This window comes from Cuculus canorus, chromosome 7 (assembly GCF_017976375.1).
Source record: "Cuculus canorus isolate bCucCan1 chromosome 7, bCucCan1.pri, whole genome shotgun sequence".
Classification (NCBI taxonomy): domain Eukaryota; kingdom Metazoa; phylum Chordata; class Aves; order Cuculiformes; family Cuculidae; genus Cuculus; species Cuculus canorus.
Genome location: NC_071407.1, coordinates 20141484 through 20283189, shown reverse-complemented (window position 1 = coordinate 20283189; position 141706 = coordinate 20141484). Strand labels below are relative to the sequence as shown.

The following is a 141706-nucleotide window of genomic DNA, read 5'->3' as shown; positions in this document are numbered from 1 at the left end:
GGGAAGCTATTGATTCTCTTTTATAAGACACCGCTATAATATTTATTCTTTTGTAAACAGAATTAACCCAGCATCATGGGTCATTCCTATCGAACAACTTTCCTCACATGTGCATAGCAATGCTGATTGTATCAGATGAGGTAGAAACATCCAAACTGCAACACCCACCCTGGCCCACACCTCAGCATCTGCTCAGCTCATGCCTGCTGGATCTTGCTGCCATGGTGCAAACCCAGCTGGCATTGGGTAGGCTGCAGCAGGGCTGAGGCTGTGCAGGTATTAGCAGCCCAGTAAGCAGATGTGTTTTTCTGGCTGAGTGCTGCTGGCACCATCGTGGTCTTTGGCTGTCTTGTGCTGGGGTGGCGACTGTTGAGGAGGGTCCTGCAGCTGGAGCCACCAGGCCCAGTCCTCATGGTGGATGGCTGAGCTGTGACTCCTATCCACCAACAGCTGCTTATAGAGGAAAGGAGAGAGGGAATTATGACACAAAGAGGAACTTTTCTCCATCCCATAATCCTCTCCCACACTGGAGAGGTTTCTTCCCTGCAGATTCTCTACGGCTACTGAGAAACTCATCCAGCAGCAGGTAGGGCAACAGTTAGTGTGAGAACCCTACCACATTCAATCTCCCCTCTGCCCACTCATAGCAAGGATTGCAGACCAAAGGATCCATGCAGGACATCATGCCTCAGAGCCCTGGGGACCTCTCTGTTGCTGAGGTAGGAGCTATTGCTGTTTGGAGGACAACTGCATTTCACCCGAATGAAAGGTCATCTCAGGAGGAAATAAGCCTGGATATCAAAAATGCAAGCATCCCAAGGAAGAGCCAAAAACTTTGTGATCTAGTCAGGGAAGGATCTGTAAATCCTAGCTGGAGCTGCTTTCTTTGCTTGTGTTTAACTGCATAAACATAGAATCATACTTCTCCATAACAGACTAGTCATACACATTCAAGTCTCTTGCAGATGCATCTGTGTGGCACACCAAAATGTGCTTAGTGTAGAAAAAAATGAAAATCTTTGCCTTGGGTACAGACACACCAAGGTCTGCAAAAGTCTGGAGGATGTAACTGTGAAACTGCTGGCTGCCCATCAACTCCTGAATTGCCCATCAAGTAACACCAAGCAGTCCAAAGCAAAGACAGAAATTGCAAGAGAACACGGGCTTCCTTTCATTTGCCTCCCAAACGTGGAACCATGTTTTCTAGCAAGGTCTTCCCAAGAACTTCTGGCAAGAGCCACCAACGTGCCATAAGAGGTACAATTCAGATTTTTGGAAAAAAGAAAAATCACATCTTGGCCATGTTTAATGGGCTTTAGCCTGAATCTAACCAACCCAGAGCCCATGGGGTGGAGAGGTATCTTGGGAGTTTTAAGCTGCAAGCATCCTTCACAGATGAACCCTTACAAAGGTGGTCGAACCTTCCAGGCCCACACCCTGGGGGATGGGTTTGCTTTGTCCCAGGCTGGCAGTAGTTGGATGGCCCCATGCCTACCCCTCTGGCTGAGATCCGGATGTGTCAGGCTGCTGGCGCTCCGGCTGGCTTCTCTTTGCCTTCCTCCCATCCCGGCTGGCAGCCAAGGCAAGCGAGAGCAAGTACTAAATTGCGTCAAAGAATTTAAAAGCAGTGGAGGGAGAGACAGAGGGGGGCCGAGTGGCAACGGAGGGGCAGGCGCAGGCAGCGGAAGCCCTAATTAAAAGCGGGGCCGTGGGCAGGCAGGGCTCCCATTCAGAGGGCTGACAAAGGGAGGGTCTGTGGAGCAGAACCGTGAGGCAGTGAAAGGAGAGGGCCCCACAGAGCCCCTCGCCCTCCAGCACAGTGCAGTGCCCAGGACAGCAGTGCCTGGCTGACCTGGCCTCTCCGGCCACCATCCCCTGAAAATTAGCCCAGCCACCCCCTGCAAAGGGAGTCCACAGTGACCTTTCCTGTTCTCACACCTTTCCTCCCACCTTCCCCGGTAGCTGCTTCCCCTCGCCACAGCCAGGCGAGACCTGGGCGATGACACTGGAGGAAGAAGAGAACGCCAGCCTCCAGGTCACCTCCCAGCTCCCCGCTGCCAGACAAGTGCCTTTCCACTCCAGCAGTGCCCTTGAATGCACTAATTAGCCCCCCAAGCCCGGTGCTGGGAAAGGCCACACCAGTCATAAGACAGCCACGAGTTGCTGGTCCCTCAAGGGAGCGTCAAGGCACCCCAGTCTTCCCCAGTGTCGGGTGGGACATTGTGGAGGGAAGGCTGGGCTGGGTGGGAGTGCCAGCCCTGCAGGAGCTCTCTCTGCAAGGGCACCCCGTGCTGCGGGGTCTCAGGAAGGGAAGCAGGCACTGCTGGCCCCGGAGGTGCAGCAGGAGCAGGGTGGAGAGAGGGCTGCCTGGCATTGCTCCTTCTGGAGGTCAGTGCTATGAAAGACTGGGAGGGGAAACGAATGAGAGGCCCAGAGCATGTTGAAGGGCAGTCTGTACATCACAATTAATTTGGAGCTCTTCCCAAAACAAAGGCTCTCTATGGCTTTCAACATGTTTACATAATAGTGCACAGAAAGAGCAGTGAAGTGTCATCTCAAGCCCCCCCATCTTCCACCTCTTTGCTTTCCCTCCCCACACATTCAGCACATCTTCAGCACTGTCTCCTTCTCTTCAGATGTTTTCTTGCTCTAAACTCACATTTTTGACCCCTGCCACACATACTTTGCTTTCCATGGACTTCCCAAGGCATTGCTGCAAGGCATTTGACAGCTGTGATTCCCCACACACTCCCAGTCAGGGACATTCATCATGGGGAAGCTCATTGCTACAAGAGTCTGCCCTAGCTCTGGCCTTCTCCCTCTGCACTTGAATAACATCAGACTCAAGCCTTAGCAAAGGCCACCCTATTACATGTCCCAAAGTGGGTTCTGTAAAAAGAGGGGAGAAGATGACAGTGTGCTTCAAGTCAAATAGGAATTCCCAGGTTAAATCACCTACACCAGGGCCATGTGGTCTTCTCCCTCTAAAGAGCAAGACAGCTCAGATATTCACTAGGCTTCACTTGCCTAGCAAAGGCAGAAAGAGAAATACAGGGAACTATATGAGACCTCAAGGACAGTGGTGGGATCAGTGAAAGAGCAAGGGAGAGAGGAAGGTCATACATGAAGACCAGGACAAGAGGTTGGGTCATGAATTCCTCCCCAACCCTGTCCCACCTGGCTCCCCCTGTAAACACAGAGGTGCTGACCAATAGCTTTCTCTACCTCATGGTCTCCATCACAAATTATCCTGGGCAGAGGGTGTCTCAGTGCACACATGCACCTTCATATTGTACCTTCCCTTTCCCTTCTCCTTGGGGTCTACACCTTAGCGGACTCCAAGACCTCACATCCTTGCAGTGAGCATCTACCAGTCTCACTCAGCTAACATATACCAGCTAAACCAGGCAGACACACAGCCTTTTGGCCCTGTGCCAACACAGAACATACATCACATGATTTAGATGGTTGTATTATCAAGCTCAATGATTCATCAGCTCCCAGACCCTTCGTCATGGTGCTCACAGCCCTCACAGCAGCATGGTGCCCCTCACTGGCTCTCAGAGCACTCCAAAAACCTGGCAGGAGTCAAAGCCCCTCACAGGCTCTGACATGCTGGTGGGGAAAAAGCAGCATGGTATAGAGGAGTAAACAGCAGGTAGCAAACCAAGGGCATGGATTAACCAAATCATCTTTGGTTTTCCTTCCCCTGCCCCCATCTTCTGTATCCAGCTTCCAAGGGCTTCCAGCGGGGGCCTCTTTCTCACCTGTGCGCCCCCAAGCCCCAGAGGCCTCCATCACACTCCAGGACCCTGAGAACAACTGCAGACAGCCAGGTCTCATGCAGAAACCCAACAACCCTAGCAAGAATGTAATTGCCTTCAAAGCTAGCACTACAGGCATGAGAGATTGCCTTCAGGATGAACAGCCTTTCCACCGTCACATGCCTCACCCAGGTGCATAACGTCTTTTGCAAAAGCCCAAGGGACTGAAACAGCTCTGCAAGGCCTTAAGAGAAGGGAAATTGCTATCAGAGACTCCTGTTGACTTCACAGCCCACCAAGGAGGCTGCTGGCTTCTAAAGGCCATCCCACATCTGTTGGAATAGCAGGAAGTTTTAAGTTAGCAATAAAAAATAAAAAATGTTGGAGTCCAACTGGTGACTGAAGTCTGGTGCCAGGCTCTGCTGCAGAGACATTACAGCTGCTTACAGTGCCTGCTCTGAAAGAGGTGCTCATTAAGCATTTGCCTTGGGTTTATTTTCCCTGTTTGCTAAAACCAAATATTCACAACAAAAATCTGTAAGGGAGGACTGCAAATCAGAAGTTTGATTTCACAAAACCAAACACTAACAGCCATCTGACTCTGGGGTCTTCTTCCTTTGCCCTCTGTTTTTAGCCTCCAGGGGTTACTTTGAAAAGCTCATAGTCACATGGGCTAGAAGTGATTTTAATCTTCTAATTGATAAACCGGAGATTTTGGGGGTTTTGAGAAGATACCAAGTAGCCAATACTATCTTCAGGACTGGCAAAAGGAGTTTCATGTCACAGAATTACCTCTAGATGCACAAACAACTGTTTTCTAAGCTAATTTTTTTGGTGCCTTTCTGCCCAGACATTGAAATGCTTTCAAAGCTGCAGGTACCTTCCATGCGTGAACCATGAATACCAACAGATCAAGGCTGAGGAGCTGGTCAACAAACTGGTCTCCAAAACCACAGAATAGACATTGATGCCAGACTACTCAGAGGAAAGCTCTCATCAGCAGAACCAAGACAGCAGAGTTATGAACAGAATTCAGAAGCACTAACACCCAGATGATGACAACGCAGCAGGTCTTAAGCCTACGAAGCCCTGGCTCGTTGTAAGCCCATCTACTGCCATAGTAAGGGCTGAGCTTTCACATTTCCCACTGCCACTATCTCAGGAAGCCAGTGTTCCCGAGGCACCACTTTGATTATACCCCACACCAGAGCAGTGCCGTGTAGCACCCATGGGAGCACGGCATCACCTGCCTGCAGCTCTCCTGGCGGTGCCCCTGCACCCAGAGGTCTGGCTGTTCCCAGGAGACCACCCTTCTCAGCATGGCCAGCACCAAGCCCATCTCTTCCAGCATTACGGGCATCTGGGGGGAAGCGGGCATCTTTGCAGAGCCGCACTGTGAGGCACTGACATGAATTGATCCACAAGCTGCCCTGACGTTCTCCACTTGTGATTGCTACATTTTTTGTGACAAATTGATAAACTGCATCTCCACTCAGTTAAAGATTTGATCTCACTCTCTTAATCCGCTATCAATAAGATATTAATCGTGCACCTGACCCATTCTCTTCCTTGTCTGCTTGCAAATCCAATAATCATTTCAGAATTCACAGCCGAGTGGGGCACTCCCTTCAAACAATTAATTTCAGGGGAGTCTCATTTATTTTCCCTGTAACCTTCTCCCTCCACCCCTTCCCTGCTTGCCTGCCTGTCCCCTTCTCCTGCCGCTATCCACACAATTCCCAGCTGAAACTCCTGCTCAGCAGAGAGATGATGTGGGAGTGCAACATACAATGGGAGCTGGGAAGGTCCTGCTGAACTCCCTTCCATTTGCTGCTCCATGCAACTGATTAAACACCCTTTGCTCAGCCCCCAGACTTCTCTAAAGGCGGAGGCCAAATTCACCCTGAAGCTAACACCCTGTGCCTGCTGCTCTGCAAGGAAGGGGGCTCACCCTGGTCTGCATGGAAATGTTGTGAGACAGGACGTAACTGTCCGTCTGGGGGCTGAGGCTCCAGGTACAAACTCTGTGCTCACCAGCCAGAACCCTGCTGGCAGGACCAAGAGTTGAACCTCCAAGCCTGCCCCAGGTTGGCTCAGCCTCCAAGTGTTCCTGTAAAGAAATCACCCCCTCAGGTCACGCCAATGTATGCACCCCACAGGCAAGAGGGAGAGCACCCACACATTGCCGTTGTGCCACAAGTGTTGCTACTGATGCAAGGAATCCTTGGTGCTTACCCCAGTCCCACAGTGTTGGGAGAAAAGACAGTCCCTAAATTGTGATAATCCCCAGTACGGCATAGCCCCTTTACAATTCCTCTAGGCTTTGTTCTGTCAGTGGGTCCACTTTTCCACCCCTGGCCACCCATGGAAGGCTTTGTCCATGCCCAGAGCCATGTGCTTCAGGGCAACCTAGATAAAAGACAGTAGGGTGAGAAGTCCCTGTGTGGGCCATGGGGATGGATAAGCTGATAACAATAGAGTTTTATCCACATTTGCTCTTGACATCTTCTCCTAATATACCACACTCCAATCTGAGCACTTCTTGATTTGGACTTTATAACTTTTACCTTTTCCCCATGGTCCAGAAGAGAACTAGGCTTCTTGGCCAGCTGTGTTTTCAGGCAAGGTCTCATTGCACCATTTCTGCCCTGTCTGGCCTCTTCTGGCCTTGCATCTCGATAGCCAGCACATTCCAGGTGATACTGGTAGGCAAATTAGTCGATGCAATAATTTCTAGCCACAACATTCGTATGAAGGCCAAATACACAAAGTAGAATTGCTTGTGTACCAAACTTGCTACCACAAGTGCTGGAGACCAAGCACAGAGCCCATGTGGAGGTAAAGGATTGCAGAAACCACCACAGAACATGTGTGGTGTTTCATTGTCCATACATCAAATAATAGGGGAAAATCCCAGCTTAGGGTGCCCCTCACTGCCAAAGGACTCCCTGCTGATGCGTTTCTTTTCCTCATCCTCTTTATCATCCTCCTCCTTTACCTCAAAACCCACAGGAGACAGAAGCACTATGACCAAAGACAGGAAGAGCTGGGAAAGGAGCTGTGGCTAGCAATAGCTGCTATTGGCATCGGCAGGAAGACCAGACGAAAGAGCGTCTCTGCTCCTGTGCAGGGACAAGAGCAGGGCTCTGACAAGCTCTTTAAGCTCCCCAGGCTCCAGAAAATGCTGCGCAAAGTGTTTTAGCAACAAAAGTCTTGAGAAGAACAAACACTTTAATCCCTTAATGAGCCGGCTGATCCCCCATCTTGGCTCTGACTTCTCTAAAGAGCCACACGCTCCCCTTCTCCATGGCCCCCAGCCCCCTCCAGAGCAACCCACCGCGTCTGCCTCAGAACCGATTCAAGGTGCTCTTCGGGATCCAATCCAATTACGCTGCATCCTGCTGAGCGGCCTCACAGACCGACAGCTCTTTCAGGGCTGAGTCTTATGGCCTGTTAATCCTCCCCTCATTAAAAGACCTTGTTCCTCCCTCCTCAGAGATGGGAAAAAAAAAATAAAACAAAACCACAAAAAAAAACCAACCTCACACTGGGTAAAGTTTATGCAAGAGAGACCCAAAGTGGAGCATGAAAGCTGGCCTGCAAGCTGCAGGCTCTCCTCATTCTCAGGGGTCACCTCTGCATAACTCAGGGGTGTCCCTGCCTCCTCCTGCCCTCAGACCTGGCTCGCACATGAAGAAGACGGGCAGGTAGCTGGCCCTCGTGCTGTTCTTGCACTGTGGCTTTATTGGCTTCTCTTTAATGGGCCTGTCATTAATCCAGGAGGAAGCTGGGTGGGAGGGTCCCCATAAAACTAAAGCCTCACAGCTAATGAACGTAGCACCCAGGGGGAAAGGACACAGGAGCAGCAGTTGTAGTTGGTCACGCAGGGCTGAGCTGGCCTTCGACAGCCTTGCAAGGACAAGGTCCCTCCTCACTGGGAGAGGAAATGTCAGAACAGCCCCCTCTGCCATCCACCCCCCTGGTCCCACACACGCAGAAGGGATGGAGGTCTCCAGCCCAGAAGGTGGCCATTCCCACATCCTGGGAGCTCTCCTCAGCGCTTAGCTGGAGGGATGAGCCAGAGATCAGTCAGCTGCAGCCACCTTCCAACAAATATGCAATGCTACCTCCCTTGGGGTGATTTTGCTCCTCTCTCTTCTGCTTCCTTCTGTCCTGAAGATGCAGTCATAAAACACCCAGCATTCTCCATATAGTTGTACATGCTATCTAAAGTCCAACCAGCTCAGGTTCAAATCCACCAGTCTTATTGTAGCTACTGCTACTGGTGCTGGTACTCATTAACCTACAGAGTGTAACAAAAAGCAGAATTGCTTCTTTTTTGAGAAAAGATCCATGAATGCACAAGCCAGTCCCTCCCTGCAGTAGGTATCTTCAACTCACCCTGTTACACAGGGCAATAAGGAAATATGGTAATGCCAAGAAAGTAGTCAGCATTTTCCAAAATAAATCATAGTTCTGATGGTCACTGTCCAGTAAGCTGAATTTACATCCCGACCAGCACATTACATAGCAGAATTTCAGTCCCAGGAGTGTTAAAAACATTGCTAACGACTGAGATAAGTCTGGGAAGTTTAGGTGAAAGATAATAAAAAAAAAGAAAATAGGATTAGGTAGGATGTAAGGATAACAACAGAAACCTCTCTCTAAAGATAAGGAGATAAAAATAAAGCAGAATAAAATTAAGGGAGAAACTTCCTGGCAATGAAGCCCACTAGGAATCTTCACTATTTAAAGTATTTTAAGATTGCACTGAGGAATTTTGGTGCCAGAAGAGCCTGAGAAAATGTTGTGGTAAAATAGGTAGCACAGGGCTTGGGGAGTCACAGGTTTGTTCTTGACCGTGATACCAGCTCACAGCACAGCCTCACCACACACTCAGATGTTGCTCCCATCCCTCCTACTGTCCACATACAGAAGTTTCTTGACAAATTTAGCTCAGTCAGTCAGGCTCTCAGTTAGAGACAACTTAAGCATCATGACTTCTGGGCCCAGGAGAGAGATAATAATTCCCCAAAGTCTTCTCAGAATTGAGGAAGACTCACAATTCACTTAAAAGCAACTACAGAAGTGGTCAGCTCTGGAGCTGCAAGAGTTCCTGGCGGTTATAACAACATGTACAAAAAAGGAGCCACAAGAATGAAGCAACTATTTTTTTCTTTGGTGAATCACTCATCCCAGCATGAGCTAAATCTGGGCAGAGGTCAGTCAGGTTCTGCCATGCAGTATCAGAAACACCTCTAAGAACATACCTGTGATGCTCTGAAGCAACTGGGCTTGGGATTACACATGACTGAGAAGAATTTCAGCAAAAAGAGGCGCAATTAGGTCTTCCCAAAATTTTGTTGAGGCAGAAAATTGAAGCATTGACTTACTGAGTATTTTCACAGTTGGTATTTGAATATTTTTCTTGTAAGATAGTCAGCAGGGAGTGAACATATTAAGCTGCAAATAACATTTTTTCAGTGGGGTTTTGTTTTGTGTTAAGTTGTGGGGGAAGGAAAGAAAAAAAGTTTTTTCAAATTTCTGATAACTTTTTTTCCCTCACCAGCAGAAAAATTCCTTACCAGTCTGTCACAGGCCTCAGGGAGGTGAACTGCATGATCTAATTGGGCATTATCTCAGTCTTCTCCAATTTCTCTCTTGTCACACAGTCTGCTTTTTGACCTATGCCAAGAGAAACAACGTTGGCATGCATCCTTTTTGGCTTTGACAGAGCCTGTTTCTGCTCAGCTCTCTTCCACAAGTTTATGCCATCTCATCCGTTCACTTTGCAGTTGCACATTTAACACCGCAATTACGATGCAGAAGATTAGAAATCAGACTCACCTTTCCCCATCTAGGGCTGTTTGTTTCTTGTTCTTTGTACTCCCTTCAGTAGAACATGTGAAACTCAGCTACTCCAGTTCACTTTTTGTTAACGGTCAGGTTCATTTTTTATCCTTTCCCACTGAACCCAACCATCTGCAGAGAACTACTTTACTCAAGAACTTGGTCTCTTTCTCTGCTCACTGGTTGTCTGCCATCAACTGATAATTCCTCCCCATCTGTTGTTTGAAATTATTTTCTAAATAATTTCTATGAATAATTCAAACTATCTTGGTCGGCTTTGATTGGATGGAGTGGTCATGCACTCCATTTCTTTCTCTGTGGGTCTTCAGTCCCTTTTAAAGTCAGGTCTTGGGTGACAGTCATGGAATTTTTAGAACAAAATAATTTTCCATTAACCCCACTAAATTTTAAGTAAAAATGCCTTGTTTCACAAATACTCTGGCTAGTAAATCTGTCTGTTAGAACACCATCAGAAAACACACATCTGAAAGAGAAATCCCAAGGAAATTCGTTTAAGTTTTTTTGTTGGGTAGTACATTAACAGAAAATGCTTTCTTTGTGATGATTGAAATCGTTATAGGCTGAGTTCAGCAATGCCGATGCAAATGCAGACCTGGTTCTTCAACACCACACAGAATGCTGAGAGCTCTGTACTTGATCCAGCAAAATATTTAAGTGTATGAGCAGCTTAAGAAATGAAGTGCATCGTTAAATATCTAGCTAGATCAGGGCCCAAATATTTGGCATCTCACAGGATTGCTCCATAAAAATGCTTTTCATTTTTAAAAAAGTCAGTTTTTCATCAAAAAATACATTAGGAATTATCATCCTTTATAGACGCAATTTCATATGGTTATCTCACTTAATATCACAACTTTAACCCTTCTCTCTGCAGGCGGTTATGTAGAGGAGGGTTTCTTATACACTGTTACTCAGTTACTCCATAAAGCTCATTTCTTGCGGAGGTGTCAGCCTGGGAAGATGCCCCCGCCCCCCAATTGTGACCAGTTTCAGCAGGTCCCAGCAAAGAATGGAAGGTGGTCGGAAGGACACAAATACACAAAGACTCATAATTTACAAGGGGCACGTTACAAAACAGTGTTTGTAGCAGGACATTGAGGGGGTGGCCCAAGATGTGGAGGTCAGATACGTATGTATAAACCAGACTTGCGCTCTCTCTCTTTGTCAAGCAATTACTTGCACTGCGGTTAGCACAGGAGACTGTGAGATAGAGATCAGAGCCCTCTGTGCTAGCTACCAGCATGAATGCAGAGTTACTGTCCCACAGACCGTCTGCCAAAATAACCACAGCAAGGACTGGGAAGGGAAGCTGAGCCTTTCCAACAGGCAGAATGAACAACTTTCCCATCTTTCTGTCTAGAAACAGTTAGCAATGGAGAAGAATACAATACACTGGCAAGGTCTCTTCCTTCCTGCTTAAAGTACCACCTCACAGTTTTAACGGAGCTGGCACGTGGCCCACCACGCTCTCCTCTACCCACTGCTACCTTCACTAGTCTATCCTGTACCACTGCGGATCCTGGAGCCCATGGAGGCAGGGAGGTACACCAGTATCTCCCAGAAGGGATAGGTCAAGAGGAAGTCAAGCCAAGTTAGATGGCCTTTTAGCCAATCCTCCCTCTTGGGGCCATAAATAGCTCTTTCCTCTGTGACCCTCAGTCACAGCCCTTCTTCCCCTCCACCCCCACCTTAGCACAGTCTACTCCTTGCCCTCTGCAGATCATTGTCTCCCTGTTAATTGCCCTGTCTAGGAGGAACAGGTCAGCAGCTTCAGGTGAGAGCCAGAGAGAGCTGTTAATAAGTAAATGATAAAAAAAAAAAGTTACAGAATGAACTTGTTTCTTGCCAAGACTTGCCTTGCAATTTGGCAACCACAACTGTCCTGTTGCAAAAGACCTCGAGCTCTTTTTCTCCCCTTGACTAAAAATTCTGACAGTACCATCAGGTTTGAAGCTGGACCTGACTCCATAAAGCGTGCATGAGTGTGTATGCATGGGTCTTGCCAGCCCAGAGGCTGCCCTGATAGTCGCACTGCATGGCCATGTCTATGTTACTACACAAAACAAAGCCTGAAAACAATGTATTCCCAGATCATCCATATTGTTTTACTAACTACAGGTTCCCTGGATGGGAAGCGCCTGGGTCTCTCAGGCTTTGCCTGGCTGTAACATGTGCCACCAAGCAGCCACACTAGACAGTATGGACAAAACCTCAGTGCCGTGCCAGCTGGACGCTTCCACCCTTGGACACTGTTGCATGCCGCATCTCAGGGCCCTGTTATGCTCTGGAGAGGATGTTTCCTGAGATGTAGTGGGGACATGTGGCACTTCCTTGTGATGGTGTTTTTGAGCATAAGCCCAGTGCCACACAGGAGCTGTGGTGCTTTAGAACCAGCGGTCACAGCCATGTGCTGCTGCCTAGGAAAACTCGTCTCAAGACCAAGCACAACACGAAAGAGAGATAAAGCATTTGGAATGCTCCCTAGCCAGCAGACCCATCTCAGAGGAAACATTGCAGGAATAAACCTTTTAGGAACCTTGGACTAGACTCGCTCCCAGCACTAGAATTTGGGGGCTGAATTTTTGGCCCCAGAAGGCCCAAATTTCCCCTGAAAACACCACCCTGGGCTCTTTTGATAGGAGATGCAGTGGCTCCTGCCCCTCTCTGGGGCATAGTCATGTCACTCCCGTTGCTGCCCCTTCCCAGGAGGAGGTGCTGCAGGGTGGTGGCTGGACTCCTCTGCTCCCTGCCTTTGTGAGACTAACCTTGTGGGGTCTTGTATTCCTTTGAAACCTGAGTTGTGTTGATGGATATATTTGCTGGGTGCCTCCCGTCTCTCCTGGGCTCGAACTGCCCTGTCTGGAGGTTCTGTGAGGGAGAGGGGTCTGGAGTTTAAGAGCGTTATTGTTACCAGAGGAAGGAATTTTCAGTCCTATAAATCAGGCAGGCAGCAGTAGGGCCAGCATACTTGGGCTGTGTGAACAAACTTCATTTCCTGGGAGACTGGCCTTCAATCACCCTCTGTCATACTCCACTGATCAGAGGTGGACATGAGAGGAGTTCATTAAGGTGGAAGAAAAATAATATAATAGGTCCTCCCCATGCATGCACTATTCCCGACCCCTGGGGGTGGCAAGACACCCCTTCCTTGTGCTGAGATCCAAAACACACATGCACACATACAGAGTCACTCACCCTGAATATGCTGGTATTCCTCTGCCTAAGCAAATTTCCTTCTAAAAATGGACATCTCAAACATAGCCCAAGTTTTTTTCTGGCTACTTTTCAGATGAACTCAGTTCCACTGTCTGTTGACTCGCTTCGTAATTCTTGGCTGCACCCTGCCGGAGAAGAATCAGGCCCAGCACCTGATGCAGAAGGAATAGACAATTTTCCAAGCAAAACTGAAAGCTCAAAGCTCTCCTTGCTGATTTTGTTTCCTGGCTTTCTGAATTGATTTTTTTTTGTTTTTAAGAGGGATAATCATTACTATTTCTCTTTACTGTCCTTCAGCCCTACTGATTTTGAGAATTATTGGAATTAAGAAAAGGGACAAGAATGACAAGTAGGCAAAAATTAAACAAATAAATACAGTGAATGAAAAGAGAAAATATTTTGAGTAAAGGATATTAAAAAAAATTCCAAAGGGGACAATTGTTTACAAAAGGTTTTGTGTTTTCAAAAACAAATTGCGAGCCAAATTGTTACACAGAAACACAGAAAAGAGCTCTAATAATGCCCAAGAGACTGAGCTGGTGTCTGCCATAGATTACTGCAGTGGTAATATGAACTGGAATGAAAGCTCTTCAGATTTCTGAGGTCAGTTGGGCTGGTGGCATCCGTTTGTATGCTTTTCTCAGGAAGCATACATGAAAGAAAGACATAATTGATTGTTTCAACCACTCTGAAAATACCTTTCTTAGCAGTTCTTACATTTATATGATACAAATACAAACCAGAGAGTTTGGGCCCACATGACTCAGGCAACTAATACAAGAAAAATTATGATGTTTTTGAGGTGCTGACCGAGACCAGCTTAAGGCTGTTGGACAGCTGGTGCGCTCCTCATCCTGCATGGTCAATATAAGCACTCCTGGTTTAGCGAGCTCCTTGCAGGCAATTTAGTTTGATGCCTCGTTATGCTGCTGGACTCAGCTCCTACAGAAATTCATGGTTCTGTTGGCAGACAAGAGAACACAGACACTGTCACCCTTTGCACTATTTATTTATTTATTTTTACACCCTTTACAGACACTCTGTCTGTAACACCTAGAAGCACCGAATCCACCCAGGAGGAAAACAGGATTTTGCCTGAACTGATCCTTGAAAGAGATAACCCTGGAGCCTGAAGAGAGAACTGCGGGAGTCTCTGCTCACAACCCTGACTCCACATGGCAGTACCTCACCTTCCTCACCTTTGCACAGCTGTGGTTTTGACATTTGCGCACACTCCATCAGTGCTGGCTGTCTGCAGCAGAAACATTCATTAAGCCTCTGCTGGCAAGGGAAAGCTGAGAGACACACATCTGGGAAAAAAAAAAAAAAGCAGAAATTTGGTGAGCTTAGGGGCACTGATTCAGTGCATTCCCTGTGAGGATCTTACCAAAGAAATTCCTTTCCTTATGACCTCTTTTGACAGACATGGTCTCCAGGGAAGGCAGCAAAGAACATCTACAAGCAGGTGAGCTATCGTAAGGAGCAGCAGGCTGTTTGAGAAGCAGCTCTTGTATTGGTAGGCATAAAATGAGTCATTTCTGCTTAATATCAAGAGGCTGAAGCTGGATGGTGAGGCAAAACAGCGTAGTATTTAATCATCCCAGATAGTCTCAGAAGGTTTCTTGTAGGGACACTTGCTGCATAGAAAACATAGAATGATCTGGTACCAACCTCTTCTCTAGAGAGCTTGATCAGACATTTCCGTGGCACTTGATGAATAGTCAGTGAAGGATTTCACAGGCCTCCCAGATGAAACAGGTTGTTGGAAAACAGGACTATGGGGTGACTTTTCCACCCTGGCTGTTCATCACCAAACAGCTGTTTGCAAATCTGCCTTTTTACTTACTGTGTGAAATCCTTCTGAATGGACTTTCTACACTAATATCTAAAAGGATAGCTATGCTGTTGTTAGTGGATATACATCTCTGTGGGTTTTGATGCTGTTTAGCTTATCTGCATAAAATAAAAGTTCACTGGGTTTGTTGAGAAGGTAGGGGAATAAGAATAAATTTACTCCAAGCTCTGCTGGACTGAAAAGCAAAGGGGATGGAAAAAAAATAAACTAAAAATCTAGAGCCATTGCTGCAGCAGAGGGGAGAGAACAGCATGCAATATGGGTGATGCACTGGGGCACAGCGGCTGGGGTGAAGGGACTATAGCTGGAGACGCTGAAGGATGCTGTCAGAAGAAAGAAAGTATATGATTGAAGTGTACCCTATTCCCAAACACTGCTATATGCCCCAGCCCACTCCCACTACATCAGAACTCTGTTTGGGTCATTAGTGCTTGTTTTAATTTATTTAGCCAATTTTATCGCTGGAAACACATGGTGATTTACAACCTTTCCTGAGTGCACAGATTAATAAGCCTTCTCCTCACTTCCCCTAGAGACAATTAGCACGTAGCCATGATGGGAAATGACTACGAGGAACAAGCAGGCAATACGCTGAGAGAGCTCAACATCAGGCTGAAGTCTGCCTACAGACAAGATCACTTGAAAGCCACTACCCATGTTCAAATCCTCACCTGGAGAGAAAATCTGACCCCAGAATGCGCAAAAAACTATACTGAACAGCTCTAGGGACACATCTGCCTGAAGGGCAGGGAGTTTGAATGTGGGGTCCTCTGGAAAGCTGACATCTACTAGCCAGAAAAAGATAAGAGACCCCAGCCTCCTGCCTGTTATGCCATTGATTTGTGTGTGCTGCTGAAGTCCTTTCTGCCTACTTGGACTGCTCCTGCTCTTGGAGAGGAGTGGCTTCTTACTTTGTCTGATTTTGGGGTTCACCTGCTTTGGGCAGAGGCAAGTCTACACACCTCCCAAGGTGACTCCCAACTTGAGCAATTCTGTGACTCTGAGACACTCGGCTCTGAACACAACAGGACCCCAAGTTGTAACTCAGTCCAAGGAAGAGTTGTAGCAACTGTCCTTAAGGCTACAGACATGATTGCCACTTTCAGAAGGCTTTACCATTAGACCTGAAACATAACCAATGAGAAACTGGAAAAAAAAATCTGGCTATCTTTCTCAACAGATTTGCCTGTTGTTTTCTTTCCCTAGACTGTCACCGTTTTCCCCTTCCCTTCTTTTGTTTAGTAGCAGTGGTATCTGCAGTACCAGCAGCAGCAGCCAATGCCTAGTGTAAACTGGGCTTTGGGGTATGGTCAGGGAAGGACTACCTCTTTGTTGTGGGCTTGTCCAGTGACATAGGCAGCACCCAGTGACAGGGGATTGTAGGTCCTGTCAGCATACAAACACTGCGGATGGACAAACCAAGCACACAGTATGGGGGCTAAATCCCTGAACATGGTGTGTGCAGGGAAGAGGACGGATGAAGGAGTTTTCTGAAACCCACCAGATCAAAATCCTACTTTAGCACACTTCCCAGGAAAGGCAGAGGTTATTCTGTGTGCCTATGATACTTGGTCCACCATCTTTATTGCACTTCCAGGCAGCTTCCTACCTGCAAGTGCTCTTAAAGACCTGGATTTTACAACAAGCAACAACTATTCAAACTCAACTCTTTCAAAACCTAAGGGAAGAGACAAGGCAAAAGTGCACTTACAATTTTCTCACATTTCCACCCGGTATTTTTTAGCTTACTGAAACTTTTTTCCTCCAGTTCTGAGTAATCAAAAATACTTTTGTTCTTCAAAACAGAAAATTATTCAGATCCTGGAGAGAAAATATGAGAAAATTTTAGCAAACATGCAGTCCTTTTTATCTCCACTACTACTTTTAAAATTATCCTTGCCAGATATGTTTCGGTGAAGGTGAACATAGTAAACCTTGGATTCAGCTCCTGACACTCTGAGGCAACTTCTTTTTACTGCAGTCCCAGAATTAGCTACAGAGTGTGCTCTGATCGTGTAAAGCTGGGGCTGTAAAGGTACTGTTAATAATCTAATTCTACTTCCATTCCTCTGCTGACCCACGCTCATCACTTTGCTAAAGGAGGCCCACGGGAACCTGAAAGACCCTCCAGTTGCCCTGACATACCATGCAGGTGATGCAGAGCTGTGAACAAAGGAGTCAACAGAGACAACAGAGGAGCATGTCCATTACTGTCACTCAGCAAAGCCCTTGGCTGCATCTGTCTGCTGTCATGTTTTCCCCCTGAGCAGCTGAGTCTCGCTTGTCTTCTGAAACCCCATCTGTGAACATCTTGGACCGAACCGAAATCTCTAAGGAAAGTCTGGGTGTGACTCCTGTGGCAGCCCAGCAGCTCCTTGGAGTTTGCTGGTCTCCTTGTGTTTTCCTATATAGCATGGCAGCTGCAGCCCACAGCAGTGGGATAGCCTCTTGAATAACACTGCTGTGATTTTGCTCTCCCACTCAGGTTCCAGTGACTGCATTGTCCTGGCACATTGTCCACAGCTCTCCATGAAGTTCATTGCCATGGCAGGGCCCATATAGATGTGTCTGTAAGGACTGTTGTTTCTAGGGCTCACTTCAAGACATCATTGAGGTAAACAATGGCAGAGCCTATGCTGTCCTGGGAGCATCTCACCTCAGCTAGCAGCTCTTCCTCCTCATTGCTCAGGCCACCCAGGACTACTTCCAACCCTGGCCTCCACGGATTCCCCTCACCCTTCCCAGAGCAGCAGTGAGGTCTGAGGCGGCAGCAGGACTACAGCATGCTTCTCCAGCAGACAATGGGTCAGAGAGGCCAGGGGAGAGGTTTTTCGGGTGTAACTGTGCTGACTGTGTTGCCTTTCCCTCCTCTCTGAACCCAGCCCTGCTGATAGACATTAGCAGGTGGGAGGCTGGCTCACTCCAGAGAGCCTTTGACATAAAGGGAGTTTTCACCCCACCTCTCCATAAATCAAAACTTAAACTTATTTGTGCTTATAGGCTACTTCTTAAGTAGAGAAAATAAAAACTGGGTTTAGGAGAGTGCAAATATTTAACAATAAAAAAACCACATTAATTTACCCTTTTTCATTTCTACAGAAGGAACCTTAATGGAGTCACATGACTCTTATTCTAAGTGATAAACCACAGGTCATAAAGCACCACTTTATCACTCTGCACAAGCAGTATAAATAACAGCTATTACCCAACCTCACTCCATCTGATAAGCTCAGAGATTTTCTAATATACATTTCTGATTTTTTTAAATAATATTCATGATCATTTCCTCTTGAGCGTTATGAGTCTCTGGCTATGTGGCCCTTGAAACCAGGGCCTGCAAGCCCTTGTACCATCTCCCTGATTTATGGCCATGTTGGTTGGGACTGACGCCCTAATGAAATCTGTGACACTGCATTAATGGGGCTGTTTGTTACCACTGGAGTTGAGCGGCTGGCTGAAGTCTCAGAGCTGTGCTCAGGAAGGCACACGCAGAGTCTATAAAACCCACCCAGTGGGCAGCAAACCTACCTGCACACGCTGTAGCACCACCCCACACAGAAGCTCCTGGCGAGGTCTGTGAAAGCCATCGAGGGTGCAGATAGCAGGTCATGGCTCTACACCACATGCCGCAGCTGCACAAATGCAAGGAGTATACAACAAACTCAGGGTCTTCCCCAGGACCACAGCTACACATACAGACATGCATCTCTCAAGCGTGTAATTAATACCCAGCCCCCAGTGTGCAGTCATTCAGTTGCACAGGACACAGCGAATGTGCACCATCAGATTACCCACTAACAAGCACGTGCGTATGAAGTGTAACTGACACGCATCCCTTCTATCTGCAGGAGCTCTGAAGCCTCGACGGAACTTGTGGCCAAAGATCACCCCACACCTCTCCACCATCCTGTCAGGGCTGGTTTTCCTCTGGCTCTAGACCAAAGCCACAGGACAGCATGCAAAATCTGACTGTGGTGCACGTGCTCTTCTGCAGCATTTTCCAGTGTGATGTGCTCCTATCGACTGAGAGATCTACGCCAAAGAGCCACCCACCATAAGAGTTCTTATCAAACCTAATGGCAGTTTGGAGGACAATTCATGTGCTCAGCTTAGAAAAGCCAAGTCAGCATGTATGCAGCAAAGATCTCATGTATTCGCCACACAACAAAACATATCTGCAAGACAGTTATTTTAATACTAATACACCCTATATAGAGACACGTTATTGTGAACTTAATCTTGAAGCTACTGTGGTAAGAGAGAGAACTCCAGCTTTCTGTAAGCAGGATGGTTTGGTACCTCTCCTTGGGCTAAGTAATCACCAAGAATATTTTAACATATATACATGCTTGAGTACCTGGACCTGTTATAGGCTGGTTGAAGCTGTTAGTCTCTGTTTTTGCAATCAGCCACCATCAGCTTGCACTTTCCCTTGTTTTTTTGGGTTGGGTTTTTTTTTGTTGCTGTTGCTGTTTGTGTTTGTTTCATTTTTACTTTTTTAAAACAGTTTCAGAAACAAATGTGAAAATTCATGTTCATGCAATGCAGACTCCAATGCAACAGGAAATAAAAATGCCCAAGGTAAATGTTTAGCCTTAATTCTGCCCTAGTGTAAAACTCTGTGAGCTGCTATAACCATATATTACCTCTCAAATAATGCAATTCAATAGACACTTTCTTCCACCTTAGGTACACACAAGGAAGAGTCTTCTTTCCTTTGTACTCCATTTTATAACTTTTAATGCAGGCCTGTTCACTGAAGGCCTTCTTCAGAAACACTGTGGTGTGAAAACTGGCAATACTAAGGAATATTTCATTGTGCCTGCAAAGTTCAGTGTCTTTTTTCAGGATTGTTTTCATAGTATTTTCAATAGTCAAAATGGCTTACCAAGAAATCAGAGGCTTGACCAATTCACATCTGCTGGAATTATTAAATAATTACAAATAATAAAGCATTGAGCTTAAAAATGACAATTTTAAATCAGTAATATTGATATGGCTGAGCTTCATTTATCCTAGAAAGGAAACAGCTTTGACAAGACCATATTTTTTAGTAAAATGAGTGTAGTATTTTTCTATCAGGTCTCTCTAATTCCAGCATCATAAAAATGTGGTATATCTTTATTGATAGACTTTAGCTGGTGAATTCTCTGTTCTACAGCATATATTTGCTAATGATTTTCTCAGCACTGACATACAATATGTTTAACCAGACAATTTTTCCTTTCTCTCAGAGTTACTTCTCTGAGCAGTAATTTAGTGGGCAGTTCTCAAATGACAACTCTGAGAAATACACATACCACATCTTGTTAAGAGTGTATTTTAATGATGTCTTGCTTGACCATGTTTCTTTTTTGTAGAATTGTAAATTTTTCATATTCTTCTTGTGATCCATGGCTGGAAGGACACAAGACTGGAGGAGATCAACTATGTGACTGTCCAGTGCATTTGCAATTACAGGTCACTTCTCAGCAGGTGTTTAGCCCAAAAGAAACCACGATATCCTTCCCTATGCCACAAACCACAGATTTCCTAAAATTCTGAACTAAACCTACTTGTGCTCAAAAGATTAAAAATAAAAGAAAATGCTTTTAGAAAGTAATAGTGCATCACAGAAAAAGAGCAGAATGTACCTGGAGCCAGAGCATCACCCACTGCCGGGAGCTGCATGGGCAAGGAAGTGGGTAAGTGAATAGTCACAGCTGATCTCAGCGCATTGCAAATGTAACTCTAGTCAGGCAGTAGATGTGCTCTCTTTAATGATATTACTGAACAGATTACATAAACGAGTGACAATTTATGTATGGAATTTGCATGTGTTTGCAGCTGATCTGAAACTTATAAATACGTTTCTGTATTTACACGCACAAGTAAATTAATATTGATTTCCAACCTGAAGCACCACCAAAATGGCATTCAAGTGCATGTTTCCAGGTGCAAAGTATTTAGCTGGAGAGCAAAGCAAGTGAATTTGCAATGAGAACAGTGGAACTGTGGATGCAGCTCTGGGAAGACTGATTTTCGTTGTTTGTATTGCAGCAGTGCTGGGAGGCTGCAGACACTATGGGGCTCTCCTGTGGAAGTCACTCTACCATCCGATTGCAAAAGAGCTTCTCCACAGCACCAGCTATTGAGACAAGCACCTCAGCACAGCAACACAGGTCTCATTCCCAAGTGGGTGCTCATTCCCTGCCCAAAGAGCTTTATTATGTTGGGTGCACAGCTCAACTAAATGGGTAGGCTGTTAAGGATTTACAAGCCATTGACGGCAGCTCAGGGACATGGCTACTGCAAGTACCATGCCTGCTCCTGCATTGCTTCATTTTCAAAGCCTTGCACTTCATTACCTTCATGGATACTTGCTGTTTGCACACACTCAGCACCCCTGCTCAACCAGTGTCACACACCGCAAGCCCTAACATACCCATACATTCCCCAAAAACAACCCTCTCCCCACAGCCCACCTTCCTGAGCCTGCACCCACACTTCCACTCACCTTCCTCTAGTTCCCTCTTACCTTTGCCAGAGCCAGGCTGCTACCCTGGCCACAAATGCTGGGGTTCCCAAGGCACCGCTCCTCACTGTCCTCCTGCTGTGTCCCCAGTCTAGGAGTGAGTGTTTTGGGACAGGGACAGGGAGGGCAAAGGGAAGAGGAGCTTTTAGTTGTTGCAGCTGTGTGAGTCAAGTCTAAACCCCTTTCCTCTTCACCAGAGAAGACAATTACTTTACCAAGGCTTTGTTTTTTAACCAAGGTTTTACAAATACATCTCTCCGAGGTTGCTTTTTTTTCCCCCCTCTTCTCCCTGAAACTCCTGATGTTTGGTGCATTTTTTTTGCATATTCTTTGTTGGTTTTGGGTTGTTTTGTTGTTATTGTTGCTTGCAGCCACTGGAGAGTTCCCCTTCCTCTGTTTAATGGCCCATTAACTAGCTCTCTCCGTGCAGGGGTAGGGCCTGGGAATTGCTGAGTTCTGGAAAATCCTTGCCAGCAAGGAACCTTTCCCCAGCAACAAAATCCTTATTTCAGAGGGGGTTCTGTGAGACAAGGCAGCGAGGGTAGAGGGATGGGGACAGAGTCCTCAGGGGCTTGGGGCACAGGCAGGAGGGAGCTTGCCTCGTTGCTGTTTCTTGAAAAAAGGCGCTGGCTGTGGGGTAGAGAGGGGAGAGGAGCCAGATTGTTAAAGGATTCAATGAGCTGTGCCCAATGTATTCGAAAGGTGCTTAAGACAGCCAAAGCTCCTCACCAAACACAGACTGCTGTGAAACAGCACAGCGCGTGCCCACCGGCTGCAGAGCGGCAGCACATCGCTCCCCGACTCATGCACATCACACCCCTGAGAAATAAGCAGCATCCCCTTGGCCCATGTCCCACACCTGCATGGCATGGCTAAGGTGGCAAAGCTTCCATCCCAGCACACACACCCCTGGACCTCTGACCACCTCAAACCATTTCTGGCCCCTACACAAGCACCTCACAGCAGGGACAGAGATGCCCAGCTCAGACCCTTCCCCTCCCTTCCATCTCCTTCCTCCCAGCTGTATCTTTCCAAGTGGAAAAGTATTTGCAGATTTACGTTGTATCATTGAAGCCAACCCTATGGCTAGGCCAGAATGTGGATGCAGGATTTTCCATCGACCAAGTCTGGGGATCCGTGGGACTAATGAAACCTGGTTTCTGATGACAATGTGTCTAGATTCTTTTGCCCTGCATCCATCACCATTGCAATAACTGCAGTGGGCAACCCATCTTCCAATGCCTCCCCTTGCCTCAGAAGGACCCTCAGCTGTGCTGTCACTGTCTCCAAGCTATGTGCTGTATTGGCAAGCTATGTCCAAGCTATTGGCCACTGGGCATGGAGGTGTTGGCTGGCTAGCAGAGAAGATAAGCAGAGTAGTCCACCATTGGCACTAATGTGAACTTCTGTTCTTTACCCTATCATTGATTTTGACACATTTTGTAGGCACAGAATAGTTTGGTGGGCTCTGTCCTATGTTTGACACTGACAGGTATGTTAAACATTATTGTGGTGAGAAAGAGGACAAATGATAGTGTAATCGCTTAAGCTGGGTTATCTGAGCTTAAATTTATGAAAATGTGATAGTTTCAATTTCACCAGTATCAAAACGTACCCTCATCTGCAACTGTGGAATACAGCACAGCTCAGGCTCATGACTGTAAGCAATCAGCACACCATGGTTTAATCAGGTAGCTCCTATCAACTAAGCCGCAGAAATCACTTTTCTTGCGGATCTGGTAGCCCAGCTCCACTGCAAAGATCAGTTGTTTTTCCTCATGAGGGCTGAGCCCCTCTGGGCCTTCTGAAATACCACGGAGCAATCAAAACCAAACCCACACTCAGAGTCTCTCACAGAGGCTCAGCACAGAGTTTTACCAGGTGAGGCTGCTTAGGCTATGCAGAAAACAGCAGTTTTAGCATGCCTACTGCCAGTTTTCACTCTCTGCCATCCCATTCCAAACATATGAAACCACTGTCAGTGTTTCTGGTACCATATAGATGCCTGCCTGTAGCATCTCCCACTGTAGAAAACATCTACTCTCTCAACACTGTTGTGATGTCTTCTGGGCCAGAACTGGGAAGAGTAGAGGGGCCAGGGCTGCACTAGGTCCTTAAGACTGTGTAGGAAGTCTGCATCAGAAAAGAGGAGTAAAGCCTAAACCTGGGTCTCCTTATCTTCTGGAGTAACCCTAGGATTGCCTGCATGCACTAGAGTACACGTGTGCAACACACTACAGTGGTGCGAGCTCTTGTGCTGAGGGAACATGGCTGTGCTTGTCTGGAGCATAGGAAAGCGGAATGCCTGACGTTGCTTTTACAATGGGTGGTGATACCAAAACTGCAGCCCTTTTCCAGTTGAGAGTGGCTACCACCAGCCCATACATATACTCACAGACATACAGACCCAGCACCCACCCAAGGTAGTTCACATACAGCACGAGGGTTATGTGGTGCTACAGAGAGGACACCCTATGGCAGGACCTAGTGCTACCAGCACCTGCAAGTTAAACCCCCCCACGGGCCAGCACAGAGCATGCTGCAGCCATGCACAGCTGGTACAGCATGCCCTTGCCGAGTGAGGTCCACAGGCACAGCAGATATGTACAGAACTTGATCCACACATGCAGTGACCCTGTGGCAAGATTTACCACGACCTGCTGCTCCAGGGACACCTGACCTTGCAGCCTTGGTCCAAGCATGGCCAGCCACCTCACTAAGGGACACTTTTGGGCTGCATGGTATTAGCTCTCTTACAAATTACCACAACTGATAAAAGCAGCAGTTTCCTACCTTGCGTTTCTCATGCATCTCTAAGTTCATCACAAATGAAGTAACCATGATTGCCCCCATTTTAAAGTCAGGGAAACTGAGACACCATGTAATGGATGACACAGTGTCTTCCAACAGTCTAGTAGCAGGGATCACAGAGACACCCAAGTTCCATAAGTTTTAATCCAGTGCACAGGGACGGGATTATCATGTGGACAATATTCATGGTGTGATGGCCACACTGGTCCCAGTGGCAGCTTGTGTAAGACCAGTTTTAGACCCAGGGTGGTCTAGAACTTGAGGGTAGCAGGGCATGAAGGAGACATTCCCTAGCAAATTTTTGCCTCAGAGAAAGCCCTGAATAAAAGTTCTGCTCATGTCCTGGTGAAAAGGATGCCTATGGGCCACCCGCACTGCTCTCTAGTCATTCCCAAGCAGGGCATTCATCTGGCTGAAGTTCTTGGGAAAGTGAAAGAAATACATATGTGGAGACAGCAACTAGTCCCACCGACCACTCACAGTTTGACATTAAAAAGTGCTGACAGCGGAGAGGGAGGAAAGGAATGGACGAAGGGCCACTTTCATTTCATGGCAGTCTCCTGCCAGCCACAGCCACTGTGTCTCCTTCTCGCACCCCCTCCTCCTGGCCCCTTGCTTTCCTAGGCATTTATTAAATAGGGTCACAGCCTGCATTAGAGTCCCTCCCACAGCCCTGGCAAAATGAAAACACTCGCTCATCCCCATGACCCCCACCCTCCCAGATCTCCAGCTCTTTTGCCATTTCCCCCTGTTCCAGAACTGAGATCGGCAGCCGGCTGCAACCTTGAAGTTTCATAGCCAAACATCAAGGCAAAGGGCTCAAGGGAGAGGGAAGGTCTCACCCATTTTTTTTTCCTCTTACATTAATTATCTCATTTAGTTGAAAGAAAAGTCAAAAAATTGAGCTTTCCATTGGCAATTTATGGTGCTGGAGCAGTAATTTATGGCTCAGCACAACTTTATTTTGCTCCTTCTCTACACACACACAGATACACACACGCATACATACACTTAAGTAGACACTAGCCTGAATTTATCACACTAAGTACCTGTCTGCTAAAAATAAGGGACTGAACATAATTTACAAGGCAGGATGAGGAGAGGTTCACATGTGGGGGGAAACATTTAGAAGAGTTAATGTTTGAAAGTTGGTCTTTGAAGGCAGGAGACTCCTCTGGATAGAAAGAGAAAACCTAACTAATTAAAACTGATGTATCAGTTTCAGAAGAAGAATGTGCTGGTAATGAAAATGTTCATGGGCAAAAACAACAGGCAGCCATGTTAGCCATAACAGCTCAGACACCTTCTGGGGAGAAGGTCCCAGTTTCAGCATCAGACCAACAGAGTCTGAGATTTAATTCACTGCGGCAACAGGCAAAACCTCCCATCAAAGCGGTTGGTCTGATGCAGGACACACAACTTGGGTACAGAAGCAAATGTGGGTCATCAGAAGGGTTTGTCATGGCCATGGCATGCCAACAATGTGACCTGCTGCCACTTCAGTTGGAGGAGAAGGGAGGGGATCCTGTGCCGCAGATGTCTTTCTAGTTGTTTCATTAGCAGCCAGGCACTGTGGATGGCCAAAGGAGTGGACTCGCCTGCCCCAGAATGCTGACCAACAGTGCAGGCAACAACAAGGAAAGAAGAGAGGGCACAGATGGGTAAATAACTGGTCCAAGACCGCTCTGCAAGCCAGCTGCAGAGCCACAGTTGTGGCCAGCATTCACCTAGCCTAGCCAGTGCTGGGAGCCTCCTGGTGTCATCCTGGAGGAGAATCGTGAGAGAAAACCCAGATCCTGACTTGGCAGATAATCTCACATTTTGTTGCATTCCACTAGGAAAACCATCAGCAGAAATAGTTCATCCCAGGCTTGCCATGAGATGAACAGCTGCACAAGGCATGGACAAGCCAGTGGCTCTGCATGGCACGGCTGGGGCTCTGGCATGAAGGTTTTCACTGGGCATCACAAGCATGTGAAAAAGAGTTTTGGGCACACCCGTCTTGATGATGCCTGCAGCTGTGAGTCGATGGGTGTGCACCTATGAATGAAGGTTCACCTTTCCCAGGTCCTGCACTGGCTGAGACCTCCCATGTTGCCACACTTGCACCTTTTCAGTCTGTACCACCTCCAGGGAAAACGGAAAGAGGGGATCAAATGGGAACATCCCAGATTCACCGCTGTATTTTCCAGTGTACCTTCCTGAAATGTCCTTCTTCCACCTAGGGATACCCATGAAGGTTCCCCAGTACCTCTTCCAGTGAGCCCTCTTCTCCAGACTTCTGTGACTTTGATGCTCAGGGGAGAGGTCCTTCCATACACTGTATCCAAGAAGATGAAGGCAATGAAGTCTGCCAAGATGATAAACATGTGCAAAGTATCTTAACTTCCAGTTGCTTTTCTTCCGTGCACATGAACTTTCCTAATTTTTCAAAGCATCTCTATCTTCTAGACAGGAAACTGAGCCATAGCACCCATCCAGTGACTTGGACCTGGGTCATATAGCAAGCAAATGCCATTAAATCTAAGTCAGATGAGTGTCAGGTGAGCCCCCTGCAGCCAGACAATTCTTCTGCTCCAGGGGACCACACTTAGTTTGGTCAGGCACTGACTTTATCCTCTATTCCACTGCCTTTGTACAGGATCACTTACACAGTTTCCTCTGTACCACATAATTCTTTTGCCCTTACAACCCCCAAATCCTTAAAACCATTAGTATGGGTGGTAAGTATGCCTATGAAGGAAAGAGGCAAGAAATTACTTTTTGTTAAAAGAAGAAATAAAAGAGGAATTGTAAAAGCAATCTTAAGTAATGCTTATTACCCAAATGCAGATACTTTCCAAAAATGTGCCTTTCTGTGGTCAAGCTACAAATGCGTCTTTAAAGCAAAAGCTTCTGCATTGGGCAGTGGTACAACAGACAACAGCCCCTGCCTGTCAATCCAGCCAGAAAATTTCGAGAGCAAACCAACAAAACCCCCAGAAGGTGATTTGTATGTAAACATAGAACACCCGCTCCCTTTGGTAGGAAAGGCGTTATTTTTCTTACTGCTTTGTCTGTAGACATCAGCTTGTTCACAAGTCTTACAGCACCCGCAGCTGTGTTATTAAACAGGTGAGGAGAATAAGGTTTTTTTCTTATTGATTTAGGGATGGTTTCATTTGTAAGCAAAAGGGCAGCTGTCAATAGTCTGCGAGATCTAAGGCACCAATCCAGAGAAATCTTAAGCATGTTAGTGCTTGGGAGCAAGCATGGGATTCAGGGCTGTTGAATCGGGGCCAGCAGCCTAAACTAGGCTTTATTTCATGTTGCATTATAACTCTGTTGCACAAAATGGGTATATTATTAATTGGGAAGGTATAAAGCAAAGAAGAAAACATCTGTTTCTTGTCCAATAATGCTAGCAATATATTTATAAAAATGAAACAAGACTGATCTTCATTCCTTTGTGCTTCTCAGGGAGCCCTGCCTACATTAGCTGTTTTGTTTAGATTGTGCACTCTTCACGACACCGTTTATCTGTATTTTGTGTCTTGTAGAGCACTGAGCACTTTTATATAATAATGATTATCTATAAAATACACAAGCAAAAGGATCAGGGCAAGCAAGTGATGTTGCAGAACTGTTTCTTCCTGAAAAGAGCAGCAAAAATCCAGTTAAAAATATCTGTGTTTACTTTGATAATAACGAGTGTGTATCTGTGTGTGTGAGAGAGATTGTGCATATACATGCATCTATATTGTGCATACAGTAGAGAAAGAGAGACAAGGAGGGAATAAGTTCATCAAATCTACAAGTATGTTGCACATTGGCGTCATGCAAAGTGTCCTAGGTGCAATCAAAGCCTTCTGACGCTGTGAGGGACTCAGTGGAAGCATGCAGTACATTAAGAGTGACAAGCCATCAGGACATTAATATCAGACCATTAGGGAAAGAAAACTGAAGCAGAGTGTCAGCTCAAATTGTCGTTATCCTCTTTCAGGAAATGGTGTTGGGCAATGCAAAGTAGTGCCAGGAAGAAAAGAGGTCTGGACATCTGGGGACTAATCCCCCATCCCCTAGGGATGTTGCACCCATTCAGGACCCAGAACTGAGCAACACCTGCATCACTTACAGTCCTTCTTTTTTCATCTTGAACACACGGATGACCATTTGTCCCTGCTCCTGGAGTGCTCAAGGTGGGGTAGTAAGGGAGCACATGCAGCCCCACACTCAGGAAAAGGTGTCGGGGCAGCAAGAGACACTATGCAGTGTGATGGGAACATGCAGCAATGGGTAGTGCCCGGGCTGGAGGGTAGGAACAGGGAGTGGGGAGGGGAGGCCTATAATCCCCTTGGTAAATCCACGCCTGAACTATAAAAGGATAATCCATGTGCAACCCTGGCCCCACTTATAGGATTTAGCTCTTAGTGTGGAATACTAATATTTGGCTGTTTGTTTACCCCTGTGAACTAATTTGGCAGATTCTTATGATTCTCACAGGGAGAATTTATTTCGATTTTGATATTACTCAAAGCCTTGGGTCCAGGAGTCATAGGATTATATGCAAAGCTCTGAGCAGACTTTTTTAATCCTTTTTCTTAAGAAATAACTATTTGTTGTGGATGCAGCAAAAAGCTTGAAAGCTGGCCTGCTGTTCCACAACACAATGGCAACAGAAAAGAAGCCACTTGCTAATTCCCCCCCCCCTTTTTTTTTTTTAACATGGTGATTTTTAAGCCAGTTTTGCAACTGCAAAAGGTGAATGGGGATCAAGCCCATGAGTTTCGAAGAGTCAGCATGGTCAAGCCAGACTCACACTGGCTTGGTGAGCTTCAGTGCCTGTTTGCCTACTTGTAACTCAGTGGCACTGTGTTGGGAGAACAGCATCACAAGCAGAAATGAGATCCTTCCAGCTAAAATAATATGCAGACTTTGGAGAAGAACAGGGCACGGAAAGAAAAAGGACATGTGTTAGGATCAGGAATTCAGCCTTCAATTAAAAAGTAACTTTCAAACCCTGGACAAAGCAGAGAACGGCTTGAAAATGTGAAACACACCCCCCCTTAAAACAGAAAGCCAGTACAAGAATCCCAACTATGTTATTCTATAATCTTGCCATTTTGAGGGCTTGCTCTTTGATTATTTAACAGTTAAAGTTGTTAGTACTAGGGAAAAGGTGTCCTTTTTTAAAACGTGAAAAACATTTTGTTGCAAAGTATAAAGAAATGGAAAGAAAACAACAGTTCTCTCTAAATGTATTTGTGGTTGTTCCTCTCACAGTGTCCTGAAAAATATTAAAACCTGCAAATATCATCACAATTAGGAGGAGGGCAAGTCAGAATATTTGCTGAAGAGTTGACTCTCAATTCAGGAAAATATTTAATTCTAATTCTGTGCCCGAAAAAATTTCTTTCATGAAGCTTTAAGCACGTGCCTGAAGTTGAATAATTGCAGAAGGGCTTTAACGAATCAGAGCCTAAAGGGAAAAGCTAGTAGTAAAATAAAAAAATTCATCATGATAAAAATTTCTCTCCCTTAGTAAAAATGGAGACAATTCCTGAAAAAAAACCAAACCTTCACAAATCAGGCAAAAAAGATAGGCAGATGAGAATCATATCAGACAGTGAAAATGAAACAAAAAATAATATAAATTATTCACAGGTTTTGAAACTTTTCAGGACCGAGGAGAGAAGGTGAAGTCTTGGTGAATAAATTAGGGATACAAACAAAATTTGTACCTAGCAGTTGAAATGGGAAAAAGTAGGTACATTAGGTACTCCTATGAGTTCAACAGCAGAAAGTTTTTGGAGGACATGTGTGCATCATTGGTACCTGCTTTCTTTTTCTCCTCTTCAGATCCTGCTGTGACTGGCTCTCTCCTATGACTTCAGCTTCTCGGAGTGCTTCATTCCCAGAGTCAATGGGAGAACAAACTCCCGTCGGGGCAGATTTGCTCACTGTTTCAGACGGGCTCTGTGCTGGAGCAGCACAGCGGAGTGAGAGGAGATGCTCGGGCACTATGCAGCCGGTCCTGTAGTTCCCACCAACATCCTGAAAATCTACATTTGCTTAAATACACAGATATGTTGTCATTTTTACCCCTCACTCAAATGCTGACAGCTGGTTCCATCTCTCATAATAGCTGTTAATAATTAATCTGAAATCATACAGAGATTGGGAAAATATCTTTCAGGCAAATTACATTTTCCCAAATTTGTTCTGAAGACAATGAGGAGGGAAACAATGTATTCATACAGACAAAAGGGAGGGAGGGTTTCACCGTCTGATTTTTCTAGGGATTTGGACTTATTTCCTTTTCCTTCTCTTTTCTTATCAGCTTGTTTCTGGTAACAGGATTGAAGAGCCCTGAACATTACCCCAAAATGGGGAAAAAACATACTACACCGAGGACTTGAAGGGAGCCATTTATTTAGTTTATTAAAGAGATCAAGAGGTGACTTGCTTCCCGCATATAAATTTCTTCCTAGGGAAGAAATATCAGGTACTAAAAATCTCCTTAATCTGCCAGATAAAGCCATTACAAGAGCCAATGGAGAAATGCTGAAGCCAGACAAGAACAAATTCAAAGTAAAGTACTGAGCCTTTTTTATTTTGCTTTAATTTTGTCCTAGCAACTCAAGGTGATTAACCATTACAGCAGACTACTGCAGGAAGCACTGGAGTCTCCCTTTCTTTATGTCTTTGGCTCAAGAGTTGTATTCTTCCAGGAAAAAAGTTGTCATACTCAATAAAGGAATAACGGGGACAAACGCTGGCTTGTGTTATGCAGGCAATCCAATAAAATAATCTAAAAGTGCTTTGTGAAAATAAACAACTTCACATCCCTCAGCTTAAAAAAAGAAAAAAAAAAAACAAACAGGAAGATGAGAATAAAAATCCTCTAGAACTGAACAATCATTTTTATTATAGAAAGAAAAAAAAAAAGTGAAAAATTTGTAGCAGCAAGGAGGGATCTGAAGAAAAAACAATGCGAGGATCTGGGACAGAGTGAGGCAATGGGCTCACTGCTGGCTGGGGCCAGCAGAGTTCTCCCCCAGCACCGCAGACCTTTGGGGAAGGAGCTGCTCAGGCTCCATGGAGAATCCTGCCTTGCTGATTTCCAGCTGAGCAGCTTTCTGCACTCAATGGCCATCCCTGCTGCTTTCATGCAGGGATGTACTCTAGCTTGGAAGAGAGCGGTTCTGTTTAGATAGCCCCCAATCCTAGCTTTACCTCATCCCTTCCAGCAGAGTCACTGTAATTAAGATTTGTTAAGGTTTGGAAGAAATCTCATTAATCAGATAAGATCTGAACTTTATTTTCTTTTTAAAGACCCAATTTGATCTCTCTTGCTTGTGATAATTGCTCTCCTCTTCTGACATGGAAATTCATTTTCCAGGCACATAAAACACAATAGATTTCCATTGTCAACAGCAGCAACCCCAGGAGAGTTTAAAATATTCCTCCAAAGGCTAAAAAGAGTGTTGGTAACAAATCCAGATGCAGGCAGGGAGAAAGTACAAGACAGGGTGCTATCAGAGAGAGGTGGCGTGGAAGAAAGGGGTTTGTACTATCTCAGAAAGGAGTAGGAGTGCACCGGGGAAAGAAGGGCCACAGGACCCCCAGCATCACCCTTGGTACATGGGGCTGAGCTGGCACGTCCTATTGAAGGACCCTGTGCAGAAGGGAGAAAAGTTGTTGCCACTCCTGGTCCCTGACTTGGTGTGAAAAAGCATCCTTCTCCTGAGTTTATCAGAAACCAGTACTTCAAAGAGCGATCAGAAAAGCTCCTGGACAGCTGACATTTCACATGAGGCAGCACCAGGATAAATGACACAGTATGAAATATACTCCATCACATCAAATCCATCAGCAGGACTCCTGGTTTCTAAATGTCAGGTGTGGAACGGGAACTCCTCAGAAACATCTGAATCAGAGGGCAGCTCCCTTCCCCACCACCTGCTCCCCAGCTCTGCTCTGACCCCAGCACGGCATCTTGCCAAGCCCAGGCAGCCAAGCACAGGTGCCAGGCCAGGACATGTGCACAGGTAAGGCATACAGACCCGGGAGAGAGTTGGGTGTGGATGTAGCACCTCTCGCTCCAGGGACTGCAGTCCCCAGTCCCTGATTTCAGCCTGGACCAGGAGACCCTGAGCCCCACCTGCACCAAGAGGCCAGTGGCTACAAATGGCCTCCACTCTCTTGAACTGTCACAGAGAGAATAAAGCTGAGCTGCAGTTTTCCAGCACTTCCAGGGGGCCACACAAACCGGCAGTGGCAGCAGGCTCAGCCACAGCTCAGCCCAGCCACCTTCCGGAGATGCAGAAACCTAGGGGAGCAGAGAGAGACAGAAACCACTGCTGGGCGTTTTGTGGCCTCCTTGAAAGGGGCTCTTTGGGGTAGCTGGACAGCAAGGCTGGATGTGGGTCACCAGGGTGGCTAAAGCAGGGAGAGTCCCCCACACTGCCAGCCAAGGGGAGGCAGAAACCAGGCATGGCTGGTACATGTAGAGGTCCTAATAGAGACCTAGGGCGAATGTCCCAGCCGTGCCTGCCTCTCTCCCTCTCTTTGCTGAGAGAATCTGCAAACATATTAATCTCATCTCACACACAAACCCTCCGTCCTGATCCCAGAATCCATATATTAGGAGATTTACATAAATTACCAGCTATCAATAGGGCACATGAGGTGCTGGGGCTGAAAGCCAGCACCCTTGCCAAGAAAACAGTACAAGAGAATTGGAAAGGAGGGAAAGGGAGGGGGCTGCGGAAAGGGGCTGGGAGCACAGCCCTGGCAAGCAGAAGTCTGGGATAGCAGTAGCTGACCGTGGCATCTGGGTCTCCGAGTCACTTGCCGCAGCCACCATACCCTGCTTCGTGGCAGCCAAGACCTCCTCTGCACAATCTGTGGCAGCTTCCCTCCACATCTACCCTGTGGAGGTAGGACTGCTGGGAAGCACTCACTCAGCCCAGATCTATGGCCTGGATGCAGTAGTGGGTAGATAATTTGCAAGGAAAAGGAGACAGGAATGAGGTCTTCCCAATGTTGTATTTCGGGGTTTGCATTTGCAGTCTAGGTCAAGGTTTGCCTTAGCCTCTCTCATCCTCAAGCCTCAGGAGCCCTGGGGAACCAGAGCCGTGTGCCTGCACTGGGGAATTCAACAGATCCTTGACTCCCTCTTGTTTCTCCGTGAGGAGCTTTGCCTCTGCTGGGAGAGCAGGAAGGTGCCAGCTCAGCCACTGCCAGCACCACCCATCCAGGGGCAGCTTGGGTGCGCTGAAAAGCACGTTCAAGTCTCTCTGAGCCATGAGGACCTCAGGTGATGCTTAGTGAGGGTTGTGAACTACACACAGAGGCCTGGTATACAGATGCAGAGAAAATTGCCAAAACAGCCCCCCTTCCAGTGTGTTTTCCTGGGCACAGCCGTTCTGCAAGGGGGCTGTTGGCTGAGTATAAGGGAGATCCAGAAGGACTCCAACAGGTACCAGAGTGAGGCCACAGCAGCATGATGTTAGTTTGCCAGCTCCATTCCCCTTGCATCGGCATCTGGAGCACAGCCCTGCTCCTACCACCCTAAATCTCAGACATGCAAAGCAGACCCCCGGCAAGCCAAGAGTGTGCCCTGGGCCCAATAGGGGACAGACATAGGTCCTTCCCGGGGCAGGCAGTGTTCCTGACCTCTCCCGTAGTCTCTTCTGAGTCTCCCAGGCAGCAGCCCTGGAACCCCCATCCCAGCTTGTGCAGAGACCCGGCTCGGGGTCCCTTTTGTCACCAGTTCGCGGCCACCTCGGTGCAGAGCTCGCTTCTCCCGTGGTATTTTGCTGCCCTCTAGCGAGCACATTGCAGTTCCCGCCCCAGCAATCTCCTCGTCCGCCGCTTCCCTGCTGAGACTCGAGGCACAGGTGGTTCCTTCTCCTGCCGGCAGGAAGGGCAAGGGGGGAAAGACGGGCCGCTCTCTGGTTTGGGTCTGGACCAGGGGAAGAGGGTCAGGGAGCGCTCAGAGGGGCCCCGGGGAAGGCACAGGCAGGTTCCAGTCCCAACCCTGCTGGTGGTGGAAAACAGGGCAAAAAGAGAGAATCTCCTGCACCAGTGCTCACAGGAGCTGGAGCATCACCTCTGTTTTGGAAGGGGCTGTTCACAGCTCATCTGTCCTTCTTCCTTTCCTCTGGACATGCAGACAGCTGAGCCCAATGTGTCCGTGGGCTGCTGGGGCTGTTCAAAGGACAGCTGTGAGTACAGAGAGGTCCTGAAAGCTTCTTCCAAGCCTGAAGTACACCCCAGTGTTATTGCTAGTGCTGGGAAAGAGAAAAGCAGCCAGCAGTGCAAAGAAACAAAACAATGTGAGTCATGGAAAACAAGCCTGGACTTGATTTACCTGTTAGAGCAGCAGATTAAACAAGGAAGAACTCTTTTTTGTTTGTTTTATGCTAGTGGGGGAAAAACAGCCACCACCAAGAGAAATGTGAGTAGTCAATGTTAGCTCTCTTACATACATGCAGAAGATCTCCTTGCAGCAGCACAGCCAGAGTACACACAGACCTCATCAGGTTTGTGTTGTCATATGACAACGTATGTGGCACAATGAAAATATGATTTTGCATCCCATGCTTGTAACTGTACAGCAGCTAGCACAGCAGGCAGCATCCATCCAGCAGTGCCAATGTTCAGGTGTAGGTACCTGTTCTCAAGTACATCCCCAAGACCTGTTTGTATGGTCTAGAAGAGGCAAGCACAATCCAGCTCTGGGTTCCTAAGCTGGGGCTGAAATTGAGTTTGGGTTCACACCTGATGCCTCTGATACATCAGGACTCCGTGTCAGCCGAGGGAATCTCTTTCACAGGAAAGCTGCTGCTGCGAGACCTCCGTTCAAAGTTAGGTTTTTTACTCTCTTGGTAGTTCAGCTTGAAAACCCCGCAGTGGCTCGGGCCCCTCTGCAGGCCGGGAGCATCCCCGCTTCCGAGCCGCCGGTGAGGTCCCCCGCGGGCAGCCCCGCGGCGCTCGGCACGGACCGCGGGCTCCCCGCCGTGGCCAGCCCGCAGCAGCACGGCCGCTCCACCGCCGTGTCACCGCCACACACCCGCGGCTGCAGGTCCCGGCCTCTCCTCTTGCCATCCTTCTTGCAGAGGAGGGTGGTGGTTTTGTCTGTCTGTGCCTTCCTCTTAAGAGTTTTTTCCATTGCTCTCCCTCCTCTGCTTACCTCAGACACCTCAATCTTCACCAACACCGGTGTCCCCAAACAGGTCAGAGCCCAGACATTTCAAAACTCAGCCTCTTTGGGGCTGAGCTCTCTTCTCTTGGACCCACAGGATGGCTCCCCATTTGCTCACTTTTGCTCTAATTATTCGTCTGCTTTTAAGAACTTGAGAAGCAATCCCATGCCTTGAGCTGCTACATCATGGGGCTTTCATACCCCACCACAGCCACCATCTTTCATTGTAACTCTTATGCATGGCCGTACTGTGGGAATTTGCCTGCCCATCCCTGCTCTTTCGCTGTCCCGGCGTGTGTGGGCACTTGGATATACAGCCAGCATCAGACAGATATGTTTGTCCCAGTTCCTGGAAATTGCTGGGCAGTGACTGTCTGGTTGCAGCCAGGGTGCAAACCCAGGATTTGATTGTGCCTTCCCAGGATAATATCTAATAAACCAGCAACAACAGTCCAGCCTGCTGCATGCAGGAGGCCATACTGGCAATGGCAGGTGAGGCAGCAGCTCTGCCCTGCTCAGGAAGGAGCGAAAGGGTTAGACATCTGCACAGGAACTGCCAGAGGTGACAGCAATGCTTTAACTGGCAGTAGCAGGAGAGATAGCTCATCACAGCTGCTCGTGAGGAGCAGAGTGACCCTCAAAGAGCTGGAGAGCCACTTTGGGAAAGGCAGGTCATCACTGCAGAACCAGACACTGCAGGCAGCAATAAAGGCAGCAGCCAGCCTGATGGCCCACCCTCCTTCATGCCGGGCCCAGCTGACCAGCAAGGTGTGGCTCCTGTTCAGCAAAGACAGCTGCAGGCCAAATAACCCAAAAATCAGCACAGTGGGTGAAGCAGCACCCAGAGGTCAAAAGCAACTTGAGCTCCATGGGCCAGGGGAGTGCGTCCATTTCCACACAGGTTCCTGAAGCTGACAGAAAAAGAGAAGAACTTACAGTAAAACTCAGGCAAACTCCAGTTAAAAATGAGATCCAGTGATGGGTTTTACATGAAGTGGTGAGGGCCTTTCGCTCCTGGAGCAAATTCCTCAGAGCAGCAGTAGATTTTCTGTCCTAGATCCTTCAAACCCTGACAGAAGTCCTTTGGGAATAAAGGCTTTAAAGAAAAGAAACCCAGAGAATTCCCTCAGTTACCCACAAGCTTACACCGAGTGACTGAACAGCTGCTTCTTGACTTAAAACCTCTCCCTGGCTGTGCTTGAGCTGTACAGCTCTTTCAGATGTGACAGGCAGACCTGCCTCCAGTACCATAGCCTCCATGTGGGTGGGGACAATGAGACAGTGGCTCAGGTGGCTTCATAATCTGTCACAGAAACAGCCAGCACATACACTGTCACCCCTACCATTTCTAGTTTGCCTAGCTGAGTGTCAGTCCACCTGGTACAGCAGCAAGAGGAGAGTTTTTCTGTTCTTGACTTGCATAAAGAGCACCTCCAGTTGCCTGTCAAGAGCACTTGAGCCGTGGGAGCAGCAGAGGTGACCGTACCTACTCAAAGGGAGCATTCTTCCGGTTGACCAGCTGTCTACGAAGTCTGTCAGTTGCTCATGGACCCTATTTGCACTTCAGACCCAGGGGCAGACACCAGCTGTCCACAGGGAGCCATGAAGCCCCCTCCTCATTAGTTCTCCTCAGAAGTACCTTAGCCTTGTGAGCAGTTCAGAAAAAGCTCTCCCGCCTAAGCCCACATTTTCCCAGCAGCTCCCCAAGTAAACCAGTACACATAAGCTCACAAGTACAGGGCCCTGCTTCAGCCTGTTGTTCATTCACTCGTGCTGAAGGGCAATGTCATGACTAAGAGCTGTAGAAGCCCTCCATCATGTCAGGCACACCAGACATCTAGCTAGGCCAGTCCATGCCTCAGGCAAATACACTGTAATAAGCACCTGCAAGAAAATCTAGCCCTCTCACATTTATTTCCATTTGCACTCGAATCCCCTCAACCCTGAACCACAGCTCTGCTCCCATCACCCAAAAGCTTCCTGCCTACCAGTGATCTGACTCCAGCTCCAGGGCAGGATGTAGTTTCTCACCTCTGATGTGTTTGAAATCCAGGGAACTTGATGCAAAAATAGATCACAGTAGGAAAGCCTCAAGAGGTCCATAGGTCCCGAGTTTGAACTTTCATGTAGCACCATGCAACGACCACAAGACATTGATGGACAGAGAAAAGGACAGATATTAGCTGGGACTGATGATACCTATGTACCCAGGAAGAGAAAGCCTTGTTGTTCTATAGAACCACACTTTCCTGCAGAAACTGGACATTACATCTCCACCCAAATCCCAGCAGACATGATACCCATCTCAGCTGGCAGGAAGTAAGAGCTGGTGTTCTCAGCAAAGCTGACGTAGGTAGGTAGAGACTCTGTTGCTTTGGGTACTACATAAGTACATGGTCTAGGAGCCGTCTGCCTCCAGATGAGAGTGCAAACTGATGAGATCGAGTAGGCAAAGGGCAGCTATTGTTAAGCCCTTTTCTCACATGCAGAAGAGAGGCTAAAACCCCATGGGTTTAGTGCTGCAGCAGCATGGAAATAGCCAGAGAAAACTGGCAACAAGCTACTGCCTGTGGGTAGCAAAGCAGAGTGTGGAACATGCAGAGAGCTAGTTCAAGGAAATGCAGAGCCCTTTAAAAGGGGTAAGTCTGGAGAAGAACTTCACATAGCAGAATATTTGGTGGGTTTTCTGGGTAATGCTTTGATGGAGGGCTTAATCTGAAGATTATAAATGAAATGGTATTCTGTAGGCAAATGTATCTGCACTCAACAGAGGTAGGTATGCCTCAGCTCAATATGCTAGCAGGACAATGACTTTCCTATGGTACTTATGTATCAATAAAAGCAAGCATTCTTATAGCTGTAAACAACATGAGTGCTTAAGCCAGCAAGCAACAAAAGGCAAGAAATGCAGTCTTTCTAATATTCCATGTTTAAGGAGACATGATTAAACCCAGAAATTTCTTAAATGGATAAAACATTAAATGAAAATAAACATAAGTTAGTAGCTTCTCTTGCTATTATTCTCACTAGTTCTACCCTGAGTCTGGTAGGTGTATTGTCTTACCAAAGCCCCAGCCTTTGGCTTCATCTGTCCAGATTTATCCCCAGATAGGATTGCAATCAGCCAGGCCTTGATGGATCAAGTTGCCAATACCCTCAGGATTTCACATTTGGTGCCACCTTTCACTCCTTTTTCAGAAGCTATTCCCCCATCAACTGCTGAGCAAATTGGGCCACTAGATTCAGATCCTCAGGGCAGTCAGTAGAGCCACCAAGGCTATATTCCTTCTAGTATTCAAGCCACTTTCCTGTGTCCTTTGGGAAAGCCACATCCAGGTGACTCTGGAAGGTGCATTTCTCTTCTCATACTCACAGAAAACCTTCTTCATGCCAGAAAAAGAGAAGTCAGAAAACAGGAAGAGAAGAAAACCACCTTTGTGGTACTTCTGTCACTCAGTAAAAATCACTGTCATACACCAGTCTAACATACCTTTGTCCCTCGTAAGCAGTGGGATCAAAGCAGGAATTTTGGAGATGGACAACCAGCTCAGGCAGCGAAGTGCCTTAGTGTTAGATGTGAAAGACCCAAATGCATTGTAGGAGATGACAGAGCTCCTTGACAGGGTGCAAAATAGTTGCCTCCAGGAAAAATTTGAACTGCTGCAGGCTCTGTAATAGCTGGGAAGGTGCTACCCCAGGCAGCATATGCAGATGGAGCCTTAGAGGCACGGAAGGTGAACAGGAGCCAGCACTCCCTTTCTGGGAGGCCAAGCTAGCTGTTAACCTGCAGTGCCTCCGTGGCTCCCAACCTGCGCCAGGCATGATCCACCTAGCCCATCAGTTCTGCCTCATTGACTGCACACAACCTCTTCCAAATGCTGCTGTAAACAGCAAGCTCTTGGAGAAGGCTGGAAGGTGGCACTGGTAAAGTTCATGGGCCACCTCCTGGCTCTCTCCTCTCCAAGCACAGCCACCTTGCCACGTGAAGGAAACCTTTGGCAGCTGTCTTGTGCTGGGAGACAGGGCTTGTTGAGCTTGGCTGAGTAATCCCAGCCGCTCCCATCACTGCAGCTGCATGCATCCTCGTTCTCCCAACCTAAGGATCGCTGCCTCGCTGAATCACCCCATTAAATTGCTAATATCTTATTGTTCTTTAAGATTTCGAAACTTGCTGCGAAACGTTTACAGATAATTTTTTTTGCCTGCAGTCACTGTGCCTAATGCCCAGTCATTGAGTGCCATATGTGTTTATATGCACTGCAATTTTCCACTTGATTACATTTTACCACAAACACTTTCATCTACTCCGCAAAGACAGCAGCAACACATCCATAATGTTCAGAGCAGCCCAGACAGACAGAGCCCAGACACAAAAGTCTCCGCTGGCCAGGGCACTTCAAAATGTGACTCCTAAATCAAACCAAACCAACCTCCAATTCTGAAGTCCCCAAGGACACAAACACCACTGTCACCTAAAGGAAAATGCAAAGTTATCTTCATGCTCTAGCTTTCCCATTAAGTACGGGATACTGCTCAAAGGTCTGGAACAGCTGCATAACACGGAGATGTTTGCCAATAACTAAGGATATCTCAGATTTTCTAGGAGACAGGAGATGACCCAGGCCACTGCAAGGATGCTTAGCACCTGTAACTGAAGCTGCAGAAATCTGCCAGGACAGTAACAGGACAGTAACAGCACAGCACACATCACAGATCAGTTCTGAAATTAGATCCTGAACCCCTGAAAGTGGTGGCAAGTTCTTTCAGCCCCCAACTAATTGGGCATAGTGCAGCTTGTCCAAAGCAGAGATCACAGCTCCTGAGTGCAACACCTTCCCATTTGCAACTAGACAAGTCACCTCATCACAGCACATAGCACCCTGGTCAGAAGATCAGCCCCTGCCTGAGGATGGGGGTCCCCTTAATTCCAGTTGGCTCAGGGCCACAACAGTACTAATGCAACCAGGCCACAGCCTTCCAGGAGAGGACAGGCAACAGATGCATCTACACAGCAGCACTGACCTCCCTATGTGAGCTCATTTATTTCTCCAGTTCAGTGCAGTACTGAGCAGAGGACACCGGCTCAGGAGCTATGGTAAGACCTCTGCAGTAGTGGGCCCAGTCTCAACACTATGCTGATGTGGCAATGCCACTATGGTTCTGCTAACAGCTCAGCCTTTGCCCTGCGATGTCCCACCCTCTCCATTGCATGGTACTGACACTCACTGGGGTAAAGTGACAGGAGTCTGCCATGTGATGACCAAGAGCTCTCAATCCATTACCTTCTACCTGAGCCTGCCTTACTGACCAACTCTGCTGACAGACATAGTGCAAGTTCAGTAAGGAAGCTCTCCATAACCCCAGAGAACAAAGAATGTAGTCTACAACATCCTGACGCAAGGCTTCTACAGAGAAACAGAATAATCTGATGCTTGCTTTATGCTCTGGGTTATCTAGACTTTATAATAGTTTCATGGAGCAGAATGAAATACAACGCATCAGGCGATGAGTTCTCCCGGGCAAACCCATAGGATTACAGAATAATCTGGGTTGCAAGAAGCCTCAGGAGATCATCTAGTTCACCATTCTGCTTAAAGAATGTACAGTTATATGAGGTTGCTCGGGGCCTGGGCAAGTCAACGTTTCTAAGGATGGAGACACCACAACCTCTCTGGGCAGGCAAAGTTGAATTTGATGAATGAAAGCAGCAAGAACCTACTGCTGCACATTCTCAGGCTCCTCTTTCCATAGTTTAGCCTCGTAAGAGAGCAGGAAAGACAGACAGCATTGTGTTCTGCTTGCTGTTTATGGCTCAAGAAGGTAAAGACAAATTTTGTCACTGCAGTGCTGTGATTCAAAGCCTTCAATGCACGCAACAGGCAGTAACCCTTAAAGACCTAGATCTCACTAGGGCTGTTGGCAATTTAAAACAGGGTTTCTAGGACAGCCAGTGTTAACTGCATTAGATGAACTTAATTTCTGAAGATTTCATGCACTCTGCAAACTCTCAGCCCTGAAATAAACTGTCCAAGACCTCTGTTATATTTCCTTCTTATGTTATATTCAAGAAAGAAATGTTACTATTTATTAGCAGCAGAAATGGCCTGTCCCTGGGCAGTTTGCATCCAGTAATAAACATCTCCTGTCCTTGACCAAACACAAGGGAGCAAATATAAATATCTCACAGTGGAGAAGAGGCACTGAAGCCATTAGCAGTCACTAGCCTAGAAGACCAAAGTCAGCATTCCTCGCCCAGGACACATGAGCGCAAGCCTGCAGAAAGCAAGCCAGATCAGTAAGCATAGCTGCCAAGAAGGGCCACCACTGTTCTGTCAAACAGTTACAGTCTCTTGTTCAACAACACTGCTTAGCACCACCAGCACAAAATCGATATTTCCTGGAGAGAAATGCTAGTTTAGAGAAACTCAGCAGTGACCTTGGTGGAGATCACTCCCAAGACATGGGGCAGGGTGTCTGTCAGAGGGAGCACACACTGCCTTTTTGTCTGCTGGGAAGTGCCTCTTAACGCCTCTTTATTTCAAGTCTTCCTACCTTCCAGAGATCTGATGCAGGCAGCCCAACAAGGGGCAAAGATATTTGGTTCAGATGAGATCATTGCCATTCCTTTGGGCATAGGCTGTATCAGGTCTGTACCTGAAGGGCAATCTTTTCCCAAGGAGATAACGAACGACTGGGAGGTGTAGGAGTGAAGTCATTGTTTTCCTTAGCAACTTTACTGAACCCATCCAGCCTGCCGCTAAAACTCTCTCATGCCTTTAATGTCAGGCAAGGATTCAAACTCATTGTGGTCAGTAGCAAGCAGTGGTGTTTCACCACAGGGTGTGAGCATCCCAGCATCAACTGGGAGCTCCTACTTGCCCACCTATTTCTCGCAGACACGTAGCTGCATTGAGCTGGGGGGTTTGGCCTTGCATTGCTGCCTTGTCCCATCTCAAGATGTGGTGACAGTAAAGCACAGACATCTTCCATTTGTCCTGCTCTTTGGCCTGTTTGAAGAGTTGGGGTAGTCTTATTCTAAGGTCTTTCATCCAGGATAGCCAATTCATTGTCTTCTAGGCTCAGCTCTGGGCATATTTACTTGTTTAATATGAACGTGAGACTACAGAGGATCCCTTGGGTTGCTATATGCAGTCTCCTGCCTTATGATACCTGACCACCTCATGCAAGATCTTTAAATCACATTCCATCTGAATTCTGGCACATCTTCAACTCCTTTTTCTCCCTCACTATCTCCTCCACTTCTGTAAATGTCAGTTACAATCCATTGCTCTGCACAAAGGATCTCCAGATATCCCCAGAGGCCCTGGTCAGAATGGTTGTTCCTGGGCCTCCTCTTCTCACTGTGGAAGATACCTACTTTCATGCTAAGAGGAAAACTAATAACTCTGGAATTATGGCATCCTTTGATTCCATGCCAAGGGGGTGGAGGATGTAAAGCTTGATTACAGCAGATAAAAACTGCTTTGGGGAACATCGTGCACCCTGATTCACACGATTTTCATTCTAGTTAGAAGGCGGAGCATTTGCAATAGCAGATACTGTTACCTGAGAATTCCCCCAGCTGCACTCAAACAGAAGGCATCCTCATGACATTACAAGTCCAGGTGAACCATAACAGAGTCTCAGAGGCAACTTCCTTCCTGCACAAGACAAAGGGGAGTTTCCCGGGAAGGCTTCGACATCCATCTGCAAAACCATCCCCATTCTTTTTCCCCTAGTGATCCCAGCCTGCTCTACTTTCTTCTCCAACAGCTTTGCCCTCCAGCCCCTCTGTCAGAGGCTAATATTTTTTCTAAGCAGGCTGATTTCTTCTTAAGTGCCTTTGTACGAAAACCAAGATTTGAAGGGGAGTCTGTGGAGAGGGATGGAGTAAAGTACGACACATTCAAGCTATAGTAAAATGACATATTCATCACAGCTAATGGGGGACCCCAATTGGATGGTGCCCCACTGCCCATTTTCCAGCTGGCTCTGATGGAGTTTCCCAGCTGCACTCCCCCCCATGTTTCTGGTGGTGTCACTCCAAGAGAAGTGGCTGATCTGATTGGTGAGAGAACAAGAGGGGTGTCAGAGAAGGTGCTTACAGATATTTCTTGGCCGCCTCAAGGAAATAAAGGCCATCGCTGAGCCTGTCAAAATGATTAATTGCTTACAGGGAATGAGGGGGAGGAGGGAGAGGGAGGGAAAAAGAAAGGGAGGAAGGAGGAAAGAGAGACAGATAGGATGGGGAGAGCTATAAACAAACAGGAGAAGCAGGAGACAGGATTGCTTCTGTGTTGGGGAGGAGGTGGAAGCAAGGGGCCTCAAGCTGTTCTTGGAGTGAAATGGTAGCAGATGAATGGGCCCTTCAAAGCCCTGAACTTCACTTGGAGGTTCCTATCCCTGCTCACCCCTCAGGTTTGCACCACCCCAAACATAGGCTCAGAGAGTGCTAAGGTCTATCCTGCCAGAGTGGTGTCAGACCTGACAGCCCAAGTAACACAGCCCTGTGACTCCCCAGCTCTATAAATCTCTGCAGTTCATGTGAACTGACAGGCCAGAAGATTATTACCTCAAATGCCAAGGAAGGTCTTACTGCCCCATAACCTCCAGCTCCACTCTGTAGTGGCTGGTATTTGACCTAAATACCCACCAGCACCAGTAATTCTTTCCTGCCAGAAGCATTTTACCTCAGTCAAACAAAGATGGATAGGAGCAGCTTCTCAGAGACTGTCAGAGGTCCTTGCAGAGGAACTTGCAGCAGCCAAGCTTGGGTAGAATCAGTCCATTGCCCATGGTACTAAGCTCTTCCACAGAAACTACCACCTTGGATGCTCTTATAACACCCTCCTCTGTGGGTACAGGACTTTTTTTTATAGAAGGAAATAATTTGACCTCACTGCTTTAGCTGCTTTCATCTCAACCAGAGCCTTCACACAGCTCACTGCATGAGGCCAGTGGTGCTTAAGCAGCTCAGGGAGCACAACGTGTGCAGCAGAGATCATAGCACAGACTACCTGCCTATGAGATAGCATAAGCTCTCCTCCCTTCCTGGCTTCTCAAGGGGTTTCAAGTCACATCCAGAGGTCCTCCTTATCACGGGATTCAACAGCAAGCCCTGACTACCCAGGAAAAAGCACAACTGAAACTCAGAGATGAAAGTCATAACTGTGGCTCCTGCCATCCAGCAACAGTGACATTTCTTACAGTAAGGGCAATTCCCTGCCATGTCCATGTCTGGGTTTTCTCAGGGTTTACAGCAATTTTGTGAGGTGAATTTTGACAGCAACGCTACATCACCACAACTGCCTTCCCACCCAAAAAAAACATGAGGTGCACTCCTCCGAATTTATACGTACGTTTAAAATGTCGCAGTGAATGAGAAGCAGTCCTCCCCTCACATGTTTAACAGAGGGTAAAAGTCACTACCTGCCATCTCTTCAGCCTGAACAATGTGACCAAGGATTCTCCTAATGTCTCTCCTGATAAACACTGGAGGAAAGGCCCTGTTAGATCCTGTCCTGAGATAGCTGTTTTGTATTTGAATACCACTAGCCACAGGAAAACGTCAAAAATCCAAGCTGCTGTCATTTTTCTGAGCTTGGAGCCAGAAGGGAATGAGGCAACATGGCTTCAGCTCTCCCCTATCTGCTTTGATTTCCAGTCACAGAAATAGTCATCACCCTTACAGAAACCTCTGCCTCAAATGAATGACCCAGCTATAAGTGACCAACTATAGACAGAATATTTAGTCATCCTCACAAAAACAGGAGCTGAAATCAATGAATCCAGTAAGCTTAAGTCTTCAGATGCACTAACCAACCTTGGTCTGTCATTCCTCCTCCCCACTTATAACTGTTTATGTAATCAGAGGCAGTGTAAACTACACCAAAACATTTAACCTGACAGTACATTGAATGATAGCTGGAGCACAAATAGGTAACATAGACTTCATGTGTACTGATAATTTGATCAAAACTCAAACAAATGCAGATAGTAGATTGTGTATGGCTGGATGATGAGCTAAGCCAGCAAACAGACACAGAAAGTCACAACTGCCTTCTTTTATCTACCTGTCATGCAGCCTATCACATTCCTCTGTGATCTTATAGGAAATGACATTATCAGGAAAAGAGCCTGGAACTGCTTTCACATTGCTCACCCTAATCTCTCTGCATGCCAGTCAAGGCCTGTGCCTGATGTACTCCACACCAGAAACTGCAAGGCTTCATACAAGGTGTGGGGAATGGAAACTGCAAAAATTGAAGTTGTTTCTGTGGGTTTTGCTGGCAGTTTACGACCAGGCAGTAAGAAGGAAGAACAAGGTGTTGATGGGGCAAGGAGAGGGCTCCAAGGGCCTCTCTCTCCCTTACCAAGTAGATAGAGCACAGGTAGGATCTTGCCTAGCCACCTTTCACCACAAGCTTTCCAGCCAAGCCAAGACCCTTGCTGCTGCTCCGTGTCTAGGTGGAGAGGGCTCTGTAGAGCAACAGTAGCACTCAGACTTTCACATCTCATGGACTTATCTGTGGCTCCAGTGGCTGCCTCCATTGCTTGTGGGATATTCTCCCCCCTTTCCCTCCTTCTAACAAAGATTCTGATTAATGATCGCTCATTCCTAATTGTCAAATTTCTTTTCCTTCATCCTGTGTCTAATCACCAGTGACAGAAGCCATTACGCAAATGAGAGCAGACGACTTCCCACAACTGTTCTCGTTGGTAAAAGCCTTGTAATTTAAAGCTCTGATTTGTAGAGGAAAGCTGCGTTTCCCCAAGGCGTCCGGGCATCTGTTCTACTTACACTCCAAGAGCCTCGACTTCCGCTCCCTCCCCCAACAATTAGTCCTCTGCTTGCAACAAATATTTGACTTTGCAAGGCAGTAATTAGAAGTTACTTTGCATGTGTTTGTCACAGTAACAGCATCTCCTTCCTTTTCCTTTTAGGCAGCAGGGTGAAGAACCTAGGGAAGATGGTAACTTCAGGACTTCCCAGGACATTGATGGGAGAGGCACCACCTCCGAAACAGAAGAAGACCAGAGTGCAAGGAAGCTCCTCACATACACATGGCACAGGAGAGGCTTAGAGAAAAAAAATGCTTTGAAAAAACACATACAACAGCAGTACTCCTGTTGCTGTTCTGCTTCCAGGGCTGGGACAGCAACGTGGGTTGACCGCACCAACACCGAGGCCTGCCAAGAGACTGTCAGGATCTTGAGTGCACATCCCCATTCTAGGACATTAATGAGCAGTTGGCTGCCTTCAGGGTCAGAGTGTTAAGTGCTAAGAACAGCTGTAAGGAAAAGCAGCAGCAGCCTGGGCCCAGGCCTACCCCTCTTTCCCTCAAGAGCTGTTTTGATGCTGAAGGTCTCCCCTTCACCCCTACCTGTGCTGGGTTGCCCCTGGACTGCAGTTATGTCTCATACATAACTCCTCAACCCTGGATCTGCTCCTTATCTACTGGCTTCACCTTGGACCTACTTTATCAACCCAAATTTCCTAGGTGATCATTAAGCTGAGCATGATCACCAACGGGGTAGAACAGTGCAACAGTCCAAAACCATACACTATTCTTTCCAGTCCGATCAGGTTTTCAAGCAACAGTTCTCATACCCATTTCCTCTGCTTTTCTGTGCACCCTGAGACATTCAAGCTCTGTGGTGCCAGCCGTGCATGTTACCCAAGAGAAATGAGCACATCAGCAAGACTACAGGATCAGATGTAACAGACCAGTAAGCTCAGTGGAACAGAAGCAAGTGTGTTTTCAGAGATGATGATTGCAGCAGGCACAGCAGGGAAGGGTGAACACCCCTGTTCACAGAAGACTTTATCCACTTGTCTTTCCTACTACCTCCACATTTGCCTTGTCCCCCAAGGGCATGAGGAGAGAATGCCAGTTGTGGTACCTCAGCCTCAGACAGCTGTGTCTGTCTCCCCACCACCCCCAGCATCCCTCATCTATTTAACTCTTCCCCATTTTACTACAAATTAGAAATTTGTTCAGATTTAACTATCAATGAAATGTTGGCTACGTTAATATTGCCATAAAATAACCTGAGTCTTTATTAGGTAGAGATGACTCCACCACCCAAGGCTGCTAATACACAGCAGAGGTACACAAAGGAAGCCCTCCCCAAACCTCCTTGACCAAAGTATGAGTCCAATGAAGGATAAGCAACTGACAGAACTCATCCAATCGTGTAGTTTGGTCTGTCATCCCATCAGTGATCAGAGCAAGGTGACACCACTCAGGTCAGCAGGGAGGGAAATTTGTTCCTTCCCCACCAATGCTTACTGTAAGAGTTTGAGGATACTATCTCATTCCCAGCTTTTCTTTCAGATTTATGGAAATAGTATGGGGAAAGTTGTAAAGACACACAGTAATGAAGTTGTCATTGCTGTTTTGAAGGCAGTTCTGGAGACCAGCAGCTTTGACCAGTGAAGAACACAAGTGGAGTTATTAGAAAGACTGAAAGGTAGCTTTATACACACATCATCTTATACAGCTCTCCTATACAATCACTCACAAAACAAAAGCCACACAGTTCTGTTGTTCAACATTGGTTGTATTTAAGAACTACACTTCAGAAGGTACCGTGTTTGTCACACCCCACCCCCTGAACACACACCCCTAGCAGAAAACACACACAGCTTCCCAATACCATGGCAAGGGGCACTGAAAGCACAAGGTGAAAAGGGAAGGGGAGGAGTCAGTCCATCAGTGCATTGTAAATGAGCTTTCACGAAGTCAAGTGCAGCCAAACCTGTTCAGACACTTTAAAAGTTAAACCTTTGGCAAATGAAGAAAAAGATAGGATCCTAAAGTTCTGAAAGTACCATTCTCTCTCCACATGGGATGTGAACTCCCACCCTGAGCTTCAAGAGTTGGTGTCTAACAAGTTGTACTGGAGACTACCATATGCTGAATAAATAGCACGGAAATAGGTTTTCATTTGAGCATCTTTCAACCAAAGGCATGTGTCCACGATTCCTGGGAAGACCTTGCTTTTGGCCAGAGTCAGCAGTTTAGCCTTCTCCCCCACCTGCCCAAAAGTTGAGTATTGGTAAGTATTCAGCTGAGTGACTTTCGTCTGGTTCTAACCACAGCTCTGGAGAGTCTGCAACAACTAACATGGCAGTCAGACTACTCAGTGACACAGGCATACTTCTTAAACAAGAACCCTACCGTTGCCAATTACACTTCATTCGTTCTGACCTGTAAAGCAGCCAGAAAACCAGCCCCCAGACACCTCCTGTTTGAGAAGCCTTTTACCTGCGTATAAGACAAGCTCACTGCATGTGGTACATGAATTCTACCAGCAAAAGGTGTGACCTGAGGCCAAAGAGAGCACCCCTTGAGCGGCATGTGCTCAACACTTTTACCAGAATTTCACGTCAGAACAAGCCCTGAAGAACAAAGGGGAAAACACTGGCAAGTCTCACCAGAACAAATTCCCCACTATTCCCTGGGATGAGATATGGGCTATGAAATAGCATCTCCCACCTGTAGCTTTAGGGATCCATTATAACCGCATCAAATATATACGACCTTTCCATCACCCCCCAAAATAGGGACATCAATGCAGCACACCTCAGGGAATAAAAACCCAGATTCCATATGAGCCTAAGGTTTTTGCATGGAAAAGGAGATGGAGAAAAGCAAAATGATTTGTCAGGGTGATTGCTGAGACTCCCAGAGGCTTGTCTGGTTTCCTGTCCCTTGGTCTTCTTGCTTCCTAGTCTGTGCCATGTCAAGTTCCAGAACACAAAAAGGATAAACTTAATCCCCTTTAAATAGAAAACCCTGGCCTCTTTCAGGTGACTGTACAAGAAGGGAAACCACACACTGGCAAGGATTTAACTGATGAACAGGAGCTGCACAACACCACACAAACATGCGCACTTGTGCGCAGCCACACACACTTGAGTTCTTGCAGTTTCAGTGAAAAGGGCACTTTCCCACATTAGTCTGAGGAGCCAACACACCTCATGAGGAGAAAGGAGGCTCTATACCTCTCTGACACTGCGTTTCAACAGTCAACCTCTGCACTCCCAGGGAATTTTTTAGAAACGTGGCTTAATTATTGAAGACTTGGAGAATGCGCTGGCATTTATGCATCTCCCTTTGTAACACTACATCCTCTTTTAACCACACTGCAGCTTCAGAAAAGCAGGAGAGAAGCCTGCACTCTCCAAAGAAAGCGGTCAGAAAGGAGGTTTATCTGGACTCCTACAACACAGATGTTATTTGGAGAGTCTACCAAATAGATCTGATCTCTACCCTGTACTAAGTCCAAAATGTACATGTTTTAAGTTGAAGAAACTGAATCATTTGTCCAGTTGTTTATCACACACAGGCTATCTCACATGCTCATTTCCGTCATATAAACACACACCGGAGCTGAGCACAGGCAGGTCCTCTAACAACAGAGGACGGTGAAATCAATCACTCCCCATCTTACTGCAGGCATCAACACATAAACCCAGCCAGGAGTCATAAACCCCGTGAGGCTGAGGAAACATCACTCCTGGTTCTCCTCCAAACTCTTCTTCAAATACCTGAAAATCCTAAAGCGACACATCAGAGTGCCAGAAGCCATGCTTCTTGTTGTGGCAAACAGGGCAAAGGGAGAAAAAATACAAGTTAGTGAGAATGAATCCAGCTTCCAATAAGTGCAGACTCGTTCTTGGAAGGTTTGGTTAGATGAGAATGGAGGATGAATGGGGTACTAACGGTTTTGCAGTTCCAGTAGCCCCCTTTATTGTAGAGGGGCAGGGATGGGCCAGGAAACCCATCGGTCTGTTAAGTGCTGCGTGCAATACTAGCGCTCAGTATCTTCCATTGCTTGTGAACAAAGCAGCTCCAACATCAGTGACCCGGGCAGCCAGGCATTAGTCATATCGTCCCTTAATCATCATATTCAACAAGGGACCCACCTGTTCAAAGCAAAAACAGATTGTTAGCGAGGACAGTTACACAGAAACAGCAGCTGCAGAGTCTGCTCTCTCTGTATCACAACACCTTATGAGCTGAGTGGCTCAGGGCAGCGGATCTCAGCACACAAACTGAGTCTAAGGTAGACCAAACTAGTTTCGAAGTATTTTCTAGATAAAACACCAGCACACATCCTCGAGCACATCCTCAAACACTCTACCAAAACTGCAGAGTTCTCTGCAACACCCAACTTTAGTTGTCACCAAAACATTGAATCCACTGTATTTGTTTGAAACTTCTTCAACTTTCCACCCTAGAACAGTGATTTCTCAGTAGCTGCTATTAAAAGGAGCTAACAGACATCAGAGGCTTCTTTTTGTAGGGCAGAGAAGGAACACTAGAAGGAAGGCTAGGCCCAAGAATTTTCTAGGGTTTTGATTTCAGTCAAGACCATTCCCTTTTCTCAGCACTGCCTGAACACTGAGGGAAGTTCAGCATGCTACAGCTCAGGAGGGAGGCATGACCTCACATGAGTGTGCTAAAGAGGAGTTCCTGCAGACTGGGAAGAGTTAGAGACCACAAAAACATGTCTATTCACATCCAATGTTTCCACTTTTGGATCAGCAGATCTTCAAAAGCATACTCTGAGTATTTCAATCTGCTTTTTTGAAATAACAGTTGGTTAAAATTGCTAAGAATTCAGAAATGAACAAGCCATGAATTAAGGGGAAGTACATAACTTAAATTAAGAGAAATCTCTTCAATTAAGAGATTCAGATTCTTCAAGTTTCATTTTTTTTAGCAAATACCGGGTATCATTGCTGCACAGAAGGTAAAGGACAGTTTGGAAGCAACGTTTTCCTGGCAGCACTCAAAGCCAAAGCACATCTTTCCCTACATATAAGAACAATTACACCACTGTTTGTCGTGGTTGTCTCCAGAATTATAAGTTAAAGAGTTGCCTTTTTGTAGCAAAGGACCTTCTGAAAACAGCAATAAGAATCATTCACAGCAAAAGAGCAACCATGCTTTCTCCTACCCTCACTGTGACAGCTGCAAATAGTTAGCATTTTGAGTTTTGTATTAAACCACAGCAATTTCAACAGCAGTGACTATATAGTTCTTTTTTGTACCTCTTGTGGATTTCCTAAGGCTTCTCCCAACATCTTCTCAATGTTCCTCATTATCGCCACTTTCTGATGAGCCTTTAGTGGATATTCAATTCTCTTTGGGGTCGGGGCACCCTGAAATATCAGAAATAACTCACTGCATGCTTCCTGAATTGGCAGATTATCCCACCTTCTCCCAGCCACCCAGTTCTTCACACAACACTTGAAAGGGAGAAAAGCAGCTTTTGGCTTTAAAGCAAAGGATTTGGTACAATGAAGTTCTCATATTGACAACACCTGAAAAAACCCTCTGGGACAGAGCTACCCAAGCGGTGCAGGAAGGTACTTGTACTCACTTTGTACCAGAAGTTCACAGTGATGGTAATTCCGCCATTCAGGAGAGACTCAATGTGGTGCCACCTGCATGGAAACCATAAAAAAAAAAAAAAAAGAAAATAAACTATTGCTGTAGCTTGTAGTGAAATAACTTGGATGGGTGAGTTCAGACAGCACCAGACAAGCCTTGCCCTACACCTCCATCATCAAGACCTTAGAACTTCCAGAAAACTCTCCTTAAATACAGATCCTTTTCCTGCACAGGTTAGTTGAGTACTTGCACAATAACATAGTGGTCAGGGAAAATTACTACTGCCATCCAACATCTAGGAAATAGAAGCAGGCTGGCCCAAGATCTCACAGAAAATATCATAATTCCTTGAGAAAGCAAAATGAAATTCTCTTAAGAGCCAAGCCAACTCTTTAAGCAGAAGACTTTCTAAAACTCTGTTTGCTAAGACTTTCTAAAACTCTGTTTGCTGGTCACCCTGCAGTCCTGTCATCCTTCTTACCAGTACATAGGTATGTACAGCACATCCCCTGGACCCACCACCGTCTCATAGCCAACCACGCTCCGGAAGTTTGGGAATTTCTCATAGTCAGGATTGTCAAAGTCCACCTAACAGAAGAAAACATGAAATTTAGAAGAACTTTCTGCAATGACAGCCCTCACTATTGGCTCTCAGTATCAAATAATTCTGATGTTCTCTTTATGGCTTTTACATTCCCATTCGTGTCTTAACTCCATTATAAGGTCCTGCAGTACCCTCAAAGTATCGCAAACTTAGATAGGAGTCCTGCAACTTGCCTCTGAGCAGATGTGTGTTTTACCAAGAGATCAATGAAACAGAACAGAGGAGGTAGCCCTGCTGTGCAACAAGTAAGGAGATAGCCCTAGCACTTGCAAGTCAGGACCAGATACAAACAGAAACATCACCAGTCCTTCTACCTACTCTTAGTGTATTCACCACTGAAAAGATCTGAACATAGGTTTTGGAAAAGCTCAGAAAATGGTATGCATGCGGTTTTAATCCCAGTGCAGCTTCCTCCCACCTAGCATCTTCACAAAGGCCCTTTTTGGCATGGAGTAGAGAACAGATCTGCTACTCTCACCTGGCTCTGTCTGTCACACGGATGGTGCACAGGATAAGGGTAGAGGCATTCAAACTGATCAGGAGGGAATAGGATACACCTCTTGTAACCCTTAATCTGAGCAAAGAAGTTCTGCTGTTCATCATAATGAGCTGGTGTCACATTGCCTACAGAGAGAAAAGATGATAATCAAGACACTGTCATGCACAGCGATGAAAGGCAGAAGCAAGTCATATTCCTTGCTAAAGACAGTAAATACACTCCAATATATTCAGAAGACTAACCAAGGAAAATGACCACAGGAACATTACAAACTGATCACTGTACCAGTCAGCTTTTATTGAACAGTTGCTACTCCACTTAATTTCCATTCTAAATCCATATTCAGCAACTTATGCTCAACAGGATTAGGATTTCCATCTTGTTTCCATCAACAGCAGATAGTGAATGTTGATAGGAAGTTTTTCATAAAACACTGTTTAGATGACAAGTTGTAGAATGGACTTTCAAAAAATATTAGTCAAGAGAAAAAGAATCTACTAGTCGACGTTGAAAAAAATCTTAGTAGTTTTGCAAGGAAATAAGTAAACAAATCTCTGTCATTTGGGCTCCCAATAGTATCTCCTGAGTCTGATTAACAGTTCTGGAGCTTGATTACCACTACTAAATCGTGAAAATTCAATTAAATCTATAAACATGGTGGGACATTTTGCACCCCTCACAACTACATTTTTCAGGCTGCTTGCCAATTCAGATATTACTCTCCCAGCTAGCTCTTTATCTGTGTTTCCACTAAAGAGAATTAAGTTAACAGTTAATCCCATAACTTCATTAAATAGATCATACAATCACATGCTCCTGTATAGATACTCCTTCTACCAGCACACACCGCTCTAAGACAGCTCCTTAGTTCTTGTCCATAACCTGTTGATAACAGGATTTTAGTGATCATATCATGACCGAACAGATAAGTGTTGGTGCAGCGCTTTTATGTGAAGCTCTATTCTCTTCTCCCAGCTGGTAAAACAAGAGACGAACTACTCCAAGTTGAGGATGAATTGTTGCAAAGGGGAAAAATCTGCTGTCAGAAATGAACAGTCAAATAATTACAATAGGAAAATTATAATTTGATGTGATGGCCACACTGATTATAGGCCATCCCACTCCACAGAACTGTGTACGTTCCTTGCTGAATTATTGAGATTACTTTCTATTAGAGTGCTCCTCTTGACCACAGAGTAGTAGTACCTCTGTCTTCTAAGGCACCTGCCCATGAGTCAGTCTCCACATGGATTTGGAATTCCACTATCCACTGTTTTTATGATTTATCAATCCTCAAGATCTTCAGTGCCCTCTAACCTTCCAGAAACAACTTCAGCTGTTAACTAAAAGAGAACTTCTCCCCACAGTGTGCCAGCTCAAATAAGAACAAATGCTTCACAGAACAATCAATATTTCCTCCAGGGCAGACACTGGACACACTAACAAAAACCCAGAAAACTTTGCTCAACTAGCAAACTTTCTTGCATTCTAAATCTGCAGACTCCAAAAATTTTAAATCTACAGCATCCAAAGCATTCAGACAATAAACAGGTCCAGAATATCAGCAATTACTGATAACACGGCCCTAACAACATCACACAGAGCTTTCCCATGAGCAAATTACATCCAGGCATTCACTGCATGTCCCTGGGGAAACACAACTATAACCCAAGTTGTGACAACAGTCCCCTCCCAACCCAAAGCTTTAAACTGCTTGCTCTGAAAGAACATTTAGAAACTAGTGGAAAATCCATCTGAAAAACCTTGTGGAACTGAAGTAGAGCACTGCTCACCAAATCTTCTCCCCTTTTCCAGAGGAAGCTGCTTACCTTCCATGCCAATAAGAAGCAAGTTAGAAGTCAGCTGACCCCAGCCACGTTTCCCTTGCTGTTTGTTAATCCAGTTCCAGTTGAAGCCAAGGAAATCGACCACAATCTTCCTTCCAACTGTGTCATTCAGGGTTTGCTGCAGGTATAGCCTGTGTTTTCCCAGAGACGAGCAGAAATCAAGTATTAAGCTTTGTCATGAACATAAAGACATATCTGCTTCTCTTCAGAAAGATTTCAAAACAAAGAGACATAACTCCAAGAGATTCTGTTCTATCACCATGCACCATAAGGACCTGTGAAAAGAACAGTGTAAAGAGGGCCCAAACTTTGCTGAAAGATTTCCCAGTAGAAAAGAGAACAGAACTGAGTTCTGCTTTAACAATCACAAGGGAAAAGGAGAATTTTAGAGCAAGGAGGAATCTGTAAACAGACTGGCCACTATCAAATACCAATCATACTCATGAATAACCCCCAGATAAATGCCATCACACCAACCCATCTGCAAATAAGAGTTCTCTTCTACTAGAAGTGCGTGAGAGCAAAGAAGTGGCTCAGGCAACCCAGCACATTTTAGTATCTAGTTACTTTAAAGCCACACTTACATTTAGAAATAAGAGGATCAGAGGAATTGAATGTCTGTATTAACAATTGACTACTGTCTGCAATGCTGGGAGAAAAATGTATTTTTAAGCTTAAGGACTTTCTTCTCTCTTGGAAAAAGCACATCCAAATTTGAGAAAGAAGAGAAAAGCAGAGTCAAGTGGACATAGACCTGCTTCCAATTAAGACACAATTAAGCATCCATATGTTCTTTTAGAGGGCTGGTGACTGACAAAATTAACTGAGCATTTAAGTACAGTTGCTAACATTTATATCCCATTTAAACATGCAGCTCCTCTCAGTAGCTTACAGCTCTGTTAATGGTCTAGGCCATTACCACAAATAAATACACTGCACATATGCAAGCTTTTTCTCATCTTTCTGAAAAAGGGTTAGCGCCAGCTACCTTAGTATTGTGTAAAAAAGGCTGATACAGGGTAGGACACTCTTTTCATCAGGCAACTAAGCTCTTCTGCCAATACCATACTCTGCCAAAAGAAAGTTAGGCTTAAGGCCTTCTCTACTCAAACCCTGCATTGGACAGAGAAGAAAACAAAAAGTCTCTGCAGACAACATGAACAATTTGACTAACTAATGCCACAATTTTTTTTATCAGGCAACAAAGCTGCTGTCAAGTAGCATCCCTGAAGAGAGCTATTAAAAAAATGAAAAGTTTGAGAGGTTTTAATTGTCAATTCACTAAACAGAAACTCAGCTCCTATTTAGGCCTGCAGAAATGGAGAAATCACCACGTATCACTTACCTCTCAGCACTCCCTTTTTGTTGTATTTCTTTGAGTCTGTCCACGAACTCTGCAAACTTCATCTCTTCCCTGCTTGACTTGGGTTTGAAGTTCTTAAAATTGGCCATCTTCTTCTCATCATAGTATAAAAACTTGTGTGTGCTGGCACTATACACTGAAAAGTCCCCATTGCCAATGTTTTCCTGGAGGTAGTCCAGGTCCCATTTCAGAGCAGGATAAACCAGATTTGTATCTGTGAGCACCACCGGCTCCTGGAGAGAAACAGGAAGTTTATTGATTCAAGGACCTCTTGAACTCGAGCGTGATCACATTCATTACCGCTACCACAAAAACTCTGAAAACAGAGAGCTGGAAAAGGCACATAGAGTAATGAGATTCCTTGGTATGGTGAGAAAACATGCAAAACATGATAGGAAGTTTTAAGAGAGCGGTGGCTTGCTCCTACATCAAGCTCCTGGTAGCAATGGGACAGGCTCCACTGTCTACTTAGCTAATCTTGAACACGTGAGGTTAGACAAACACCAGCTAGGAATGTTTTGGGAGCTATTTGATCCTGCCATGTAGCAAGGAGACACAGTAGATTCTCCCATCACTTCCAGCCTCGGCTATGAAGAGGGTAAATTCTGGCAGAAAGACATCTCTGAATTCAGACACAGAGACAGCACTCATTTCATTTCTCCGAGGATTGCAGATTACCTTCAGCCATCAAAAACATGACATTACCCCATCTCTTCTACACTTAAAAAAGAACCACTACTAAGGGAAGACAAAGGATGTCATCTGTTTCCTTGCCTGTAAGTAGTAAGCAACTTAAAGAAGAATGACAGTTGTTGGGTTTCCAAGCTGTGCAAGCACGACTTCCCTTCTTGCAGACCTTCTTTAAAAACAATACAAACCAAAAACCCCAGCAATCTTGCCAAAACTAGATTGAGCCTGTCCAGAACCAATACAAGAGCTGTTCTTGCAAGGCAACCTTCACATCTGTAGCCACTTTCTCTTACAAAATAACGAACATGGTTTCACACAACATTTCCACAGTGTCCATCCGGACAACAAAGCACTTAAAGCAAGCTGCGTTCCCTGCGAACTTCACAACTCGACACCGCGGGATAGTAAAAGAATGTCCGCTATAACGGAGCGGAACAGGACAGTGGCCACAACCGTGCCCGTCCAGGGCGGGGCCGGGCGGCAGCGATCGATCCGGGGCGGGGCGGCCGGGGCGCACGGGAAAGCCCCAAGCCCCACGAGCCCCGCTCTGCCCGGCCCGGCCCGGCTCCCGCCGCCCCGCGCACCTCGTTCTCGATGAGCTCCTCGGCGCGAGGGTCGCTGTGGCTGAGCCGCGGGATGGGCCTCGTCTCGAAGGAGTAGCGACGGAACTGCGAGTCGCTCCAGCCAGGCCCCGCCGCCGCCGAGGTGGAGGCCACCGCCATCACCGCCTCCACCGGAGAACGCGGAACTCGACAACCGGAAGCGGAAGTTGCTCACCACGGCACTCCGGAAGCGACGAGCGAGGGCGGGAGGCGGAGGGTCGCCATGGGGACGGCGGGAGGGAGCGGTGGGGGTCGGGGGTCGGGGGTAGAGTCTGCTCCACTCAGTGTGTTGGCCCTTTCCAAGGCATTTGGTCACTCGTGGTAGGCGGGAGTCCTCGCGGGAAGGTCCCGCTGCGGAGCCGGGGCAGGATCGCCCGCGGCCCTGCCCGAGCCCCCACCTGGCGCGGCAGGAGCAGGACCGCGAAACGGCCTCGCTCGCGGGGTGCGCGCAGTGGCTCGTGCGGTGCGATTTATAATTGCTAGGAGAGAAGATCCGCAGCGCTGCTCAGCGTAACTCCTCCTCCCCCACAGCCTTTTCATTCTGGGCTCCATCACTTTAGCGCATATCGTGAATCGTCTGCCTCGGGCTACAACCATCAAAATTTTTTGGTGTGTGTCTATTACAGGAGACAAAGTCAGCATTTTGCTTTTAGTCTGGAGACAGCCAGAATGATGGCTGTGGCTGCTCTTTCTCAAGAATGAGAGCTACGTTAGGCATCAGCTCTGGAGAAAGTGTTGGTTGCTGGCGTTCAGTGATTTTCATCCTCCAGTAGATGGATTTGCTGTTCTGGCTGCGTAGAGCTTTGCCTCCATGAGAGTAATGCAATCTATGTTCTGCTGTCCTTAAAAAAATCATTCACATGCTCAGTTTCTGCTGAAGTGAATGCCCCCTCACCCCTTAAATGTACAGGACTGCTCCTATACAGGCTGAGAAAAAAATAGAATTGCAAACATATTTGGGTGCTTAGCAAATTCGAGACACGTCTGTGGAAGACTCACACATAAGTCAGAGTGTAAATTGCCAGTGGTGACGAGCCAGTGTAAGGAGCAGCTGACTGCAGTCTGGGCCTGCAGCAAGGTCTGAGCCCAGACCAAAGCTGGGAGCCAAAAGTCCCCATTTCCAGCATGCTGCCGCTGTTCCCAGAGCACTGCACACTGCAGGGTGGGACAGGCATCAAATGCTGACGTGTGGAGAACAAGAGCAGCCTCTGCACTGGAGGGTTGGACACTGAATTAGTAACTATTAAATAACTAATTGACACATTAACCCCGCTGCATCATTGGTTGTAAGGCAGTTGGCTGAATTCAGGCATTATCCCTAAAGCAACATGATGAAGCCTTTATTCGGGATAAGTGAAACGATCCCATTCCAGCCTGCAACAATGCCCCCGCCTCAGGCAGGCTCTGTGTTACATAGATCGTTGTGGTTCATCACTATCTTCATTCATTTAGTAGGTTTACAATTAATGTTGTTATTAGAAGGAATGACTTTAATGACAAATTTTCCATGATAGTTTTTGAGCTGCAGAGGTTTATAACACAGATCATTATAGAGACATTACCCATTACAGCTGATGTGAATAACTGAAAGAAAATGAGTTCAACTACCACAGAGTTTACATAATGAAGTAAACTGCAAAATCCTTTAATGCTGGTATCGATTGTACCTACAATAACACATCGCTTGCGTCTGAAGAATGGCATCGCTAAACTAACATGCTATTTCAGCTGTTTGCCCTTCCCTAGCTCTGCGGAGACAAGGCGATTACATTTGGATATTAACTTTAATAATATTGATGCTGATACAAGGAAGGCAATTTGCATGATGCCGCCAGCCATGGCATCGATCCGATGGAGCATCGACCTGGCTGTGCCCTGGGAGCCTGCCACCTCTGGAAGGCAATACCTGCCATAAATTCCCATTACCCCGCTTCTGGCGGTGACAGCCAGGGAGAAATATCACGCTGTTGCCCTCGCCTTCTATTAGGTCTTGTGTCAGTACCATAACAAAGGGGGCTGATTAATTAACGCTCTGGACAGCGGGCGGTGCTCGCGATCACCCCGCCCCCGCCGTGACCACGCCCTATATGGAACCAAGCCAAACACAACCACGCCCCCGGTGTACCCACGCCCACCAACACATGTAACCACGCCTCCAAACATAGTCCAGTAGCCACGCCTCTCACACAGACATGCCCCATATGTGGCCACGCCTACCAAGCCACTGTGGTCACGCCCCCGCAGCAGTCTAGTCCCGCCCCTCCATATAGCCACACCCCGCCATAGCCCCGCCCCGCTCTCTGTTACCTTCCGGGCCCCTCCGGCCGCGCCTGCGCGCTGGGGGCGATGGCGGCGTCAGGGCTGCGCGGTGTCCTCTGGTCCCGGGCGGCCGCCCGGCTGTGGGCGACGCGGGTGGCGGCGGCGCCCGCAGGGGCGCGGGCGGGTGAGCGAGGCGGCGGGAGCTGGGCAGGGGGAGCTGGGGGGGCAGGCGGGCGTGGGCCTGCGGGAGCGGGGGGAGGCGAGGCGAGGGCGCGGGGCGGCAAGGGCGGCGCGACCTCCCCGTCCCTTGCCCACCGCGCCGCTATCCCGCCAGCCTCGGAGCTGCCCAAGGAGCTGCTGCCCGGGCCGTACCCCCGCACGCCGGAGGAGCGAGCCGCCGCCGCCAAGAAGTACAACATGCGGGTGGAGGACTACGAGCCTTACCCCGACGACGGCTTTGGGTGAGCTGGAATTCTCCGTTAGCGGCCTGGGGTGCTGCGCCGGCAGCTTCGAGCTCGGGAGGCACACGCCTGCCTTTTAGAACGGGGAGCCTGGGTGAACGGAATACTGCATCGGGGGCTTCGTGTGCTGCTGTAATGCACGGGCCAGAGGGATGCAGTGGAAGTTTTTCCCCGGAATAAACACCTCAGCAGATATTTTAAGTGTTGGGGAGTAGTTTCATATGTGCAAAATACTGGACATCTAGGGTTCTGTGCCTATGTTAAGCTTACCAGATGATATAGCCCGAAAAGGCCAGTGTGAGGAATGCTGCTTGTTACAATGACCCATATCGAGGTGATGATGGTTGTGCTAGTTGTATGTATGCATTTAAAAAATGTGTATACAGAGGAGCTATGAAAACTGAGTAATGTTCAAGTCTCCTATTTCTACAGGCCTATCCTAAGGTGTCTTGTACAAATGTAACTAAATTCCAGTACCTGAAGGAGGCCTACAAGAAAGCTAGGGAGGGACTGTTTACAAAGGTTTATAGTGATAGGACAGGGAGAATGGCTATAAACTGGAGAGGGTCAGATTTACGCTAGACATAGGATGGAATTTTTTCACTACAAGAGTGGTGAGGCACTGGAAAAGGTTGTCCAGGGAAGGTGTGGCTGCTGCATCCCTGGAAGTGTTCAAGGCCAGGTTGAATGGGGCCTTGGGCAGCCAGGTCTAGTGGAAGACCGTGGCAGGGGGTTGGAACTAGATAATCTTTAAGGTCCTTTCCAATGCAAACGATTCTATGATTTTAAATTAATACAGATTTCTTGTATTCTTGGGGGGGGTGTTTGTCTGTTTCTCACAGGTATGGTGACTATCCCAAGCTCCCTAATAAGTCTCATCATGAGAGAGACCCCTGGTACCAGTGGGACCAGCCGGACATGAGGCATAACTGGGGGGAGACGGTAGGAATGCTAGTAGTACTACTCATTATGATTACAATGCTGTTGTTACTAGATACTAACATGCACATCGTGTTAGTACTTTGTTTAATTATTTGTGTAATTGCATCTCCAAGAGTTGGGACAGTCAGTTGTAAGTAAACTTAGGCTGCGACCATCAAAGTAAATTTTTTGAAAGAAGAACGTTGATATCTTCTTACATAGAAGGAAGACTTTAAAAAATTTAAGTTTTCTATAGGAATAGGAAAGTCTCATCCTTTTTCTTTGCATGATCTGACTGTGTATGAGAGTTTAACTCAGAATTGTTCAGCAAAGAAACCATTGTTTGAGTAAGGTCCTTTTAGTACAATGAAAGTAGTTATTGCTGCTTTATCATTCAAGGGTTTTTTGGGGGGATAGAACAAAGAATAAAGAGGTTTTCTCTAGCTTTCATAGCTCCCTGTGTAAAGCGGAAAGCTGGGGAGCTGGAAGTAGTACTTGCCCTGCAAATCAATGGTCCTCTGCTTTCATTAATGTGAAAGGAGACTGCAGGTAGAACATGCTTGGGACTTCCCTATGTATGGTTCAAGGCAGAAGCTTAAATGCCTGTCTGCTTCAATTGGGAAAGTTTTGGCTTTGTTACCCACCCTCCTCTTTGTCATGGAGTAATAGCAGCAGGTGCTCTGCCTGTTTTGAGGAAGCAGCTTCCCAGTCGCAGGTAGTTGCTTCTTTGTTTCAAATAACACTACTACTTCTCTTTGGGTTTGTGACTGAACTTCCATAAATGAGGGTGCCCATTTATATCATGACTTTTCAACAGTGTTAGGGAACAAATCTAAGGTGGAGTGATTATGCACAAACATAAAAGATGCTGCTATCCTATAATTAAGCATATTGTCTGGTATAAGGATAGGATGGAATTTGGAGTCCCAAGTTTTACTGTAAGTGACAACTTGTGACTGTAGGGAAATTATTTGTTTCCTCTGTAGCTTTATCTCTGCTTTCGAGGTGGAGATGCAACATCATCTGGCAGTTTTGTGAATGCTGTAAAGCATTTCTTCCCTTCATAAGAGCAGCTTAAGTGCTGTTGGTAAATGTGCAGCAGTTTTCCTTTGTTCTTTAGATGCACTGGGACTTTGACATGTATCTCCGGACCCGTGTTGATACATCCCCCACTGCAGTTCCCTGGCACACCATGCGCAAACACTTCCTTGTCTTTTTAAGTACCATGCTGATCCTGTTTGGTCTTGGAGGGATGTACCCATCTTACATGCCTGTGGTGAGTAAAGGGAAGAAGAGTAGTGGTGCTTCTTCTCGCTGCCAATGCCCAGAAGAGTGGTTTTGCTGAAGTTGAGTGATGATTGTGAATGCAAAGCCCTGCTGCTGGCAGGGGTGGATGAAGGCATGTCTGAAGGCCTCACCCAGCCTGAGTAGTTCTGTTGACTGTCTTGGCTCAGCTCACAGGTTCTATTTCATAGTGAGCCGTTTCTATTCACAGGGAAATGATTTTAAGCTATACTTATTCCAGCATCCTTTTTTTGGTCTGGTTATTCTCCTCCTCTGTGCATCTGCTCAACAGAGATGCTCTGTCTCGTGCCCTATGCTTTTTAGCTACATCTCGTGATCTGGATCACTTGGAATGTACTTGTGAAAACCACATCTGAGTACACAAATGGCTTTTGCAGTGTATTATCCTCATGCCCCAAGATGACCTCAGCGTTGTTTAAGATTAAATGCAAGACCACCTTAATGTTTCTGTTAAAGGGCATGGGTTTATACAAAGAACACTATCTCTGAATTTATTTTCCTTGTACTCTAATATTCCTGTTGAAGCACTGAAGAAATAGAAATTTAAGTTGTGAATGACAAGTCTTGATTTGGGTGGGGGTGGGATAGAGTGAGACTTTTTCCCTTACCCCTTAATTTACTTGGCGACTATGTTGAATTTGCTGCTCTTTATCTCTCCTTTTAGGGACCGAAGCAATATCCCTTCAATGACCTGTATCTGGAGAGAGGAGGAGACCCCAATAAAGAGCCACCAGTGGTGACACACTATGAAATCTGAAACCTGCTGAAGTACTATGTTGTGTCAGCTCTCCTGGGGTTGGCATCTTCTCTAGTGCTCACTGTGGTGTATGTTAGCACTTCTTCAGCCACTAACTGCAGTGAAATATATTGATGATGCCTACTGTGCTTGTCTTCTGTTGGTTTGAGAAGGCTGGACAATGGCCAGTGAAAGTGAATGACCTTTGCTGTTTTTTCTGAACAGGCTGGTATGTCTGGGGCAAAGTTCTGAGTACAGTCCTAGGACCACTGCTAGTTTATGTATCTTGTGCACAAACATTCCTTAGCTAAGCTTGTTGATGCAGGAGATATTGCTTGTTACCAAGTGAGCTGCTTGGAGTTGAACTAAAATGTCATCATTTAATGTGAAATGATAGGCAAAAACAGACTGGCAGGTTCTGGTGCTTGGGAGTGTCATACATTGTGAATAACTGCCATCCTTACTGGGATTTGGCTTTGATCTCTTACTGGTCCAGATGCCCTCTTTAGTGAAGCTTGCAGAAACACTAGGGAGCACTAGTGAGGCACGGAGCCTTGCAGTGCATAGCTTGAGGCTGACAGCAGAGCTGTAGGCAGCAGTGGTGTGAAAACGCTAATGAGCAAGTGCAACTCTGTCCAGACCTGTTCTGCTGCACCTGGGCTTTGGTCGAAGAGCACTGATGCTCAAGTTGCTCCTGTGTGGCATGAGCTTATCCATCAGGGTTGGAGTTATATCTGATGCATGAAATCTGCGTGGCTTGCTGCAGACCGCTGGTCTAAGACTTCCTATGGCTTCAGCAGCAGCTTGCTTAAGAAAGTTATACATAAAATTTTATTAAGCTCCTAGATTCTTCCAGCTCCACTCTTCCCTTAACATAAATTTTCCCCCTTTTTTCTGGAGAAGGCTGTACCTTTAGTACTGATTTACAGTGCAGGTTCTCTCAGCTGCCCTGTGCTGTGTTGTAGACCCTGCTATTTGGCTGCAGGAGTGGGTGACTGCAGAAGACTAAGGGCTTGGGTTCTTCTTCTGGATGCTTCCTATGAACTGGGTGCTGTGTTTTGCTCTCGACACCCTGTCATGTCTCATTGTTATGTGCTTTAAGAGAAGCAGGTATTCGAAGAACATGATTCATGATTTTGTCAAAGATTTTTAACTCCAGATGCTAACAGATGGGTATCTGGATTCTGCATAGGAGTTTGTATAGGGGTCTATGTTCAAGGAAATTACAAGATTGAATGCTAAGACATACAAATATTTATGTGGAAGTAAAACCTTTTTGGAGGTGCTAAACAATCACCATTCCTCCTGACTTTTGTAAGCTGTCACCATCCCTTCTGTGAGACAAACTATAGTCAGGTTTTCTCAAAACAGGAGAGTAGGGAGGGAAGAAGGCTGTCCCTCTCCAGTTTATAGCCATTGTCCCTAGTCCTATCACTACAAGCCTTTGTAAACAGTCCCTCCCCAGCTCTCTTGTAGCCCCCTTCAGGTACTGGAAGGTCACCATAAGGTTTCCTTTGAGCCTTCTCCAGGCTGAACAAGCCCAACTCTCTCAGCCTGTCCTCGGATGGAGGGTTCTCCAGCCCTCTGACCTTTGTAGCCTCCTCTGGCCCCAGCGTTCCAACAGTTCCATATCCTTCTTACGTTGAGGATTCCAGAACTGGGCACAATACTCCAGATGAGGTCTCACAAGAGAGGAATAGAGGGGCAGAATCTCTTCCCTCGACCTGCTGGCCACGCTGCTTTTGCTAAGTTGTCCTGGGCTGTGAGCGCACATTGCCGGCTCACGTCGAGCTTCTCATCGACCAGCACCCCAAGTCCTTCTCTGCGGGGCCACTGAAATGCCTTTAGGAACGCCGTCCCCTGTCTCCCGCCCGCCCTCTCCGGAAGGCTCCGGGCCGCCAGCGGCGAGCGAGGCGGGGCCGGGGCCGGCGCAGGCGCGGGGCGGGGCCGCTGGGCTCCGGCGGCGCTGTTGGGAGCGCTGCGGGACGGGCAGCAGCCGGTAAGGGCCGCCGCCCCCCTTTCTCCTCCCCCTTCGGCCCTGACGCGAGGAGGCCCTCGGCTTCCCGGCCCTGCGGCTCGGGGGGCGCTCGGAGCGGTGTCCGCGGAGCCCCGGGCAGGGCAGCCGCCTCCCGCCGCCGGGCTCTGGGCAGAGCGGGGCTACCGAGGCTTCCAGTTGACACCGGGGTGCGTAGCTTGCAGGGCGGTTCGTGTCTTAACCCCTGTGTCGTGGCCGAGAGGCCTTTTTTCAGTTCTTAGGGGGCTGCTCGCCTCCCCCGGGTGACCTTGGACGAGTCTCTTCTGTTCTGCACGGGTTTCTCGGGGCTCCCTTTGTGCTGGGCAGCATCGGCAGGAACTTTTCGAAGACGAATGGTCGGGAGTCCGGTGACGGGAGGATTGGGAAAGTCAGTGGGAGGGGATTTCTGATTGACAGTATCTAGGTGGAGCAAGAGGGAAGGCTTTACCGGAGTGATACCGGGAGTGGTTATCATGGCAGCTTGCAGGGTCAATTAGCTGATACACCACCACCCGCAGTCTTTTACAGTCTTTTACGATGTACCTTAAAAGCCACAAGTATTTCACGTTAGGGGAGGTGAGTAGTTTTTGCCTCTGTCAGCATTGTTTACATGGTCCATCGTGATTTGGGAACATGTGCTTTTACTTTGCGCTGTTTCCTGTGCTGTCTCCATTTCCCAGTGGGAGGAGTGCTCCCACGCCCTGGGTTTTCCTTTGCAGTCTTACCTTTTAAGGGCACTTGGAGAAAACCGAGGCTGGGGGCGATGCTGCGTCTGTCCTGCCACCCCCTTTAGGGGTGAGGTTCGTTAGTAGGTTAGATCAGTAATCGGCTGGCTGGAAGAGGAGGAGGAATTGTCATGATTAATCAATTAGAGGTCTTGAGAAAAGCATAAGCTTTCTCAGAAGTCTTAGGTGCTATTTTGGGAAATGTCAGCAGGTGGCAATCTCTCCCTAAAAATTCTCCTGTGGAAGAGTCCGTTGCTTGTGAATTTTCTCGGGCAGCCACAAGAGGTTGCTAAAGAAGGGCTTTTTCTTGCTTTAAGGATCGTGGGTCCTGTCCACGGCACAGACGTGCACAGTGTGTGAGAAGATCGCTTCTTAGAGAGTATGACTCCAATCAGCCGGTTTTTTTCCTTCCATACTCAGAGCCCACTGATTTAAGGCACAGGTGCTGCTGCATCCCCACAGAACCTCAGCTGCAATGGAGCTGAATTGGCAGGAGGTGCTTAAGAGGTGGTGGAATACTGTTATCTCAGCGTCTTATGCATCTCCTGAGGGCCTTCTCAGGTCTGCTAGCACTACCGCTGCTTTGCCTTGAGGACCAGGAATGGTCCTATGATCCAGCACTTCTGCAGTTATTCTGTTGATACTGAGCCACTCTAAATGGTGCTTTGTTTGCTTTTCCTGTGTCTAGTTGTGTCCCATTCCTGTTGTTACGGGCAAGACACTTTACCTTCATGTTATGTCCTGACTTAAGTTTATGAAAAGAGTACAGCAGTGTTAACTTTCTTATGCAAAGTACTCTGTTGACAAGAACAGCTGGACAACTGGTCAATACAGTTCTGCACATTTTTTGTGGCTTGTCTTATGTGTTAAATGCAAGTTGTGCCAGCCTTGCAGTCAGTCCAGCACAGAGAGTATGGAATGGGAGCTTGCACCACTCACCTAGCTAAGTTTGTGATGGTTGCACTCTTAATTGCTTCCTTACCTGTTAATTTACTAGAAAGAAAAGGTCTCCTGTCTATTGTCAGCAAGGGAGTTGCCTTCTCAAAAGCTCAGGATCAGTGAGATCTCTATGTACAGTCAGCTCCTACAAGTGATTGATTATAATTGGAGGAGGAAGAGGCAAGAAGGGGGCTGATAAGGAGCGTAGTGGCTGTTCTGTGCCCTTACATCAGTGTAGTCAAGTGGTGCTTTGTGCCAGCAACAGCCTACTGCACATACACCTGACTCCTCCTGGGGATATTTTCATTGAAGAGAGGAGACACAGACAGTGTTCCTGTGCTAGTATGGGAGACAGATGAATAGGCACTGGAACTTCTTGGCACTTCTGCGAAGTGTGTGCCAAAAGATGGGAAAGTAAGCGGTGTGAGGAGGTGACTTTTTCACCTCTGTTCCTGAGCTGTGTGAGGAAATAATGGTGCTTGTGTTATTATACAAGAGTTCTGTTCAGATTGCTCTGGGCCTCAGCTAAGTTGGAATAAGGTTAATGTCATGATAGCAATAGGCACTTTGATCTCAGTGGTACTGCTAAAAAGTGTTGAATAAATTCTAATCAAACAGTATGTCCTGAGAGTGCAGGGGTTGTGGGGTGGGTGGGAGAAGAGGAAGTCCTTAGCTTCTGTCTAGTGGTAGAGAAGAAGACCTAAAAAGAGTGTGGAATTATTTGTCAGGAGGTCTAAGACCAGGAAGCAGTGCTGACCACGTTCCCCTTCGTGGGCCTCTGGAGGCCATGGCTTCATATAAGCCACATGACAACAGAAGGCTTTTTCAAAACTGGGTGGGGTTTTTTTGATGGTTTGTACAGATGAGCTGACCACCGCAAGCTACCCTTGTGAACTTGGTTACAAATAAACATCTGTGCTGTGGCCTGAGCAAGGCCAGACTCTGAAGTACTGACCCTTGTAGCCCTGCATCTGAGGAGAGAGCCATGTGATGCAGACTGTGGCTTAACTGTCAGCCAGGCTAACACAGGCAGTGTCAAGCAACCAGGAGAGGTTAAACACAGTGAGCTGGCAAGATGCAGTTTCTTTTGCTGTGCTGCCTGTCGCCAGTTTTACTTTATTCAGCATTATATCATCTGAGTGCATAGTTAGCAGCTCTGTTCAGCTGGAGTTCAAAAACTGCACTGCAACCAAGCTCAAAAGATTTAGGATCTGCTTTTGAGATGGACCCCGCTAGCCTGTGAATTGTGTGTCCAGACATTGTTTACATTACTGACTTGTCTAGAAGGCCTGGACATAGTCTGGGATGGAGAGGTGCTGGGTGTTTTCTCCTCAGCAAGAACAGGATGCTACATGGAACGATAATTTATATTTATGTTCAGTTTTGCAACCTCCTGCCTGCCTGCTGTTGTTTGACTTTCAATTATCCCACTACATTATTACGCAAATAATCTCTGCCCAGTAATATGGGGAACTTGTGGTCTTATTTTACAGGTGTCAGTTGATCTATCCAGAGTAAATAAAAAGAATTGTCAGAGCTGAGATTGAAACCCAGTAGTTACTTCTGGATCACTTTTTCTCACCTACTACCACTTACAAACTCAAGCAGAAAGTCAAATTAACTTTTTCGTTTTCCTTCTCAGAGGAGTGAGAACAAAGTACATTAACTGAATTGGCACGTGATAGCAGTGCACTTTGTTTTCTGCTGCCACGTCACTTTTTCACTTGGAATTTAGCCTGCCTTAGAGATTCCTTCTGCTCCCTTTTTGCCTACGTATATACTGACATCAGTGCATCTAGAGAGAGCAACCAGTGCTTTGCAGATATATTTAATTAAATTAATTTCTGCAACTGATTTAAACAGCCTGGACCAAAAAATTGAGTATGTTGTTTAACTTAGATACTCTTCCTTTTACAGAAACCCTCCTGTAATTGAGGTATGTGAAAAAGACAGCTGTATATGAAAGAAAATCTGTGATCAGACAGCTGAGTTTGTTTGGTTTGGGTTGTGGTTTTGTTTTGGGTTTTTTTTGGTTTTTGTTTTTTTTGTTTTTTTTTTTTATGAATTCTGAAGTACCCTAATTCATTCCAGTAAAACTGTATTCACTAGTTCAGGAAGTAGGAAGTAACTTCTCTCTGTTGCAAGCGATTTGTTCTTGGGGATATTTTGTTACTGATGTGATTATTTTCGTGTTGACTTTATCTAGCTATTCTAACCACTGTGTGAAATTTCTTCTAGAGCCTAGAAAATGAAGCTAAAGGAAATTGAGCGAACAGCTGTTCAGGCATGGAGTCCAGCAAACAACCACCCCATTTATCTAGCAACAGGTAAAGTTCTTCACAATTTGTGAGAATTGAAGTATGAGCCACAGAGAGATTTTATGTAGAGTAGTATTGGGTTTAATTTTCAACAATTCCCACCTTAATAATCTCTGGAAAACTTACAGGTGATATACTGAAAACATTACAGCCTTTTTTTCTTTTTTTTTTCAAAGTGACCTGTAAAGGATTATTTGTGTGCTCTGCTTTGACACAGTAAATGCCAGTGATTTTTTTTCAAAGGGTGAATACATGTCTTTTTTTTTTTGATCCAAATTCTAATTTTGTCTGTATGAACCCCAACACCTGATGCTATAAAAATTCCAACAAAATAAGGTTACTTATTTGGTGTCTATGGAAAAATGCAATTCATTCTAATCACGTTCATTTAAATTTAGTTTTACTTTGTTGGTGTTCAAACATTATCAGGTGGTTTGACAATCAAATAATAGAAATATCTTCTCCCTAAAGCTGCATGTTTTGGTTATCATTCAGTTTTCAATATTTCTGCAAACCTTAAATTTGCATTTTATTGATATTATTCATTATAGTTATAATAATTTTATTTCCTGAAACATGAAGTCAGCCTGTTTGCCGAGTTGGCGATTCATGAGTTTGTCCTTGTGGAATCAACAGCTTGGGTTGTTGGTCCAATATGAGGACGAGTCACCTTTGTCTCCGGCCTGGGTTGTGCAGTGTTGCTATGTCGTCTTGGTTTGGGTTTTTTTTTTTTTTTTCAGGGATTACCCTCAAAAGAAAGCGACAAAAGTTTGGCTATTGTCTTAAACACAACCTTACAATTTTGGAGGTAGATAGTCTATTTTGTGTTTCACTAATAAGGAGAGATTTTTGGTTAAGCCAAAATCTTGGCTTCCGTCTGCTTTGGATCAGAAACTGCAGTTTCATAATTTGTATTGCTTTTTAGTAGTCTCTTGGGCACTTACCATGCCATTGGCAGTTACAAAGCACCTCTGTGGTAACTGGGTGACTGTTTGCCTGGCAGTGTCCCATTAGGCAATGTTAAATCTATTTTTAGCTTTTATCCTGTAAGCTAGGGAGAAAGAAAGCCACCTCTGTGTGACAGCTGGCTGTCTCTGGGTCATTGGGGAGTGTGTGTTTGGCCAGAGTTGGAGAAATTTTGCTGTAGACCAGATTTGGAAGGTTTGATCAAGACGTATGGTCGTGGTCGAGTCGCGGTACACAGAAATATTTGGGATCGTTCTTGTAGCAGGGTTTTGCGATGTGACTGCATTCGCAGCTTAGATAAGGACTTGGAATCAGAAGCTGTGGCTGCTTGGAAGAGGGTATATGAATCATATCTCAAAAGAGAAAGGTATATACACAACAGTAATTCTGGTGCCCAGAATTTTTTGAAGTTCTGATTTCTTTAGAAGTCATTATCTTAATTGTTGGTTCCTCTTTCTGACATATTCAAACATGTCCTCTCCTTGAACAAACACAACCAAGGTGGTATTGACTGTGAAGAGTAGGTTTCCAGTGCTTTGCTCTGTCTGTGTCTTCTGGTCTTGAAAACAGTGCTCACTTGTTTTGCCCTTGTACTTCTGCTAGGAACATCTGCCCAACAACTGGATGCGTCCTTCAGTACAAATGCCACCTTGGAAATATTTGAGGCTGACTTCAGGGATCCCTCCCTAGACATGAAGCAGAAAGGAACACTTCCTGCCTCAAACAGGTACTAGAGACTTGTACTGATGTATCCATCAGTGGAACTGTAAAGGTCTTTTCTGGTACAAGAAAAGAGAGGAGGAGATCATGTTTTGGGGGCATAAAGTGATCTTTTGGATCAGTTGACCTCTGTCTCCAAGAATTGAATGTCTGTGGTGACACCAATAATGCTGAGTGTGTAAGTACAGCAGCTGGACCATTGGAGAAGTTTGAAAGGACTTACATGGTAGTCAGTCAGGAGAGTCATTCCATATCATGTGAATTTTCTGGGGCCAATGATTTGCAACAAAGAAACTAGAGGCAGAATGAGACTTGTCTTATACCTCTTTAAGACAACACGATTTCTTAGACTCATCAGTGTGGGGAACGTTTGTGCCCGCTGAAAACACAGCCTCGATTTGTAACTAGCAGCTTTTACAGTGGGTAAACAAATATTTAAGAAAACAATTTTCTCTGGAAAAGAAAACCTATAGTCCTGTAATCTAATTTTCTATATAGTCTAGGTTAGAGGAGTTCACCCACCAATTCCCATTTGAGGTCCTAAACATTTTATTGGAGTAGGGAGAAAGGGGGAAAAAAAAAAAGAGACAGTCTAGCTCTTCCTTTGTAAGTTGCCTTTAGAAGTCTTTGGAAGGAAACTCATTTCTGGTTTTCCCAATGTAAAAGCCACAGTCATCTTCAAAGGGAAATGGTTATTAAGATTCAGACTGATCATTATGTTTGATAGGTCAGAACGTGGGTGTGGTTTTTGGTAATGCAGAGGGTGTCTTGACTTCACCAAATATTAGGGCCTACACCAGCCTTATTTTCTTCTTTTTTAGGTTCCATAAGCTGATCTGGGGTAACTTTGGAAATGAGTCCCCAGAGTCCCATGGAGTGATCATTGGTGGAGGGGATAATGGTGTTTTGACAATGTACAGTGTGCATCGCATCTTGGCTTCAAAGAGTGAGCCTGTAATTGGGCAGACAGAGAAGCATTCTGGTCCTGTACGAGCTCTTGATTTCAACCCTTTCCAGGTAGGCCACGTTAAAATACTTATAACTGAATCTATATTAAAAAAATATTTTCCCTTGTATGTAGAGATTTATAAACTAAAGAAACAGTTTTTAATCTGGAAAAAAGCATGATAGTTGTGATGCAAGACTGGTTTGGGACTCAAGTTTGGGTTTTGTTCACAGCTTTGCTACTGAATTCCCTTGTAACCTTGACCAAGTCTTTTACCTCTCTGTAAAAATGTGTCTTGTAATACTGTTACACGTTAGACCGTTACCCATTTGAAATAGAACTGTTTTTATCCTTTCCATTGGTGTGTAATTCAATCTAATCACACTGGAAGAGACTGCAACAAAAGTGAGTGGTGAAAAGAAAATAAGTTTTCGTGGTAGTACAAAGGCAAATTGAAAGTTTTCTGCAGCCCTTTATGGGCAGCCTGCATCTTCGCAGAAGAAATGTCCTTGGCACTGGGATGAAAAACAAAGGCTCAGCTGGCCAGAGACAAGTGGCTTCCAGGCCTGTGGCAAAGTTTTGTGATGAGTAACACCAGCCCTCTGCACGTGTAGCTTGCCAGCCAAATTTTGAACAGGTCTGTAACATGGCACAGATGAAGTCAAGGAGGCCAGGCTTGGTTTATATTCTAGTTAGTATCTTTCTGCATACCAGTAGCTGCAAAGTGGAGTTCTCATCTGACTTCACAAGCTCTTGGGTTTTTTGCTTACATGTATTTTTAAGAAATCTCTCCTCTAACCTTGTCAAACTCAGCTGAGCTTTTCTTTTTTTTTCTACAGAGTAACCTCTTGGCTTCAGGAGCCAATGATTCTGAAATTTTCATCTGGGACTTGAATAACTTCAGTGTGCCTATGACTCCAGGGTCTAAATCACAGGTAAATGAGTTTTCCTCTGGGCAATACCCCAGCAGTTTTATATCTTGGTAGGCAAGGCAGAAAGAAGCGAATGTGTAAAATCATCCTGGTCTAGACAGTCTGCGAATGGGGAGTGACCTTGGTAACTGTCAGGAGAAAGAAGGATCAGAACTGACTGATCAGGTTCATTTTGAGGAGGTGGAAAGGGTGTTATAAGGGGTGGGGGTAGGCTGGCAAGCTCTGGAAGGATACTCTTTGCATGGATGCATAAGCTTTTCATGGATTTGATTCAAGTAACTGACCAGTTTATCTTGTGATCCAGCTGGGGCATGTGTGATGGATTAAGAAGGCTTATTGGACCTTCTCTGAGGAATGAATTTACTTCAGGCTTCAGCTGAAGCTTTTCATATCTCATGAAAGTAATATTCCTAGCAGAGCCAGTGAGCCATTTAATGCATCTTGGCTATTACTCCCAGATATGGTTTCGTGAGTTTGAAAAGGAAGAAGCTTATGATCTTCTGATGCTGATTATGTTATTCAGGGCAATCAACTCTGGAAAGCGAAAAAATCATAGTAAACTTAACTAAAAGCAGGCCAAGTTTTTCTTCCAGTAAGCCTCCCATTTGTCTCCTTGTCTGCCTCCTGCATTGCAGTAGATACAGTAATGGCAATTAGCCTTGAATGCTTCATCATTTTCCATCTCACTGCTCTCCTGAAATGTTGTGCAAGGTCATCTTTCCATCTAAGTTCATCCCAAGAGTCCGAGCAGAAGCATCTGTGTTCTCTCAGCCGCAGTTCTCTCTGGGCTGACTTACGACATGTTTGGGCAACGCATAATCCAATACCTGCTCCCAAAATGCAAAGGTGCTTTTCCATGTGACATTCCCCCATAGAATTTGACTGTCAGCTTTACATTCTAAATACAGGACTTTCCATGCTTGCTAGTCTTTCTGGTTAGTGCTGCTATTTTCAGTTAGTTGATCAGTGGTTGGAGGCAGGAATCTATACATTCTCAAATCCCGTAGTTAAGCTAGTGACAGAATCCTTTGATTAGTGTTCCCTCAACGTGGGAATAATGGATGTGTGGCCTTTCCTATCTTGGCAGCCTCATGAAGACGTCAGTGTGGTGTCCTGGAATCGGCAGGTACAGCATATCCTGTCCTCTGCTCACCCCAGCGGCAAGGCTGTGGTTTGGGACCTCAGGAAAAATGAGCCTATCATCAAAGTCAGTGACCACAGCAACAGAGTGAGTGGAGGAAAGACTGATTCTCAGTAGCTTACAACATGCCGTATGTGACTGCAAAGCAGTGGCTTAGGCTCTTGGGATCAAGTGGTTTTGATGAACCAGCTGCTAGGGTTGGTTCTCTTGGAGCTGTAGCATTAAAGCATCTCTTCCCCCTGCCCAATGAAATGGTGAAACAGAACCCCTATCTGGTCCTAAAATTAGGGCACCCTTGCATTCAATATCTATTGAATGAAGCTCCATTATGAGAAACCTCCCGTGTTTTAATGCTGTCTTCCTAGATCAACTTTGAACTAGTCCTTCAACTTCTGTATGGTTAGTGGGTTTCTTCCTGCGTAGAGAAGGTAGAAATGCTTGCTTCCCGCAGCAAGATGTTGGTAGACTTGCTTTATGTCAAGCATTCTGGGCACTGTAAGTGCAGAATGACGTAGCTCTGGACCATGTGTACTTTGCTAGCTTGCTTTGCTGAATTTTCAGCCTACCTTACTTTTGTCACAGATGCATTGCTCAGGAATGGCCTGGCATCCAGAAGTTGCAACCCAGCTAGTCCTTTCTTCTGAGGATGACCGCTTGCCAGTGATCCAAATATGGGACTTACGTTTTGCTACCTCTCCTTTGAGCCAGCTGGAAGGGCACACGAGGTGAGGGCCTGCTTGTTGTCTTGCTTTTTCATGAATCTTCGTCTTTAAAAGGCAGACATCTGGGAGACAGGACTTGGGAGGAGAACTGTGATTGTTTGCTAGGCCTCCTTTGTTTCACAGATGATTCTGGTTGAGGTTAGAGGTGAGGACTGGCATTTCTGAGCTTCAGTGCTGGTGCATACTGCTTTCTTGGTGATAGTGTTGGAGAGTGGGACGGGTATTAGATATGATTGATTTATTTCTTGTCTGTTTTAGGGGAGTTCTCTCTGTCTCTTGGTGCCAGGCTGATCCTGAACTGCTGTTGAGTAGTGCCAAAGACAACCGGATTTTGTGCTGGAACCCAAGTATGGGGGAGGTACGTAACCACAGCTATACCCATGGTCTGCTTTACAGAGTTGTGTGCTGTTCTGTGTGTGTCCCTTCGTTGTATCCCTGTGGAGTCCCAGTGTAATTTCCTCCAGTATGCCTTCTGCACTCTTCCTCTCTGGAGTGAGTGTGTTGTCCATATTCAGAGTGAAAACAGCAGAGACAGTCAGAGATTTTCTCAGATGTATCTGTGTCCAGACATGATAGAAGGAAGAAAGCTTTAACTAGAACTTAGTTTCATCTATTTGTGATTACTCTTGCTACATTCACATGTGTAATCTCTGTGTCTGTTTGTTTCTTCCTCCTTCTCCTAGAGTTGTAAGCTTTTTGGGGGAAACTTGAAGGAGAAGGAGGAGCATTTGTTAGGGGCAATGAGAGGGGGACATTGTAATTAAATGTGTGTAAACATTATTCATAGTACAATGGTTTCACATGTATGTGCTTATCTAGTCATGTATCTCAAAATTGCCTTTTTGAAAATATTTAGGTATCACCTGAATTAAAGTAGGTCTGTGTAAAATAAAAAAAAAAAAATCTGCACCCCTACTCATTCAAAACTGAATTTCTGGATAAAAACTGGATTTTGAACTTTGAACAAAGTTCACACAGTTGATTTGATGATAGCATAGGGGAAGTACTCAAGTTTAACTGCGAGCCCAGGCTGGATTCATTTCATGGGATAATTTCAGCTAGCTGACCACTTTGCCTTGGAGGCATAGAAAAAAATTCATCTGTTTTCATAAGTTGCATGAAATGGTGCTGTTGTGTTTTTTTTCATGGGATTTGATGCTTACTCTATCTAGCAGTTAGAAAAGAATCAAACTCTGAAATGTTCCTGATGTTTAATTTTTAAAAAAGTCTTCTCACTATATTTTAGCTCAAGGCACTCTAACCCGATTACAAATGCAAAAGCAAAAATAAGAGACTCGTATACAATGGTGATGTGTAATATAAATTGTGACACACCTCCTGTGAGCGAGTAATTTGGGGAAAGCTGGGAACTACTCATGTTGTGCTTCTGCCTTTGCTCTTTCTGTGATAGGTGGTTTACGAATTACCCATTCGGAGCCAGTGGTGCTTTGATGTCCAGTGGTGTCCCAGGAATCCTTCAGTCTTCTCTGCTGCCACTTTTGATGGGTGGATCAACATTTATTCTGTTATGGGTGGGAACCTAGAAGCTCAGCAGAAGACACAGGCTGACAAGGTAAAGTCCCATGCGCATGTTACGGTGTGACAGATTGGCAGTTAGTCACCTGACTTCTGAGAGTGTTAGAATCACATGTGTATAACAGTATGGTTTTTAAGTGATGCAGTTGGTCCTGCCCATCAACCTGTACAGCTGTATGGTTTGGGAACCAGAAGCTGCCTGTGTGGGGACTTGATATCCACCAAGTCCCAGAGTGACTGCGTTGCCTCTTGACTAAGGTGTCTCAGTGTTTCTTGTAATATTTATTAAAGTATGTAAAGACAAACAAGATCAAGTGTAGTTTTGATGTTATATATATTTTATGGTTATTACTACTAGACTGAAAATAAAGGAATACGCTTGTTAGAGCAACAGGCTTGTCTTGTCATTACATTAAACTTAAATAATTGATACTAGTTAACACAATACCTTATTCTTTATTAGTTCAGAAGAGAATTTTTTAAAGTAGTTTATAAGCCACTATTAGCAATTTTCCTGAAGTCAATTGACTATAACTAGGAGCATCCTAATATTTTGATACTGAAACCCACTACTTAGCCAATGAATAGATGGGCAAACTCTTGAACAGATTAAATGTCAGTACAGTCTAAAATTTTAGTTTTAATCTGGTGTTTAGACTTGTAATTCCTTCCCTCTCCCCCAACCAACTAATGCCTTACAATAACAGGTTTTAAGAGAACACGTATGAGCTGTCTTAAGCGTTATTTATATAGTCATTTACAGCCGACTGAGTTCAGTTTCATAGGATTTGCAAGAGATAGAAAATACTTCATCAGGCAACAGCTGTAGGAGATTAGGGATTTATTTAATCGATGGTGAATTTTCTTTCTCTGTGTTCTTCATGTGCATGCACCACCCTTCCACTCTTCAAAATTGGAGAACAGTAGGGTAGAATAACTCCTACGTAAATAGAATAACAAATAATAAGAGAAATAGGAGGAGATAATGCCAGTTATGGAGGTGGGGAGTTTGCGACCAAAAGGCTGCTTTCTTCTGGATTCCATGTTATCAGGATAGAAACTCTGAAGACCTGGTAGTTGATGTTACTGGTACCCTGGTAGTGTGTATTTATTTTTCGAAGGTTTAGCATGATTGATCTGTTAAGTATAAGCTTTTCCTCCAGGAATGGTCTTTTTGTGGGATATGTTTCCCCTCAAGAAGGATTTGGAAGACAGAACGCAGAGGTCTTGCTTGTTGTTTTTTGTTTGGCAGCCTTAGCTTAATCAGTCTTATGTTGCTTCCTTTCAGGTACACTAGTCAGCTGTATTCTGGAGCTATGCCCTATGGTCCAGTCAGACTTGAACAGGGTTATGTTTAGCAAACCACAACTCTATGCCAACAATGTTAAAAATTAAGTGTGCTTATGAACAGCATTATATGTATGCTCACTGACTTGCTAAATGTCAGAAATCCAGATCAGGGACCGCTTTTGACACACTTTTGTCTAGGCAAGAAAGTCTGGAGAGATTATTTCACCAGCCTTGTCTAAGCTATAAAAGCTCAATAGTCCTTGAAAATAACACGTTTAAAAGACCCCAGCCAGGGAAAGGGAGTCAACATTCCTTTGTGAGCAAAACAATAAATAAGTTGGACAACTTTTGACCGTATGTTGTCACTGCCTTGCATAAAACAAGTAATTTTGTAACTGGTGGATTTCTGAGCTGGGTGCTAGGCCAAGCAGTGTTTCTTAGAGAATTTACTGTTTGCGAAGGAAAAATTACTTAAATCTCTCAAGGTGAAGCTTTCTTGAGAAATAATTTCTGGAACTGTTTGGAAATACCATTTTTCTCACATAGAGGTTTGGAGGTATTCCAGGAAGAGGTGCTGTATTAGCCTTTTTCTTCATCAGTGAGGAAAGTAACTCATTACTAAGCAATAGCTTTTGTACTTACTCCATACAGAGAAGAGTTGAATTATACCTTATTCTTTTCTCCACCTGATTCTAGATCTCTTCCTCCTTCAACAATCTGGATCCCTTTGGCACAGGACAGATCCTTCCTCCTCTGCAGGTGCCAGAGCAAATAGCTCAGACTACCTTGATTCCACCATTAAAAAAGCCACCCAAGTGGATTCGCAGACCTGTGGGGGTTTCATTTGCAGTAAGTGAATGGAACTTTAGCTTAAAATGCAATAAACATGTTGTCTTGTGACGCAATCCTGTTCTTTCACTAGAGAAGCCTTTATCTTCCCATTGCTGGTTGTTTTAATGCCTGTTTAGGGTGCAGTGTGGTGTCCTGCGGAGCAAAAATCTTTTGCTCAACATTCAGATATATTTCCAACAAGAAAGGTTTCTGTAGCAGAGAATGGGAGATTGTAAGTAGGAGTTAACAAAGCTAAAGAAGACTCATAAGAGTTGTCCTTGTAGGCTGTGACGTACATTCCTATTCTTCTCTTTCTTTTGCCTTCCTGTCCAGGTATTTAGTTTTCTTCACATCTTTGCTCCTAAATTGAAAGGCTGAATTGTTCTTTTAGCCCTTGGCTGGACTTGTTCTCTGTCTGTTTAGTGCCTGCTATTCATATAATAGTTCTATCATTGCAGCTTCTTCTCCCTAGCAGAGAACAAACAGTTCCAAATGGTACTTTTTCATCTGTGCCTCTTAGGCATTTGTAATTGGATGGGCCTAATAATACCCTCGCAAGTGTCATTGTTATCAGTCTTCAGCTGAAGGGCTTGTGAAATCCCTCAATGTCCCCACCATCCATACAAATTGAACTGTATTCTTGTGATCACAGCTGGAGCTTGAGTCTGCCTTGCTAAATGAAGAGCTAAGTGAGTTGCTTTTACCTTCATTTATAAGAATGCTTACTGTATCTCCCTCTGTCATTTTTAGTTTGGAGGAAAACTGATTACCTTCGGTCTTACCAAGGCTCCTGGACAGCTAACGCAGCAGTCCCATCCACACCAGGTATTCATCAGTCAAGTCACTACTGAAACTGAATTCCTGCTCCGATCCAGGGAACTGCAGATGGCCTTACAGTCAGGGAACCTCCTTGATTACTGCCAGGGCAAGATCCAGACAGCCAAGTCACCATTTGATGAGAACCTTTGGAACTTCTTGAAGGTAGGATGGCTGTGGTGAAACACAGAAGTTAATTATTTTATGGTCATGGGGTAGAACATTCTTTGTTGTCCTCTCTAGCCCTTTATATTCCCGTTCTTTAAGATATAAAATGGAACCAAATAAGCTAGTTAATTACTTGTCTAAATAAAAGTTTTTGCAGTTGAGGTCTTGAAGGTTATCTTGTTTTTCAGTAGGAGTGGTCTTCTCATTTTGGTGGTCTCATTTTGGCTTCCTGTCAAGGTGCTAAACAGGATTTTCTCATCTCAACCAGTCAATTTGGCTGCGTGCAGCCTGTGGAAATCCCTGGAACTGTCTGAAATCCCCAGCCAGGGAGCTTCTGTAACAATTGGTTAACTAATTTGTGTGGAGATAGATAGCAGTTCAGGCAACTACCTTGTCTCAATTTCATCCAGACTCAGATCAGTCTGCTGTCTCTATGCGGAGATTAGCTTGGCAATTCTTAGACCATCCAGGGAGTTAATGATCTAGTACACTACATACAGTCATAGCCCTGATATGCAGTTATACTTCAGTTGTAACTGTATGACAAACTTGAATTTCACCTTTTTTTTTATGATTATAACTTAAATTCCATAGATTTTCCCCATGATAGTCATTAGGTGGATTTGCCATAGTTGACTTCCTTATCTATAAACTGAGCTCTAAACTTTGCTGCTTCCAGAAGCAGCCAGCCATTGGTAGTGTGTAAATGTCTGGGATTTTACATATTTTCTTGTCTTTTTAATATCCTTTGGGGCTCAGGTGAATCTGGAGCAGGAGCCCAGGACTAAACTCCTCAGGCTGCTGGGCTACAGTAAAGAGAATCTACAAGAAAAGGTAAGGGGTCGTTCTAATAAAGGGAAATCATTACAGGACTAAAGCTGCTGCAGGAGAGTTGTAGGGTCCCTACTGGAAATGAATGAGTGATCTCGCAGCCTTCAAAAGACCAAACTGTATGAAATGCCAGCTGTGAGAGGCAGCTCAAGTGTCACCCATTAAAAAGGAAATGCAGGCACTTGTAAGGTTATAACTGTAGCTGTACTGGGCCAAACCAAAGAGATCTTGAGCCCAGTTACCTTGCTTCCAGTTTTTGGTGCTCTGGGAACTGTAAAACAACAGTGCAATTGTGAGAGCTTCTTCTAGCATTCATCTTGGGGGATTCCTTGGCCAGGCAGAAGGTGACAGATAAAGACAGTCTGGCATATCAGTAATGGAGCTGCAGGGAAGGAAACTTGCAGCAGCATGGACAGTGCTCTGAAAAGGGATAAATAACCTCTGATAGGCAGCCAGCCAGGAACAGGGAGAGCTGAACTTTTCAAACAAGTTAAAGAGTGGGAGCATTGTGTCTGGAGCTTGCCAGTCACTTGTTGGCTTTGCTGCCCAGATGTTTAACTTTGATAGGGGCTTCATTCTGTGCATGTCTGTTACTTTTGTAGATCACCTCATGTTTGAGCAACGGAATCACAGATAAACAGCCCGTTCCTGAGGCAGATGAGACAAACACTGCACAGCCAGATGAGGTATGTCCTGTGCGTCTTGCCAGCTTGGAAGAGTAGTAGAGGGCAGAATGAACACAAAGTTTTAATTCCAACCATAAGCTGTTGGATTCAATGCATGCATCACAGAGGACAGTTCACAGGCCTGTCGTACCCTCACAGGGTAGCAATCCCCTCTGGCTTTAAAACAAACCATCGAATGATGAAGATAGACTCTTGGCTGTTAACTGCACGAAGACTTGCTTAAACCGGTGCGTCTTCAGTGATTGAATTAGCCTCACCCAAGCTTAACTTCATACTACAGTTTTGGATTTCCTCTGTGAAGCTTCTGTTGTGCCATTTCTTTTGCCTTTCTTTCCTTTTTACTTCTATCCTTTGAGATGGATTCTCATGTGATTTTGAGATGTCCCTCTTTGGATGCTTTCCAAGGCCTGGTTGACCATGCATTGTAAATTTTGCTTCTTTAAGGTATTTAAAACTTCTGTCCTCAAATTAGTAATTTTCTTCACAAACTTTAAACACTGGCTGAGATACTCTAGGGGTAGCAACTGTGTCCTGCATTTCGGTAGAGCACCAAGGATAGTTGTGATCCTGCCTTTTAGTTACAGATGCCACTTGTTGGGCTTGTCCCTATTCCATCCAAAATTCTTCAGCTTGCTCAAGGGCTGGCAGTTGTTGATGAATGCAGCCCAGCCAATACTGTTGGCATTGCTTGTCTTATACCATCAGTTTCTTAAGCTTTGTCCATAGCGGCACTGTCCTTGTTGCTGCCCTGATGAAACTGTGCAGGTTGATAGACCAGTGACAGTAAGAATGATGGGTTTTCAAGTTGAAATCAGATGTACGTGAGCGTGCTCTATCAGATGGATAGCCGTCCCATTGTACTCTGTATTCCACTAACCTGTTTCGGGTGTGATCTGTGTATTTGGTAAATTAACCTCTCGCGCTCCTTGCACAGCTTTTGGTAAATTCCAGTGATGATGTAGCTGCTTCCTCCTCTTCAGCCTTTTTTGACAACCTCATCCCACAGAATATGAGCACATTGGAGATTCCTGTCACAGAAGGTATGTTGCATGAAGTATTTTTTCTGCCCTCTTACGAAAAGTGCAGAGGAGAGAAAAACCAGAAAATTAGAGAGACCGAGAAGAATCTGGTCCACTCTAGCAAATTTAAGCTTTCAAAACACATGAACCTTCCTGAAGTCATGCAGCATATCTCAGCCTTGTGCAGAGAAATAATCTTCCCAGATCAGAGACTCATTACAAACACTGGAGAATCTTCCAGATGATGGAAGACTTAGTCAAATCAGTGGGGTTTTTTAAAGTGCAAAACCTGACTTGAGTTTCCAAGTTTTCTTCTAGCTGAGCTTCCATATGTTATTTTTTACTGCCTGCTCTTTAAAGCGAGTTTCATCAGTGCATTTGGATGATGGCCCTGTAGTTTGACTCTGCTTCTCGCCTCTGCAGATACGGATGGACTCATCAGCCAAGCACTTTTGTTGGGAAATTTTGAGGGTGCCGTGGACCTGTGCATGCGAGCAGAGCGCTTTGCTGATGCCATCATCTTAGCTATAGCTGGTGGGGAGAACCTCCTAAAAGAGACCCAGAAGCACTACTTTGCCAAGCAGAAGACAAAACTTTCCCTGGTAAGTGACAGTTTTTATGTATCCACTGAGCAGGAGAAGGTGTGCAATATCTTTGGAGAAATTTGTCTGAATATGCGTGGAAATGCTTTGGCAGGAAATAGAATGTCAGCAGAATCTGTGCATCTCTTCTTGGCTCGACATTTACTCTAATATCTTGGTAGTTTTATGACAACTTCATGTTGTCCACCTGTAGTGTCTGTGTTCTCTGTTCCTATATTTTTTTTTTTTTTAATCTAATGGTTTCTGCCTCGGCTCCCCATGCTTGTAACCTGTGGAGCTTACTGCTCCTTCACAGCTCAGCTGGGAAGGTCCTAGCTTACTGCTTTACAAATGGGGAAGTGTAGCAGGGGTTAGGATATCCAAAACTGTATTCCCGGTCATTGATACTAGCTGCTCTGAAACAGGGTATGTGTTAGGTCTTTAGTCTTGCGTAGTGTGGCTGTTCCCATATTCTTTCAAGTGCTTTGTTGGACTTTTTTACTTTCCTCAAAGGCATCGTGTTACAGTTTCTGTTAATATTGGGATGCTAGGATAGGTGAACCTTAATGTACCGTGAAGTAGTTGCTGCACAGTGGGAAGTGTGCCTGAAAGTGAGCTATCGCAGTGGGTGCACTTACTTAAGCAATCAGCTTATCTTTCTCTTCAGTGACTGACAATCCTTCTGCTTCCCTTACAGCTCCTTTCCTCCATTGTGCAGCAGAACTGGCAAGATATTGTTTGTACGTGTGATCTACAGAGCTGGAGGGAGACACTTGCCATCTTGTTAACATATTCAAAGCATGAGGACTATACCCAGCTCTGTGGTATGCAGTGTACTATGTTTTGATATGATTTCCCTTAGAGGAGGGCACCTCTGGGCTACTTATAGGAAGAAATAGATACAGTTGAGGAAGCAAAGCACTCTACTCATTACAGCTAGGTGTAATTTATGTAAGTGTGGACTCTTCGAGTTAGGAGAATGATAGATGCATGCTGTAGCTGAGAATCATGGTGTACAGTTATATATTCTGGTATTTCCTAGTACTAAGCTGAGACACTGAGAGGGTGATATTTGTTATTTTGTTCGGGAAGAAAGGTATTTCCTTCACAGGAAAGGGTCAGGTGGCTTCACTGCTTCTGGAAGAGGTTTACCCTTCCAGCACATTTCTCTCCCTTTTTAGCTCAGAAACAGGGATTAATGGATGCTTGATGACTTCAGTAGTTTCCTCAATCCTGTTAACAGTCCAACATGCTTAGTAACTGGTTGTTCTGAGAGTCAGTCACAGGGCAATCTAGTGACTGAATCTGATGAAGTTGCTCATGTTGGTTAGCTTGGAACTAGCTCTTGGCTGAGGGGAACAGCTAAGTGCTGTTGCAGAAATGTCAGTGCATTATACAGGTAAGATGACACAACTTGAAATGCAAGAAAATATGACATCTTCTACAGACAAAAACTTCTACAGACAGTGGAAAGTGGCTGTGGCACTACTGATAGTGAGAGCTCTAGCTTATCTTTATTTCCTAGCATTTGCTGAACATTGACAGCTGCCAGACTACTAGCTGTCCCTGGTACTGGACACTGCTGTTGCCTGGAGATTCTCACTCCTCTTTGGAAAAAACTATTGTATTTTTTTCACTGAATTCATCTGCCTTTTTTAAGATTTTTTTCCTTTCTTTTATATGTCTGGACAGACATAAAAATTTACAGATATAGCAAAAATTACTTCTCTTTTCAAACAAATTGAAAATTTGAGTTTCCTTAATGATGCCCATTTCTCTGTCTTATCCAAGAATTATAATGCAGCTGGTGAAGGGTCTGGAGCACAAGTCTTATGAGGAACAACTGAGGGAACTGGGGCTACTTAGTCTGGAGAAAAGGAGGCTGATGGGACACCTTATCACTCTCTACAACTGCCTGAAAGGAGGTTGTAGCGAGGTGGGTGTTGGTCTCTTTTCCCAAGTAGTGAATGGTAGGACAAGAGGAAATGGCCTAAAGTTGCACCAAGGGAGGTTTAAATTGGGTGTTACGGAATATTACTTCACTGAAAGAGTTGTCAAGCATTGAAATAGAGTGCCTAGAAAAGTGGTTGAGTCACTGTCCCTGGAGGGATTTAAAAGATGTGTGGAAGTGATGCCTGAGGACATGATTTAGTGGTGGACTTGGCAGTGTTAGGTTTATAATTGCACTCGATAATCTTAAAGGTCTTTTCCAAGCTAAACAATTCTATTATTCTAATTAGGTGCAAATCAAGAACTGTCAAACCTTTTTATGCCAAGCCAGAGTAGAATTGCTAAGAGATGAGCATTAGGGTTAATGAGCAATTCAGAAAGGGAGTGTGTTAAATTTTCACTGTGTTTCTTCCTTTCTAGACATGCTGGGTGCCCGCCTGGAGTCAGATGGAGATGCAGCCCTGTCCGGCAACGCCTGCCTCTGCTATATCTCATCAGGCAATGTGGAGAGGTTGGTGGAATGCTGGGTAAAAAACCATGAGACTTCATCACCCCTTGCACTGCAGGTACAAGTGCTATAATGTTTGTTTGACTCCTCTTTAGGACAGTCTGTTAGCACTGGCCAGTTTGCATTGTCCCATCAAGCAGAGTATCTGGCTTACAGCAGACAATGAGACCTATTCACAGTCATCAAGGTGTCTCCTAGCCTGTATTATGGGCTTACATTCACGGATGTTTAGACTGCACCTGTTTTCTCACTGGTAGTTTCCTGTGAGTACATTTACTGCTGTGCTTATCATGTCTGACTGTAATGCTCCAGTTATCTGGCTGTACTTTCAGAACAGCCTCTGGCAAAGTTAAGTTTAGACTAATATTCTTACTACAAGTAGAGTGAATGGGAAATAACAGCTTGCAGATAAATCAGGGCTTCTAAGTCAGTATTGTTACTCCCCTGTTACGCTTAAACCAGTCCTGGCTAAGTCCTAAGCCCTGTTGTGTCCACCAGACATTTGAACTAGACAGGTCTTCCACTCGCATATCTGCAGATAATGCCCTCGGCTACAGAGTTCCCTGGTTTTGCAACCCCACTAGTAAATAACAGCAACAAAAAGGCATCTTCACTATTCCTGATTCTGTTTGGAACTGGCTTCCTCCAGTTAATGGTTATCAGCCAGTAATGCATGTATCGTTCTGCAAATATGAACATTACTGTTATTTCTAGGAGTTGAAGTAGCTTTAAATAACTAAAAACTTTCTGGTCTGTTTGTCAGTAATAGTACCTTTTCCTAGTGAATTTCTCCTGGTGGGGTTTTAGTCCTTGGTCTTCCAAGCTGATAGCTGGTAACTTCTAGAGTTACAATAGTAACTGCCTAGTAAAAAGATTGCGGTTGATTGGAATGTGCCTGTGCCTCCTGATTTTCTTTTTTTCTCTTAAGATAAAAGTAGCAGTGTAAGGTTTTGCTCCCTGGTTCCTGTTTTTTCCTCCTCAAAGTGCACTAGAGCAAACAGTTACCAGTGACAGTATCTGGTGCATAGTGGTGTAACTTCTGTTCACATTGTTCCCCATGTCAGTTGAAAGTGGGAAAGCCATCTAGTATTGTCTCGGCATGAGACAGACCAGTAGAGCAAGTCAGATTCTGACTGGTCTATTTCTTCCCTCCCCCGGCTTATTCAGGATCTCATAGAGAAAGTGATGGTGCTGAGCAGGTCCATTGAGATGCTCCGAGGCACAGCAGGACCAGTGCCAGGCCCTGTCTGGGCAGAACAAATCACCCAATATGCCAGTCTCCTGGCATCACAAGGATGCTTGGCAGCCGCAATGAATTACCTACCCAGCAGCTCTAAAGAGGTGAGTGAGAAAGAGTTCTTGTGGGAAAGAGTAGTATATGGGGAAAAATGAAACTGTGTGAGAAGAAGCTTGCGTTTCGACATGGATCAGGACTTAATATTTCACCTTAATTGTAGTAACTTGAGTGTAAAGGTATGGGTTTTTTTTTCTAGGACACAACTTTTGTCTTAATTTGCTTTTTCTTTGTAGTACCTTTGATTCAGGGAAAAGGAAGGGAGCTATAGAACTGTAAAATGGTTCCTGGAGAGCAATGCTGGCAAGCAGCTCTCCAGAGAAGCTGCATCTGTATCTGAAACTAGCTGGTGGAGGGAGGGAGTAGAGAAGTAGCCAGGTAGTTTGAAGTAAATCTAATTCCCAAATGTGGGTAGGGGTTGGGGAGGGAATACTCTAAAGACTGTGGGAAGGATCTGTGAGACTTCATCTGCCTGGGAATATGGCAGGTGATGTCCCAGATTGTCACTTACAGGTTGTGGTTGTTTTTTGTCCTGGTGGCTATTGGGGAAACTTAATTTTGCAGGTTGATTCTTTGTGCTTTGAGTCAGAGTCTGCTTTGAATGCCTCCCCAGCACCTTCCATCTGAGGCTCTCAAGGCACTTTTCCTAAAGCATAGTTTGTTTTCCTAAAGCATAGTTTTTTTTCAGCTTCTGATTGAACAGCTCCGAGACCGTCTTTTCCATGCTCAAGGAGAGAATGTGGGTGATCAGCAGCCGCCTCCTTTTCCCTACACCCGTGTCAACGTAGGCGTCATTAAACATACGTCTCCAGCAGTCAAAGGTGGTTCTACCCCTGAAGGAGCAGCCCACAAAACAGGTCCCAGGCATCCAGAGAAGGTAGGTCTTAAACTCAAGTGTTCACAACTTGGGGAGAGGGAGGAGGGCTACTGGGTTGTAAAAGACAGGAAGTAATATGAGATAGTACAGATTGCAGGCACTGAGGAACTCACCAGTGATGTCCTTCACTGGAACAAACACAAGCTGTGTGGTAGTTCAAAAGCAGGCTGTCTGACATATTTTTGCAAAGCCCTGTCTCACATGCAGTCACTGGAGGAGACTTTTAAAAGCGCAGTGATCCACTGATCTCTCATATGCTGAGAGAAAAGGGGGCTGTGATTCACTCTCCTATGCCCATCTCACCCTTGTATCTCAGTAAAATTAGTGTAGTGCAGCTTCATCTCAGTTCTTGCACAAGGTGACTGTTCAGGAAGTTTTGCGTCCAACCTCAATTACTTCATTAGTTACTGTGGTCGTGCTTCCAGGAAGTCACTGTATGGGAAACAGCTCCCGAGGACTAATGCTTTTGAAAGCCAGAGACTACTCTGAAGAGTGTGGTGCCTAGCTTGTTGAGCAAGTTATGTAGTGGCAAAGGCTTTTGATCCGATCCACCCAGGGAACTGACAACAGCAACATATTTTCTTGCCTGAGAAGTGACAGGGATAGAAAGTGCATCGGCTTGTGTGTGTATGCATGTGACTGTGCCAGGTCTTTGCAAGTTCTTTGTTTTTCAGTTACAGCCCAGCTATCAGTCATTTGCCTCTTCAGCACCTTCTCAGCCTTCAGTGCCTTCCCTCTTCACACCTCAGCCAGTGCCAGCAATGTCTATGACACCTCACCACATTGCCCCTCCCCAGGCTGGCACAAGTACACAAACAGTCTATTCCAGAGGCCCTCCGTACCCACAGCACAACTTAGGCTTGGTTCCAGCAACCGCTTCAGGGCCAGGTAAGTGCTGTCTGATATCAGTGTCCATTCTCCAGGTTTTCTTAGACTAAAGCCTTCAGTATGGATTGCTGCTCTACTTTCTTCTTCACAGGCCTATTTTACTTGCAAAGAACAAGTCAGCTGTCTGAGACGCTTCTCTATGCTTCTGACACATCTAGTTCTAGCAAGTGTTGCTGTACATCCACTGATATGGATATGTAGGAGTGGAGAAGCCACAGCTGACTTTGTGGAAGAGTTTGATTGATGTAGCCTGGGTTTTGGGGGATGTGCCTGGCATGGATATTTTGGGGTGTGGCTTGAAGAAGGGCAGACATACTAGCATGGAGAGCCTCAGGAGCAGTTTGCACGTGAAACAAATGATGCTCATATACTCTCTTTCGCATTTATAGTTGTGCCACAGTCTCAGCCATTTGGACCAGCGGGAGTCAGACCTATTGGTCCTCCTCCCTTCCCCAGCCAACCTTCTCTGCCAGGACAGTCCATGCCCATGACATCTCCTGGTGTTCCACCACCTGGATCTGTGCTCTTTAGTCCAGCCCCAGTCCCATCAACGCAGCTTCCTGCAGCTTGTCCTCTCCCAGTGGAAAGCCAGCCTCCTGTAGGTTTCTCTTCAGCACCTTTCAACTGCCCCATGAACATGGGTTACCCTCAGGGAGGTCCTGGTGCTCCATCTACAAAGCCGCTGCCAGCAGCCAGCATTCCTCCTCCTCCTCCCACAGGTAAGTACTACTTGTGTGACTTGTGTGTCCAGGACAGTCCTGGGTGGGGTTTGTTGTACATAATGGACATAAACCTTCTGAGGCCTGGTCTGTCATCGTAAAGGCTGGATGTGGTACTGAGGCTAACCTTACAGGCACGTTGCGCTGCATCTTGCTGTGGTGGTGAAATACAGCAATGACAACAGTTTCATTCAGCCTGTTCAGCAGCTCTGTCCGTGAGGCTGTGGTTACAAGATACTGTCTTTTAAGGTCCCCGGAGCACTCTGAGTAATCACGTACTCCAGAAACGTCTGCTCTGACTGAAAGTGTGGTGATTCCTAGGGAATGCCAGTGGAAGGCTTGCTGATCTTGCCCCTGCCTATGTAACTTACACAAGGAGTGCATTTGAAATGTTGGGAGAGTGGGGTGCTGCTTCTCTGTCCATGGGGTCCCCCTTGCTTAGCTTCAGGATAAGTGACTATCTAAGGAACCTGAAGATGCAGAATACCACAAGACCTGATGAAGTGCATCTGCAGGTCCAGAGAGAACTGGCATATACACTTGCCTAAACCACTGTCCATCACGTTTGAGAAGCTGTGGCAGTTCAGCGAAGTTCCCACTGATTGGAAAAGGGGAAACATAACACCCATTTTTAAAAAGGGAGCTAAGGAAGACCCAAAGATCTACAGGTCTGTCAGTCTCACCTCTGTGCCAGGCAAGATCATGGAGCAGATCCTTCTGGGAACTGTGATAAGGTACATGGAAAATAAGGAGGTGACATGTCTTCCAACATGACTTCATGAAGGGCAAGTCATGCCTGGCAAGTTTGGTGGCCTTCTATGATGGGGTTACAGCGTTGGTTGATAAGGGAAGAGCAACTTCTACCTGGAATTGTGCAAAGCATTCAACATTGTCCCGCATAACATCCTTGTCTCTAAATTGGTGACACATGGATTTGACAGGTGGACCACTCACTGTATAAGGAATTGGCTGGATGGTCGCACTCAGAATTGTGGTCAATAGTTTAACATTCAAGTGGAGGATGGTGACGAGCGGCATTCTGCAAGGGTTCGTGTTGGAACCAGCACTGTTTAACATCTTTGTTGGAAATGTGAACAGTGCACCCTCAGCAGGTTTGGTGATGATGCGAAGCTGAGTGGTGCAATCGACACACTGGAGGGGCAGGATGCCATTCCAAGGGAGCAGGACAAACTTGAGAGGTATGCCTGTGTGACCCTCATTAAGTTCAGCAAGGCCAAGTGCAAGGTCTTGCAGATGGGTTGAGGCACAGTCCCCACTTTCAGTGCAGACTGGGGGGGGATGAAGGAACTCGGAGCAGCCCTGCCAAGAAAGACTTGAGGGTCTTGGTGGATGAGAAGCTGTACATGAGCCAGCCACGTACACTTGTAGCCCAGAAGGCCAACTGTATCCTGCACTGCATTAAGAGAAGCACAACCAGCATGTTGAGGGAGGCGATTTTTCTCCTCCTCTGCGCCGCTCTGGTGAGACCCAGTGTGTAGTACTGCATGAAGTTCTGGAGCCCTCAGCACAGGAGAAATCTGTTGGAGTGAGTCTAGAGGAAGAATGCAAAAGTGATCTGAGGGTTAGAACACCTCTGCTATGAGGACAGTCTGAGAGAGTTGGAGTTGTTCAACTCAGAGAAGAGAATGCTTCAGGGAGACAGTATAGCAGCCTTTTAGTACCTGAAGTGGGCCTGGAAAGAAACCTGTAAAGGGACATTTCACAAGGGCATGTAGTGATAGAACAAGTGGTAAGGGCTTTAAACTGAAAGAGAGGAGATTTAGCAATTTAGATTAAACAGAAGGAAAAAATTCTTTACTGTGAGGGTGGTGAGGCACTGGAATGGGTTGCCCAGAGAAGTCATGGGTGCCATGTCCCTGAGAGCATTCGAGGCCAGATTGGATGAGGCTTTGAGCAACCTGATCCAGTGGAAGGTGTCCCTGCTCGTGGCGGAGTGTTGGAATTAGATGATCTTTGAGGTTGCCTCCAACCCAAAACAATCTATGATTTTATAAAACTCCTCTGTCTGCTGTGCTATAGTTCTCCCAGGTTTTTCCTGTTATCATAAATTACTTGCCTGGTAATCACTTCTGGGTTTCTTTGTGCAGCATTGTAGACCTGGAACCTTTCCCCTCTGGGCCTGTAGTTTCAATCCAGCCCAGTCTGCAAGTACTATGAAGTCCTTGCAAGCGTGATGAAGAAAGACTTGTTGGACCTTGATCCCCGTGGATAGGCATTCCCTCTGTTTATTTCTCACAACATCACTACGCCTGGTGCCTGTTAATTCTTTGCTATCTCAGGGGACAGATTTAGCTAGGCTGTGGAGATCCTTAACAAAATTGCTGACAGTCCTTTGATTTTTGAGCAGATGCTTCTCCAAGCCATGTGTATTATGAGAGTGCAGGAACTAAGGCTTTGAGGTTTGCCTCCACCTGGAATTCTTTTCTGAGCTGTGTTTAACCAAGGACTGCAAATCCCACAGTGTGAAGCCTGTGGGGACTACACATAAAGGCTGGATAAATTCCTTTTGAAAAGCTGTCAGAGATAGTAGTCCAGAGACATTACTCACTGAGTAACAGCTGTCGGTGATTATAACTCTCCCACCCTGCCTTGATTTTCAGGTTTCTTCCCTTGGCTAGATCCCCACGTGGATCACGCAGGTAGTACCAAGAGAAGTCTCCGGACCTGTTGGGGAGGCAATGCTGCTTCTTCCAGTGAACTGTGGGAGGGGTGTGCACGTTGTACTTTGTGTGCATGTGTGCATGCTCATTGATTTTTGTTGTTTCTTTGCATGCCTGGGGAGCTATACAGCTGGGGTAGCGAACACACTTGTCCCGAAGGCTAGTGAGAGCTTGGAATATTGGGAGTGAATTGAAAGCTCTGTGCTCTTACTAATGAGTTTGGCTACAGAAAACAGGGACTCCAGCTTCTTCCTTCTCTACTTCCCTCTAGTCTTGGAGGAATTAGTGCATTCTCAGTCTCTATATCCCTGCAGGCAATTGCTAGGACAGCAGGACAGGGAAGCACCTACTTTTCCTTCTTAGTTCTCTAGGCAAGGAATAGGCCAGTGGTTGTAACTCATATCTTGTTTTCACCTTGTTACACTCTCAGCCTTATGCACGGCTTTTCTTGTGCTTGTGCTTTCCCTACATGGTTCAGAAGAGGCGGATTCCAGCATGAGCAGTTGTGGAGCAGAGCTTCCCAAGCAGAATTTAGGGGCTCTGTTTCAAGGGGAACTGGAAAGCCCTTTTGGCTTTAGTTACAGGGCAAAGTTTGGCTTTGAACTTCAGTCCATCTGCTGAGGAGGATTTGGACTGTAGAAGTTTTCTGACTGGTGCTTTGTTCTGTTTTCTGTCCTTGGAATTTATTAATGATGAAGAGTAGGTATCTTCTAGTCTACATTCGCAGTGGAGTGAGGCTCAATGTCTTAGTAGGCTGCCTCTGCATAGAAGATTATGAAGGGAGTCTCAGCTTTATTTAGGAAATCCAAGTACTGAGTAGCCACTTATACCACCAAGCAAACCCTGCTGTGTGGAGTGGGATTCTAGAAAGGGAGTTATCCCTTCAGCAAAGAAACAGAATAGCCGAATATTTCCCTGTTAAAAGAAAGATGATTCCATGGCATGGATTTCAAGCACTTCCTAAAGCCGGAGATGCCTTGCAGTAATTTACTGCTGGGAGGTTCCTTTCTCCTATGAGTATTTACACCCAGTTTTATTGGCAGCATATGGCATGTCCGTATCAGCAGAGCAAATTGGCTTCATAAAGAGTACTTTCCTGCCTGCTTTGTTATGTTTTGATGAGTACTTTCCTTTAGCATGGAAAGGGGCTGCAAGATCACTCAGTCTGAGTGGCCCAGCTTTCTTGCTTTGGAAGTGCCTGAACATGATCCGAACAGCTCACTAGCACAGTGAAGAGAGATCACCGCTTGTAAAAATCCCATGCCCTGACTCTAGCCTGTGACAGTCTTGTTTTTTTCTAGAACAGGCATTGCTGGAGACTGCTGCTATGGGGCACTTATTTCAGGACTGGTGAGAAATCCTGTTTCACAAATAGTATAGGCAAGATAGTCCAAGTTCCATCCCAGTGAAATGCATCAGGGTCCTGTTGTCACGTCTTGATGATTAAGTGCCTGGCTTAAAGACTATGATTTAAATAGCTGTTTCCTGTGAGAATTCAAAGTGCCACTGGGTTGGAATAGTGCCAAGGACTGGTAAGCCACAGGCTCAGTGGGGGCCAGCAACATTCTAGGGCATAGAATCCCTAAGCTAGAAATAAGTGCCAACTTAATTAAACTACTGATCCAAACTCCTCAGAGAGCAAGTCTTGAAATCATAGGAAAAGGGAGGGCAAAAGGAAGCTGCCAGAAATTTAATAATAAAGGTAATTAAAGTAATGAAATACCTATTGCATCTTTCCCCTGTGATTTTTAAAGCTCAGTTCAGGATCAGTGGCTCATTAAGTGTGGTACTGAGCTCTGACAATTCTGATACTGTCCCTTAGAATTATGCTACTTTCTCACAGATTATTCCTGTTTCATAGGCTTCAGATTATCAATGCTGGGGTGACAAAAGAAGCACTGAGGTTTTGTCTAGAGTTGCAGGTACCCTTACAGGACAGCAGCAGACAAGGTAGTTGGAATTTGGCGTTCACAGAATGAAGTGCCGTTACAAGTCTCTTGATACCATATTGCCTGATAGATTTTTGATTACCTGGAGTGAGTTTAGAGGCTGGGTACCACAAAAGCATCTGCTGAGACATGCCTCTGTTCCTAAGGCATTTACTGGTTAACTCTGTTCCCTTCTAGTTGGGAAGTGAGCAAATTTTGCTAAGCTTTGGTTCCGAATGTGATTTTGGAAGATGAAAATTTCAACCCATTCCTAATCTTTTTTCACTTTATCACAGCAACCTGCATTGCTGTGAACTGCCACTCCTGTGAGTGTTGATGAGAAGCCCTTTCTCACTCATAACATAGCCCTCCCTCACTGTCATACCACTGCACTGGATTGATACCCTGTGTGGGGAACCCCAGGAACTCCCTGAACCCTGATGTGCCCACATATGCAGGTCCTCACCAAGGCTCAGGCCCAACTCTGAGGCTGACAACTGCATTCTATGCAGAATGCACAAAGCTTCAGGTAGTTGTGAAGAAACTTTCTGTATGCAAGTGGGTGTGTGCCAGTTGAATCTGATCAAAGATCACCTCATGAAACCTTTGAACAGGTTGAAATGGTCTGAAAGTGCAATGGTGGCAGGGGTGGGAGCCATAGGCCCTTTTGCTGAGGGAAGCTCCAAACCATACGAGCAACCTTGAATTGTTGCTATGGCCATTTTCTCAAAGACATTTGTGTCTTATTCTTTCTCCTGGCAGCTCAGGAATCTTGGACTGATACCTCTGCTGTAAGAGGAGGCCTTCCAAAGAAAAAGGTAAGCTTTCAGCTGCAATATGCATTGTTTGTCTTTTAGCCAGGGACCTCCATGCAACAGTTACATACCTATAAGTGCTTCCTATCACACTTGGCAGGTCACATTCCACGTTGGTGGAATGCTTATGCGTTATATGCATAGCTAGGATTGGAGTCTTAAGTCATCTTGACCCTTGCCATCCCAACTTGCATGCTGTTCTCCAAGGTGGCTGTTTTGTAACAAGGTTATCATCTGTGATACTGCGTCCTATGTCAGTACTTCCCAGGCTGACACGTATTTTTTGGTACTGACTGGGGACATCACGCTCGCTTCACACCTGACAGTTGGGGGCAGCATTTCCCCTCAGCACAGTGAGACCCACAGTGATTTTCCTAAGATCCTGGTAAGGCTAAGGCACTTCTGCTGAAAGAAGTTGGGACAGCCGTAGCTGTAAGCTGCCTGCTATGTTGGCCGTGCTGCTCTCTGCCTTGTAGTGATTGCACTGGAGGACCTGTGAGCTGAGCTTTTTTGCAACAAATGCTCTCAGTATCCCATTTGTGTGACTGCTGCCTGCTGGCAGGTGTAACGAGAAGCTTCTTTGGCACCATTCCCACCCCCTACTCCTCTTCTTTAGCTTGGAACAGACTTCTCGCCCTTTTTCTGGCATCATAGCTGGGAACCTGCTTCAGGCTGTGCTCACTGCAACAGGATTAGCCTCTTGTTAAAGCCATCTCCTTTTGATCTAGCCCTGACGGAGCGAATCTCTCCTGACTCTCTGGCTTAGTAGGGGCATGATGAAGTGTTTGCAAGAGGATTCTCCCCCCATGTCGTGGGATTTTCCCCAACACTTGCTCTGTTGGACACTTTACTGTTGCTAATCTCTACATTCAGGACTCGTGCCGTCGCACAGCCAAGGCGGCTTTCTGAGAACCGATGCTTTCAGGGGCAACAGATCTGTTTGATTGAACAATTCCAGAAGAGTTTTCTTGCTGTTGCTTTGACTGTTCATCTAGGATGCAAGAGGAAAGGCCTCATGCTCTGAGTCAGGGGCCTGAAAGAACAGAGATGCATTACACATCATGTTGAGAACTGGGCACACTGCAAGCTAGAAAAGAAGTTGAATTTGGCTGTGGAGAGTGTAACCAACCTTCCTTCCTCAGACTTGGTTTTCTTGATTATTTTTTTTTTTAATCCTTTCTTTTTGCTGACAGTTGCCTGAGAAATTTACTCCTCCACCCCCCATCACAGCTCCAGTAATGAGTGTGCCCACTGAGCCCCAAGGGATCCATCCTCAGCTGTCCAGGTTGCAAGAATCTGGTCAGTCACCCCCAGGAGCACCCAAGGAAGGCAACCTGCAGGTACCTAGGGAAAGTAGTGTGTTCCCCAGCCAACAGCAGCTTGTCAAGTAGAAAAACAACTCAGCTCTTGAGATTCTTATTATAAGCTGCAGGGCTTATGATGCTGCCTAGCCCTTATTAGACATCTCTGCCTGAATGTTAGAGGGATTTCCAGGGTGGAAAATGACACTTGGGTGCAGCTGGGAGAGAGGGAGGGGGACCAGGCAGGCTGTCAACCTCCTAGGAGCTGGGAACCAACAGAGGCCTCTAGCTATACCACAGCCTGAAGATGATAATCTGATTCTGCTTCCAGGTATTGTCTGGGTTTGTGAAGGGATGAAATTCTTTCTGTTCATAGTTGCAGGAGGGGAATCTACCTGCTCTAGCCTCTTATGCTCCTGTTACATTCATTCCCCTGCTTCTCTCTCTGTCAGTATCACCAGCTACCAGTGGAGAGAGTTGAAAGGAAGGAGTTGCCTCCTGAGCATCAAGCTCTGAAGGCCACGTTTGAAGGGCTGGTGCAACGCTGCTCTGCTGTCGCTACTGATCCAGTAAGTTCTCTCTTCTCTGATCTTTTTGCCATCATAGATGTTTGACAGATGCTTCCTTCTTTTGATTGGGAAAAGAGAAAGTGAGTCTTGCCCCTGTAACCGAGTTAATATTCACCTGCTTCCTTCCTTTAGGCCATAGGCTTGTCCATCTCTTGAGAACTGAGGTACATTCTCTGGCATTTATCCACTGCTTCCCATTGCTTCTCTGGAGCAATGGTTCTGTCCTTCTGGCTCTTTTCTTTGAGGAAAATAGAAGAAACAACCCAGCTAATTCAGCTTCCTTTTTCAGTGGCTTGATCTATAGATAGTTCCTGCAGATCTGGTATTACCAGCTATCATCAGACCTTAAAGGGAAAGGCTGAGATATCCTGGCTGGAAGAGGAAACTAGATCATCTTTGTGTCTGAGTCACTGTAATTTCTCCACTCTGCTTCCTGGAAGGCTGTTGGCGTATGTGTCACATTGCATGAATGTATCAGGCCAGACTGTCTGGAAGCAGAAAAAGTGTATTTGCAGCATCATGTTAGGTTAAGTCTTCCCAGACCTTGGAGGTACCATGAAACCTTCCAGAACATGTCTGATTAGTGAGTGTTGGGATGAGCACTGAGCCTGAACCGCTAACCCAGAGTCAGACAATTTGTGTATAGCAGCACCTTCGGCATGTTTGCTCTGTGCTTCCCGAGAATGTAGTGCAACAATTTCTGGGAGGTAACCTAAAGGTTCCCTCTATGGACGGAAAGGCCCGTTGCTTTGGGCTTAAATACTCAGCTTACGTGGATGTTGAAGAGCTGCGTTGATACAGCAGTGCAATGCATCTGAGCTTGTAAAGCTGCCAGGCCTGTCCTAGCATTGCCCAGAGCCAGGCATTTCTATCCACAGTATAACTTGCCTGTGAGTGGGTGATCCAAGGTGGTGTTAGTGGTGTCAGTCCCGCCAGAATTTAAGTACTCAGGCCCTTTCCTTGGTAATTACCTGGAACTGGGAAGGATATTCTCCCTTTTCCTCAAGGACAGCAAGATGAAGCTGTTGCTTGGCTTGGCCTGGGTGAGGCTGTCTGAATGCCCTGTAGGTGAACTAGTGGATATTTCTTAAGCTTTGGAAGTAGTCGCTCTGTCTTGTGATCTGCAAGCACTGGCAGAAGGGAGGAATGCCTAGACTGGGAAATAGGCAAAGGGGGAAATCCAGCTTCCTGTTTTGGCGGGGGAATGCGTGCCCGCGCGCGCGTGTGTGTGTGCGTGCGCATGTCTGAATTGTATCACAGTCCCTGGCTGGTGGAGGATGAGATACAACTGTATTGTAAGGTGCTGTGGAAAGAAAAGAAGAGGAGAAGGACTGAGTGAGAACAGCTTGGTTCTAGGAGAGGTGGCTTTGAAGGTCTGGCAGAGCTAGCAATACCTCTTTCATTTCAGAAAACCCGAAGGAAGCTGGAGGATGCTTTGCAGCGGCTGGAGTGTTTGTATGAGAAGCTGCGTGAACAGGTGGTAAGTAGACACCACTGTTCCATGTAGTCCAGCCAGATTCCTGATCCTAGCTTTGCACTGGGCCTTGGTGTGTGTCCCACTGTTGCCAGCACATATCCTATTAGAAAAGCTAGGGGAGTGTCCAACCTTGTAATACATCTTGAATCTAGCCAGCCTTATCTCTTCTTCCTTAACCCTGTCCCAGACATAGTGTAAGAAAGAGCTGGGGGGACAGGGTATTTGCAGGATGCTTTTACCCCCAGGAAGTATACTGGCAGATAGAGAGGTTCCAGATGGGAAAGGGCAACTGGAGGTAGTTGTCAAGTGTTAATCTAGTATAACCTCTGGCTTAGAAAACTCTGAAGCTGCTAATGCCAATTGCTGGAGGGATAGCTATCAGGGAAAGAATCCTTTTAACATATACCCTTTCCCTGATTGTCCATATTAGGCCTGAACAGAGACAGGATTCTGTGGTAGATGAAACTTTGACCTCCTTAGATACATCAGGTATTCAGTTAATGCCGAATTGTCATTACTTGGGACCTGCATTCACCATAACCCAGCCTGGGTGTTAGATTAGTGTTTGTAGGCTAAAGGAGGAAGCAGGCTATCCTTCCTGCTAGTGTTTTAACTTTGTGGGCGCTGTTTGGAGAGGATGAGGTAGAGAAAAGGAGGGAAGGTTGTGGAGGGAGGGGGCCTGTGTTACAGTGCTGAGCATGCTGACTCATTTCTGCTCCCTCTCCACAGCTCTCTCCAGCCATCATCATGGGTCTCCATGAAATTGCCCGCTGCATTGAGGCTAGGAACTACCAACAGGGCCTGCTGGTTCACACCCAAGTGGTGAGCAGCAGCAGTTTCAGCGAAGTGTCTGGTTTCATGCCCATCCTCAAAGTCCTTATGACCATTGCTGGCAAGCTGAATGTGTAAAGTGTGGAGCAGCTGGAACAGTGCACACTGAAAGCTGGTGGACTCCCTCACCTGTTGATGTGCTGCAGGTTGTGGACTGTCCTGACTCTGGAGAAATAAGTCTGTGCCAGTGCCTGGAACTGTGCTGGGCCATCACGCCTGGTCCCATCTCTCCAGACAGCCCACTTCTGGAGACTGTTCTTTCTCTCTCTTATTTCTTGCTAATCTAAGGCCACTTCCCAGCTGAGAGATCTCCATTTCAGGCTGTCCAGGTTGCACAGAGATCCTCCTTCTTCCCTGTATCCCCAGCACTAAGGGGAAACTCCTTACCTCCCAGGATGATGTTGATTTTGGTTTTTCTTAGGAGACAAGCAGCGCTGGCACCTGCAGTGCTACCAGATGGGAGAGCCCCAGGCTCTATTCCCTGCTGCAGTGTAAGCTGCCTGAGTGATAGTTGGGCTCCATTGGGACCTAAGCTGGGATGTTGCTGCTCTGTTGGGCTTCAGTGAAGATCTCTCCTCTGGTTCCTCCTTTCTCTTCATTCTCACCCTTGACTCATCTTCCCACCACTCTGCACCCATATGCTGCTTACAGCTTGGGCTAACTACCAGCCCACGCTGGGCTAGCTCTGGTTCTCTCTCTTCACCCAGTCCTCTCTTTTCACATTAAAGTTTCCTGTTTACCCTCTATTCCCCCTTCTTTTTATCTCACACGCTACCACCACCCTGCCTCCCTACACCCACATAAACTACAGCCTTGAGCTCTTTATGTTGCAGGCCCAGGACTGATTTCCCCCTCCTAAGTCCTGGGACTCTTCCATTCAGGTATGCTAGGTTGAACTGCTCTGTGCGCTCCCTCCCAGAGCTGGTTGCCCCCTCTGGCTTCTGGCCTTTTTCACTTCTTTTATGTTAGCACAGTTGGCCTTTTGCCCACTAGTGTTGTCTAAAGGCTGCCTACATTGGGATTTTCAGACAATCTAGGGACTTTAAGAGCAGCAGAGGCTGTTGAGGTTCCATAAAGAATCCCCTCGAGCTACTCTGACCAGCCTAGACTTGAGCAGGGGGATATAGCTTATTGGTGCACCACACCTACAGTAATGGACACATGCAAAAGTGGTTCTCAAAGGCCCCTCGGCACTGTGGTGGTAGGAATATGCTGCAGGAGGTGATGCTGTCAGGTCTTGGGGATATGACTGTGCTGAGGATTTTCATCACTGTGGCATTTCCTCTAGGGTAAAATAGATCAATGAAGCATATCAGTCCTGAGGAAAAAGTCTGGGAAGGCAGGTGGGATTTTAGGGCATATCTGTCTCTGTGTGCGTCTTTACCTCTCTTCCTCCCTCCTTGCCCTCCTCTCTATCACCTTCTTTAATTCTAACCAGGCAGTGTAATTGTTGAGCCCTAGATTGGGAGCAAGGCTCCTCCCCAATATTTGGCTGCAGCCAGATCCCACTTCCTCTGCTTGCTGCTAGAGTGATAATGCCATCATGGGCCTGTGGTTCACCGACTTGCATGAATCAAGCTGCTCTACCGTGAGACTTAGGAGGGAGGAGAATCGGAGAAGGGAGGGAGAGGACATGTCTCATTCTCTCCTTTCCAGGTCAAAGTGCCTCCTTGTTGATGCTGTGGTGTTTCTGTTGCTGCGGTTTGATTCACTGAGAGGTTACAGGACAATGAAATAAAAGCTGTGTTTTGTGATGCTGCTAGTTTTTTTTTATTCAGAGGATTCTCACCTCTGGCTGCAGGGGACTTCCCTCAGTCTGCATGGCCACCCACTGAGAGCTGAGTTACCAGCTTCGGTGAGGGGGCGGATTGAGAATGGAGTGGGACAAACTTGAATCTGGGCTCTACTGACATGAGCAGCAACTCACTTGGTGTGGTGAGGCCTCAGGCCTTACCCTTTCCCTGAGGCTGCGGGGTCAGAGAACTGATCTTCTCCAGATCCAAGAAGGTCCCCAGGATGGCCGAGGTTCTTGTAGCGAATCACAGCGGTGTTGGCGATTTTTATACTTGACATTGGGAGTTGGAAGTATGTCAGTAAATAAAGAGCCCCTGAAGAGATCCTCTCCTGTTGGAAAGCAATGTTATGCCACTGAAGCCATGCCACCTAAACTAGGTAGAGGATCTGACCTGTGTGGAAATCAGACTTATGCTATTTAATTGTCAGTACTTACCATTAGTTAATTACTTCTGAATCTGCTGGCTAATTTTATTTAAGCTTTTAAGGAGGTAAGAAGGCTGATTTTATTTAAGCTTTTAAGGAGGTAAGAAGGCTGAAGCGAGACATCAGTACTGAGATAAAGTTGGGGAGGAATCACACCAGGTTCTGCAAAAAGACTGATTTAATCTCAACAAATTTTTGTTTTGTTTTTGCTGTCAGCTGGCTGGCTCGTATGTACTTACAGGCCAGCCAGTCAGCACCAATGAAACTCTGAAGTGTGCAGAACTGTATTACCGGGCTTATGGCTTGAGGACTTGAGAGGCAGTAAAGGTTGAGGAAGGTTGTTTAGATGGGGAAGACTTGAAGGGCTGTTGTTAGGAAGGGACTGGGTTTTATGAGAGTTTTGGGGTGTTATGAACACAACACGCATTTGGGGGAAACCAGGCTTTGTTAGTTCTGCTGCTGGCAGAGGCAAACACCAGGTGTAAGGGAGTCTTGCAGAGCTTTTACAGCCTACTCTTGGAGCAGTTAGCAACCAGTCTGGCTTCCCAGCTGTCCCCGTTCAGGGAGATGCGAGCTGATTTTCAAAGGCAGCACTTGTGTTATGGCCTTTTCTGATGTTGTACAAGTGAGCAGGTATCCCCAGAGGCATACGTTTGCTTAGTAAGTGTGTAAGGAAAGCCCTAGCTTTCTGAGATCATTTGAGAAGCCTGGCATTTCCTACAGTCTGCATTTCTGGATCCAGTTATAGTACCCTGTGCGGTCCAGGCCCTGCCTCTCTTTAATTGAGGCCATTTGTACCCCTGAGAAATAAGCGCAGATTTTCCATTTATTTCTCAGATGCATTTGACTTCAGTTCTGTCCAGCACGGACAGCCTCCACTACCCATGGACTCACGCAGAGACTGGCGTTTATCCTGTCTTTGCTACGAGTCCGTCCTCTGCTTACCTCTTTGTCCCACTGTTGCTTAGTTTTGCTTCAGGTTTACCCCAGTGAGCATCATCCCCCAAAACTCTTGGTTAGGAAAACCAGGCAAGGGGGAACTGAAGTGACCCAGTCAAGGTTCTTTTTGAGAGGCTTGTGGCAGAAGCCCTGTCACTGTGGTCGTGGTGTGAGATATATCCTTGCAAGATCAACTGGGAAGCACTTCTTCATTTCTAGCACTGTCTCTGCTGGCTCCTGGTCTATGGGCAGAGGCTGCTTAGCGCTTCCTTCTTCCGTGTGGGCACATGCTACAGCAGCATCCCCACACCTCTCGACAGAGAAAGTGTTTTCTGTTGGGTGAAAAGGCCTTTGGGTTAACAAAGAATTGGGGGGGGTTGTAGGAAAAGATCCCTGGGCATAGAGAACAGAGCTCTAATCCTGTTGCAGATAACATCATGTCTGCAGGCTAGGCTTGTGTGTGTTTGGGGGAGCTGGAGGGGCAGAGATTGTTAGGCAGTATTTGTTTGTAAAGCCACTTGCTCTGAAGATAATGCTTGCACTAACTTCTATTGAGGGAGCAGTGTGAGTCCCCACAAAGTCCTTTCCCAAAGTGTCTTTGAAGCCAAGAACTCATTGAAAGGAAGAAAGGCCAAGAGAGGGGATTAGTTTGTTCAGCAGCTGTGAATTTCAGTGGGAGGCTGATGAACTCCAAAGTCTTTGTTGAGATTTTTTTTGTAAGGAGCCCTGCTGGAGGGAGAGACCCACACGGGGCCACGGCCTTAGACAAGAAGGAATCCGAAGCGGCAGGGAGCTGTAAACGGGCCACAAGGACTTTTCCCAAACACTTTTCGGAAAAGGTGTTGTGAAGAGAGCGGAGGGGGATTAGCATGTGAAATGACACTTTCCATTGACTCCACAGAGGGGAGGGGAAAAGGGCTGGCTAGCTGATTCATTAGCATTTTGTTCCCTTCTCTATTCTGCTCCCCCTGTAGCCCCCCTCCCCTTGCTCCCCTCCTCCCTGAGCCCTCTGAAGAGGTTTGGATTGGAAAAGGGAGTGAAGGGGCTGCCTGTTTGTGTGTCATCTGGGCGAAGGTGACCACCTGGGAAGCTGAATGTAAATATTTCTCCTCTGAGGAATGTGCCTTCATTAAACCGAAATGAATACGTGGAAGCATCCAATCCTGCCACACAATGGCAGCAGTGCCTTTACCACTAAGGGCTCCTTGTGCCAGGGAGGGGGAACCCCTCTGGGCTCCAACCCGCTGCTGAGATCAGCACATTTTGCAGCTGCGGCGTCGCCATTTTCTCCCAGAAAAAAAAGAAGCGTGTGGTGCTGGGGCCCCGGCTCCTAATGCTCCCCGCGCGTCCCGTCACCAGCGGGCATCACCGTGCCCAGTGGGCAGAGCCTTCGCTGGGCAACCATGTGGGGTTGACAGGCTGAGAGAATTGGGGTTCTTCAGCCTGGAGAAGAAAAGGATTCAAGGAGACCTTATAACGACCTTCTAGTACCTGAAGGGGCTACAAAAATGCTGGGGAGGGACTGTTTACAAAGGCTTGTAATGATAGGACAGGGGCAATGGGTATAAACTGGAGAGGGGCATATTTAGGGTAGGCATGTGGAGGAATTTCTTCACGAGAGTGGTGAGGCACTGGCACAGGTTGCCCAGGGAAGCTGTGGATGCCCCATCCCTGGAAGTGTTCAAGGCCAGGTTGGATGGGGCCTTGGGAAGCCTGGTCTGGTGGGGTGTTTCTGCCTGTGCAAGGAGGCTGGAACTAGATGAGCTTCCAACCCAAACTATTCTATGATTCTTTGAATAATGTCACCAGAGAGGGACAGGATAGCACAGGCTGCCATGTGCTGGGGAAGGAGAGTAAAATGGGCGACAGCTTCCATGTCTTCTCATTTTCTTGTTTCCAGCTGTCTGTGAAACGGGTGGCACAGAGGGACAAGGAGGTAGAAGCTGTCCTCTCTGCCGTGCAGCAGTCCTCAAGCCAGCCGATGCTGGAGCTTTCCCTCCTGGGTGAGAGGCCCTGACCACCTCTTTGCCTTCCTGTCCACAAAGAGATGGAGGAACTGCTGGCAGAGGCACCAGGGAAACGAGCTGGTGGCTTGTGTGTGAAGAAGTGTTTCAACTTTTTGTGTGAATGGAACAAGACTGTTCCTTGCAATTTTTGAGGGGCCAGATTCTTGCTTGACATGAATGTTCTTGCACTGGTGAGACGCCAGCTTGCCATAGGTCCAAATTCACCACAAACAGGAAAGTAGTCCTGGGATTGAGGGAGTGTTTGATAACTAAGAGACACATACAAACTACTGAGAGTCTTTAATGTATCACCTCTGAAGTGGACCCCTGTCTGCCTCCCTCCTACCCTGTTTTTCTGTGGCAGCTGCATTGCCGTTGGATTCAACCTCAGACAAGCTCAAGGAGAGAGCAAGCCCTTTCCTCTTCTGGCAGGGGTTGCGCTGGTGCTATGTGGAAGGAACTGGTCAATGGATGGGTAAACAGCTGGGTTTTAGTCTCCAGAACTGTAACTGCATAGATCCACATATAGAATTGGATGAAAAAAACACCCAAATACTTAGACATAACAGCATTTTGCAAGCACTTGGCTACTGATTTATTGCATTTACTATTGGTTTACAAACATTGGGTACAAAGACAGGTCTAAGGGCCAGCTACTTAGCTTTGCTGGCTTCTCATCTGTCTAAAGAACACTTCAAACAGCAAAGTAGACGATAACTTCACAGCCTAGGGGAGGTTGCTGTGATGGTGCAGTGAGCTTCCCCAGGCCCTGCAGCTGACAGCATCTTCCCTCCCTACTCCAACCATGGCAAGGGAACAGAGATGCACCAACTGAATCTTCCTGCTGCTTGCTTAGCCTATTAAAAAAATATATACAATAAGAGTAGAGGAAAAACTGTTATGTATACATCACAGTAACTGTGCAATAAATTAAACTTCAAAGTGCTTCACTTTCCTATTTACAATACCATTAAATAGTAACTGACATTTTCTTAGACTAGGAGGAAGTATTTAGTTAGTTAGCTGACAGGGTAAGAGTGCTTGGCAAGTATACCAGGAGGTGGGGAATGGGCTTAGCTGGCAGCTTCTCTTGGGGAGAGACATAGGAGGGAAGAGGCACTGGAGAAGTGTGAGGGCATCTTTATGGCATCAATCAAGGGCTTTGGCAGGGATGCTGGGGTTGAAAGGGAGATTGGACTTGGAGGCATAGAACACACAGAGAAAGCACGTAAAAAGCAAGTGATGGGACTCCTTTTGGACAGCTATTTAATGGGCAAGTCAAGCAGCAGTTTCAGTCCTGCTGCTGCCATCTCAAATGCAAAGTAAACACTGGAGAGCTTAGCAAAGCTGTCAAAGGATGGGAAGTGATGCTGTGGACCTGGAAGCTGGCTTGCTGCAGGAAGGAGTTGCACACCTTTTTTTCTTCCTTCAGAGTGCAGGCCTTAATAAAATTTATTTTAGTGTCTCTATTTTTTTAGCACAATAGAAGCTGCTTCTGTTTTAGGGATCACCACTCTGAGCAGCCCAGGTCTGCTGGTGCCATCTCTCAGCTTCCTCATGCTTCCTCAAGCTTCCTCAAGGGTTGATCTCACTCAAAAGCCCAGAGCAGGTGCTTGCCTGGGGAATAAAGAAGCTCAAGAGAGCAGGAGCCAAGACCAGCTGTGTTTTCAGGAATAAAACCACAGTTACTGGATAGAGTGACTGACTTGAAGGAACCAGATCTCACCTATTTTGTCAACACTTGAGGGTCTTCCCAGGAGTCATCACCCACTACACTGATGGGAAATGCCCTGTATGGCCAAGGCCTAGGAGCTCATGCAAGCTCTTTTGCCTTGCCCAAGCTCCAGTGAGGCAGTATTGGGAATGAGACAAAACTAAGCCTAAGGGAAATGGTGCTGGGGGCTGCTGGGGAAAAGGGGAAAGCAGGAGGAGAGAGGCAGACAGGACTATGGAGAAGTAGAGTTGAGTTAGAGCTTTCTCTTGAGTTTGCGGCTGGACCCACCACCCCCACTCCGTTCTCGCTTCTCCTTGCGGACACAGAAGTACTTGGTGACCCTTTTGCGGCACTGCTCACACCGCACGGCACAGCACCAGTGGAACTTGCAGTTGCAGCTGGATACCATCTCGGCTCGCCTCTCCTCCACCGCCAGCCCACAGTCCCCACACAGCCGCCGGCAGCTCCGCTTCTCCCACTTGCTGAGAGCCTTGCCCCTCTTCAGGCACTCCCTGCCCTCTGTGCCCAGTAGCCCCAGTGTCTTGTTCTCCAGGCAGTAGTCAGGAGAGTCTTCTAGATGGACCAGCTCCTTCTTGGAGATGGAGCTGAAGGTTTCAGCAATGGCACCCCGGCTGGCAGCACTGTTCCCTGCCCCCTGCAGTAAATCCACCTTTAGGGCTTTGTGGTACCTCTCCTTGAGGTAAGTGCCAACCTCCCGAAACTCGGGCAGCTGCAGCCAGCATGTCTGGGTGGTGCAGCTGCCCGACACGCCGTGGCATTTACAAGTCCGCTTCATGGTCCCTTTTACAGCCTACAGGATGAAAGGAGAGAGGAAATTCAGGAAAAAGTCCAGAGAGGTCATTTCTGCAATGCATGGACAAGTGTGGCTCCAGGCCTTTGCAGGAATTTGCCATGGACCCACCCTACGCAGTAGCCCTGCCCAGGGGTTTGTTTAAATCCTCAGATCTGCTTCTCTAAGACACTCTCCTCTCTGAACTGGGAGAAAGAAGACAATAGAAGCCATTAACGGCGTAATCACAGAACGTGTGCTACCTTAGACCAAACACTACTCATCAGGTCAGTATTGCTACCATGCCTCCCCTTCTCCTCAGCAGGGCAGTTGTTTCTTCTGGACATGTGCTTTTAGCTACTACAAATCATGACTCTTCACAGTAAATGGCCAGAGTAAATCTGGTAGGTATTGCTAGGTCTGGAGGGAGGAAGGGGCTCACCTTTCTACCTGCCTCATTGTTATGCAGGTTCATAGCAGCTCTGGCATCTTGTCCAGTCTCCAGGGCATCCACAAACTGCTTGGAAATGGCTTCCCCAAAGCCCACGTTATCGCTGCATCCTCCCCACAGCCAGCCTTGCCCCCCTAGGAAAGGAGATAAGATGTGCGCTGTCAGGGAACCAGCCCCTCACCTGCCTGGCTTGTGGCTGTGAGGACAGGAAAGGGTCTCAGAAGTGGTGGGAAGCAATGGAGGCTGTGGGGCAAATACAGCCTTTTGCCTCGTGATACTCGTGCCTTCCCACCCCTTGGGCTCATGCCATTTCTGCTGAGGCCTGGATAATAAGTGGTTCATGTAGTCAGCAAAGGGGTATGTCCTATGCAACAAACCCAGGGATTTCCAGGCTTTCTAGAAAAGGATTCAGAAGGTGTGGGTTATTATGTTAGCAGTTATAGAGATGAGACCTTGGATCTTTAATCACCTTCCCTCAAACCCTGCTTTGAACCAGCTCAATCTGACAGGCAGAGGCAGCATCTTGCTAATGTGGATTAGCGAACTGCTGCATGCATCCTGGCTAGAGGGAACAGATTCCTTTCTGCCTGTAAAGAACCCAGGCCTGGCACACATATATCGTGGAAGCCCTCTTTTTGTTACACCCAAAATCTCAGGCTGACGTTGGGCATCTCAGAATGGTCTGGGTTTGCATTTATCATCAACAAAAAAAAGAACAGAACTGGGAAACTGTACAATGAGACACTGAGGCACTTTTTTTAAATTTTTTTAACTTTTTTTAACATGGGAGCTCAAAAATTTAGCTCAGCTAACTGGAAACATGTCGTGCGATTTGCTTTTTTTTTCTCCTAGAGAAAAAAAGATTTGAAATCTAGAATATTCTGACCCTAACATGCATTGGTGGTATATCTTGTAGTTTAATGGCCTTGTGCCTCTTTTCTCCTTGAAACACCTGGGCCTTCCTCAGTCTTCCCTAGAGCATCACAGTCCTCTGTACCAGGGAAAGGTAGAGGTGTCTCATGGGAAGTGGCTAATTGCATTAGATGATGAAGTCCAAATCAAGAACTGGAAATGAAGGGAGAATGGAAACCTTTCACCAACTTGGATTCAGCACAGTGGCATTTAGAATTGAATCACATCATTTTGGACAATCCCAAAAATTTCCTTGCTCTGTTAGAGATGGGCTCTCCCACACCTTGGACACAGAATAAGCAGTGGCTGTTTTAAAATTAGCCAATAAAGCAAGTTACTAAATACTAGGCACCGCAGAAGAGTTTGTCATAAACTGGTACGTGCAGACTGCCCAGTGTGTCTGTGTGGGGAAACGCTTTTGAAAGATTTTGATAATTTGAAATTGTACTTCTTTCTATTCCAAACAAATAACCAAAATATCAATGTTTTCAGTGAAAGCTGAGTAGAGAGATGGAGAGGTGCAGCCTGGGGTTCCCCACCTAGGGTTCCCTAGTGGCTGTGAGCCTCGATATGACTGTGATAGGGATGGGTGAAGTCTGTGTGCTGCCACAGTAGTTCCCCTGGTTGCGCTCTCATGTGCCTGCCACACTGACAAATGCTAGAGGGCTCTATGAATGCCATCCTTCTTTCCCTCCTCGTAGTTTTCCTCTGGGGCCATCCTGAAAGGCCCAAGGTTCCTGATCACCACTGCTCTGACCACACCTGCCATCTGATGCATGGCATCAGATCCTCTCCTCTGCCCATGTGACATAGTCATTCTCTCCAGCAGCTTAAACAGAATTGTTCTTGATTTGAACCACAGAAACTGCAACCCCCTTCTACTTTTCTGCTCATTAGAAAGCATTGGAAAATGTCAAGAGCTCAGCCTCAAGTGGTGTAAATTGCAGGTGACCCCATTAACTTCCACGGAGCTACTTTGGTTTGAGCCAGGCAAAGCTCTCCTCTGGGCATTATTTCCAGTGCTGTGATCAAGAGGAGAAGTTGTTTCGGCAGGCCTCAGCAGAGGAGAGGAGCAGAGCTGTCTCCTGCCACCTGGTATGTGAGAGAGGGATGGCAGCTTGTCTCTCCTTACCCAGCTGTCCGTTGCGGGAGTCATCACAGCCACAGTTGTCAAAATCCCCCAGGCTGCAGTTCCGGGTCAGTGTGTACATGACACCTGCAGAGCTGATGGCATGGACGAAAGCGGTTTCTCGATTTGCTGTCAAGTGGGAATACAAGGAGAGCAGACGTGCTAAAGGTTTCACAGCAAGACCAATGTTAGAAATGAATCCTGCCATGCAGGTGACTGTGGCTTCCTGGAAAGATTCCCTCCTGGGCATTCCTGGGAAAATGAAATTCCAGGATGGGGAAGGAAAGGAGGCACTTAGGAAGAGAGGAGGGGCCCACGGTCTCTAACCTGTAGAAAGGGGGTCCCAGTAGTGGTATCCAATGCTTTCCTTACCACTGCGCAGCCCACCGTGGCTGGAGAGCTGCAGTGCCCTCTCAGGGCAGTTCCAGCGGTCCCAGGCAAACTGGAACTTACACTCCTCAATGCCACTCTGTGCCCCGGCTGCCACACTGCTGGAGTAGATGAGATAGGCCTAGGAGAAGAGCAGCAGGTCAGGAGGGTGATGGCAGGTGCCCGGCTTCAGCCTCCACAGCATTAACTTTAAAAACTGTGTCAGGATGCATTGGCCAGCTTGCAGGGACAGCCCCATGGGTGACAGGCTGGGAATGTCCCTGGGCTGCTTCTAGGAGAGTCACTCAGGAGCTCTAGTTTCCATCGCAGCCAGTGCAGAGCTGGTGTAGCCCCAGCCACCTCCCCCCCCCCCACCCCAGTGGTGGGGCTGATGCAGGTGTAGCTTTCCTGCCTTGCATATCGTAAGTCCTGCTGCCTCGGGCTCTAGATGGATGGAGAAGCACAGCACAAAACATCATGAGGCTGCTGTGCAACTGAAAAGAACTTGCATGCCATCTTACAGAGACAAGTTGTACAGAGCTGAAGAGGTGTCTCAGGCTTGGCTCCTCGAGGGAGTGGAACTTGCCAGCAGCAGCAGCTGGAAATGCTTTTGCTGCTGTGCTGGTTTAGAGCCTGAACCTCCGGAAGCATAGAAGGCCAAGCAAAGCTGTTGGCTGTTAGCCATGTAAAGAGATGGGCCAGACAGCCCCTTTAATGGGGAACCCCTTATCTCCTCAGTATGAGAGGAGGTGGAGCCTTCTCCTCAGAGACCAGGGAGCTCCAGGCCAGCAGGTGCCTCAGTCTGCTCTCTCCTTCACCGCAGCCCTGAGGGAAAAGCCAGTGCTTTCTGCAAGGGTGCTCTGCCATAGCATTGAGCACTGTAGAAAGAGCTAAATGGGTTTGGAAGTGTTCCTGGGGAACAGCCAGTAAGAAAAATCAGCTGAATTTTACGGCTTGTCCTGGCTAGGAAAAAAAGCCTCTGAAAGACGGGTACAAGGAGGAGGGGAGTCAAAAATACTGAGTGAGATCCTGGCACTTCAGGATCCTGCTCCTCAGGGAAGTATGTTTTGCAGGGCCTACAGAAAGCACCTTTCCAGCTTGATGAATGTGCGTTCTGATGCTAACCTAATCACCAGAAAGCAAGAGATGACTGATGAGATCCTCAGCTGGTGCTGTAGACAAATATCCAAAATCTGGCCACAACTGCCTTAACAGGACTTCAGGCCAACTATACCTGGGGCTGATTATTTGGGGAGTTGTAGTTTGTAGCAGTTCATTCCTGGCCTTCCTTGCCTTGCTGCTGGCAACTTCGGTGTGAGGAGAACTCTGGCCAAGGCTGGATGGGGAGTAGTAGGAAGGAGGAGCCTCTCACTCCCTTCCCGGGTTTAATGGAATCAGGGACAGAGATCAAAGGGATTTATCTTACCTTGGGGCCCGTCATCAGGAAATTATTCACTGACCTGGAAGACAGAGACAGTGTCAGAAGGGAGGGGGTGACGGTGGAGGGGTCTGGGGAATGCTAGGCATCCCAGGGATCTCCTCTCACCCCCCGCAGCGGGCCTGTCTCCTGGCTGCAGGCACCTTTAGTCTCTCCCCTTGTCTCTCTTTGGTGCTCCGTGCACACAAGAAGGGTGCCTTCTCTGTTTCCCTCACCCCACTCCTCCAACCAGGCTGTACCAGGCTGCAACCCCCTCCCTCCTCCCTCTTTTTGCTTTCTTCCACACAGCTGCCTTTCATCCAATCCCCCATTTTTTTAGGGTTTTCCTGTTCCCTCAGCATTGCTTTTGCCTTACCAAGCTGCTGCTCAGTTTATCTCATGGCAGTGTTGCCCTGGGAGGACCCTGGTTCCTTCTGCAGCCCCAGGAGATGGGCTGTGTGCCACCACTGCTCTCCCTGTGGGACCATGCTGAGGGAAGGAGGTCACACTACTGCTCCTTCACAGTGTGTGTCCTGGCAGCATCCCCCCAGATTATGGTCTCTTGTTTCCCTGCATTGCCAAATCTGGTTGTCCATGCTCTCCTCTTGATCACATTAAGGTGATGGCTGAGCACAAACACGCTTGTCTTCCCTATCCTGCAGGGCCCTGTATGGGGAGGATTGGGGTCATGAGTGAGGTGATCCTAACCAAAATTAAATTTTCTGGTGTTTTCCAACTGAAATATGAACAGTTGAAATGAACAGTTTCCAAAGGTGCGTATTTGTGAGACCTTTGCCAAGGTCTGTTTTAAGAAACTGAAATTGCGGCTCATGAAACCCTGAGCTCTGCAAGTCTCTTTGTTCTATAGCTCAGTAACTCCTACATTCTGCGTGGAAGAGGACATTGAGACTGGAGATTGACATGAGTGGATTGAGACCTTGCGGGGTGAAAGATAAAGCATCTACCAAGAAAAACTAGGCTCTTCAGCTCCTCTTGGGATCATGTTCTGCTTCAAATATTGATCATCCCCCAGTGGAGCATGAGCTACCTGCCATGCAGTGATGCTTACTGCTTTTCTAGCTCCTCTTCATTCCCTGAAAATCCCAGTAGATGGGTGGACCTTGCCTGAGAGAAAAGCACGGGTTAGGGTATGGGTTTTCCTCCCTCTGTGTTTTCAAGTGAAGTTGCCTGGAGCCACAGGTATGCCTAGTAAAGGAGAGAAAGACACTGTCCAGTTGTGCTATAAATCCAGCACAGAGAGTACGAAGGCATCCCAGGGTGGGCTCAAGCAAAGGCAAAAAAAAAAAGCAGACACTACCATGCCAAGTCAGGGGAGAGAGCGTAGTGGTACTGCAGACAGGATATAACTTGGTCAAAACCTCAGCACACCTGGTCTTTCCTCTTACTCGTAGTTTAGAAACAGTTGGGAAAACTAGTTTGCATAGTTTCACTCGGGCAAGTTTAAATTTTGAGGGGATGGAAATGTGTCCATATTGATGAATCTTGCACTGGGAAAGATTCCTCTGGGTCAAAATGGGAGGGAGAGGGCTGTGGCATGGCACTGAAAGAGCAGGAGATCCTTTCCCTTTGTTCAAGGCCCAGGACTCAGACTCAGCTGTGCTTCAGCCCCCTTAGGTACTTTAGCACGAAGTCGATGGCTGTTCTGCAGAGGAATTTTCCTTTGGGAGCTGCTTCTGCATTGTACAGCTAATTAAATATTTCCTGGGACTCAGAGAGACGGCATCTGTAGCCGAGTGATTAGAGCATCGGGTGACCTGAATCACACAGGGCCATGAACCTTGGGCTTTTCAGACTGTGTAAACTCTGTGGGTCCCCATCCTAATGCAACTGGGTAGCAGCATGAACAAGTCATTTTTCCATCTGGTTTCCCTCCTGTCCTTTGCTTTGCCTTTAAACACTTTGCTATGGGGACCACACTCAGGATGGTGTCAGTGTGAATCTGAGACCCTGGCAGCAGCTGTGAGAAAACTGTAAAATGCTCCTGTGTAGGCAAAATCTAGAGAATTGTAAGTCCTCTTATCTTGCTTTTTTGACAAAAACAAGACAGACATCCCAACTGCATTGCTTCCTGCCTCAGTAGGAAAAGCCAAATTCACATTGTGCAAGAAGGATTTGCTTCAAACCCTTGTTGGCCTAATCTTGGATTAAAAACATGAAGATGTTTGAGTGTGGCTTTAGGAAGAGAACAGTAGTCCACAAGTTCAGGGTTCACAGCAAACCAGTCTGCTAGCAGGTGTCAATTGACATAACTGCAGTGAAACAGAGGATCTGTTCCTCCTAGGATAAACCGAAAGGTTCACAAAAAGGCCAAGTTCAGGATATCCCAATTCAGGATCTGCAGCTGAGCAAAGGGTACAGTAGCAATTTCCCAGCAGGATATTCTAAACATTTTTATTAAGTCAGAGAGACAGAAAGCATTTTCCTTGAGCTCTCTGATCAACAGGCAGGCACGCTGCTGGGCCGGTTTGTAGGACTTGGACAACTAAAGGATTCACTTAGACTGGCACACTTGACCCCCATATTTAACTCTTACAGCTGTGAGTGGATTCAGGAGAAGGGGAGATGGGACTTTTGTATGGCTGGAGGCTTGCTGAATTTTTTCTTATTTATACTGAGAAGGGAAGGAAAGATAATAATGGAGACAAAATCTGTGCATTTTGTCTTTGCTTACATGAGCTAGTTAAGAAAAATGCATCTCTTTTTCTGGATATAATCTCCATCAATGGGAGAGAATAATTATGCCACTTGTTTCAAGGATGTAGTGCAGTATTGACAATGCCACTACAGTTATCTCTGTGCTGCAAATAGTAACCAATATGAAAATGAATCTCTCTTCAATTTTATCTCTGTAGTGTGATATTTATTTATTTATGTATGTATGTGTGTATGTGTGTATGTTTATATCAATTTATTTATACTAATTTTCCATACCACTGTAAAGGAAAGTAGAATGTAATCCTAAACTAACTAGCTAACTGCATCCACAATGGGTGTAAACCAGCCCATTTCCGAGGATTTTGGTGCCACCACACTGATTTAAAACTTTTTGAAATTGCACATATGAAAGGAAATGCTTGAAATTACTTCTTTTCTCTGAGAACGCCTACAGGGTTTCTAGCTATCTTCTAAAATCCTTTCCCTCCACCTACAAACTCCAGGACAGTGTTACAGAGACTGAACTTGAGCAGAGACAGACCTTAGTAGGTACAGAAAGGAGTTCTGCCAAGTTCTTCAGCCTCCTTCCCAGCTCAAGGGATGCTGCTTCCCTCACTGCAACTCTATGCATCCAGGTAAAAAGCAAATTTAGGATGAGTGACTTTCATTACATCCACTGTTAACAAATCATCTCAAAGCTAATGAATGCTTATAGCAGGAATTATCTGCCATAGTTGTATTGAACCCAAAAGCAAATAACTCCGCCAAGCAGCTGTCTCATTATATTTTACACATATCAGATGCTAATAAGATTATGATAATTTCTGCTCAGTTACAACTTTAACCAATAAAAGCACCCTGTTCCTCAGTTGAATATGACCCGAGAGCCTTATCAAATCTCCTATTAAAATATTTGTTTAATACCGTATCACCCACACATGCTACTGTGCTGCTGGTTCAGCTCTTTAGAAAATGATAAAGCTATATTTAGGTCTTTATTGTCATTATTGTAAATACAGAAAATTAATACAATTTCACTTCGGATCTGAGTTTTCTTCTCAAGTACAAACTTCCCCAAGTTATTAGAAAACCATTAACACTGGAAAATAAGGGCAACCCGAGAACTGAGGTGTAAGAAAACCATTTAGAAACAAGCTGCTGCATTAGATCTAGATTTTTACCTCATTACCACAAGATAGATGTCTGGAAGACCACTCATTAATTTGAGCTTCTTCATTTCTCTCTGTTTTGTTATATTTTTATTTGGTTTTCAGTTCCCAAATGCAACCCTTACATTTTGCTCATCTAGAAACACACTAACAATTCAGCCTATCTGACACGGCAGAATCTACTCAGAGAAGTACCCACAAAAATGTACAAAATATTGTTTATCTGTATTGCCACCCGCTCCCATTTCTTGTGATTAAACCACAGGAGAAAAGAATCTTGTGGTTTTAGCTGTTGGATCAGATAAAGAAGACCAGCAAAAACTGAAAGCAGGATTATTGCGTGATTCCCACGAACTCTGCTTTTTTCTCCACAAGAATTAAGGGATAGGGTCTGTAATATCATGATTTTGACTAAAGTTTGCAATTTTCCTTTCTCTCAGGAAATCATGAGCTATGAGCAGCTTGCAGAGCAAAGCAGGGCTATCTTGATCTATAAAGTTTTCTCTTAGATAAAAACTTCTGAAAGTCAGACAGGGAATGTAGGCATCCAGCTTCTATTTAAAATGCCTGGGATTTCTGAATTTAGCTCTACTTTGTGTTTTGACATTTCTCCTCTTTGAACCATTTCTTTAAGATATTGGGGTTTTTTTTCTCTTTTAATGTATTCTAAACCTGTTTATATTGAGGAAAGCAGGAAACATACACAGGAAGAGCAGCAAACTAAAATCAGCATGAGTTCTTGCCTAGCCTCTCTGCATAATGCACATATTCCCTTTATTCTTGAATGGAAATTTATCTTGAATTTGCTACTGTGTAGTATTTAGACATATACAAAATATTGCACCTTTGAAAATCTTTGAAAGAACATAAATTTCACTGCCAGACTAGTAGGAAAGAATTCCTGTTTACTCTTGAGTTTCTCTTTCTGTAATTTTGGTTTCTCCGTCCACAGTTATAACCCTAGAAATCCACTACGAGGAAGGCAGGGCACTTTAGTAATTGAATGGGAGAAAACTTTCCTTGCTGTTAGAGATAAGTCTGTAACCAATTGAGCAGATTCCCAGGGCATCACAGAAATAGAGAATAAATTTTGGCTACTCCGTAAAAATCACATAGGACAAAATATCTACAGAGCTAGGTCATTTGAGTCCGTCTCCAGTTAAGCATGGAATAGAACAACTCCACAAGGAATGATATGGGATTTGATGCAAGTGTAATCTCTTTCTGTTTACCCTTATAAAACATTTCTGGAAATAAACATAAAACCACATAACAGGAGATGGCCCACAGGAGATGAACACAGGCTTGTGCATCGGGCCGTAAGTCTGACGGGATGCAGCTGGTTAGGAACCAAGCCCCAGTAATCTACATACTGAAAGCTCTCCCCAGAAAATCCTAATACATTAATTTCAGATATGTTTAATCCTGACCCTTTGCCTGCCAAGGAGCCTGGATCTCAGGCTGCTCATCCAGAGTGATGCTCCTGCAGGTCTAAGTCACCCCTGCTGGCTCTGAGCTCTTAATCAGGGACTGTCCTCTTTGGGGAGCGTGGGAGAAGCCCCTCTTGCTTGGATTAAGACAAGAGACAAGCAGACTCCAAGCCTTTGGAAAAACACCAATCCCTGGATCTCCTATTGGGTTATCTTCCCAGTTGGAAGTGAGGGGCAAGATCCTGCACATTTGCTCTTCTACTCTATTTTACCCCAGCCCAGGATCTGGCCCATCTAAGTTGTTGTCAGGAGGTGCAGAGGATAAAGGGGACTTTCTTAGATCTAGCCTCTCTGTCTCAATGGGTGTATTGGGACTTAGTTAAATATCTGGTCCCATTAAAGACCAGAACTAACTAAATGGAAAAGAGGGGACATTAAGGAAGGTGAAGAGGAATTACCTTAAGGTGTCCAGGAAGAGCACCTGCCTGTGGCACAGACTGAGGTGTTCTTAATACTCACCAGGCACAGCAGGACGGGAAGAAGGGAGTGAGGAAGAAGATGCACAGATAAGGGTCCATGTGAAATGTAAAATCCAAACAAAGAAGGGAAAATGGAGATCCTAAAAGAAAAATAAAAAGCTTGGGTACAACCACCACCAGAGAAAAAAAGGGAAAAAAAAAAAGAAACACAACAAAATTAGGGAAGAGATGGAGTTATTTTCCACCCAGTGCTCCTAGAGTGGTGAAGAGGCATATGCCCCCTGAATCTCAACTTCTGCAAAGGGTAACCAATCCTAACGTAAGAGCTAAAGGGGGTTGGTGAAATGGAGCCGCAGAACTTCCTAAGAAGAGATTATCTACTTAATTAAAGATTTTTTTTTCCTAAGTCCTTCAGCCAATCAGGACTCAAGTGCCAGAGAGAGATTGAACTGATGAAAAGAACACCCCAGGTTCCTTGAAGACAAATGCACCACGAAAGGGATAAGAGGGAGGGAAAAGGGGAAAAAAAAAAAAAAAAAAAAAAAGAAAAAGAGAGAGAGCGAAAGGGATAAAGAAAGAGACAGCAAATCCCTTAAAGTAATCACTAGATTCAGTCTTCATCAGCACTGCCCTGCCTCTCCATCCCCTGCAAAGGCAACTGGAAGGGCTGTTAATGGCATGCCTTCACCACCTCCTGGCTTGGAGACTATGCTGGAGCTAGGGTGCTCTGGGAGCTCTGAGATGAAAGCTTGGGTTTGGGTGACCCACAGCTGCTTTTTGGAGGTGATACAGCATGCTTCAGGGAGAAGACTATGAAACAGATATGTTAAAATCATCTCTGCCTCAGTATCCCCCAGAAGGTTGAGGGGAGCTGGGCCCAGTTCCTGCTTCCATCTTCTCCTCCCTCATCTTGGTGACCGACTTTCTTCCCAGCTCCTGTTTGCAACATTCAACCCTGACCCTGGAAGAAAGGCCTCTGACTAAATCTTCCCTTTCTCCCTTATTTTTTCTTTTGGGTTTTCAAACAAAGTCCATGGGAGGGAGTCTCTCATTGAGTGCTTATCCCAGGCCAAGAGGTACTGGAGCTACTTAGAAGTATCCCTTCTAGCCATGTGGGACATCCTAGTTACTGCTACTCTGCCAACCACAGATACTCCAGCCAGCCCCGGGTCAACGTGGCCAGCCTTACCACTCTGTTCTAGAGTTGTAGGAGCATCTTCCCTACACTGCATAACTGATTTTCATGCTGTGGATGTGATCAGCTACAATGTGAAACTGGCTGAAACCAGTCAAACTCATTTCACCTGAAGTGCCACTGCTTGGCAGAAGGGCTGGACCAGGGCAGAATTTGAAGGGAAGCATGATCCCTCCACAGCTGAACCATCAGGCAGGGCTAGCTGGAGGCTGAGCTTTGGTCGAGGCCAGCTCAGGCAGATGAAAGTCCCTCCTGGGTTGTATAGTCTTAATGAGGGAAACCCACCCAACAGAAATTTACTCTGGGATGGACTTTGGTCATGCTAAGACCAGCTCTGCCCAAGCCAGGGAGCTCCAGCTGGGCAGGAGTAGGACACAACATAGAGGGCACTGCTGGCAAAACACTGCCTTTGCCCTGACTGCCAAACCAGCCAGCAAGACCCTTCACTGTGGTGGAGACTCGTTGGTTTGCAAGCACCTAGGTGAGGAGAAAAAGTAGCTGCCAGCAACTCATCCAAGGTCCACCTGTGCCTCCCAGCTGCATCCTATTACAGCAAGGGCTGATGGTATTTTTACTAATTAAAGCCTGAGCTCCTGGAGCTGTGAGCATTTTACAAACCAAGGTGTTACATACACTGAGAAAAGCCTCCAAGGATTTGAAAGGTGAGGGAAATCAGACCCTTATTTAGTATTTTATTATATTAGAATAGAATTTCAATGCTGTGATGTTTGGCTCAGTTTAACGTTTTTTGTGGCCCAGTTCAAGTACTGGGTGTGGCTGTGCTCTCCCTGCCAGAAAATGCTGCCTCAGACTGGTGTAGGGAGTAGCTGCAGAGGCTGATGCTGTCCTGTGGGGGCTCAACGCCACTGGGACAGTACTGGTGGGGTAGAAAGGATGCTACCACTCTGCATTTGGCATTTGTTTCTGATGGCAATTGTTTCTTGTTTGTGTCCAAATTTCTGCTTCTGAACTCTCAAACCAGAGTTTTATCATTCCTTGGGTCTAGCAGTTACAGCATTTTGAAACCATGCAACACTTCAGATATATTTTGAGCAACTGGAAAGGAAAGGCACCATTAGGTCCTCTGGGATGAACTATTTTAGTTTGCTCTAAAATGCCCTGGTCAAGGCGGCTGGGAGGGGATATGTGGAAGTGTTACTGAAAGGGTGGGGAGACTGAAAAAAAAAAATTTATGTGAAAGGACTTGGATTGATCGCAGGGCAATGAGAGTTTCCACTAAGTTCAGAGCCAATAAGTCAATGTCAGAAGCAGAGGAGGAGAAAAAACTCAGTGTCCAGCTAGACACCCACAATTCTATGGGGCCGGATGGGATCCCCCCAAGAGTATTGAAGGAGCTGGCAGATGTGCTTTCCAAACCCCTTTCCATCATCTTCCAGTGGTCCTGGCTGACTGGGGAAGTTCCACTGGACTAGAGGCTGGCTGATATTGTGCCCATTTACAAGAAGGGTTGCAGGGAGGATCCAGGGAACTACAGGCCTGTCAGTCTGACCCCAGTGCCAGGGAAAGCCATGGAACAGGTGATCTTGAGCACTATCATGAAGCACATGCAAGAGAACCAGGTGATCAGGCCCAGTCAACACGGGTTCACGAAAGGCAGGTCTTGCCAAACTAACCTGATTGCCTTCTATGACAAAGTGACTCAACTACTGGATGGGGGAAAGGCTGTGGATGTAGTCTTCTTGGACTTCAGTAAAGCCTTTGACACAGTTTCTCACAGCACTCTGCTTCAGAAACTGTCAGCCTCTGGCCTGGACAGGCGCACACTCTCCTGGGTTGAGAAGTGGTTGGATGGCCGGGCCCTGAATGTGATGGTAAATGGAGTTAACTCCAGCTGGAGGCCAGTCACAAGTGGGGTTCCTCAGGGCTTGGTACTGGGTCCAGCCCTGTTCAATGTCTTTATCAATGACCTGGATGAAGGCATTGAGTGCCCCCTTAGCAAGTTTGTGGATGACACTAAGCTGGGTGGAAGCGTGGATCTGCTGGAGGGTAGGGAGGCTCTGCAAAGGGATCTGAACAGGCTGGACTTGTTTGTTTCAGAAATGGTGTGACCAGCAGGTCCAGGGAGATTATTCTCCCTCTGTACTCGGCACTGGTGAGACCACACCTCGAATACTGTGTTCAGTTCTGGGCGCCTCACCACAAGAAGGATGTTGAGGCTCTGGAGCGTGTCCAGAGAAGAGCAATGAAGCTCGTGAGGGGGCTGGAGAATAAGTCTTATGAGGAGCGGCTGAGAGAGCTGGGGTTGTTTAGCCTGGAGAAGAGGAGGCTGAGGGGAGACCTTATTACTCTCTACAATTACCTGAAAGGAGGTTGTGGAGAGGAGGGAGCTGGCCTCTTCTGCCAAGTGACAGGGGACAGGACAAGGGAGAACGGCCTCAAGCTCCGCCAGGGGAGGTTCAGGCTGGACATCAGGAAACAATTTTTCATGGAAAGGGTCATTGGGCACTGGAATAGGCTGCCCAGGGAGGGGGTGGAGTCGCCTTCCCTGGAGGTGTTTAAGGGATGTGTGGATGAGGTGCTGAGGGGCATGATTTAGGGATTGTTAGGAATGGTTGGACTCGATGATCCAGTGGGTCCTTTCCAACCTAGTGATTTTATGAAAATACGAACAGATAATTTTTCAGCAAACAGCAAAATGAACTAAGATCTCTTGGCGAGGAAGATACAGAAGGTTAGGGCTGTGTGAAAGGAAAGCTATAATACAGTGTGCACTCCACAGCTATATCAGCTGGAAGTGCCGGAGATAGAGACACCCAGGTAGCAACACCAAAGAAGCTGCACTGCCCGCCAGTGTCCATCTCCCCACACGCCTGGGCAAAGGCGAACTGCTCCCATCCCTAATGCAGACCACCCCAGGTGCAAGCAGTTCACAACTGCCTGTCTTGCTGAGTCCCCAGAGGAGATCTTTCCATTTATTCCCATCACTCCATTCCTCCTGCCCAGGCTTAGCAGGTGCTAAATTAAGTGGATTGCAAAAATGAGGAAAGAATTAATTGTAGATGGATCAAAAGGAAGAGGAATATTTTTTTTTTTTTTTTATTAGCTGTTACAAGAGGCAGCCAGGCCTTCCTCCAGACTCACAGAAGCACTGGCAGCACCAGGGTGATTTGGAGCCAGCAGCCTCCACAATCAACTTCTAATTTCAATTAAATGCAATAGTCACTTTCCTGGAAACAAACGTGTTTTTCAAGCCCAAGAGTCTGGAGGCAAATCCTGAGAGAAGACTATCCCAGACATGTTTCAAAGCACTTCATTACAGCTTTCAAAGGCTATTTAATAGACTCTATGAGATACCCCCTAAAGAAGTAGGATGCAAAATATTTTTATAATGTTCCTTGAATTTTGTTGTTGTTACCAAAAGCTTTGTACATTTTGTAAAATGGGCTCAGAGAGCATTAAAATACATTTCATGGCCAGAGGGACTGGTATATTATACTATCTCATCTGACCTTTTGGCCAATACAGATCTATACTGACCTTTGCATTGGGTGCTGTAATGTGTTTGACTAGAATGGCAGACAGAGGGTTTGAGGACAGCAGGAGTCAGAGAACCTACCACCATCTGTGGTAATTTGTTCCAGTTTATTAAAAAAAACAAACCAAACCAAAATATTAATATAAGATATCTAGGTTTAATTTCCAGAGCACACGAGGATCTGAACTGTCATCAATTAAAGAGCTTGTACAAGTAATCGCAGAAAGACTGAAAATTAAAACCTCTAATGCTCTTCCTGCCTTCCACCCTGATGCCAATGCAGCAGATGGATATGAAAAGTGAGGTTAAGAACAAGGGGTGAAATCTCCAAGTCTGGCCCACAGATATCTCAAACAGTTTTTGGTGCCAATGCAAAGTGCCCAAAGGACAGATTTTTTTTTTTAAATGGCCATTAAAATTTAAAGAAGGAATTATAGGTCTCTTATTTTAAAACATATGCAAAACGCATGAGATCAAAATATAAAGAAATGAACCATCTCTAGAGAGTGCATGGAATTCAACCCTGAAAGACCTGAAAAAGTCCCAGGAGTCCAGCTTCCCAGAGCAGTAAGCAGACTTTATCTGTCTTTACTGCAGCTTTGCCTTTCGCACCAGTCAGACGTGGCTTCAGGAGTATGTAATGCCTCTCAAAACATCCCCCAGTTCCCCAAGAAAGCATAAGTGTTGTTTGCAGTCTTGTACAGAACGTGTCCTGTGCTGTTCTGCTCCTGCAGCCAAGTAGTTTCAGGAACAAAGCAAGAAAAAGGCTGGGGAAATTTGTTTTTATTAGAATGACTGATGCACAATGGAAGAAGCAAACATGTTTTTTGAGCATTTTAGCTCTGAAAAAGCAGGAAAGGTGCTGATGAGCCCAGAAGCCTGTCTGGGTTTGGTTTTGGTTTTTAGCTCTATCGAACCAAGATTGTGCCATTAAAGACTGATTTACAGAACAGGACATGCAAATGGCTGTATGACCTCTTTGCTGTAAGCTTGACTTTGTAACATTTATGTTCCCTAAAGCTGTTCTGTGCAGGGGTGACACACACTTGCAGCCTCCCATAAGGTCTTGTTGTGCTTTACCAATATTGAATGTATCCTCGTATTTGCAGTTCTCCTTCTGGTTCATGCAGGGACAGCTCAGCGAATCCTTGCTTACAGCAGTGAACTGTATGACTGGACATATCTGTCATACATCTCATAGGAAGTGACTTCTGCCAAACTGTGCGGAAAGGCAGGAGGGTCAGATGTTCAGGCTGTTCTTCAGTTGCTGAAGAAAAGTTTCAGGTGTGTGCAAGAAACCAAGAAAATAATTTTATGTTAAAAGGGCCAGAAATACTGCGATGGTTACAGAGGGTCTGTTCAGAGTTCACAGCATGGACCTTTAAAAAGCAGCAGGTTTCAAGGGAAAGCTAAAGATCTCTTGGGAAATGTCCTTTTCAGATGTGGTACTTAGAAGTTGGCTGTGCCCCAGAGCAAGTGAGCTTAGAGCACTTCAAAAGCTCCTGTTCTTCCTTAGCCTGGGCTACAAAGATTCCTTTATCACATATTCTCAGTTACAGTACTAAAGGATATTGCCTCTGAATGGTCTTGGCTTGCCATGGCAGTGACTTGCACAGGCTCGCGTTGTGTTGCCCCAAAATGTTATTTTTTTTGAGAGTCCAGAAAGTGAGTGTGGGTCTGGGGCATCTTTTTCAGCACCCACAGCCAGGCGGCTAGAGGAAGAGGGACAGAAGTGCTGCGAGATGAGGTATCTGAGCAGATCTGATAGGGATCTGAACAGGCTGGACCAATGGGCTGAGACCAATGGCACGAGTTTTAACAAAGCCAAATGCCGGGTCCTGCACTTGGGGCATAACAACCCTATGCAGTGCTACAGACTAGGAGAAGTCTGGCTAGAAAGCTGCCTGGAGGAGAAGGACCTGGGGGTGTTGGTGGACAGCCGACTGAACATGAGCCAGCAGTGTGCCCAGGTGGCCAAGAAGGCCAATGGCATCTTGGCTTGTTTCAGAAACGGCGTGACCAGCAGGTCCAGGGAGGTTTTTCTCCCTCTATACTCAGCACTGGTGAGACCACGCCTTGAGTACTGTGTGCAGTTCTGGGCCCCTCACCACAAGAAGGATGTTGAGGCTCTGGAGCGTGTCCAGAGAAGAGCAATGAAGCTCGTGAGGGGGCTGGAGAACAAGTCTTATGAGGAGCGGCTGACAGAGCTGGGGTTGTTTAGCTTGGAGAAGAGGAGGCTGAGGGGAGACCTTATTACTCTCTACAACTACCTAAAAGGAGGTTGTGGAGAGGAGGGAGCTGGCCTCTTCTGCCAAGTGACAGGGGACAGGACAAGAGGGAATGGCCTCAAGCTCCGCCAGAGGAGGTTCAGGCTGGACATCGGGAAAAAATTTTTCATGGAAAGGGTCATTGGGCACTGGAATAGGCTGCCCAGGGAAGTGGTTGAGTCACCTTCCCTAGAGGTGTTTAAGGGATGTGTGGATGAGGTGCTGAGGGGCATGGTTTAGGGAGTGTTAGGGATGGTTGGACTCAATGACCCAGTGGGTCCCTTCCAACCTAGTGATTCTGATTCTATGATTTGGGTCTGAAAATCAAAGGAAAGTGGAGAGATGATGTGCCACTAAAGGACAAACAGAATCAGCTTGGAGAAAAAGGGCTGCATGGGTCAGAGGGAAGTTATGTAAAGCACTTAGGGAAGGTGTAATTAGGATGAGCAGGACTAAGCAGTTGAAGCACATTCCTGACTGGCTGGCAGGAGGTGCAATGACCCTCAAGGTGAGAGGGACCATACTGAGTTCCCAGGTCTAGCAACATACCCTGGCCACTTGCCAGCCGCACCTTGCTCCTGTCCCTGTGCACCTCTAAGGAAAGCCAGACTCCTATACAGAGTAGCAGCTGCAGCAGTTCCCAGCATGGCTTTTTGAAGACCAGGAGCCCAGGCCGCATGCTGCTGACCATCCTAGAAACAGACACTATCCATCAGAGAGCCTTGCTCAGGCCACCACAGACAAGCTCAGACTCATGGGGAATAAATGTCACAGGCACCGCTGCAGGCGGCTCTGCAAAAGAAGCCGCTCTTCTGCACCCAGAAGGGCTCTGCCTCTCAAGGAGGAAAGATGCTTGACCCCAGCACATGAAGATTTGAGGCCTGGGGAGGTGGGACAAAAGGTAGAGATATCCTTCTGTACTAGGTTAGTAGCTGGAGAGGGAAAGGGTTATGGGTTTGAGAGGTGTGTGGTGTTCAGTGGACCAAAGGATGAGGTGGGTTAAAGCAGGAAAATGGCTCAGCAATGCGGTGTAAATAATTGCTAGCTCGGGAGTCTGACAGACCTCGGGAACCCAAGGAAGAGCTACATGCTCCCTGCTTAAATGGGTCTGCTTTTGCACCAAAGAGATACCCCTTTCAGGCTCTGTGCTGCCTTCAACATTATTATTATCAGGAATATTTGTAAACAAAACCACATTTCAGACTGAACGAAATCAAGGCCTTTTGCTAAGAAAGCTGCCCAGTGACACGCTTTGATCTTTTTTAGCTGAAACCGTCCTTGAGCTCTTCAGGAGCTGTAAATAACTCCAGCCAACTTACATCTGGATAACCTTTACCCAAGTGATTTTGCTCGGCTCTAGTGCAGAGAGCCTGCCTCGTCTGGAGTCCCTTTTGTAATGCAGACAGGAGAAGGTTTAGCTGAGGGGTTTACGCAATCCTGTGATCTTTTTCATCTCTAATTCGCTATGCGGTCTAATGACTGTGTAGCGGCATACGTAGCTCCGGCTCGCCCGGTAACTTGCCCCTCTGCTGAGGCAGCTCGCTGGTTCGCAGCCAGCAGGTGGTGCTCCCGGCTCAGCGCTGCTGCTGAGGAGCATCCTTGGATCACAGCGGAGCAGAGAAATGCTCCTGTGCTGGGCATTGCCATATCCAGAGCAAACAACAGGCTCTGCAGGGCATCCTGGCTTAAGAGTTCTCCTCCTCACTTCTCTCAGCACCTCGAGGCCTCAGCATGCGTTAAGTCCAAAGCTGATCATGAATGTTCAGCAAAGGATGTGTGGATGGCAGCAGCAACCTGACATGAGGTCTCTGACACGGTGTGCTGTGGTGCAACTGCCACTCGAGCTACAGCACTCCTCGCCACGGGCCAGCCACCACAGCAGATGAGGAGTCTTCTACCAACACCCGGCCTCAGCTTGGGAAGGATCAGGTGCCCATCAACCCTTAACAGGGAGATGGATGTAAATCTATCAGCAGTATGCACAGAAGATCTGGATCCACACTTTTTCACTAGTGTGCTCCCTAACAAGTCCTAGGACAAATCCCAAGGTCAGGGACCTGCCAATCTGGTTCAGCTCTTTGTCTTAAAACAGCAGTAAAAACTATGCTGGCATAAGTCCAGTGAAGTCCTTCCTCTTTGCCTACAGAAGACTAACATGACTAACCCTCAGCATTTACCCAGAATGAGTCAGGCCTGCAAAATCATGAGACTGGCTTGAAAATAATGCGCAGTAGGAGCTATTTGTGTCCAGGCTTTAAGGTACTCTTGGGGCTTGTTTCTTCTGGTATTGGCGGGGCTGGGAACATGCTGTTCTCTTGCATGAAAGGCAAACTGAGACTCTTGGGATGCAGGCAATAGAACTTTCTGATGAATACAGAATGTCAAAAGGTTTGCCATAAATCACAGGAGGTAGCAAGGCTGAGAAGGTATGTAGAACCTCTCTGCATTGTGCAAAAGTTGCTAAGAGTGGGTCCTGGCTGTTTGCCTGAAAGATCTCACATGTTCAGTGTTCGTATATTAAAATACTGGATCATTTTTGCTGTGTCCTGGACCAAGAACTTCTCTTGGACTTCAGTGTGTTTCTTGTTGCTGCTCCACCTTGGGAGTTGCTGCATGTCAGTGGTGAGCATCAGATCAGCCCACAGAGTGCTGTGGCCGCTCAGTGAGCTCTAAGGAAAGCAGAGTTGTCTCCCAATAAAAGCCAGGGCTCAGGATCTGGCTCCAGCGTTCTCCTGTGTCATCTGTACTGTTTGGGACCATTTCTTCTGCCAAAACAGTCAGCCCCAATAAATGGTACTGAGGAGGAGCTTGGAGGCTGAATCAGACAGTTAAGGTGAAGAAACAGCTGCAAGATGGTTAGGATAAAGTGGCACCACAAAATCTATTGCCAATCCTGTACAAATGCCATTGCTGACAGAACCAGAATCCAGCTTCCTGGCAAAACCTTAAGCACTCTTATTGATGGTTGTTGGAAAAATGTTGTGGACACACTGTTGTTGGACAACGCTAGCTTCTTTTATAAGTGTCCCAAGAAACAAGGTGCTGCATAAATAATAAAACAGCACTTTTGTTGTCCTGTTGGGGAAAAGCCCCTTGGCTTTCATACTATCAGCCTGGACACTCTCTAGATGAGGTGTTTCTTTTCCTCTCTAAAGTGACTAGACATTTTGGTTACAGATTAAAATCACGGTCAAGATCCCAAAGGTCACAGAGTCCTAAAAAACAGAGAGTGAAGGAAAGAGAAATGGCTAGAAATAATAACTTTTCTGAATGCTAATGCTGAAGCACAGCTAGGAAAGAGGGTTTCGTGTTGGTCAAGTGCTGCTGAGGGGAGTAAATGCATGACAGCAAACTTTGTTTTGGCTGGTTATGTTCTTTTGTCACAACTGATAGCAGTCAAGCTTGCTTTGTACCAATGTTTTACAAAGTCATCCTTATCTGACCTCCATCACTGCAGCATCACAGGACACAACTGCAACCACTCAGCAGGCTTATGAACTGTAAGCCATTGGCTAGTAGCTGAGGCATGGCACAGACTTGGGCAGCAAGAGGATGTATTGTATAATACATCTGAGGAGAAAAAAGACCGGAGCATAGCCTGCCACTTAGGAGAAGAAGAAGGAGCAGGGAGTTCCCCTATAACATGTTAATTCTGAAAAAGGGGGATACCCTCTGAAGAAGATGCATGAACATCCTGGCTTCTGGCTAAAGGTTGTTGGGGACTGAGAACCCAGTACACTGGGGTGGCACTGCCTTAGAAACAAAAGAGGATCCTGCACAATGTCAGCTCTTCCCAGACATCAGAGTTTATATGGGGACCTGCATCTGGTCTTGGAATGAAAATCAACAGCAATGTTTGCACTGATTTTACATTAACATATGCAATGTATGAATGAGCCCTATGTTTAGAGGGGCTCATCGCAATGCCAAAGAGAAGAAGGCAAAAACTTGCAACAACCACCACATTAGAAGAAACTCAAGTTTATATTAATCCATCACTGGGTGGTATTTTCTGGAGTGATGTACTTTAGGCAGTTTTGTCCTTATCCGTTGTCACTGTGAAAAATGTGCTAACTCCCACACTTTCTGCTGTCAGAATTCATCGCATTACCTGTTCGGAGGCAGAGTCCAACCCTTCCTCAGTTTTCAGAAACATGGCAACATGATTCAGACCCTATGCCATCAGGGTGAGCAAAGAGAAGTATGTAACACACAGTGGCACTGAAGGTACCAACTTTGGACATATTTCCCTGCAGTTCCCTCTCCAGCTCAGGGATGGCGACGTTGCCTCAGCTCTTACTTCAACTAATAATGCACACCGTGCACTCTGTAAAAGGGGGGTTTTTTTACCAGCAGCACAGGGTGTGCTGATAGGTGATTGCACATGATGGGAGTCATTCTTACAGCCGGGGTCCGCCTGCTGTTGCAATGTCCGAAGCCTTGCACACAGCTGCTGGAAGAGCCATTATCCGCCCATGGTTTATAAGCAGAGAAAGAACAAAACATCCTTGGGAATTGCATGGCTTGTTTCTGGGAGGCTTTTTGTTACAAGTATTTACAGGCTGTATCTGTCATTATTAGGTGGTGATGCTATGAGGAGATAACAGATGCCACTCAGGACACAGGGGCTTATAATTCCAGCTCAGCCTTTCACCATGGATAAATTATTTCTATTTCGCACTCCTCCATTCAAGAGTCTACCTAGACTGTAAGCTTTAGGTGACAGTGGGTGTCACTGAGAGTGGGTTTGTAGAGCACCCAGCACAGTGGAGACCTTGATCTTGATGGCAGCCTTCACTTATTATCTTAATAGAAGCCTCAGAGTCCTTATCTAAATTAATCTATCCAAAAAATCTTTGGCCATATTGACTTCAGAACATGTGTGATAAAAGGTGATAGAGGAAAGTGTGTGTATGTAAAAACACTTTCTGGGTTTGGAGTGACTGAAGGTATAGCATCTGGGTTGTGAGTGGAGGTGACTGTGCTCCAAATGGCAACACTGCACCTCAGACATGATGCATATGCCATCTCCACTGCCTGCTAGAAGATTCCTTCTGTATGGGGAAAAAGAAGTCAATTCCTGGTTCTGGGTCCCAAAGTGTGATTTTGTAGCAATTGTGGTGATTCTCTGCAGACAACAACTCCTTAGAGAGCAGAGTTAATAGCACGTTGGCATTGGCGAATGAATCTTCATTACAAAGGGGACGTTTGGAGGAGACTGGACCGTCCAACCCCTTTTCCATTTTTAACCACCCACTACAAACACTATGGGAGGTAAGAGGTATTGGTTCATAAGAGAAACTCCCTTTTGACTAAAAGAAGCCCGACAAAGGACATTTTAAACAGATTTTTTGGTCCTTTTTCTATAAATAATGTGAGGACCACTAATTCTGCTTCACCTGTTGTTAAGGCAATAAACTTCCTGTCTCCCGTGACAGAAGAGTGTACCCTGCTATGCACCTCATCCCCAGTGGTATATCTTCCAGCTTTACTGGGCTGCAAGGAGCAGATCCCTGTGCAGTCTGTAGCAGAGAGCCTGTTTTGTTGGTTTACTACCTCTCTTGATCAAGATATCAGCCAGTCATCCAAAAGACCTGGTGGGGTTTTTCACTGTGCTTCCACAGGCCAGTCTTGTGCCTTCCACGTTTCCTTTGCCCCAGCTTAGCAGGCCCACATCAACACTGTGCAGGATCTTTCTGGCCATACTAGGCATCCTGAAGCAACAGTGAACCTCTGTTCCTCATCTGCCAGCCAGTTTCTAATCCAAGCCTTGCTATTTTTATCTGGTTAGGATTTCTTCACTGCCTTAATAAAAAAATAATGTGGCAGTGTATCAAATGTCTATCCAAAGGCTGAGCATTTTGCAGTCATTTCTGGCCATATCAGCCCAGAAAACAACTGGCTATTCAAACAGCATCTGTTTGCGAAGTTGACTCCAATAGCAAAGTCTCCTGTCAGAGGAAGGATCTGGATATCAGGACTCTGTCAGCAGTTCCACCAGACTGGAGGTCTCTCTTCCTTCTCTCCCAAAGCAATTTCATTGTTGATGTAATAGAGAATTCAGAAGCATTCGACCGTGTCCACCATCTTCCTCATGCACCAAAGCAGCAAATGTCCTACATGTTACAAGGAAGGTTGTAGGACCTCCAATAAAATCACCTATTCCTCTGAGATTTCTGCCCTCAATGTCCCAACAAATGGGAACAGTGCCCACTGCCATGTCCTCTCATGACCTCAGCCCCAGTGTCTCCTACATGTAATAACTTTCATGGAGACCTGAGTGACTCTTCTGATTTGGACCACCAACACTGTTGGGGCTTCATCTGAGATGGATCAAAACACAGACACTCAAAATGTGCTAAGCACTATGAAAACAGAGGGAAGGAGGCCTCAACTACATTGTTTGCAGCATCAGCTAAATGGTACTTTGGAGCTGTTCTTCCTTCCTTTGCTGGGTTATCTTGAGAGGACAAAACCCAGAATTCCCAAGGAACTAGCAATTACTAGCAACTTTTCAAGAGCAGAACTCAGAAACATTAAATTAAAACATTTAATGTTTTAATTTAATTTAAAATGTTTTAATTTAATTAAATTAGAAACATTTCTAATTAAAAGAACCTCAGTCATAAACCCTCTGTAATCCTGATTTCCAGAAAAAAAATACAACCCCTGCTGTCTGAAAACTGAGTGCTTCACAGTATCTTTTGCAAGATTTCCAAAATCACTTTCTACATATGTAGACCTTGGGCTGGATGTCTTCTATTCAAGGCTAAGATAGTGGATCATTCTCTTACGCTCACTCAGATCTGTCAATAAGTTTCTTTCAGGAATAGTTAGGGGCTCAGCCTGTGCATTTTAGAGAGTTTGTACAGAAATTAGCACAAACTTGTAACTTACGTGTTGAGAAAAGATGGATTGACTCCTTAAAGGGAGTCAGGCTGAGCGTCAGCTGTGCCTGCTCCCCCTTCCATGTAGAGGGATTGGTGGGGCAGAGAGGGCAGCTGATCAGCGGGGCTTCAAAGGAGCCTGCTGGGACAGGAGCTTCTGGAAAGTTTTTTAGGGGATGAGAGTATGTAGGATGTTGCTGATATTATGTACTAGGGAAATGATAACCTGAAGCAACAAAACTGTAGTGCAGGTCTAGAGATTGTCAGAAATGCTGTTTGTGCTTCAGGCAGTTGTTTAAGGCTGGTAAAGCAGCTGCTAGAGAAAAGGGGAAGCAGATGTATTTGGAAACTACCTCGTAAAACTGGTACTGTGCAGGGGCTGGAGAGTAAAACAGTGTATGGTCAGGAAAGAAAGCATACTTTATTGGGTTATCTTTTGCAAGTCTCCCTTGTTTCCACTCTTTTCTTGGATTAAGTATCCTCTGGGCAGTGTGAAAGAGAAGGTTTTAGGCAGTGGTAGTAGGAACCTCAAGCAATCACAAGGCAGACCTTGTAAATGTTTCTGAAAGTCTAGTGTCCCCTGTTCTTGGGGGAAACGCAGCCTTTGTGTCCCTGGCCTTACAAGCAATCAAGGCTTGTGAAAGTTTCTCTGATGATGCCAATGTGGCAATCTATTCTCCTGTGTGGCATTTCTTGGCTTGTTACTGGGATACCATTAGGGTCTGGAAACCTATGAATTAGTTCTGGAGACATAGCTGCTGTTTTAACTGTCTTTGTGCCCTCTCCTAGGGGCATAGGAGAGCTTTGCTTCTCAGGTCTCTGAAAAACTGAATAATCAATCTGCAGGCTCTTCCCTATGCCAGAGCAGGTCTGCAAGATGCCTTTGGCCAAGCCAGGAATATTTCTCAGTTGATGACCTCACAGACACTGGACTCGAGAAGCAGAGCTCGGGAAGCGTCATCTAAGGAGCTGGAGGCTGAGGCTACTCTCCAATGAGGTCTGTCTGTGAGCTGCTGTCTTGGTTGGGTAATTTCGGCCTTAGTGGGTGTTTCTGTGCTGTCAGTGCCTGATCAGGTCATTTCACTTAAGTAACCCCTTGCGCCTCCCATGTCAGAACACGGGGAGTGCATCGCTCAGCTGGTTTCCCTGTTGCCTAGTATCAGTCTTATCACCCATGAAGTTTACTGTTCTCGGGTTTCTGTGGTCAACCAAAGATTCAGCAACTCTGGTTCTTGCAGACAAACAGAAAATCTGGCACTTTTGTCAGTGTGACCATGTTCCTGTGGTGGCTGGCAGGATATCCTGTCTGACGGAAAACTACAGATGTTTGACCTTCAAACATTGTCCATAGGGAATCTTACTAGATCTGAATGGCTATTATATCTGCTCTGCTATCTGAAAAGCAGATATCATAGGTGAAATGTTTCCAGTGGTTATATCCTCTGCTGTTTCATCACTAAGTAAATAAATCAGTTGCAAACCTTCATATTACTTAACAATGTCAAATTTTTAAAAGCATTTTGATCTGAAACTAATTTTCTTTTTAATCCATGTGCAAAAATATCTTATGCAAGAGTGCAAAATCAAATAGTCCTTAGGATGGTTCGAAACCAACTGATTAGCCAAGCCTCTGGCTATCTAGGACAGGTCCAATAATTCCTTTAATGGGTGCAGCAGTATCAAGTAAGCTGCAGCAGGAGTGCGTTGCATAAGGCTCAGTGAAGTGTGGATCATTCCTTCTCATGAAGAAGGAAAAGAGGGCATGGCCAAGGTTGCTCAGTCAGTCAGTGGCAACAAGCATGCAAACTTCTTAAGCCTTAATCCATTTCATGTTTCATATGGAAAAAAAAAACACCCAAACACATTTTTAGTCTCATGGGAATGAGGAAGGGAAAGGAGAGGGAATTTATATCCTGTTGGTGGAGGAGCTGATATGTTTGCCTTTTTGTATATAGGCCCAGACCAGAGGCACTCTGAGGGGAGGCGGTGGATGCTACTGGCATTTGACTTGAATAGGTGTATTGCTTAATTACTTCCCACAAGTTCCCTCACTCACTCCATCTGCATTGTGAATTTAACTCCTGAAGTGACAGGATTTAATCTTAAGGTTCTTGGTGGCTTCTCTCTATCCAGTCTGGTGATGAAGCCTTGGAGAACCCTCACTTGATACCTTATGGCTTTCTAAATGCCACCCTGCCAGACAGAGGTGGTGTCTGCTTGGATTGATGGCAGCAGTGGCTTGGAAGCTTTAGAGGGCACTGGAGCTATGTCATCAGCTACCCTGCTTGCTGATGCACAGAGGGAGGTAGAGGGAAAGGCCTGTTGCTTTCTGAAGTAGGGTGGCTTCTATTTGAAAACTAGGAATTTGGCAATGTTTTGGCAGCAGTAGAGAGGATTGGAAAGGAATCCCTTTAGCTCTAGAGCTTCTGACATCCCTCAGGCTTTCCTTGAAGTCTGAGACAGAGGTGGAAGTGTCAAAGCTAAGCAAAGTTTTCCAAACTGTCTCAGCAGGATTGACATCACCTGTGTTTCATACAGATGAAGGAGATAAGATGGAATAAAAGGAAAGAAAGCTTTGAGAACTTTCAGTGAGTAAAAATTTGTCACTAATATCATTAAAGCAGAGATAAGCCAGCTCACTTTTCACCTGTTCTTTGATCACGCTCAACTGGGCTTCTTCTACTTGGGCATTAAATGAATCCAATGGATCTAGGCAATGCATGGGTTCAGGAAGTCCCACAGGTTGGAAGATCTTCTTTTTCTATTGGAGTGAGGTACCAGACACAGAATCGAAGCCCTTCATTGTCTGCCTGAGCAAGCAGGTGACAGTAGGACATCAGCTGCTGATTGCAAATATTTGCTGACCACAGCTCATCAGGGCTGCCTGCACACAGAAAGCTCTCAAAGCCAGGAGCACAGCAGTGATGCAATGGCAAGGAGGGGGAAAAACACCGGAAAAACTCCTCCGCATGTCTTAATAAACCATGATGTAGCTAATATCAATGTGCTGGGACTGAAAGAGTTAGTGGAGACAACAGGAAACATGCTCATCAAGCAGAAAGCTTTGCTTGAATGGCATTTCAGCTAGGCATGTGTTAGCACTGTGCTCATGCACTCGCAGAGGTCAGGTGTGCATGTGAAATAACAGTGATCAAGACTGGAACAGCACCAGAAAATCTGGAAGGAGGTTTGACCTGTCAAAGCCTTTGTTTGTTTAGTTTAATCATTTCAATCATGTTTTGAACAAATGGTTTTGAATAAATAACCCAGTCTCAAGACACTACATTTGATTCTCAGCTTTGCTGTGAATGCTTTGGGCTGCCTCTTGCAAGGCAACTCTGTGCCTACATATGTATATGATAGTTTCGCCTCTTGGGTTATAAACTCTCACTAGGGTAGGAGCTGCTTTTATGTGCAAGACTGTATGATCTGGTTCAAGTCTTTTAGCACTTACATGGAAAGACTGCTTCACAGATGATGAGGTTGATGTTAGTTGTTAAAAATAAAGGTCCAGTTATAATATGACTGTTCTTATAGGTCTCTAAGCATCTGTTGCTGGCTGTGGTTAGTCAGGGGGTATTTTTGGTCTGGCTCAATAAAGCTAGTTTTGCTGCAGTAGTTATTCAAACAACCTCACGTTCTTTTCATAGATGGAGATATCTGTCTATACCTTAAATGGAGATACAGACTTGACAGCCCTGGAGAGATGGGGTTGCAGGCTACCTGATGGCAGACTGAGGGGTAGGCTTACAAGATAAAATTACGGGTCTCATTTTTTCGGGAGTGTGACTTGTAACACATGTTGTTTTCCTGCATTAGAAGTGCTGAGTTTGCATAGTTTCTCTGGACATCAGTGGCAGCCATGAGGCATCACCTATGGTGATGCTTTAGAAAAACAGCAGAGTCAAGCAACATCCATTTCTGTAGAGTGACGAGGTGGCAAAGTTGGATCTGCCAGTTTATGGTCCCCAGCTATGCACTGAAGCATGCAGAGAAGATAATGTGTGGGTGATGGAGCAAACAGCGGTTAGCTGGCTCTTACTTGGGACCTTCTCCCTTTGAACAGATCTTGCCCTTACAAATGGGCATGTTGTTCCTGTCAAGTCCCTCTGCAGGGCTGGAATTGACTGAATTGCCTATAAGCACATTTCAGGAGGAAGAACATATTCCCCACAGCCATCAATTCCCTCTGTCAAGCAATGGCAAGGATTTCACTGGGATTCCAACAAACCATTCCCTGGCTGGTGGCTTGTTTGGTCAATGAAACTATCCTGTGCTAATGCTGTCTGTCCTAGCTGGGTCTGCAGGTCCCACCATGAAGACGTATGAGTGCCACATTGTCTTTAGCATGTTTCTCCTAAACAGGTGGTGTAAATTCTTTTTTCCTTGGTACAGAATAATTTTAGGGGAAAACACATTACAAATACTATTTCTTAAAATACCTGTTATTCATTAGCTGCTGTTGTTAGTAGAATCTAAGTGTTATTAGCAATAGCAGGTAACTATTCATATAACACAGCACTCATTTGTGTTCACTTATTAGCTGGAACAATCATTGGAAGGCCAACTCCTAGATGCACACGCAAAAGCTGGAGATCATCCTGATGCACCACTAGCTTCTAGATAGGTCCTTAGAAATATGTTCTGAGGGCACTTTGTATCACCCGGTGTATATATAACTCTATTTTTCATCTGCATGTAGCAGCCACTGCCCTCCTGGGTGTGATCCAAGTTACACAACCTGTTGTAGATGCTAATGTGTAATGGCAGCCTTCTAAAGCATTAGACTATAGTGGTTTAAGTTTATCAGTTCTTGCAAATTCATCAGGATTACTTGTCTCCAAAGCTTATCAGTCTTTGGAAAACTTCCACATAATATCTTTTTAGAATGTATCTTTCTTGTCTTTGGCCTGTGGTGTTAGGTGATAACAATTTCTCCATCTGAATCTATATAAACATATAGAACTTAAACATGAAAACTTGTACTAAGGGGCCTTTTACAATACCATGATATCTGTGTAGATATATGTCCTTGTCAGAGTACCTGATACTGTAGCATGAACTCAGCTCAAATTCATAGGGAATAGGCTGGATGGATCAGTGCTTGGGCATGTTGACATCATCATCTTTTATATGGATGGAGTTGACAGCTATCTGCTCCAACCGATCTAAGAGCCTGTATGTGACACAAAGAAAGGCTCTCTGCCATAGTTCTTCTTTGAGTTTTGCAGACTCTTTGGAGTCCTCGCCTCCCCTGCTGTTCCCTGGATCTCTCCATCCATGGAGATGTATTTCCCTTCCCATTTAAAAGCATGTGCTTGGGCTTATTACCAAGTATATGACCAATGTTCCTATCCCCCCTTTTGACCAAAACTATTCAGTTACACCCTTTAGAGATATATTAAGACATCACAAGTTCAAGTAGACCTATTCTGTTTCCTGATTTTTCCTCCTGATTCAGGAGTCTCTGGGCTCCTGATCACCATTACATAAGCCCTTCCCTTCTGCAGGATCCATCAGGTCTCATCCTCTGCCTTGCCAGGGGGGCTGGCTTTCAGTGTGACTGGAGCAGCCCTGTGGGAGAGAGGAAACAGTGGATCTGCGAGAAGCCTGATGCCCTGCCCACATCACAGTCAGCTGCAGGGGAACCAGGAGACATAGGGGAGATCTGACTAGTGTAGCCAAGAAAACTAGAGGATTTGGCTTTTTAGAAGGAACCAGAATGAGAAACATTCTGAATTAATAACTTTATTTTTGGTGCGGAAAATCGAGAAGCCATGCTGTCATGCTTGACAGCTAGCTGTGTAGTTAATACCTGTGACAGTGGAATTGAAGTTGGCAGGTGTGTAGGTTAGCACACGTTGCACATTTACAACAGACAGTGGTTTGTGGTTCATATGATAAAAAGTGCAAACCAGCACAAATACATGAAAAGGCCATGCTGACATGTCAGTAAAGAAGAGTCACTAGGTGTGGACTTTAGTGCTAAGTGAAGCCAGGTTTCTTACCCAGCTTATTACAGACTTGTCATTTGGGCAATCGGGCACATGCAGCCCTTATTGATGGACAGTGCTCTGCACGAACTTTGCTAGGCATCTGCTGTGCCAAGTACCTTCTGTTTTTCATATTTGTTTATGTCACTGGGATAGACACCCTACCAGCCATGGCAACTGTGTCATTTGTTCTCTCTCATGTCCTTAACTGGAATTAGGTCCCACTCCCATTTCTCTGCGGGCTCAGTCAAACAGCTTTTCAGCAGCCAGGTTATTTCTCAGCTTCCGCTGCCAGTTTCTCAGAGATGGTATTCTAGTAATCACTGTCTTGCAGTAAGAACATCTTTGTATCACTGCCTCCATCCGCCCCAACAGAAAGAGCTGCCTAGTCCTGTTCTCTCAGCCACGGAAAAACTATTTCCAAATACAGGAGGAAGGAGGCACTTTTTCAGGTTATAAATCTGAGCTGTTACTATGAGGCACTTTATCTATGCCAGCTAATCCAGAGCATCTCAGTATTTTTCAGTGAGGATGGAAGGGGGGTGTGATTATCTCTAAGGGAGTGCATTATCTTTAAACTAACTTTCTAAGTGAGTACTGCTCTCTTTTACTGCTGCACTGGGTGCCTTCATGACCAGAAATGGATCCTTTTCTCCTCACTAGCCTTTTGCAGAAAGGGAGTGCATTTAATAGGCTAATGTGCTCTGAAGCGGGGTTTACATGAAAGATGCGATTCCTGATCCCAGCCATACCTTATAAATATTTACTGTTTGATATGCTTTGAACAATCTTATGTGTTTAAGCACAGCAGTGAAGAGCAAGCACATTTGTAAGTGTGTGTATGGTACCACTGTTTGTGCTAGAGACGATGCCATAAGGCCAGGAAATCTATCTACCCTACTGCTTGGAGAGCAAAGAAACTCAGAGGCCATTGGCACTGACACTATACACTATGGTCGGGCAAACATTTGGGTTAGAAATATCTGTATGTGCCAGCCACACAAAAGGGAGGTGTATCATTATTGTGCAACTAAAGGGCAGAGAGATTGCCCTTAGTATTCACTGAACCTAGAGTTCGCCTGCGCCCCAGCTCAGCAACTGTGCTGCTTGGTGACAGAGCAGAGCTGGAAACAGAGAAGGATTTCTTGAGCTGAATAGAAATCTGTTACAGCACAGCATGATACTGGGGCTGAACAAAAGTAACTCAGCATGGCAGGGAAAATTCAGCTGAGCTGGTTACCGACAAAGATGTATCAGGCAAGTAGTGATCCCTGCAGTATGTCCTGTACCTGCTCAGGTAGAGGAAGGAGCTGACAGAAAACATGCTGCTGCTAAGGAATGAAATATGTCCAATTTCCATGGTAGAAGCACTTATTATAAATCTGTGCTGTTCTGTTAGCTCAAAATATCCAGATGAGGATGCAGTATAGAATAAACCAGATATTAGGGGAGCTGTACCTCAACTCATCAATCATTCAAAAGCATTAGATATTTAAATATGCAGTTAGAACTTATTTGAATCTCTTGAGAGAAAAACCTGTGCGTGCACCTCTTGGGAGAGGGTGTTTTAGTTTCAGTGCTTCAATGTCTCTCATTGCACAGGAGTTTGGTTCTGGCAAGGGTTTCTGCAGCAGCAAAGGATGGGATACTACTCTGCTCTGGTTTTCCTCAAAGGCTGAGGGATGGTCCAGGGACCTGCTTTGTGAACCTCACAGAAGCAGAAATGGCTGATCTTCAAGCTCTAGAATAGATAGGACAGAAGGTTTCTACCATGGCCATTTAGATTATAACATCCCTAACCACACTCTGGCTTCCCTGTGCTAGATGTGGAATGTTAAGTTTCTCCTCCATAAATCACAGTGGGAGATCTGGGAATGAGAAAAGCTTCCTCTCCTGGTGGGCTAGAAGACCTGCCCAGTGTCATAAAAGAAGCCAATATCAGAGTGGGAACCAAAGAGATGCATTAGTAGTGACTCAGACTCCAGGCTGGCCCAGCCTAAGGGGCTGGATAAAACTTCGTCATCCTTCTGACCAGCTAAATTCCACTCAGGGGACCTCTTACCAGAAGAAAATGTGGTCATCATAATAGAAACACTGTCTGAAAAAAGAAATACCATCTTAGAGGGCAAAAAAAGAGGCCATTATGAAATGTTCTAGTTTTGTTGTTTTCAAAATGAAATGCTACTAGCTTTTGCTTGGGAAAGACTTTCAGCTGTATTTATGTGCAAAGGTGTTGGTTATGTATATTATGATGGAAGGAATCAAATAAAAAAGAAAGAAGGAAAACAAAGTTGAGGCTCAAAGAGAGAACTGCCTCAGGAACAATCAACCAGACAAGGCAGCTGGGAGATCACAGCTTTTTGTTTGATAAATCCAAAATTACAGGGAAATTTTCCCTTCAGATTTTCACCTTTCTGAATCCAAATAAAGGATAGTAGTCTTATAGATAATTTCTGTGAAACAAAAAGTTCCAGTTTGATGCTTCTCTAATACAACCCCTTATACTCTGCCTGGACATGACTTAGCTTAATCTGAATTGGAGAGACTAGAGACAAAGAAATATTTCATAAACACAGAAAATAAATCCCACTCAGATATTAAAACAAAGCCAGGGCATTGTTAGTAGTGTTTCTAAAGAGCCTTGATATTGCCTGAAAACTCCCATGTGTCTGCAATATCTTCTACAACGTGGTCATTAGTCCAAAGAACATACTCACTCATTTATGAGTTTGAGATGGGCTCGTTAGTCAGGAGTGGCAAATTGAGTTATGAGCTACATCCCCAAAGATTCAGTCTTCATTGTGTGTCATCAGACAGCTTGATAATTCGATGGCTGGACTTCTCAAAAGCTTGGAGTATTAAAAACAAAGCCTGAGGAAAGTGACCTGGAAGATCTGGAAGAAATAACATGAAGGAATAGGCCTCCAAATCCGTGTGGGATCCTGAAGCTGTGATTCCAGCCCTCTCTGTCCCCATGGTGCAACAGGGGCCATCATGAGTGCAGAATTTAGAGCAGAATAACCACTGGTAACTATTTCTCATCCCGCTGTACCTGCCTGACAATGGTGTGAAGCCTTCCAGAGGAAGACTTTGTACCAATGGTTCACCCTGCCCCATGTCATGTTCTCCATTAGTGGCAGCTGGAGAGGCTGTTTAGGGAGAATCTGCAAGTCTGTGGGCTGTTTGATGTCTGCTTCACTCAGACCTGTGTCCACAAACCTTTTATGTTTGTGTGTTAGAGGGCACATCTCTGTTCTTAACATCTGGTTAAAGATCTTCTTTGCTGTGAGTCTCTCTAAACCCTTTGTGAACCTGTTGATGCTGTCTGCCGCCACAACATCCTATGGCAACAATTTCACCTCCTATGTAAAAGAGAAAAGGTACCCTTATCTGTGAGGCACATATAAAATTTTCCAGTTTCAAGTTTCCAGTAATTCTTGGGGCATTTAGACCCTCTTTAGCTTTGAATGAGGAAGCAAAGTCACACACCAAAGCCTCCAAGATGCCTGGACAATGTGTTTATCACTCTGAGCACTCCACTTCCGTGGGTCGCTGCTGCAGAGTTGAGGACTCCTCTCATTAAAATACAGGTGTGGAACTCATTGTACCGAACTCATCATATAAAAGACAGGCATCCAATAACTAATCCAAGTATCCATATATAGAAGTTACAGATGCACCTCCAGCAGATGATTCACCCTTTTCTAAAACAGGTATCTCAGACTGCTGCTGTGAGTCACTGTGGGAACCGCCTCCCTGTCTCTCTTGACTCTAGAGGATTCTTATTTAACCAGAGTGGATTTCATACTCAAGTTTAAAATCACTGAAGTTAGTCGAAACCTGCCCCCACCATCTTTGCCCTGTGAAAACAGACATCTGAACTCCAAGTCATCTCCAAGAATTTTGGCTGAAGGGGGATAGTGGGCACGTGAGTGCAGGGTAGCCTGATGCTCCATCACCTCCTTGAGGTGGGAAAAGATCCTGACCTCAGTCATAGCTGTGGTCTTTCAGAGCTTTTAAATTAATTATCTCGGTTTTCTAATGATGTACTTCCCAGTGGTCACCCAAGAACAATGTATCTAAGCATAGTTTCTTTGGGATTCAGGGTCAGGCCAAATCTATTTTAGGTGATAAAATGGCAGTTAAATGCATGACATTTGGATCCCCCGTATTTAATTAGACAGCTCAAAAAAGCAAGGAAGAGGAGCAATATTATGATTGTGTAAGTGTCCTCATGTTTCTGAATGTTAAACATTGCATGGCAGGTGTTATGAGAATTGGGTGACTAGCATAGAAACCATTAATTTTATTTATCTGTGTAAATGTAACAGAATGTGAAATCTCTCTGTAGATGAAGGGACAAGTATTTGATATAATTTCATCAAAATGACAATTGTGCTTAGTCAGCTTATAAAGTGAATGAAGGTCACAGGCATTTTCAAAAGAGAGAGGCGTCTCTTCTGTTTGAGTGCTGAAGGCCAGGGTTTTGTAAAAAGCTATTTTAGGGGAACTGAAAAAAAGTAAAGCAAGCAGATATGTTTGTTGCAAACCCAAACTGGCATCTAGCAGATGTCATCACTACAGTCTGCATTATGAAATACTATTTGTTCTACAAAATTCTTTATTTTTCCATGCAATTTAATAAGAAATAAAATGCATAGTTTTACAGGTTGCTTTTTTAGTTCAGAATTCCAAGTAAGCATGGATTTGATTGTTTTTGTGTAATGCCAGCTTTCAATATACAGATGCAAAATTACCAGATTGTAACATGATTAACATTTTTGTGTACAAAAAACGTTTTTAAGCCTCTCTCTCAAAATCAACTATCTGGTTTTATGTTTGATATGTGTGTGTGTGTGTGTATGTATATGTATACATATTTGAGGGTGACTATGTGTTCACATTGAAACAAAGAAACTTGCACTTATTAGTTTAACTATTAAGGCAAGTAAACTTTATACAGTGCTGAGAAGACACAGGATTCATCCGCAGAGTGCTTCTCCCCAACAGTGATTTCAGAGAACTTTATATACACAGAGATGTTTTCATATCCGTATTTTTTTCACAAAGTGACAATCACAACTTATTCCTGGAACCTTATTGCATACCCAAGGGGGATGAAATCAATCCCACCCAGTGTTAAGGTGTAGCCATATCTCAACGACTCTGGGTGACAAGAAGATAATGACAGAAGATATGACAAGGGTCATATCTTAGTCATTAATCTTGTTTTAACACATTGCAGTTGACACTCCATCTTACCCTTTGCAAATCACCATTTCAACATGACTACTAAATTAGAATTTATAATGAAAAGACAAGGTGCTTGTTATTTCCCATGTCCTCAACATCTGATGCTTTGTGAGAAAGCAGCTGAAGGTGACTGTGCTGAAGGAGAGTGGGTGATGCTAACGCTAATGAGGGGCAGCAGGAGAGCAGGCAGAGGGCTACTGCATTGGAAGGGACAGTTGCCCGCTGCCTGCAGGCATCCAACTGCATCATCTGCACTTCAAGACAGGATGAGGGCTGATGTGATTGAAAGCAGCCCTGCAGAGAAGGACTTGGGGTGCTGGTCAATGAGAAGCTCGACATGAGCCGTCAACGTCTGCTTGCAGCCCAGAAGGCCAATTGTATCCTGGGCTGCATCAAAAGAAGCGTGGCCAGCAGGGTGAGGGAAGTGATTCTGCCCCTCTGTTCCTCTGTTGTGAGACCTCATCTAGATTATTGTGTCCAGTTCTGGAATCCTCAACCTAAGAAGGATATGGAGCTGTTGGAATGGGTCCACAGGAGGCCATAAAGATGATCAGAGGGCTGGAGAACCTTCCCTACAAAGACAGGCTGGGAGATTTGGGATTGTTCAGCCTGGAGAAGGCTCCGAGGAGACCTTATAGCGACTTTCCAGTACCTGAAGGGGGCTACAAGAAAGCAGGGGAGGGACTTTTCATAAAGGCTTGTAGTGATACGACTAGGAGGAATGGCTTTAAACTGGAGAGGGGCAGATTTAGACTAGACATAAGGAGGAATTTGTTCACAATACAGGTGATGAGGCACTGGCACAGGTTGCCCAGGGAAGCTGTGGCTGCCCCATCCCTGGAGGTGTCCAAGGCCAGGTTGGATGGGACATTGGGCAGCCTGATCCGGTGGGAGGAGGTGTCGGGGGGGGGGGGGGGGCGTGGGGGCGGGGAGGAATTGGGTGATCTTTAAGGTTCCCTCCAACCCAGCCCACGCCG

At 45.9% G+C, this 141706-nt stretch overlaps 4 protein-coding genes across 10 annotated transcripts; 2 read left to right on the top strand and 2 right to left on the bottom strand.

Annotated features, from left to right (window-relative positions):
* Positions 1-48763: 48763 nt before the first annotated feature.
* On the bottom strand, positions 48764-57408 carry HIF1AN (hypoxia inducible factor 1 subunit alpha inhibitor). The gene is made up of 8 exons (XM_054072062.1): positions 57219-57408; positions 55927-56177; positions 54564-54712; positions 52714-52859; positions 52113-52219; positions 51621-51684; positions 51289-51399; positions 48764-50157 (listed from the first exon to the last, which is right to left on the bottom strand). Exons 1-8 carry the CDS (start codon positions 57354-57356, stop codon positions 50113-50115), a joined length of 1011 nt encoding a protein of 336 aa, XP_053928037.1. The 5' UTR covers positions 57357-57408; the 3' UTR covers positions 48764-50112.
* Positions 57409-59519: 2111 nt separating this feature from the next.
* Positions 59520-63063, top strand: NDUFB8 (NADH:ubiquinone oxidoreductase subunit B8). Its single transcript, XM_054070984.1, has 5 exons — positions 59520-59679; positions 59830-59956; positions 60799-60898; positions 61998-62153; positions 62847-63063. The coding sequence occupies exons 1-5, from the start codon at positions 59583-59585 to the stop codon at positions 62937-62939; spliced, it is 573 nt and encodes a 190-aa protein (XP_053926959.1). The 5' UTR covers positions 59520-59582; the 3' UTR covers positions 62940-63063.
* SEC31B (SEC31 homolog B, COPII coat complex component) lies at positions 63010-99691 on the top strand. 6 transcript variants are annotated; one of them, XM_054070976.1, is made up of 27 exons: positions 63010-63147; positions 68835-68923; positions 70484-70607; positions 71422-71617; positions 72386-72481; positions 73566-73706; positions 74202-74344; positions 74600-74699; positions 75753-75914; positions 77864-78016; positions 78749-78979; positions 79742-79816; positions 80416-80499; positions 81434-81539; positions 81942-82120; positions 82797-82923; positions 84470-84615; positions 85725-85898; positions 86540-86728; positions 87403-87616; positions 88006-88335; positions 90957-90995; positions 93707-93762; positions 94953-95099; positions 95513-95629; positions 97038-97109; positions 97836-99691. In XM_054070976.1, exons 2-27 carry the CDS (start codon positions 68845-68847, stop codon positions 98013-98015), a joined length of 3660 nt encoding a protein of 1219 aa, XP_053926951.1. In that variant the 5' UTR covers positions 63010-63147; positions 68835-68844; the 3' UTR covers positions 98016-99691. The 6 variants fall into 6 exon arrangements, with proteins under 6 accessions (XP_053926951.1, XP_053926949.1, XP_053926954.1 ...); XM_054070974.1 differs by lacking the exon at positions 63010-63147 and adding an exon at positions 64851-64917; XM_054070975.1 differs by lacking the exon at positions 63010-63147 and adding an exon at positions 64931-65102.
* WNT8B (Wnt family member 8B) lies at positions 99233-115765 on the bottom strand. Of its 2 annotated transcripts, none has more exons than XM_054070980.1 (6): positions 115679-115765; positions 109894-109927; positions 108471-108609; positions 108102-108227; positions 106049-106191; positions 99233-105627 (listed from the first exon to the last, which is right to left on the bottom strand). In XM_054070980.1, the coding sequence occupies exons 1-6, from the start codon at positions 115735-115737 to the stop codon at positions 105070-105072; spliced, it is 1059 nt and encodes a 352-aa protein (XP_053926955.1). In that variant the 5' UTR covers positions 115738-115765; the 3' UTR covers positions 99233-105069. The 2 variants fall into 2 exon arrangements, with proteins under 2 accessions (XP_053926955.1, XP_053926956.1); XM_054070981.1 differs by lacking the exon at positions 115679-115765 and adding an exon at positions 111861-111876 and having other exon boundaries at positions 109894-109928.
* Between the last annotated feature and the right edge of the window lie 25941 nt (positions 115766-141706).

Bases quoted from the DNA above. Each gene is read 5' to 3' on its own strand.
- HIF1AN (XM_054072062.1), bottom strand. From the start codon at position 57,356: ATGGCGGTGGCCTCCACCTCGGCGGCGGCGGGGCCTGGCTGGAGCGAC. The intron at 52,860-54,563 runs GTAAGCAGCTTC...TTCTCTCTGTAG, and splicing joins GCTTCTTATTGGCATGGAAG to GCAATGTGACACCAGCTCAT. The intron at 52,220-52,713 runs GTGAGAGTAGCA...TTCTTCTGTTAG, and splicing joins CGTGTGACAGACAGAGCCAG to GTGGACTTTGACAATCCTGA.
- NDUFB8 (XM_054070984.1), top strand. From the start codon at position 59,583: ATGGCGGCGTCAGGGCTGCGCGGTGTCCTCTGGTCCCGGGCGGCCGCC. The intron at 59,680-59,829 runs GTGAGCGAGGCG...CTATCCCGCCAG, and splicing joins GCCCGCAGGGGCGCGGGCGG to CCTCGGAGCTGCCCAAGGAG. The intron at 62,154-62,846 runs GTGAGTAAAGGG...CTCTCCTTTTAG, and splicing joins ACCCATCTTACATGCCTGTG to GGACCGAAGCAATATCCCTT.
- SEC31B (XM_054070976.1), top strand. From the start codon at position 68,845: ATGAAGCTAAAGGAAATTGAGCGAACAGCTGTTCAGGCATGGAGTCCA. The intron at 72,482-73,565 runs GTAAATGAGTTT...CTATCTTGGCAG, and splicing joins CTCCAGGGTCTAAATCACAG to CCTCATGAAGACGTCAGTGT. The intron at 75,915-77,863 runs GTAAAGTCCCAT...ACCTGATTCTAG, and splicing joins AGAAGACACAGGCTGACAAG to ATCTCTTCCTCCTTCAACAA.
- WNT8B (XM_054070980.1), bottom strand. From the start codon at position 115,737: ATGGACCCTTATCTGTGCATCTTCTTCCTCACTCCCTTCTTCCCGTCC. The intron at 108,228-108,470 runs GTAAGGAAAGCA...CCCACTTGACAG, and splicing joins CCACGGTGGGCTGCGCAGTG to CAAATCGAGAAACCGCTTTC. The intron at 106,192-108,101 runs GTAAGGAGAGAC...CTCCTTTCCTAG, and splicing joins CTCCCGCAACGGACAGCTGG to GGGGGCAAGGCTGGCTGTGG.